This window comes from Acartia tonsa, chromosome 10 (assembly GCF_053477335.1).
Source record: "Acartia tonsa isolate MP-2025a chromosome 10, ASM5347733v1, whole genome shotgun sequence".
Classification (NCBI taxonomy): Eukaryota; Metazoa; Arthropoda; class Copepoda; order Calanoida; family Acartiidae; genus Acartia; species Acartia tonsa.
Window position 1 is genome coordinate 46,898,115 of NC_137269.1, and position 105,895 is coordinate 47,004,009.

Genomic DNA, 105,895 nt, shown 5'->3' on the forward strand with positions numbered 1-105,895 from the left:
ATCTCTTACATGGGATCCAATTTATATTTCTAAGTATGATAATGGAACAGAAATGTCTGAAACTAGAAAACTGTTCAGGTATCTGAATTAATCAAATAGGTTAATCTTAATTATTTAAATAAATCAAAGATGTGATATATTTATTTTAGAAGTGGAACTTATGTCTTAACTTCAAATTCTACCTTGATTTGCTATACTCTTCAAAACAAATTAATGGATAAATTTAGAATTTTACCTACAAGTGGTGCTGTGCCTGTTAAGTTAGTATTTATAGCATGAATTTTGAATGTATATTTTTCCTTTGCAATTTCATGCATAATAAACTTTGTCAAATAAAGTTGATTTTACAAGTTCTGTATATAATGTGTGTTAAGTATAACAAATACAAATAACAAATAACAAACAATATGCTTATATATTGAGTTATATAGCTAGATCAATAAGTAATTCTATTGAAGACAGGCTATACCATACCTTCCATCCATCTGGAGAACTTGGTGAATACATTTCTACTCTTCAACCAATGTATGAAAGGCCAATGAAGTATAAAGTCAATATGCACATACATCTAAAGTCCTCTAAGTTAGAACCATCAATCCAATATCCTTGCAGCTATGATTCTTTTGAAACTTGTCTCCAGACTAAAAGAAAAGAGCTAAATACTTAATGTCAAGTACCATTTGAAACTGATGTCAATGATAATACCATTTGCAAGACTGATGAGGAAGGGTTCAAAGTCATGAAAGAATTGTCTAAACTGACAAGTAAATGTAAGCCATCTTGTCAAGTAGTAGACATAAGAATTGAAGAAATTCCTCAATATTTTGGAGTTCTAAGTAGAAATGAAAATTTTAAAATAGGATTGTTGCAAGTATCAAGAATGACACCAGGATATTACATCAACATTCCATCTACAGCTAGTCTCACGTCCATAAGCTATGATTATGGTTTTATATCTTATGTTGCTGAGTTTGCTGGATGGTCAGGAATGTTTGTTGGGGCCTCTTTACTGTGGATTGTTGGAATTATAACATCTTTATTTTCTTGGGTATCTTCAATAAAGATCGAACATAAAAGTCTAACAAATGTAGTTAAGATATTATCACTATTCTATTTGTTGTATCTTGTCTACACTTGCACAGTGAAATTTGGAAACAAGCCTCAGGGAGTCATGGTAGATTTTAAAAATACAAAGATTGAATTTGATATGACAATTTGTTCATCCAAGTTTTTGGTGGGCTTCTTAAGAGGAGGAAGTTTGGCTTATCTTCAAGGTAATTTCTTTAGCAGTTTAAGATATAAACCAAATACTAAATACTGATATTAGAGATTCCATATTTTTCAGGATTCACTGCAGTCCATTATTTAAATACATCAGGATTCTGGAATGACATGAAAAATATATCCCTTGTTGTCGATTCTCTAGAGCTGGATTTTGGTTCTAAACAAGTAAATATCATGAAAGATGAGCTATTTAATGCTAATAATATCAGAGTATATGCAGTTCCTTCATCTAACTTTACAATAGATAGTTGCTTTACTTTAAATTTACCCAAAGATATTGAACTCAAAAGTATAAGTTTGACATATCTAGCTGAAGTCAATGTATATCTTCATAGTCCTGGACAATTCTTCTATGTTTGGCGTGATGAAAAGAATATAATTTCTTCATCTTCAAAATTGATAATCAAACCTCACAATACACAAGTTATATGGCATGATCTAAGAGTAAATTTTATGATGGAAAGGTACATTGGCTTTCAGGATAATAACATTGTTACATATGATGATTGTGTGTTAAATTTGCCAGTTGATAAATCTGCAACAATTACAGATTATATAGTACCATCTTCTGTTGGATCCAGTGCAAATAGCTCAAATCTATTTGGAATTTTGCCTATAGATATTTCTAACATAAAACATATCTATGATGCTTTGACACATTCTAATGATTACTGTTCAGAACCATCAGAAACTATTAAGAATAAAATGATTCCAGCTATGATGAGAGAAAAAGAAACCTGAAAATCGAGAGAGAGTTTCACAATTTAGATTATGTGTTTACTGAAGATCTAGAACTTAAAGAAGAAAGAAATAAACCAAAGGCTATCTTCTACATTCCAAGATTTTCTAAAAAAGTAAAAGTAAGATTATGATCTAAGATAAAAAAAGATATGATAAAATAGTCTTAATTGATTTACTGATAAATATCATATAAATATAAGATTTCATATATTAATCAAAAAAAGAATGGTTTTATTTTTTAGTCATATCTGACCTATCCACTTACTTCACTACTTGCTGAGTTTGGAGGATGGGTTGGAATTCTTATTGGCATTAGGTAATAATGGCCATGCTATATAAAAAAAGAAATTGTGAACATTATTTGATAATAATAATTTATTTCAGTTTACTGGATTGTAACACAGTCACAGAATATATACAAAAACAGCAAATTTTGAAAAAAATGCTAAAAGTTGGAATTTATGGATTTTGCTATGGGTGTATCATTTTGCAATCTAATGTTTGTCTGGAAAAATACTTGAGTAAGCCAACAGGAGCAAGTTTAGATATTATAGACACACAAGATGTTCCTTTATCATTTACATTTTGTGAAGTTGTCTATAATCTGAATCAAAATTCCGATGGAAGACTTTTTAAACAAAATATTAAACATTTGAAAGAGATCAAACTGGAAACCAAAAATTCAACACTTTTTTTGAAATTAGAGAATGTGACAGTTAACTTCAACTTTATTATACAGCTACCAGAACCATATCTTTGCAGAGAATTCAAGTTGCCAAAGTTAAAAATTGAAAGTATTGAGGTTAAACATGATGCAATTGATTTGAACAAGAACTTTCATCTCTTCATTCATCCAGGAAACATGATTGCAGCTAAAGAATTTATCATACAGTATCCAAACAACATATTTCATCAGTTCACTGATGGTTATGCTAAACTGAAGATAGAATCATATGACCTTTCTGCTAGTCCTGACGTACCATGTGCTGCTGGTATCAATTATGATGAATGCAAATTTTCTAAGATCTTGGAAGAATATAACAAAACCATGGGATGTGCATACCCAATTAAAAGGTTAGTATAAGTCAGTAAATATCTATTTAGCTCTAGTTGTAGTTTTTCTGTCTAATTTTTATTCAAAACCAAAATTTAGTAATCACTATTTGTATATTTGAGAAACTTTAAAGGGCGAATATAGGTTGAATATGATATGGGCTCAAAATTTAGGTGCAATTCTATACTTTTAGAATATCTATGCCAAATTTAAAAATTTTAAAAAATTCTTAAGTAGATATTGCAATTTTAGTGGACAACTCAACATATGATTAGAGAGTTTACCAACAAAATCTTTTTTTGTAAACATTATAATACTTTTTTGCACTATTTTTCTTAAGTTTAATTGATTGTTACATTGGTACGCAACTTATATGATAATTTAAATGTTTAAACTGTTTCTATTGCTGTACCAGGGAATATTGTGAAGTAAGAAAATTTACAAGATCCTCTGTCAAATCCTTTCCTCTTCATTATGACTATGATTGAACAAAAGCTTTATAGTTCAACCTTTCTATGCAGCCTTGTGTCATGCAGGGATAATTGAATTTCTTAGGGAACCACAATGGTTACGCATAATGATGTTATTATACCGTCCAATTGGATCAGATCTATAATACAAAGTAGAACAATTTCAGTCTGTCTGTCCGTATGTATATCTGTCCGTCCGTCCGTCCCTTAAGATCTCGGTAACCACTGAACTGATTGCATTCTACTCTTCAGGGAATATACCTACTAGTCCTGTGGTGGTTTTAGGCTATTTTTTAGGGGGTGGGACACCCCCAACCCCCCCAATAACAAAAAATCCCCCCATTTTTTTTTTTGTAGAAGATTTCCTTGGTCCTTTTACGTATTTTGCCAAAAATAAATTTTGATCACCTCTTGGGGCATAGCCCCTAGAGGCTAGGGGCGAAGCCACTAGTAATCTATATAAAGGCACGCTTAAAATAAGCTCATATTATATCAAACCTATTTTCGCCCTTTAATCATTAGGTAGGTATCAAATATACTTGTACAGTAAAGTATCTGTTTTTAGAGATCTTGAAGGTGTAGACATTTGCCCTAGAAAGGAGTTTAATAAAGCTGGACAGCATTTATTAAACATCACATCAACAATCTTGCGCCAACAAGATGACTGCCTAGTACCATGTCAGTTTACTTTTCTTACCATGGACCATTTACCTGCTATACCAACTGGAAATACTACTAGAACCTTCACTTTTAAGATAGACCCAGTTAGCCTACTCACTAAATCATACCCTACTTTTACCTTATGGAGTTTTATTGCTGAGCTTGGTGGATGGATTGGTCTGTTTGTTGGTTTATCTGTTCCTGATCTTTTTGACTATGGATGGGCTGGTGCTGTTTATGTTTCAAAGTGGTTAGATTCAACCACTTAGATCAAAATCAATTCTAATATTCTATCATATGTTGACTAAGTGCAATATTGTATTAAGAGAAAGATTGATTATCTTCTATTTACCTATTCCTGTTCTAATAATTATCTAATTATTTTAATTCTATCTAGATGTAATAAAAACATATTTCTACTTATTTTCTTAATGAAAACTACATTATTATACATCATTTCAAACTATGAAAATGTTTGGTTTAGTTTGAAAAATTAATTTGATTTCATATAAATAATTTCTTTACTAAAAAGAATCCACTAATATTAAAATATCTACACACTCACTTTATTATGATTTTGACAAAATGTTCTAATCAAAAGTTTTCTATCATGGGAAGAAAAAGTTTTTATTGGCTTTTTCATTCTCTAGGGATTATAGAAGTTTATTTTTGTCTGTCCCCACTTTCACTCTATCCACATGCATACAAGTTTGGTCAGTATTTTTATCAACAATTTATTATGATCATACACAATTAAATAGTCAAATCCTTAAAAAATCCACTAAGTAAACTTTTTGCTTATTTAACATTTATAAATATGCATAATTATAAAGAAGTAGTAGAAGTTATGTAACTTGTCAGATTTCCAGATAAGAAGTATGATTAGATTCAAGAATAGTTATTTCTTGCACTGTATTATAAACAGCTTTCTGCAGATATAACTGGTTTTAATCTTATGATTGCATTTTAATATTCGTAGAAAACTGGATTTAATACAAAGCTAGACATAGGTTATTTATATGGATGAGAACCAGCTCTAATCCACCGGTTCCGAATAAATACGAGAAAAGTAAAGAATATTAAATAAATTTGGATGGTAAATATAAAACTAACAATCATTAATCTTTTTTACCTAATTCTAAAAATTATAACTACAATTGTTTTATGTATAATATTTACTTTATACAATTCATTCACTGTTAGTCTGAAAAGTTTTAATGGTTAAGTAACATTATTTGGGTTGACAATATCATTATCAATTTTCTAAAGTGCAACACAATGTACTTAGATGTCTGGAAGTTTTACTACAGAAAATAATTTAGCAAATGATTACCAATAGTGATTGACCTATTACTTTTTTCTGCCCAATTTTCAGCCTGACTGATACACAGATACATTCTAATCAGCTAGTATTTCATAAAAAGGAACACATCATAAATTTTGATAAAAAATATGAATATTTTAAAGAATAATATAATCAATAATCGAAAACACATAAAAATAATGATAGTGTTAAGCATTTGTTAAAGATATTGAGTAAATTGTCAAATTAAATGACATTGGACCCTCTAGCTGGGGTTAGGAGTGAGTTTGGCGGGGCTCACGATGAGCCAGAATGTTCAGAAACATATAGCAATCATCAGTTTTTTTGTATTAAATACTGGATAATAATGATAATCGATAATGGTAGACATCTACCAAAGCAAATAATAATATACTTATGTTTCTCTGCATAGGTGTAAATATATATAAAAAAAATAATATGTATATAAACAAAGACAGCTTAAGTATTAATATATGTGTAAATTAACTAGGAAAACTGATATTCTGATGAGTGTAATTGACCACAGAGTTAATGTATACCTTGCATTATGAATAATATGAACTTTAATTTCAATGCACTCTCATAGAATTACATTTCCTTTCAGAGTGGTGTCATGTTCCATCTTTTTTTCTCTCCTTTTTTTAGTCTTTTTTAATTTTCAATCTATGAGTTTTAGTTTTTTCATATGTATTGTTTGTTGCTATTATTTTCTTTTCTGTGTGTTTACTATAAATTGACTCTTTTTACCGTTGCTTAACACGTAGCTCTTAATCTCGTCAATAACGGGGAGGTTATGGGTTCGAATCTCAACTCAGCACTCATAATGATATTAAAATTGGATAATACTGCTGCTATGTCAGATTGTAGAATTAATAGTAGGACTATGGGGAATGCCTTCGCCCATAGCAGGGGATAGTGTGTTATAAACTTACATTTGGGAGGAGTAACCTTTTATTTTTTTACTGGATAAAAACTCACTTTTCAGTGTGAAATGTAAAATCAATTACCTGATTTGTAAGAACATAGGTCAAAGAGCTCTGAACCATGCCACGAAGCACCAGAATTTTTTGGGGGGGGATTTCAAAAGCTTTAGAGTTTACCAAAACTTTGGGGGTGCCTTTGGCTGAATATATAGACGATAGAATGAATACAAGAAAGTTTATTTTTTAGCATGTACATTTGTACTTTATAGTATAATCTTTTTTTCCTTGCTCATTAAAAAATGATTATAATGATTAAAAAATGATTACAAATAATGATACTTAATAGCTACGCTATTAAAAAGGATAATTTTCTTGTCTCTGTAATATAATAGGTCTGTTGAACAATTATAGTTGTAAGAAAGATAAATGTTCCAATTTAAAGGATTAAAATGTGGGAACACAACTTATGTTTTCCCATATACATACTGCTAACCCAAAACACAATTTTTGGTGCCAAGCTACTCTATCATAATAGTTATTTCTCGCATCGTATTATAAACAGCTTTCCGCGGATATAGAGTGTACAATTATAAGATTAAAACCAGTTTTTTAGCCCCGAGGTGCCGAAGGCACCGGCTAAAAAAACTGGTATTAATCTTATGATTGTACATTTTTATATTCGTAGAAAGCTGGATATAATACGGTGCTAGACATCGTTTTTTTGTATGGATGAAACCGGTTCCTATCCACCGGATTCGAATGAATACGAGAAATGTTTTTAAAATTGTGTGGATCAATAAATCCTTAATACCTTTCTAAAAGTGAAGCTTTTCCATTATTAGATTTGGTCCGTTCACACGTTTGTCTCTCTGTGAAGGATAGCTTTTATAACTAATTTAAGCATGTTAGAATTGTCCTATCGATTTCAACTTGGTATGGTTTTATCTAAGGTGGTAAGGTACTTTTAAAAAAAGAAGCAACTCTATAATTGTTACCCGAATGTCAGTGTGTGCATCAAAACATGATATTTTTTTACTCTTTTGACAATTTTTTTCTCTAAAATCAAAATTTACAATTTTGTTTAAACTCTGCATTTATATTCAGCTTAAACAATTCTCCACTCAGTAAGTGTCATTTTTCTTACCGTTTCAGAGCTTCGCATTTATGATGTTGCCATCCTTGCAACAATTTTATAGGATCCAAATAGATAAGACAATGAACATTAAATCAAATTACTGATGAACGAAATTATCCCTTCTGTAGATTATATTTGTCAGTGGACCAATTTGTAAACTGCTAGTTTGTAATATTCAATAACTTTGGATACCGAATTAATTTACAGTCAATTGTCTCCTCCCTCCCAGATCGGGATTATAAATAATAGTAGATGCTTGTGCTTTTTCTTTTTTTGGTGGTTGTTGACCTTAATAATTTCATAATTACTTTCTAAGGGGCAAGGAAAAATAGGTTACCATTAAAATAAGCCTTATTAAAAGCGAAGCTTTTCTATAATTAGGGTCGGTCCGTCCGTCCGTCCGTAACGGATAGCTTTTTTCATTAATTTAGGCATGTTAGAATTGTCCTATCGATTTCAAATTTTGCATGGTGATTCCTTTAGTAGTTAGGTACGATTTAGAAAGCGTAGCAACTCTATAATCATTACCAGAATGTCCGTACGTCCATTTTAAACATGTTGATTTTTTTACTTTTTTAACATAAAATTTTTATGTGAACTAATCATCTGATTGATCTGATTTTTGGTATATTGATTCCTAGGACAACAAAGTATAATGTAATAAGCGAAGCAACTCTATAATTAAGTCCTTAAAATGTAAGTATGTCCATAAACATTATCCTGTATCAAGCAGTTTTTTAACAAATTTACTTACAATTTTGATTTGACCCCTATGAATTTATATTATGATTATTCAGTTCTGACACTATTCAAGTGTTAATGTCCGTTTGTCCTACCGTTTCAGTGCTTCGCTTTTATGGATGTTGTCATCCTTGTTATCTTAATAAGAACGATAATTTTATTTTATCTAAAATCTAAAAATATCGTAGAATTAACAGTATATAAATTTACAAATAAGTAGGAATGAAAAAAATATGCTGAACCAAATCAAAGAAAATTTATATTTTAAATCCTAATGATAGTTTTTAAAGGCGAAGCTTTTCTATAAATAGGGTCGGTCCGTCCGTCCGTAACGGATAGCTTTTTTCGTTAATTTAGGCATGTTAGATTTGTCCTATCGATTTCAAACTTTGCATGGTGATTCCTGTAAAAGTTAGGTACGAGTTAGAAAGCGTAGTAACTCTATAATCATTACCAGAATGTCCGTACGTCCATTTTAAACATGTTAATTTTTTTTTACATTTTTAACAACAAATTTGTATTTATCCGATTAGTCTGATTTTTGGTATACTGATTCCTGGGACAACAAAGTACAATATTATAAGCGAGGCAACTCTATAATAAAGTCCTAAAAATGTAAGTATGTCCATAAACATTATCCTGTATCAAGCAGTTTTTCAACAAATTTACTTACAATTTTGCTTCGACTCTTATACATTTACATTCTGATTATTCAGTTCTTACATTATACAAGTGTTAATGTCTGTTTGTCCAACTGTTTTAGAGATTCGCTTTTATGGATGTTGTCATCGTTGTTATTTCACAGTTAACGTTATAGAGATGCTTCGATAATTACCTTACGGTCTACTAGGAATCCATTGAATAGAATAATCAGATAATATGAAAATATTTTCAAAAAAGTTTTAAAAACATATTTGAAATAGACAAACAGGCAAGTTACATGTTAGTTATGATTACAAAGTTGCTACGCTTTCTTAGACTTATCAATGAAAAAAATAATTTAAGTAATAATCTTCCTTTATAACTCTAATACTAATTCATTTAAGTAATAAGTATCACTTTATTTTATTAAAATCTCCTCCCTAAATTTTAACCCCACAACATCATCCTCCTACCCCCCTCCCCCCCCCCCCCACCACTTGTTGTTGTTGTTGATCATCCTTCCTTCCTTCCCATGGTCGATAGTGGACTAAACAATGCCATTTCTCGCGGTTGTACGCCGTCAAGCGTCATGTTGGAAGGGTGAGGCAAATTTCAGATCTCAGTTTCCTATAAAACAAAAGCGGTGCTTGCAAGATTATTTAATTAGCTGTAATACAAATATGAATTTTTCTCAAATCGCGAAATCTGGGATCGGAAATCGTCACCCTTCCAACATGACGCTTGACCGCGTACGTCCGCGAGAAATGGCATTATTTGGTCCACTAATCCTACGGTCATACTTAAAGGGACAATAATAATGGGGATGAATAAAAAAAGGAAAAAGGGGTGATAGTCAGCAAGGTGTTAAAATAATGGGATTTCTGATAGTAACACAAAATAATTCCATTCAAAATATTATTCTATTCGTCAATACAGTTTCATTGAGTCTTGTACAATTTGTTTAATGTGCTTTAATGCGTTTTTTTAACACTAAAATATTACTAACTTACATCAACATTTAAGAAACAAATTTTACAAGAAAATTATACATGACCAGGGGCGTCCAAGCTTTTTATTTTGGGGGGGGTAAAATTATTTTAAGGGGGGGGTAATTCGGTTTTGGGGGGGTAAAATTTTTACCCCGGGGGTAAAAATTTTTTTGGGGGGGTAATTACCCCCCCTGAAATCTGTTGGCAGGGGTAAAATTTGTTTACCCTCCCCAAAATTTACCCCCGGGGTAAAATTTTTTGGGGGGGTAATTTAAATTTTATTAAAAATTTAGTGTTAAAAATGCGCGCGAAGCGCGCAAAATTTTTTTTTGTTACAGATTTTTTATTTTGGGGGGGGGGTATTTACCCCCCCAAATTGTGTGGGGGGGTAAATACCCCCTCCTAAATGGTTGGGTTAAATTTAAATAGGGGGGGTAAAATGAAAAAAAAATTTGGGGGTGCCCAAATTCGTTTGGGGGGGGGGTAATCGCCCCATTACCCCCCCCCCCCCCTTGGACGTCTATGTACATGACAGTCGTTAATTTTAAGTCATTTCATTGGTTCAAGAAGGCACCATCCTCCCCTGTTTCCATGTAAAGATAAAAACCCCAAATCTTTGTTTATTGAAAGAATATATTTAAAAAAGTTAATTCTTACTGTCATGTAGGGAGGGGACATTGTTTAATACACTGGTCCCCAAAGTATTATGATAATGGTTTATTATTCATTTGTAGACTTTTATAGATTTGGTTGGTTGGTTAAATAAGTTAAATGTACAAATATTTCTACAGAAGGGGTAATTTTGTATATCATGGTTGGGGATGTAAATCAATATAGCAGCCATTGTCTTATCCCTTTGGATCCCTTTGGTGCATTGTACAAATTGACCGTCTATTGAAATAAAAAAATTGCGCCGTCTATTTATAGTTTTGAATAACAGGTCAATTGTTATAATAATGCCTAGGTAACAATGGGCTGAAACAGGTCAAAATTTGCAAAAATTGTTTGTTTACAAAAAGCTATAAGTAGTCATTGCTGATATATTTTTGATATAACGTAATCAAAATGACTTGTAACGACATAATATCTACACAAAATTTTGACCAGGTAAGGTAATCTAACAAACTAACAGATAAATTAGCAGCTTGGGGTAGCTTTACTTTAAGTATATATAAAACAAGAATGACAACATACAATAAAGAGATCTCCAAAAAAGGACGGAAGAAAAAAGGGACATTAACACTTGTAGAGTGTCAGAACTTGAAAGCAAAATATAAATGTATTTTTTTTGTAAAATTGTGTACTTGCAGGTTACTGTTTAATGACATACTCTTATTTTTAGGACTTTTAATAGAGATTCATCTCGTATAATTTGGACTTTGTTGTCCTAGGAGTCATTGTTACAGAAAATCAGATTAATAGGATTGTATCATAAAATATTAGCATTTTTTCAATGGACGCACGGACTTTCTCTAAGAGATTATAGAGTTGTTACGATTTCTAAGTTTTACCTAACTGTGACAGGAATCAGTAGGCCTAAATCAAGAGCTATGCGTTACGTACGAACGTGCAGGCTCTAATTATAGAAAAGCTTTGCCTGTAAAAAATAATATACAGCCCTGTCAAATTATATTTATCAAAAATATAATTTTTGACCAATATTTTTCACTGTGATCTTTTTATTCATTTATTTTTAGCTGTAAATTGGTAAATAACTGATCATTGACCGCATCATGAAAGATGTCAGTTAGAATATAACAAGGATGATAACTAGGTGTATGTTTGTGATCTGCTGCGCCATAGCGGTTCAGGCATTTTTTACTGGAGCTGACCGCCAACAATCTTGGTTCTTAACAAGGCAGGGACAATTTTCAAGTAGCGCAGCTACTCTATAAATATAATTTTTCGTTTGCGCGTTTGTCTTTCCGACTGTCAAAGAAGTTTGTTGAAAATATGATTTTATTTATGATAATTTTTAATGAAACTTAAGATTAACTCTATAAAAAGTGACCTTAACTTGAAGCAGCCTATATAGTCTCAAAAAAGTGGGCAAAATTTCCAACGCTCTTCCAAACTATGCCGAGTGACGTCATTGGGTTAATTCGGCGAAGCGTTGTAACGTTGTTTCACTTTTATTGCCGTAACTTATTTAGCTCCTACAATAGTCGCGAACATAATGATTCACCCGCGGGGTTGTGAAACCCATAGTGGGTGTAAAAAGGTGAAGGCAGGCTGCAGGCAATCCCAAATTTAAATTTAATGTTAGTTTGTTATTCCTGGACTATTTATGGACATAATCATCTTTGTTTGTCTTAAAAGATTGTACATATATATCATCTATTTAAAGATCACTTCCAGCTGATGGTAAATCAGAAAATTTGAGATCACTGAAAGAAGAAATTGATAGAGCTGATACCAGTGAAGATAAATCTGCCACTTTTATAGGTAAAGACTTCTTTAAAAATTAATTTTTATATTAGGGTGTGTTCGTCTGTCGTAACGGATAGCCTATATCGCAAATAATATCAAATTCAAAGAATGAATGTATAAGTATAGATGCATATTCATAACCCAAACAGTTCCAGTAGTGGGGACCTTTTCGTCTGCTAGCAAAACTCTTTCTGCTCTTTAGCGACTTTAAAGTGTTAATATTTCCGACGCTATGAAAGGAGAGACCCAATTGAAAGTCGGCAAAGGATCCTCACACCACCATCACACAAAAATTTAACCCCTACCTATTGTTTTACTTTAATATTCAAATTTCAAACTATTTTAGAAAACTTCTTTGACAATTGTTTCCATTACTTTAAGAAAGCATCGGAACACTGTTATAAGCGTAGCATCTATGTAAAAGCGCAATATATCCATATTAAGTATTGTGTATTTTATGCTATCATTATGCATGGATTTTTTTGTTTATAGTTTAAGAAAAATTAATCGACTATAAACACCTAAAACAAGGATGACAACACTCATAAGTAGTTAAGTACAAAAATTGTTGATTGACCAAGGGATAAAGTAAATTAGTGAGCAGATATTATGTGTTTAAAAAACTTAACACATAACCATAGACGTCCAAGAGGGGGGTAAAGGGGTGATTAACCTCCCCCCCAAAATTTTGGATTTTCAATTTTTACCCCCCCCCCTCCCCAATAAAAAAATGCCTCTATAAAATAAAGATTACCCCCTTCCCCCAAAAAATTTTAATTTCAAAATTTTACCCCCCCCCCCCCCCCCAAATAAAAAAGCTTGGACGCCCCTGCACATAACTACACATATAGTAAAAAATGACAAAACTTTTTTCTATGAAATAAATTGTATTTGTCATTTGTAGTATGACCAACAGAACAAGTAAATTGTATACTGGAAGCTTTATAATAATTCCAGCCGTATATCTTGAAAAGCAGTCTAGAATTTTACTTTTCCCCCTAACGGTCTCTTACAGACAGACAGACGAACGGACAATATAGAGTATCTTCGCTACACAAAAAAGTTATTAGAAGTTAAAAGATGTTTAAACCAATATTTTGGAAGCTTACTATAGTGCCTATAAAAACTGCGTCAGACTGGCCTGCAGTTAAAATATATACTGGCCTGCCATTGGTAATTTAGTCTGTGTATTGGTAATTTGTATTGTATGACGTCATAAAGAGCTTCAATATTTTTAGATAGATCTTTGGGAGGTATCCAGGACCTTTGGAAGAATTGGTGTACGAAATATAGATTACCATTCTGTCTATATCATCAGCTTGAAACAGGGTATCGTTCAGTAAACATTGTTTAAAAACCTAAAATAAAATAATCCTTATACTAAAGTAACAGGATGTCTGTTTGTTTGTTTGTGTTTTTGTGTGTTTGTACCGAAGGATCTTGCTAACCGCTGAACCGATCGAGGCCTCTAGGGGCGTAGCCGCTAGTTGTTAATAAAGTGAAACTCTTAAACACTTGAAGAAAATGTGGTACTAGAATTACCAAGTAACTGAAAAGCCATACCGTGATAGTTATAATATATATTTAAAACAAGCCTTCTGAAAGAAAGGTTTTTCTTAAAAGTGGGATAAAAATACTGTGTGTTTGGCAGCTCTGTGTCAGCTGCGACTAAGCCTCAAATTTCAACCCGTTAGGATGCTTTTATTGAAAAAAGGTAATGCTGCATTTGGGACAGGTTTAGACTTCCAGCTGATTTTTAAAATTGTAAGGGGTTCATATCCATTCTGACGCTCGGCTGCCTTTCACTGCACATACTTTGTAATTATAGTGGCACTATAACTACATAAACAAAATTTTTTGTTGTTGCAAATTAACAATTTTTTTATTTAACCCCTTAATTACTGCATGATGATGTATTTAGAAGTTCTAAAAAATTTAAAGTGACAAGAAAAAGAAATGATCTAGCTGAAGGTCTACTCTCTGTACAGGTACGTCAACACAATAAATTTATAGTATAGATGTATAATCAGATTACTTACTGGATCCCTAAGTTAGAAACCTTTTTCGTCTGCTAGCAAATCGTTTTCTTCTTTTTTGTAGCCTCTTGGCTGTGAAAATTTTGCCGACGCTGTTCATTGCAGTTTGAAGCGTCCATTCGCCTATCACACAACCAACCTTTTGATTGCACGACCTTTGTCTGAGAAGTCCTAACTGTGCATGGTAATGAGTTGCGCCTGTTATGGGCAAAGGCATTCCCTCTACTCTAACTATTCATGTCGCGCACCTGACTTAATAGCCGTAGGAACCATTTTTAACATCTTTAGTAATGACGCAGTGTTTAAGCCGAGATTCTAACCTATCACCTACCGACAACGAGCGGATGCGCTATGAGTTGAGCCACGGTCGCGGGTTTTAAACTTGTTCTATAATAAACCAAGTCATAACCTATCTTCTATTTTATTTGAAATCAAAGTTGATCCATATTATAGATATCCAAGGAAGCAGAAAGCATCAAGGAGGACTTACTAAAAAATCTTCCAAACTCAGCCAAAGCTTCCCTAGAAACAGGACAAGGAAGATCTATTCCTCAGGAGATACTTGTTGAGGATGCTAACACTAGAGGCCGTATTGTTGGTGGCAATGTTGTTGAGAAAGCTGAGTACAGCTTTATTACTTCACTCAGGGAAAAAGACAAATTAAAGAATATTTGTTAATTTTTTTTATAGTATTATGATACAATTAGATTTATTTTTGGACGTAATCATACTTGTTGGATTTTATTTGATATATTTAGTAGCGAAGCTACTCTATAATTCGAAATGTCCGTCCGTCCATCTGTCTGAGACAAAGTGGGGGAAACGTGATTTTCTCGGCTCCTATTAAAGATAGACAGCTGAAATTTTTAGTGAAGATTCCCATGACATATGCGCATCTAATCTATACATTGTTTTGTCCATCTGTTTGTTAATTGGGGTGCTAGATCGATTCCTAGATTTTTTTGTTTTTATAATTTTCTCGACTCCTTTTCAAGACAACTGAAATTTTCAGAGATTAAGTAAATTTGCATCCTACATATTTTTACTAAGTTTCATTAAGATTTGTATTTTGATTGGGGTGCTAGATCGATTCCTAGTTTTTCAAGTTTTCATGATTATCTCAACTCCTGTTCAAGATAAACGGCTGGAATTTTTAGGGATTGGTTGGGTCAACATTCTACACATTTTTTATACAGCTTTTTTAAGTTATGATAATTGGTTGGGGTGCTAGATCGATTCCTAGTTTTTCAAGTTTTCATGATTTTTTCGACTCCTGTTCAAGATAAGCACCTGGAATTTTTAGGGATTAATAAGGTCAACATTATACATATTGTTACCAAGTTTATTAAAGACTTGCTATTTGTTGGGGTGCTAGATCGATTCCTATATTTTACGTTTTTCTTCTTAGCTTAATGCTTCAAAAGATATTATACATTTTTAAAAGGTTTCGTGATTTATTTCACTTAGGTCTTTTTAACATACTCAAAAAATTATTTTTCCTGATGTCTATCAATAAAATTTGAGCTTCGCTACTTATGGATGTTGTCATCCTTGTTTAAATGTCTTTTGGTTCTAGATTCAAAGAAAGAGGAAAACAGTAAGTATATTTGTCAAAAATATGATTTCATAATATTTTGCGCATTTTTATCAGTACAGTTTGCACCTTATTAAAAAATATGAAATACAACTTTAATTAAAGTGGGGACAAAACACCTAATTTAAAAATTCCTATTTTAAAAATGACTAATTTTATAAAGTTTTAATGTTACAAAATACCTTATTTAATGATTTAATGGGGATTTATTTGCTTGATTTAATTCACGAGTTGTTAAAATTATAGGCCTGAACATTACTGTGGGGGAGCTGCTATTTCTGCCAGAACTGTTATAACTGCTGCACATTGTGTTCTAGTAAGTATTACAATTATAACCCCTCCCCCCCCCCCCATCCTCGCCCCAGAAAAAAAAACATACATTGTAAGTTCTCACAACTAATAATCTCCAACAAGCCTTACAAATCTTAATAGTCATACATACTACCTACAAATATACTACTTACTACATTGTAAACAAGCTGCTACGCCCTTAAGCCTCTAGGGGTAATTGAATTGGGGGGTGGGGGAGGGGTGTACAATTTTAGCTTAAAAAACAACTTTTTAAAAATTTAGCTGGGAAGTCATTTTTTCTATGGATGATTTCTCATGTAAGGATGTTAATACCCTTCCCCAAAATATTTAGAAACCTTTCCAGGACCTTTGAAAAGCTACACTGTAAAGGAGAAACATATAAGTTCAGTGGTTAGCCAGTTTCTTTGATGCATGCAGACAGACTCATAGATATCATTTTACTTTTATGAAAGGATTATTTATTTATTAGAGTAAAACACTAGAGGGAGAAAGGGTTAAATAACAGTATCTCCTGCATCAACCTTGTGTAACCTTTCTATTGGGTCATTGAAAATCAACCAATGGTGTCGCTTATATTATCACAGCCAAGTAGCAGAAAATAATTTAGCAGCAGACAAAAAGGATCATTGAAATAGGAAGGGAGGTAGTTGTCTGTATATACATCTATATATAGATATCTTGTTTATTTCAGTATGATAAAGCAAAGGATCTACAGGTGCAAGTAGGAGAACATGACACTAGAAAGAAAGAAGATGGGGAGATATCTATTGATGTAAGTATAACTTGAACAGAAGTAGCACAGCAATGAAATCAGGGATAGATGGATGGAAAGATTAGTAATTAATCCATTACTACAGCTTTGACTTAATTGTCTTAAAAAACGAATTATCTAACAATTCAATAGGTGTAATATTTGTTAAATTTCAGGCAAGAAAAATAAGATTGAGCTTAAAGAAGGAAAATGTTTGTTTGATAAGTTTAATTTATTCACTTAAATTTACCAAACTAAACATTTTTCTTATAGAAATTGTTAATTTAATATCGAAGAATAACCAGATGTAAGTAAAAAGAAACAAATAACGGCCAAATGTCTTAAAAGTTAGCCAAAATAAGAAAAGTTTCGTTAGTTTTAGTGCCTTAAGTTCAAGACAACCAAAATAATTGTACCACACCCAAAATCCATTAGCAATATGCTTTTAACCTGTGAAATGAAATAAAAGTACAGCAAAGCAAGATTTTGGTGGAATTTTTCTTTTGCAGATATATTTCATAATTTTTTGTGTATAAGTTATTCTTGTTTTCAACTGTATCATAAAAATATTTCTTCTTTGTAGATTGAACGAATTATAACTCATCCCAGCTACAGAGAATCAACATTTGAAAATGATATAGGTAAAATTTATTTTTACAGGGCTCTGATGCTTCAAATTATTGAAGTGTCTATTTTTAAAGCAGTACTGCGGTTGCCAAGCCATTAATTTATAGAAACGAAAATATTTTTTTGTTGGTCTATGAAAAAGGTTAAAATAATCAAAATAGAGTAAATGATTAAATGATTAAAGGAAACTATTTGAAGTTTGGGCATTATAGAGACTAAACCTAGAGAACAAACTTCTATATATTTTCAGATTATACCAACAAGGAAATCAATTCGGGGGAAAATCACGAAACCTATAACTGATTTTCAGCTATCGTTGGGGGGCAACACTGCGACTTTTATCTGCCCCCCAAATATTATTTTGGATTTATTTAGCTTGTTGGCTATACGTTATTCCTGACATATTTTGATTTGAAAATAACAAATTATCTGTTTTAGCATTGTTAATCCTCAAAGAACCAATTGCACCTCTAGCTCACCTTAAGAAAATCACACTTATGGAGGACATTTCTATTTTGGAGGTAATTATTTTCTAGTATCGATTTGAAACCGATTAGTATCCGGTGGATTAGAACCGGCTCTAATCCATACTGAAAAATTATATATATCATCGTACTACAGACAATTCCTTTAGTTTATATAAGTATTAATGTTCAAAATTGGTAAAAAAAAATATTTTTATTTTTAGAGAAATCCTTCCCTGAAACTGACTGTGATGGGGTGGGGTACTTTGGCTGAAGGGGGAGACCTGTCCCACCTTCTCTATGATGTTGACGTGCCTTATGTGCCATTTAAAAAATGCCAAAGAGCCATGTCTCCATATTTGTAAGTTTTTTGTTTTCATCATCATGTAAGAAAGTAGAAATTTAAAAGTTTTCACTGTATCATTTGATAGCAGTTATACGCTCATTGAGGCCTCTGGGGGAACTTGAAATAGGGGAGGAGGCGACTCTTCCCTAACTTTCAATTTAAATTTTAAAAAGATATGTGAAAAATTAGGGGAGTGACATTTTTTATAGAGACGTTTTCTCCTGTTTGAGTGGTGGATCCTTCTTAAAAATAGCTATAAACCTTCCCTGGAAAAAATAACTCCTTTTACCTTACCACCAAGAAGGGTTTACATTATGTTTTCATTTTAAAAGTGAGGGTCTACTTAATCTTCGACTTTTCTCTTAAGTGCCTCTAGAAGCATCTATGGGTGTAGCCTCTAATAAATTCAAAAAATGGTTATAATAAAATGTAAAACTTTTATTTTTAGGATATACAAAGGAATGTTATGTGCTGGAGATCTGGATGGAGGTATTGATTCTTGCCAGGTATACATTGTGCTGTTTACAAAAGCGAATCATGCCGACTAGTGGGATCTTTCGAACGTCCGTCCATCCGTAACTTATAGCTTTTATTATTAATTTAAACATTGTCCTATAGATTTCAAACTTTGCATAATAATTCCTGTAAAAGATATAGAATAAGCAACAACTTTATATCGTTACCAGAAATATTACTTGCTATACATATTTTAATTTATATCCATATGGTCTTCTTTACTTGATCATTACTATCTTTCCTAAAAATAGCCTCAAACTAGCCCACAATCATATGAAATTTTCCATACTTCTACAACACACTGAAATCCAATTCACAAATCTTCAGGGGTGGGTTAATGGTCAATGGGACTTTCCAATTATGGCAAACATAATTGTGTAGATTTTTATTTGAATTAAATAAATCATTTAGGGAGATAGCGGAGGACCATTGGTATATTCAAAAACACAGTTAGAAATGCTGCTAGCACAAAGGTAAATTTCATTTTATCCAAGGATAATTATCATAAAATCATAATACTATTTTTTATACTAGCGGCTCTAGTGGCACTTTAAATGTTTTTTTTTTTAATGCGTTCAAGTTTCTACGATATGTTGCGTAAGAGTCCTTTATACGATACCTCGCAATGTTACGTAGGAGTCTCTATACTTAAAATAAAAATTTCTATTTATTATTATTTCTCTTGGAAGGGTGGTGGTACCCTCCCCCAAAATAGTTATAAACCTTTCCGGGACCTATAAGAAGCTACTCTGTTAAGGAGAACCCGATTGGTTCAGCGGTTAGCGAGATCCTTCGGTACAAACAAACACACAGACACACAAACATCCTGTTACTTTAGTATAAGGATGATACCGCTTCATAACTAAAGACGTTGAAGGTTTTAGATAACTGCGGTGTTAACGAGAAATTCATTTGTCCAAAACAAGCGCAATTATTATAATCATGCACAGATTTAATTTCTAGGCCAAAGGCATGCAATCAAAGAGTTTGGTGCCTGCAATAGTTAGACTTTGATGTCAGTACCTTCTACAAAGGGTTAGTTTAAGTTCAACCATCCCCAGTGTAGATTATTAAGGGAAGGGGGAGGGGGGATTGCTTCCAGTCCCCAAGAAAATAACTAAAACATCCGTTGAACAATAGGTATTATCCCTGAAAAAAGGAGCCTATTGATTCCATTGGACAGCGATAATATCTGGACAGGCATATGAACGGACAGACATAGTTCTACTTTGTATCAAAGATTTATAATTTTTTCAGACAAAGGCTATTTCTTGACATGATATTTGGAAATAATTGGTGGAAGTCTCCGCCTCCAGTTTTCTGGGAACAATTTGGTCAAGTTGACCAAACTCAAAATGCAATTTCAACTGAGGAGGTAAAATTCATTCTCGTTCGTAGATACTTTAAAACTAGGTATATTTATTTATCGCATCGTATTATAAACAGCTTTCCGCAGATATAAAAATGTACAAAACTTGTTATGATATTATGATTGTACATTTTTATATTAGTAGAAAACTGCATATAATACGATACGATACATGATTTTTCAGTATAACTTAGAACCGATTCTAATCCAGTGGATATTAATCGGGTTCAAAGCCATGCTGAAATATCTATTTGTCCAACTAAAGATAACATTTACAGGAAATATGGCACAATTAATCTTCAAACGGTTCAAAAAGTTGATAAGAATAAAAGGTATTTTAAAGAATGACCGACAGCCAGACGGACAAAACAATGCATAGATTATATATGCATATGTCATGGTAACCTTCGCTAAATATTTTGGCTGTCTATCTTCAATAGCAGTCGAAAAAAAATACATTTCCCCAATGACGTTACGGGCTGACTGACTAACGGAAACACAAAGTTAACTATAGAGTAGCTTCTGTACTAAAACATGTATTATGATTATTTGTTGCAAATAACAATTTAGTAAGCCGTACTGGAAAAAGATTTTTCAGTTATTTTTCTTCTTCTGTGTAATTATTGTGACAATGGGCTGTTTATTACATGAGTCCCCAAAGTTTTATAATAACGTTTTCTCATTCATTGGCTTAACAACTTTGGGGACTTTAGTTAAGTTGAGTGTTCAAACGTTTCAACCACTACAATTATGCTACAGAGGGGGTAATTTTGTGTATCATCATTGGGGATGTGCATAAATTTATCGGCCATTGTCTTATCCCTTTAGATCTCTGGTAATTATTATATTTCAGGGCGAACTGGAAACTGAGGAAGAGTATGTATTGGCTGGACTAGTGAGCTGGGGTATTGGGTGTGCACAACCTGGATATGCTGGCATTTACACTGATGTTTCTAGATATACTGGCTGGGTACAACAAAATATGGTTTAAATTTTAATTAAATGATTATTTTACATGTTTATATACAGGGTGTTTCAAGAAAAATTATTTTTTTAAAAACTTAGATATGCATAGTAAAAAAACGATTATAAAGAATGCTTTACATATTTGGAAAACCTGTTATGGTACATTTATGTTATAAATATTTAAAATGATTATTTCAACAAACAACCGGTTTTTTCATAGGCCTTACTTTTAAAGATTTATGGACCATGAACAATTTGAAACACCCTGTATGTAAAAAAAATATTAAATGTACCTGAATGCATATGTATTAGGCTAATTCTGAAATAAATTTGTAATAAGTTTGTATTTTACTTTCCAGTATGGCATGGAAACTAGGGTTGGGCCGGATATCCGGTGTGGCCGGATATCCGGCCATTTTCAATATCCGGCCGGATACCGGATATTGAAACTATCCAGCCGGATATCCGGCTCTATAATTTTTTATACTTTACACCAAAAATCTCTGCTTTTTAAAATTTTAAATGGCTATAATTTTCTTATTATTGAAGCTAGAAGAACATTTTTCTGAATAAGTTTAACTTTATGTAAATTTATATAAGATTTCTGAAAAAAAAATTTTTTGCTACCTTAGTATCTGGTAATTTGGCCGGTTATCCGGCCGGATATCCGGTAATTTGGCCGGATAACCGGATATTTGCCGGATATCCGGCCGGTTACCGGATATCCGGCGTTTGAAATCAGCCGGATATCCGGTATCCGGCCAAAAAAGTATCCGGCCCAACCCTAATGGAAACCGATCAATATCCGCTGGATTAGAACTGGTTCTAAGCCATACTAAAAAATCATGTATAGCATCATATTACAGACAATGTTTTGTGATCTTAAAATTTGTCATTTTATTATCTACGGAAAGAGAATGAGATAAATAACTATTCAACATTTTTTAAGCTTCCCTCTTTTAAGCTTCTAGGGGGGGGGTAAAGAGGTCAAGTAAATAGCCTAAAACCACCCCCAAAAAAATGTTAAAGAACAACCAATTTTGACCAGTAATTTACGAGATCATTAGTAGTACCTTCAAACAAAAATTTTTTAACCATTGCAAGAAAAAAACATATCTTTCACGGTTTCTAAAAATTTACAAGTTTTTCTTTAAACTTAGCTTTCCATGGACATAAGCAAACTTGTTTGGATAAAAATTCACAAAATAGAATTTAATTTAGCTTATGAAAAAATCAAGAAATTAAAATATCTATATATAGTATTTGAATTCTATTCATATAAAATTTCCATTCTTTAAAATTTAATATCTAAAAAGCATAAAATCAATTTTTAATCTTTATTCAAAATATTTACAAAAATACATACATTATTTATATCACAAAAAGTTTATACACAAAAAAAAATATTTTTATAGCTTAAAAATCTATTGGAATAGAGAAGAAAAAAAGTCATTCTTACATATATGAATTACTTTAATCTTCAGAGTCAAAGATAATTTTACCGGTTTATAAGGAAGGGTGATTCAATAATAACAGATAATCCCTTTATATTTACAAGCTAACATTGGTAGATTAAGGTTTTGGGGTAGATTAATTTATCCTCAATTGTGCTATCCTTGTGTTTGAATGAAATTAATCTACAATACATTTTAGCCTGTGATCATATGTCTGATATGGGACGCTGATTTCAATATTTCCAAAACAAACTGGTTCCACCACCTCTACGCATTCTTCGAACTCGACATCTGTGCATTTCTGGACGTGAGTTGTGGAACAAACAGGATACGCGGCCGCTGCGCACTTTGTGTTGTGTGTCGTTACAGTGATCTCATTCAGCTTGGCAGTGTTGTACACAACAGCCTCGTCCTCAACACACGTCCAGGTGGGAACTGTGACAGGATTGACAACATCCTCCAGGTGGCACTCCTCCCAGGTATAATCCTTGCAGTTCTCATTCCCGTTCCACACCTTCTCCCCGGTATAAGGATCAATAACCCACTTGCTGTCACACTGTTGTTTAGTCACATTGGAGCACACTGGTACCTTGTGCTTCTCATTCAGAACCTGTTCGCCCGACTGAAAGCACCGCTGGGGAGTATATGTTGAGGGGACAAGTTTATCATCATGGTATACATGACTTGTTGGTTCATTGTCGCAGTTGGCATAGCCGACAATCTCGCATTCTGTAACAGGAACGCTGACACAGGCTGATTGTTTTCTGGGGGTACAAATCTTATTGCATCTATACGTACATACATCTACAAATGAAGTATTGTACAGTATCTCGCTGTACCGGGAAATGTCGACACAGTTCTCGTCATGCCCGTCACCGTGGTGATCGCCGCCGGGAAAGGCGGAAACCGCCACCACAGCAAATGCTAGAATATATAAAATGTTCTGCATTTTATAGTTGTTTTGTTATTGAAATATCAAAATAGAATGATGTAATGCTATGAGTTGGTCGGGTTTATATACTACAAAAATGAGGCCTTTTACGCGTGGGGTTATACGTGCTTCGCGCGTCTGCAGGTCAACTTACGCGCTCATAATTGGGTCAGTGGTATTAGACAATATTATGAAGGTTTGGGGGAGGGGGGGAATAAGGAAGGGGGTGGAGACGGTGTTATTCATACAGGTGGGTAAATTATTTTGAAAAAAAAGTCATGAATTATAGTTAACAGACTAGTAGCTTATCATTCAAGTAAAGTTTTTACTTAATACATATTATTTAGTCTTGGTTATTACTTAATTTTGTAGGCCTTAGTATGCCAATTGAAATGTTAATTTTTATAAGATTTGCTATCACTATTTTAATTTCTAATTCTTAAAGAAAATAGCCTAATACCATTCTAAGACTTATCTAAAACATCTTTAAACCTTCCAGTATTAATGTGAATCTTCCCTGAAATGGAAAACTCATTCAGTTCAGCGGTTAGCGAGATCCTTAGCTTCAAAGCATACTTCATTATATGATAGGACTAATGGTTACACCACTTGAGGCCTCTAGGGGCACTTGAAGGTCAACAACCCCCAGCCCCAATCATTTTAATTTTAGTTTTTAAAATGTTAAAATTGTATTTTTTGAGGGGGGGGGGGGGCGATTTCCCAAAAAATAGTTATAAAACTTCTAAGGATCTATGAGAAGCTACCCTGCAAAGGAGAATCATATAGGTTCGGCACAAACAAACAGATAAACTGTTACTTTATTATGTTACTTTATTATAAGGGTTATGATAGGAAGAACGATTTTGAAAAAGAAATTATCAAATAATATTATTCCACCCCATATATAAAACCTTGAAGAAAATGCAAAGATAAGAAAAACTAAAAGTCACAATTAATCATCTCTATTTATAGAAATTTCATGTAATTCCCAAGATACTTCACATTAACCCCGCCAATAAACCCATAAAAAAATCCACCCCTCCCCCCACATTATTGCCCATCTTTCAGCAAACCCTATTTTATGGTCGAATCAATCTTAATGATTGTCTAATTATTCTTGAATATAAAGCAAAGTTAAGAAATAATTTTAAGTGAAGGAGAGGAGATTGGGCTGTTTATACACTAGTCCCCAAAGTTTTATAGTAACGTTTTCTAATTCAAAGGCCTTATTTTGATTGGTTGGTTCATTAAGTTGTCTAAACGTTTTAGCCACTAATTGTAATCTACAAAAGAGGTAATTTAGTGTATCATCATTGGAGACCTACATCACTTTATGGGCCATTGTATTATCCCCTGTGATCCCTGAATATTATCCTCCTTCTGTAGCTAAGCTAATAAATGTTTCAATGTCTCCGCCTTGTTTTGAAAGAAGAAATTTTAAGAAAGTGATTTTATCAAGTTATTGAAAGAACTTAGAAAAAGCGAAACTTCAAAATCTGATTTTATTAACTTATGTGTACAAATTTTGTACAAAGGCACATTTTTATGACTTGATTCAATTTTAAGATATTTTACTTTGTAGTCTTAGGTTCAATTTTCAAAAAAAATATGATGAATAAGATACGCATATGATATACAAAAATTCTTGTCAGTATTTTTTAAATAGCCACAGGGACTTTCTATAAACTAATATAGTTTTGCTACGCTTTCTGAATCATATCTTACTGTTATAGGAATGATCATGCTTATTGTAAGACCCTGTAGGGCTATAACCCTGTGGGACAACCCAGTTCCCAAATAAAACCTCCATACCTAACCTACAGTAGTAAAAATACAAACAAAAACCTCTCCTTATTTTTAGTTCATTTGAGGGGGTGGTCGGTTTTGTGACATCTTCGCCTCTTAAGGGGCATTTCGTCGTATTTTCACAGTAGCTTTTCTCTAATTTCTAGTCCCTGCGGTGCAATCGTTAACATTTACCTAACCTAAAAAAAAAACTACTTTAAAAACACGATAAAACGCCCCTTAAGAGGTGATGTCACGGAACCGACAATACTCAACCCGCCTAATAATGCAACAGCCTAACGGACAGACAGGCAGATAGAGTATCTTCACTATGAAAAGATTAATCATATAATTTTTGGAAATACCAATAATAAAAATAATAAAATCTATTCTTAACTATTTTTCTATTATTAGCTAAGAAATAATAATAAGAGGCCATCTTAGGTTAAATTATGGATTTAGTGATAAGTAAATCACATTTTTGATTAGAATACATATTTAACTATTTTTAATATAACAGAGAAAATATATGTAACGGGATAATTTTTTTTTTCACTAGCGGAAAAGATGAAAGCCAAGTAGTAAGAAGTTTTCTTATTTGTCAATATCATCGATACAAAATTTAGGCTACTGCGAAAACAATTGTTGTAAAATTGTGAAATAATTGTTATTTATCGCATCGTTTTATATACAGCTTTCCGCGGATATTAAAATAAAAAATCATGAGATCTAAACCAGGCCTGGGATAATTTGTATTTATTTTATGATTTTTATTTTATTATTCGTGGAAAATTGTCTCTAATACTGCGCTATACATGACTGTTCAGTATGGATAAGAACCGGTTCAAATCCAATCGGTTGGGAAGCCATAATGGAAAATTACTTACTTTTGTATATTGCATTAATAAAAAAGACCAGAGTGTGTTAAAAAATCACTCATGTGACGTCATAAAAATGAGGGATTATCCATTTCTTTTTTAGGGGTTTTCTTTCCAACTTCTCCTCTCATCTCTCTCATTTTTATGACCTCACATGGGTGATTTTTAACACACTTTGGTCTTTGTCAAAAAATAAATTTTGCTATTAATTTTTAGTTTATTAACCCCCTGCTACATCTCTGTGTTAAAGAAGGTTTGAGTATAATTAATGATGATAAATAAAAATTCTTGGAAATAAAGTTCAAATCTTTACAGCCACAATTTATGACATAAGGAACAGAAATCATTAGAGAGAATTATGAATTTTCCATTTGGATATTTTTGATTTTTTGTTTTGAAGATTTTTCCAGGGGAAAAATTTATACAATAACTATTAATTATATCCACAATAAATCTATGGAATCTACTGTATATAACCAATTGAAAGCTCAACAGATCAAAAGGTTAGACATACGAACATTAACAAATTTATGGTGATTGTTTGTTTAATATTATGTATTATTTAGGAGCCTTTACAAAATACAGGGTAAATTTGTCACAAAATTACTGAATGCAGGATGATTAAAGTAAATATATTTACATTCAACACTGAATTATAGAGATGCTTCTTTTTTAACATTGTGCCTTATTGTGCTAGGAATCTATGGGCATGGGTTTTGCTATATTTTCTAAAATGTAAATCAATATTACAGGAATTTGCATGCTCAAGTTTTAAATTGATAGACATATCTTAAAAGTAGAAGTGCTTTTAAAAGAAAGATTAAGACAGAATGAATTGTAGAAAAGCCCTAATCCTTAAAGAAGATAGAAATATAAAGAAAAAAAGTTCAAAATAAAAATAGCGAAGCTTTTGAAGCATAAAGGTAAATGTATAGTAGTACATTGAGATAGAAAGGAGCAATAGATAGTGATATAGCAAGAAAAAGAACGATAAAATCTTGCTTAACAGATGGATAGGCCGACAAAATCATCTAAATAGTAGCTTCGCTACTAAAAAGAAAGTAGACAACAACTCTGCAAGTATTTCAAAAACTTTTTGACAAGTTTAAGTATATTGTCAAAATTGTATTGCTTCCATCAAATAATATTATAAAACAAGGATGACAACATCCATAAAAGCGAAGCTCTAAAATGGTAGGACAAACGAGCATTAACACTTGTAGAGTGTCAGAACTGAATAAACTGAATATTAATGCATATGTCTATACAAAATTGTAAGTTAATTTGTTGCAAAACTGATTTATTACATGTTACTATGCTACATGTTATGTTTAAGGACATACTAACGTTTTGAGGACTTGATTATAGAGATGCTTCGCTTATAACACTATAACTAGTTTTAATAGGAATTAGTATTCAGATTAATAGGATAATTTTAAAATACAAAAATGTGTTATCAAAAAAGTAAAAAAAATGGACGATTATAGAGAATATATGAAATATATAAAGAATATAAATACTTTGTTCAGTTTATATGCTGCACTGCACATAGATAGATAGATAGATAGATAAATAGATAGATAGATAGATAGATAGATAGATAGATAGATAGATAGATAGATAGATAGATAGAAAGATAGATAGATAGATAGATAGATAGATAGATAGATAGATAGATAGATAGATAGATAGATAGATAGATAGATAGATAGATAGATAGATAGATAGATAGATAGATAGATAGATAGATAGTTAGATAGATAGATAGATAGATAGATAGATAGATAGATAGATAGATAGATAGATAGATAGATAGATAGATAGATAGATAGATAGATAGATAGATAGATAGATAGATAGATAGATAGATAGATAGATAGATAGATAGATAGATAGATAGATAGATAGATAGATAGATAGATAGATAGATAGATAGATAGATAGATAGATAGATAGATAGATAGATAGATAGATAGATAGATAGATAGATAGATAGATAGATAGATAGATAGATAGATAGATAGATAGATAGATAGATAGATAGATAGATAAATAGATAGATAGATAGATAGATAGATAGATAGATAGATAGATAGATAGATAGATATATGTTGAAACATTTGTTGCATTCCCTTAATTTTGGTATGACAGGACAAAATGAAAAACTTTTTCTGGAAATACATGTGGACAAACTTTAATGCAAAGGAGCGGAGACATTTGTACCAATTACAAAATTTAAATGATGAAATTGTTTCATTAATCTTTTTCTTTACTGGAAATGAAAATTGGGAAACAAATAAATATAATGGAGTACAGATTTTTTATTATATAGGATATCGTATTTTACAATCCTAACAAAGTTAGAGTGATTCTAAATACTAATGAAACAAGGATGACAACATCTATAAATCTAAAATATGACAGGAGGACAAACATGCAAACATTAACACTTGTAAATTATTAAAATTTAATAGGCAGAATATTGATTTATAAGTCTAAACAAAACTTAAAATTTTTTTTTTCTTCAAAATATCATTAATTAAGGAAGGATTATTTTTAAAATCCAACATACTTCGCTTATAATATTGTACCTCGTTCTTCTTTGCATGCTGTTCAGAAATCATATTGCAATGTTTTAAATTGATAGGTCAATTCTAAAATGCTTAAAATACCAATAAAAGCTACCCGTCAAGGATAGATGAATGCACATACCGACCCCAATTATAGAACAAACAAGGATGACAATATCCATAAAAGTGAAGCTTTAAAATCGGAAGAAAGGACAAACTAACAAAAGCTTGAAAATTGTCAGTACTTAAATTGTAAGTCTAAACAAAATTGTACATAAATGTGTTGCAAAAATTAAAAATTAACATGCTTTAAATTGTACGTACGGACGGTCTGGTAACGATTATAAAGGTGCTACGCTTCCTTAATCATTCCTAACTTTCATAAGAATCATCATGCAAAATTTTTTATTTTTAGGACAATTATAACCTGTCTAATTTTACGCTTTTTAAAAGCGAAGCTTTTCTATAATTAGGGTCGGTCCGTCCGTACGTCCGTCCGTCCGTACGTCCGTCCGTCCGAGATAGTTAGCTTTTATTCGTTAATTTAGGCATGTTAGTATTGTCCTATCGATTTCAAACTTTACATGGTGATTCCTTTAGTAGTTAGGTACGATTTAGAAAGCGTAGCAACTCTATAATGGTTACCAGAATGTCTGTACGTCCATTTTAAACATGTTGATTTTTTTTCTTTTTTAACAAAAATTTTTATGTGATCTAATCATTCAATTGATCTGATTTTTGGTATATAGATTCCTGGGACAACAAAGTATAATGTTATAAGCGAAGCAACTCTATAATCAAGTCCTAAAAATGTAAGTATGTCCATAAACATTATCCTGTATCAAGCAGTATTTCATCAAATTTGTCTACAATTTTGCTTCGATTCTTATATATTTTTATTCTGATTATTCAGTTCTGACACTATATAATTGTTAATGTCAGTTTGTGCTACCGTTTCAGTGCTTCGCTTTTATGGATGTTGTCATCCTTGTTATTAGTAACCTTATTTGTTTTCTTATTGAAAAAATAATTCAAAATTTATGTTGAACCTGTATTGTATAAATGTGAGTCCACCTTAGTAAGAATGCAAAGTAATTGTACCCAGGAAGGGAGAGGACATTGGCCTGTTTATTGCACTGGTCCCCAAAGTTTTATAGTAACATTTATAATTTGTTAGTATATTAACTTTGGGGACTTTTATTGAATTTTGATTGGTTTTTTCATAAAATTGAGTGTCCAAAGTTTCAACAACTTATTGTAATCTACAGAAGGGGTAATTTTATGTATTATTTTGGGGGATGGCTATCAATTTATCGGCCAATGTCTTATCCCTTGAGATCCCTGAATTATACTCCATTCTTAACCATTTCTTCCAACACTGAGCAGTGAGCTCTCAAGCAAAAAGGGATATTTAAACGGCATATTGGTTAATTTAATTAATAGTTAATTAATTTAAAGAAGGGGCTTTTTTATTTTGGGGGGTAAAATTTGCTGGGGATTATTTTTTTTTGGAGGGGGGGATTTTCCCCCAAAAATTGTTAAGGGGGGTAAATTACTAAATACACCCTCCTAAAGGGTAGAGGTAAATTTAAAATGGGGGGGGGGGGGGTAAATTTTTTGCATTTTGGGATTACTTCTTTGTTTTAAAAACAAAGGAAGGTTAGTTTTTTAAGAAGACCAAAGTACAAGAATGTCAGTCTGTGTGTAGCAAATGATCTCGGAAATCACTGGACCTAGATGGTTCTCCTTTATATTGAAGTTAATTAGGTTCACTGAAATGTAAACCTTCCAAAGACAAATCACCTCAGGAAAAAAATAACCGCTAGTAAATATAGAAATACAAGAGAAAGGGTTTTTTTTATTACATAGAGCTAACCCAGTATTCCAGAAGCTATCGGAGCAAGATGGATCTAAAGGGATAAGACAATGGCCTGTAAATTGATGTACATCCAAAGTAATGATGCACACAATTACGGCTTTTGTAGATTTCAAATACTGGTTGTCCCAAAAGTTGTAGAGCCAACGAATAACGAACGTTGTCATGAAACTTTGGAGGCTCGTGAAATTTGATCTTACAAAACTCCTAGATAATTAGGATTTTGCCGCCTGTGCTATAAAATCAAGTTGTAAGATGACCTTCATATAGGTCTCGAGATAGTCTCGGGCTATTTTGGACACCATGGAAACTGTCCCAATTTTGTATAACTTTTGCGGAACATGTTCCAGTTACGTCATATTTTTCTTTCCCGAAAAAGAGAAGGGGGAAAGAAAAAAAAGGGAAGGGGGGAAGAAAAAATAGATGGGAGAAAAGGGGGTTTTCCCCATCACTTTTGAAGAGATTTTCTTCCCCCCTTCCCTTTTTCGGGAAAGAAAAATATGACGTAACTGGAACATGTTCCGCAAAAGTTATACAAAATTGGGACAGTTTCCATGGTGTCGCTATTTTGCTCCCATACCCCTTTTCCCATTCGAAGCCTTTGATGCTATGTGCTCAGCCGCTTTGGATAAATTATAAAGTGTTTAAAAACATTAGCTAGATAGGAAATGGGCGGGAATTATAGAGCAAATTAGTAAAATATAATATAAATAGGTGGAGATTTTGATTTATAATCTCTTTGTTATTTAATAGCGGCTACGCCCCCTAGAAGCCTCTAGGAGCACTTGAGTAGGGGAGAGTCGTCTTTGATAATTTCTTATTTCAGATTTTGAAAGAAAAAGTAAAAAAATATTTTTTTCTAGGGGCGATTTCTCTTGGGAGTGTGGTGGTACCCTCCCCACAAATAGTTATAAACCTTCCCAGGACCTATGAGACGCTACCCTGTTAAGGAGAACCCGATCGGTTCAGCGGTTAGTGAGATCCTTCGGTTCAGACAAACTGACAAACAGACAGACAAACATCCTGTTACTTTATTATTTAGATTTCTTTAGGGGCGGGGGGGGGAGGGTGGTTATAAGATGGGTTATTAGGTTAAGTCCTTATTAAAGTGGGTGGATTTCTTATTAGATTAAATAGTCACATTAGAGGAAGTAGGTGGAGAATAAAACATACACAGGTAAATGCCAGAGAGGGAGGGGGCATTAAGCTGTTTATTACACTAGTCCCCAAATTTTAAAATAACATTTTCTCAACCTCAACCACCTTGTGGACTTTTGTTATGTTTTGGTTGTATGGTTCATTTAGTTAAGTGTCCAAACGTTTCAACCATTAATTGTAATTAATCTATAGAAGGGTAACTCCGTGTATCAACATTGGGGATGTACTATGTACATCAATTTATCAGCCATTATCTTGTCCCTTTATATCCTTGGGTAAATGTAGATCAGACTTGAATTATAGAATAGCTTTTGAATTCTTCTAAGGCCTAGCTATTCTAACAATCAATCCTACAAAAAAAATCACAAAACCTTTGAAAGTTTGGTATATGGGATATATTTTGTTTTTTCATGTAACTGAAGAGGGGTAGGCAAGAAGGGGAGAAAAAGGGGAAGGGAGTTGTGGGGAAATTTTCCTTTAGAATTGTTTGTCAGAATTTCATTCCCTTTTCCCTGATTCTTCTGAACCGTAATGAAACTTCATGTCTTGCTTAAATTAATGAAAATTATTCAAAGGTTAGTTTTCAAAAGTACTTGGCTCAATGCAGTTTTGAAGGGGTTTTTATGGATTTCGTAGGAAATTGTCCATTAAACTTTTGTGTATGTTTGTGGTAATTGTTTTTTCTTAGGCACAAACATATTTTGTACATTTTGAATGGAAATGCGTAGCACAAATGTATTTTCAAAAACTTTTTTCTGTGCTTTTAATGAAAATAATTAAAAGAAATGCGGAAAGTTTCTAAAAACACAGATTTTTGTCAGTAAATATTTAGAGAAATACAACTTGAATTTATTTTACCCATAATAACTAAGGCCAGACAATAAGGACAAATTTTACAGGAATAAGGTAGAGCCACCAAGCGAAATAAACTAATATTTAAACTAATTTTACTATGTGTTGCCCCCCAACGACAGCTGAAAATTACGTATAGGTTTTGTGATTTTTTTCCGAATTAATTTCGTTGTTGATATAAGCTGCAAATTTCAGTATCCATCAAAAATAAAACTATAGATAACACAAAAAGCATTAATAGGAATTAAAAATAAGTAAATTAAAAAAATTCTAGAAAAAACAAGGATGACAACATCCATAAAAGCGAAGCTCTGAAACGATATGACAGACGAACACATACTTTTGTTAAATGTCAGAACTGAATATACAAAATATGAAAATATAAGGTTTGACAAAATTATACGTAAATTTGTTGCAAAACTTTTTAAAAACAGAATTCTGTTTAAGGACATACTGACATTTTTAATACTTGATTATAGAGATGCTTCGGTCATAATATTGTACCTTATTGTAATAGGAATCAGTAATCCAAAAATCAGATCAATTGGATGATTAAGATTTATCACATAAAAAAATGTTATTAAAAAAGTAAAAAATAAACATGTTTAAAATGGACGTACGGACATTCTGGTAACGATTATAGAGTTGCTACGCTTTCTTAATCGTACCTAACTACTACAGGAACCATCAAGCAAAGTTTGAAATCGATAGGACAATTCTAACATGCCTAAATAAATGAAAAAAGCTATCCTCTACAGACGTTCGGACGGACGTACGGACGGACGGACCGACCCTAATTATAGAAAAGCTTCGCTTTTAAAACTATGAGAAAAGATATAAATATATGATATTAGAATGTGGATGAAATGTTAAGATGTTGAACTAATTTGATATAGCTCTAATTAGCTACCAACAACATCAAAGGCTAAAACTCAGGAATAAATGAAGCGTGATTATAATAGTTATTTATCATATTATAAACAGCTTTTCGCGTATATAAAATGTACATTTTTAAGATTAAAACCAGTTTTTTTAGCCCAGAGAAGCCAAAGACAAGGCCCAACACAACTGGTTTTGATATTACAACTATCCATTTTTATATTCGTAGAAAACTGGATATAATACGATACGTTAATGATTGTTCAGTGTGGCTGCAGAACCGGTTCATATCCACCGGATAATAACCGGTTTCGATATAATAGCTTCTCTACTATAATGATAAATCAACTTCCAAATAATCTGCTAGTGCCTTTGATTTTATTTGTCTTTAGGTCAAATATTTAAAATCATATGTTTGTGATTTTCTTAGTTTCCCTTTCGTATTGACAGAAGCTAAATTTAATCACATCAACTTTTAATGGATATAACAGCCCCGCCCATTTATATTATTTGTCTTGAGATTTATCCCACCCCCCCCCCCCAAATATAAACACATTTTATTATCAAGCAGGAGTTCGAGGGAAAAAATTCATATTTTGCAGGGATCTAAAGGGATAAGACAATTGCCCATAAATTGATGTACATCCCCAATGATGTTACACAAAATCATCCCCTCTGTAGATAACAGTAAGTGGTTGAAGCCTAAAGAAATAACGAATCAAGATTCAATGAAAGTCCCCAAAGTTGTTAAGCCGACGAATAATAAAACGTTGTTAAAAACTTTGGGGACTAATGTAATAAACAGCACAATGCCCCGTCCCTCCCTTCATAGTATGTAAATATAAGTTATGTTCTTCTGGGTCCTCGAATCCTAGGGGCCAACAAAAATTTTTCATTTTACATTCTGCGTAAAATTGTCTATAATTAGATGCAATAAAAAAATTATTAAATGTCTTAGGCTAATATTTGCTAAATACATGCACCCCTGCCCTTTAAAATGCAATCCCCTAGATGTCAGGAGCGAAGCCGCTTGTTTCTTGTAAAATAATAATTCTCTTTTAATAACAAGGAATATTTTGTTTTTATAAACATAGGTTTCGTGAATTTTAGCAGTATAGATTCAATTATAATTAGACTTAATAATAGCATTTGTCATTTTTTTCACTATTAAATTAACTTTATTGAAACTTTTTATAGAAATAAATAAATATTATTGCTTTATTATTCTGATTTAGAGCTTTACTACTAATAAGTTTACTAATATTAAAATAATTGATATTATGTAAGATGTCAATATATTTTTTTAGTAATAAGACATGATTGAAAAATAATAAGCAATTTTCTTCTTGTGATTGGTAAATAAATACGAGACCATACAGGGATCTAAAGGTATAAGACAATGGCTGATAAATTGAAGTAAATCCCCTATGATGATACACAAAATTAACCCAACTGTAATTTACAATTTGTGGTGACACATTAAGACTCTCAATTTAATGAACCAACCAATTAAAATTCATTAAAAGTCCGCAAAGCTGTTAAGCCAACGAATAAAAAACGCGATAATAAAACTTTGGGGACCAGTGTATTAAACAGCCCAATGTCCCCTTCTTCCCTAAAGTCATTAGCATGCATATAGGTATGTGGAATGTTAACAAAAATACGTAACTTCATAAGCATAAAATAGTATGTAAATGTTTAAAAAGCTAAATTTACAATTATTTTTATTTATAGGCAATGAAAGTTTTTTTTTTAAATGACGTAATTACATAAGAGACTACATTAGACATTAACCCCCTCCAATGATAAAATTTTACCCCCATAAAATGAGCTTTTAGTAAAAACCGTTGATATGTGGGTCCTGATATAAAAAAAACGTAGATATATGTTTATCCCGTGCTTTTTAAAAAATGCATATGAACATCTGCTCTATAACTCACTTTGTCCGTTTGTTTATCTTTGATTTTTTGTGCTTCGATATGTTTATTTGTTTATAATATTTATAGCATATTTGTTTATACATACTGCTATTCCTGACCTCAGGTCATATTTCAATTATGTTCCCAATCAAGTAAGTATGTTAATACACAGGGACGTCCTTAGGGGGCGTTTAAAGTGGTGTACCCTCCCCACCCCCTACTAATTTTGAGTTACTGTAGCACCCTCACCCTGCATGTACACTACGGGGAAAAAAATTTGAGAGGGGTAAAAATAATTTCAGCTCGCTTCACGTGAAATTTTACGCCCCTTCCCTCTTCTTACAAAGGTGGTAAAAAACGTGAACTACCCCCTTATCCAGATTCCCCCTCTCTCCCTACCAAAAAAAATTAAAAACATGGACGCCCTTGTTAATACATACATTTATTTATCAATCTAGTTAGTTATCTTGTTTGTTGCACAACTACATTGTAACAAAGGCATATCTGTTAGACCAAATGCCCATTTGAAAACTTAAGTTAGTCTCTATAGAGCAGTGTCCCCAGACTTTTATAATAACGTTTTTATATCTTATTCGTTGGCTTAGCAACTTTGAGGACTTTATTGAATTTTGATTGGCTAATTCATTAAGTTGGGTGTTCAAACGTTTCAACAACTAATTTTAATCTACAGAAAGAGTAATTTTGTATATCAATTCAACTTAATTCGTATTATTACCATGATGAATTGCATATTTGTTTTATTAAAGAGGTAGGATGTGTGTTTGTTTGTCTGTATACTAATATACCTGGATATTATTTAAAGAACTTAAAAACACATAATTATTTTTTTAAATGACTATATTTCATTTAGACGGCAGTGTCTGTTACAATATGGTACATTATATAATATCAAACATTTTGGAAAAATATACTTTAATGAGCTTCAAAAACATTCTTTTTTTCTCAATTAATTAGTAATAATTGGCAAGAAAAGTTAAGTCATTCATAAAAAAATTATCAATATAATCAAATTTAAAAAGAGAAAAGATAGAGAATGTTTTATGACAAAAATACAATTTTTACATACAAATGATTCCGGAATTGAGTGGAGTTAAGTTGCACTGGCTAGCTTCATCAAAATTATCTTTTTTTGCTGTATGTTACATTCAAAAATAATTCTTTAGATGGAATAAATCAAACATGTAAAAAAATGAGAATTTGTGAGAGAGAAAAATGCCTTCATTAATCGTACGACACGAAATGTCGTATTTACATTCTGATATTTTGATTTTTACGCGGGAAAATTAAGCAGCAGCAGCAGCAATGGCGGCAGGCTCAGCGTGAAGATACTCATAGTTGGCAGCATAGGGTAGGTAGGCATAGTTGACACTGGGGGTCAGAACGTTGTACTTGGCAGCCTCAACTACGGCGGCATCATCAACCTCAGCACCTAGATAGGGATGCATTTACAATAACTAATTATTTCAATAACAAATAGTTAGATTTATCGAAGAAATTCTCCATTTAGTTGTACTATGAAGCTGTTATAGCTTTTAGAATGTTTTTTTCTATTTTTTTCTATTTTGAATACAGAACCCTGTGATGCAAGGGCCCATGACACAATTTATATGGATATTGTCATAGAAAGTTATGGTAGAGATTATTAAATAGGTAGATAGATAATGATTTAGAGTGATACTAATCAATAGTTCTTACCTTCAACATGATGTACAGGCAGGTTAGTGGCGGCAACTCTGAATCCCATGGCATCAGAAATATAGTTGACAGTCTGGAGGAGACCATTAGCATCAACATAGCTGTAGCTACCGCGGGTAACTCCATCAGCTGACTTCACTTCGCTCTAAATTACAGAAAAGTCATATTTTTAAAATTTGTTTGGGAAGTAAAGTTCATTTTTTAATTCATCATTCTTTTTATTTATCTTCTTTTCCTTTTTTACTTTTGTGTTTTGGACGTAATCGAATAGGTAGTAAACATGCAGGGATCTAAAGGGATAAGACAATGGCGATAAATTGATATACATTCTCAATAATAAAACACAAAATTCCCTCTCCTGTAAATTACAATCAGTGGTTGAAAGGTACGGACACTCAACTTAACAAATGAAACAACCAATCAAAATTCAATAAAAGCCCCCAAAGATATTCAGCAAACATTGGGGACAAGTGTAATAAACAGTCTAATGTACTTTCCCTCCCTGGAAAACATGACTATGTACTTATATACCTTGGCTTGATCAGGACTGTTGTAACCATAAGAGTAAGCACCAAATTCATCCTGAGCATGGAATTGAGAGCTCACGGTTGCGGCAGGAGCAGCAACAATTGGTACAGCAGATGCAGTGTGGGCGACAGGTTCAACAGCTGGGGCGGCAGCAACAGCTACAGGAGCAACTTCAGCGGTGACAGGGGAAGCGGCAGCGGCAGCGACAGCTACGGGAGCAGCGTTGTGATAGCCGTAGTTGACAGCATAGGGCAGGTAGGAGTAGGCAACCTGAGGATACATAGCAGGGGCAGCGGCAACCTTAACAGCTGGGGCAGCAGCGGCAACGGCGACAGCGGGCTCAGCAGCAACAGCTGTGGCAGCATCAACATTGTGGACAGGAAGGTTGGTGGCGCCAACACGGAAACCAAGAGCATCGGCAATGTAGTTAACAGTCTGCACAATACCGTCACTGTCCACATAGCTGTAGGAGCCGCGGACAACACCATCAGCAGTCTTGATCTCCTGCTTGCCAGAGTTACCATCAGCGTATCCGAAGCTGTACTGACCGATGTCATCCTGGCTGTGATATTGATAGCCGGTGGCCTCAGGGGCAACAATTACTGGGTCGGCAGAAGCAACAGCCACTGGAGCGACAGATGCAACGGCAATGGGAGAGGAGTGGATGCCAGCATGGACAGCAGGGGCAACAGCAGCATAAACAGGGGTGCCAGCAGAGTACACGTTGGCAGCTCCATAGTATTGTGCAACAGCTTCAGCAGCCTCGGCAGTTTCAGGATATGAAGGAGCAGCAGCTACAATAGCAGGGGCAGCAGCGACTACAGCAGGGGCAGCAGCATAAACATTAGCAGCACCATAGTAGCCTTCAGCAGCAGCATTGACGACAGCAGGAGCCTGGATAGCTGGAACAGGAACAGGAGCTGCAGCAACATAAGTGGCAGCATCGGCAGCATGTATAGCATTGGCTTCAGCAACAGCATGGGCATGTTGAACTTTAGCAGCAGCAACTTCAGGAGTATCAGCAGGGACAGCGGCAGCAAAAACAGGCAGATTGGTGCCTGCAACACGGAAACCAGCATCATCAGCAATGTATTGAACAGTCTGGATAAGGCCGTCAGAGTCGACATACTGGTAAGCTCCGGACACAGCACCATCAGCAGTCTTGGTCTCTTGTCTCACAGAGTTCAGGTCATTGTAACCAAAAGCGTATTGTCCGGCCTCGTCTTGAGCGTGATACTGGCTGCCAGTTACGACAGGAGCAGCAGCGTGAACAATAGGGGCAGCGGCGTGGACTATGGGGGCAGCAGCGGCGTGCACAACGGGAGCAGCAGCGGCGTGCACAACAGGAACAGCATCGTGGACAACGGGGGCGGCAGCAGTGTGGACAACAGCAGCTGGAGCAGCATAAGCGACATTAGCAGTAGCAGCATGGACAGTGTGGGCTACAGGGGCTGCCACAGCTGGGGTAGCATACTGATAACCATAGTTGGTAGCATAGGGTAGGTAGGAGTAAGGTACTGATGCAACCATAGCATGGTCATAGGCCACAGGAGCAGCAGCAACGGTAGCTACAGGAGCAGCCACAGCTTCAACAACAGGGGCAGCAGCTACAGCGGCTACTGGAGCAGCAACCTCACCTTGAATATCAAGATCAATTAAGTTAAAGCTTTATTCATTTGCTACAGTAACTAATGAGGGCTTAAAAACAATAGAAAATAAGCAAAGATACATTGATTGATAGATGGATAAATAGAATTTATGATAGAGAAGAGATTTGTAGATTTCTAGTGTTGATGGGCTAGCTTAAAGGTATATTTGTATAAAAGTTAGTCAGCTTTAAAAGAAAATCAATATTTGATAGATATAGAAAGAAAATAGTTGGATAAATAAATAGATAGATACCTTCAACATGATGGACAGGTAGGTTAGTAGCAGCTACTCTGAAGCCAAGAGCATCAGAAATGTAATTGGTTGTCTGTTTGTCACATTAACCATCAAATTATTTTAGATTTAGTAATTTTTGAATTTTAGTTGCGTTTTTTGTCTGTTTGTCGGCGAATAATTTTTTGCCAACTTGATGGAAAATAAAATGAGGAAAAGGTGTTTTCCCATAAATTGTCTGTTGAGAACTTAACACCCCCCCCCCCCCTCAGTTAGTTTTAAAATTGATTCTAAATACGAGAATGGGCGGGTAGTTGTTTTCTCCCATACCTAACACATATGAAGCCCACATATACAGTGTTCTAACCCTGCGGGGCAACCTAAATTGACAAGATAATTTCCTGAATGACGCCATTAGCATCAATGTAGCTGTAAGATCCACGTACTACACCATCAGCGCTCTTTACCTACAATAGAAATATTATTATAGAGTTGCTACCCTTTAGTAGGACTCAAAGGGAGGGGGAAGTCGACTCTCACCTATCAATTTTAGTTTTATAAACAAATATACATTTTATTTTATTGGTAAGTGGGTATTTTTTCTCAAGGCGATTTCTCATGGTGGGTTTGAGTTACCTTCTCCCAAAGAAGTTATAATACTTTTCTGAACATATAGGAAGCTTTACTGTGAATAAATCGAACCTTCGGTACAGACAGTCAGACTTTATTGGCAAAATTTCAATAAATTTTTATATAGCATGCACTCTTTTTTTCATCTTAAAATTTTAGCAGCGAAGCTACATTATAATTCACTATGTCTGTCCATCCGTCAGTCCGTCAGTGTCTACGCTAAAGGTGGAAATGAGATTATCCTGGCCGCTATTAAAGCTAGACCTAAGATTTTTCTTGACAATATTCCCAGCATTTTGAAGTATTCATGGCTGTCCGACTGCTTTTAAGCCGCTTTTAGATGAAGCCTGCAAGAAATACACAGGCTTCAAAATTGGGGTATTGGGTCTACTAGTGACAGTCTTTCAGTAGTTAGATCGCTGCATTTCTTGCAGGCTTCCTTTAACTTGTTGTATTCTATAATTTACCTCAGTCTTCTGTTGGTCTCCACTGGCAAATCCATAGTTGTAGCCACCAAAATCGTCCTAGAATGAAAAAAAATAATTATTAGACTAATTATGCTTTAAATAACTCAAGGATTTAAAGGTAAGGAATAGAAGATAAATTAATATACCACCAAGGTATAGATTCAAATTGTTGGTTAACTAAGTTCTACATTGCGTGTTTGTATCAACAATGGTTTAATACAAGTCCCCTAAGTTTTACAGTCAACCCATACCAAATTAAAGGGTGTATAAACACCCCACTACATCCCTTTAAACCTCATCAAAACAATAGATTACTGAAAATTTAAGATTGATGTTATATTTTCATTATAATTGGATTTTACACCAGATTATCATTTACTTTAATAAAGTGAAACTCGTAGCTGGCTAAAATAACGATTTCCCCAATTACCCTATCCCCTCCTCCTAGATTAACAAACTTGGACAAAAAAATGATGTCCAAGTTAGCAAGCTAAATCGACGACAATTTTTCCCTGTCATAATATCCACGCTGTATATTCTGTATCAATGAAGCAGCTTATAGTGCCTAATAAAAATTGACGTCATTGACATCGACCAATAACAGGCCATTATACATGTAACATTGGTCAATATAAATTAATACTGGCCTATCATTGGTCATTTGTATTGTATGGCATCATTTTTAGGCACTATAAGATGCTTCTGTATACATTATTGTCAATAATGAAGAATGTATTTGTTCTTGTTTCTTGGAATTTGTACAAAATACCATAGTTTGGATATAAATTCAAAATTTAAGATTACTAGTCAGTAAAGATGCATTTGATTTGGTTTTCACACATTGGTGGCTATAGACAATTAGACAGGTAGCTAATTCGATTTCTTAAATAATCTTAACTATTATAGAAAACCAACCTTTTTCTGAGCACTAATTTTATCCAGAGATCTAAAGTAACAAGACAATAACTTATAAATTTACATCCCTTATGATGAAACACAAAATTATCCTTTCTGTACATTAAAATTAGCGGTTGAAACATTTAGACACTGAACTTAATGAATCAACTAATTAAAATTCAATGAAAGTCCCCAAAGTTGTACAGCCAACATATAAGAAAACGTATTTTAAAACTTTGGGGACTAGTGTAATAAATAGTCCATTATAAATACACTAGCGGCTTCGCCCCTAGCCTCTAGAGGCTTCGCTATATGAAGTAATGGGAAGTCAACCCTCCTAAATAGAAATATTTTAAAAAGTTATTCTTTGTTTAATTACTCTGTGGTAAAATTTAACCCATGTTGTGCGTTGTATGCAAAAAAAATTCAATTTGTAAAAATTAAACCCAGGTTGTTTGCCGTATACACAAAAATTTAAATTCGTAAAAATTAAATCCAGGTTGTTTGCATACAAAAAATTATTAATTTTTTTAGGGGGGGGGGGGGCTTCGCCCCTTAGTGGAGTGGGGTTACTGGTTTTTGTTTACAAAAATTAAAATTTTGGAAGTTGGTATTTTTTTTATTTTTTTTTTTTTGGGGGGGGGGGGGTTGGGGGTGTTCCACCCCCCAAGAAAATAGCTTAAAACCATCACAGGACCAGTAGGTATATTCCCTGAAGAGTAGAGCTCAATTGTTTCAGCAGTTGCTGAGATCTTAAGCTTCAGACGGACAGACAGACATCAAGCTACTTTGTATTATAGATGTCATTCTTGAGGTCGCGGTTAATATTCTAAATTTAATTGTTCTCTGTTGATAAAAAATGGCTACTAAGAAATTGTGCCATGTGGATTCATCTTTCTAAGGAAATGTAAAGTTATACTTCAAGAATAAAGAGATAAATAACTGAATTAATAGAAGATTATTTAATTGTGTTAACAACGGCTAAGCCCCTAATAAGGGCTTATAGGAGAAAACTAACAAAGGAAGGAATTGAAATTGGAAAAGTAGCTAAATTCTTCTAAATAAATTCGAGGTGGGGGGGGGGGGGTGGGTTAATAGCATCTTAATTAGTCTCGGGAAAGTAGAGATAGCCCTCCTAACCTTCCCTCAAAAAAATGAAAAAATCTTTCCGAGACCTCTAAGAATCTTTACAGTTAACGAGAGCCAAATCGGTTCAGCGGTTAGCGAGGTCTAGCGGTTAAAACAACACAGCTGTTCACTGATAGATACTTTAACTATAACCTTTATTTGTTTGGATGTTCTTCTTATGCAAAAAGTCTCATTAACCAATAGTAATATATTTTTTTTTCATTGTCTAAAATTAATGCTTATTTTGAATTGATGCATTTACTTTTCCTCCCGTCCTCACAAAATCATATTCATAGAACACATTTGAACAAAATATCATATTATGCACAAAAAATCATCGAACAAAAGTTGCAACTATCAAATATAATATATTGTAATTTTATTTTGATAAAAAAAAATGTTATTTTTGACCATTTAAAAACTGCAGAGGCAAGCAGAATTGAGGAGGAGGGAAGTAAATCTACCCCCGTGGTAAACTAGAGAGTTGATAACCCCCCCCCCCCTTACAATCATCTGAAACAAAATTCTGAGAGATAATAAAAAAGGGATTTTTTAAAAAGACATTTGTAATAGACCAATCCTATTTAAAGAGTAGCTGTGCTTACAAAAACCAAGTATAAACCAAACCTGAGCATGATATTGAGAGCTGGGAGCAGGGATGTAGTGAGAATAATCGCTGGCATAGGCATCTGCGCTTGCATCAGCCACGGGGTCAGCAACAGGAACAGCCAGGCAGCTGGGGGCTGCCAGTGCTAACAGCACAGCCTGAAATAATAAAAAAAATTATTGTAAAAATTCCAACAATTGTTTTAGGTTTAAGATTCTTAAAACAAAATTAAAAGGTTTTTTTAGGTATTTCATAAACATTTTTTATATGTGTATGATTTATATACTTTATATTAATATATGCTATATAATTTCTGTACAAAATCGATCTGTAAACATTTAAATTTAATAATATTTAATGGTTATTTTATTGATTAAAATTTATTTTTATCCAAATCTAATAATGGTTGGTTATAATAATGATAGAAATTGATCTTTGATATTACGTAATACCTTTTTTTAGTATCGAAGCTACTCAATTATTTACAACTAGCGGCTACGCCACTAGAGGCCTCAAGTGGCCTTTAAATGTTTTTTTTTATTTTAAATATCTAATTTGAGAAATAACTTGTCTATGTTATCAATTGTTAAATTCATGCGTCTACGCAGCGCGACTAAGCTAGCGAGACTACGCTAGCGACACTATGCAGCGGAAATATTTCATTTTTTTTCGATTTTATAGTGATTTCTCTGGTGGTGGTACCCTCCCCCAAAATAGTTAAAAACCTTCCCGGGACATATGACAATCTACCCTGTTAAGGAGAACCCAATCGGTTCAGCGGTTAGTGAGATCCTTCGGTACAGACACACAGATACACAGACACACAGACATCCTGTTACTTTAGTATAAGGATGTCTGTAAATGTATCGGTCTGTTATTCAGTCTGTCAGTAAGGCTATGCAGGGAATGTGATTTTCTCAGCGGCTAATAGAGATAAATTGCTAAATTCTTTGTAAAGATAACCCTTACCAAAGTAAACGTCATACTTGCTCCGTCAGTCTATCAGTCATGCATTTATATATTATAAAGATAAGTGATTTCATCTGCTTAAAACTCAATTCGTTTATTTGTTCATCCATAATTTTTTACTTTACTTCTTATAGATAGATGTTGTCGTCCTTGTTATAAATTATATTTGATTTTTATATTTTTGCTTGTCGAATCAAGTTTTCTCTGAAATTTTCCAAAAGAAAATTTTTAGAGGTTCTAAAGAATATTAAATTTTAAAATTATGTTAATCATTTGTTTTTGTACAATTGTGTACCTAATGAAATATATTTAGGTATATATTAATTAAAGAACAATTAAAAATTCTTTTTGACACTATAGTGCAAAGTAGTAAGGTTTTTTCGTCGATGGCTAAAGGGAAGTGTTATAAATTATCTTTAAAGTACAGGACTTACGACTTAACGATATTTTATTGACTACAAAGTTATAATAATTTTTTTAAAATGAATTTTAACTATGAAACTTTTCCGATAATTGGCTATTTTAAAAAAATGATATTTTGAAAGACTCTCAGTGCTAGAATGCCAATCTAAGCCAATTTCATGGTGTGTGAAGTCTAAAAACTATATCAAGCAACAAAATTTACAGGATTAAATGTATAAAGGTTTTTATTTTTATGGCAAGTAGAAAAAAAATGGAAGCTCATTCTTATAAATTGGCTTTTGCTTCCAAGCTTTTTATTCCACCCCCCCCCCCCTTCCTCCCCCATAAATTCTAAAAAACAAGGAAATAAATAATTTATCCCGGGAGTAAAAAATTTAATTTAACAATAAAATTTCTAATGAATGCCAAATCCTTCCCATCCCTGGAAGCCAACAAGATCATCTTTTACGTCTTGTGGTTTGGGAGGAAAATAATGCAACTTCCTAACCCAACTTCCCTCCCTCCCCCCCTCTTAATTCCGTATAGCTCTTATCCGCATTGCTTTAAAAAATCATGACTAAAACTTCAGGAATTTAACGAAAAAAAAAAGTTGTTTTTTTCCTCTCCTTCAGTCAGAATTATCATGATTAATTGTTCAAGAGCATGCTAAAACTGTTGTCAATAAAGAAGCCAATATGAAATAAATTTTTTTAAGTCAAACTGATTATATATGTAGAAATGCATAAAATATTTGTTGTCAATGCAAAAAATTAATATTAATTTTACTTGTTGAAAAATTAGAAGAATAAATTTTGTTTTATATTCTACAGGAATAGCTAATCCTGATTTATTTGTTTATGAATTTATAACCATTTTAATTATCCGTATATTCTTGACGAAAATCACGTTTGAAGATATATGTTTGTTGCCGAAAATAAAGCAAGAACAGGTGAATGTCATTGCATTTGAAAACAAGTACAATTTGATGCATGAGAGCAACGAAAACAAAAGTTACGCCCCTAGAGGCCTCTGAAGGTACTTGAGTGTACAGAAGGGGAAGACCACTTAATTTTAGTTTGTAAAAGAAAAAGTAAAACAAACTTTTTTGAGGGTCATTTTTTTCTTAGGTTGATTTCTCTTGTGAGGGTGGTAGAAGACTCCCCCTAAATATCTATAAAACTTCCCTAGATTTATGAGAATCTTTACTGTAAAAGAGAAACATGTTAGTTCAGCGATTAACGAGATCGTTCGCTACACACATACACACATTGTCATTCTGTTACTTTTAAATAACAAATAGAAAATATTTTGTAAATTATTTAAAAAACGACTTGATATAACTTCTTCCATTATTCTTATAATATGTTTCTCGTATTCATTCGAATCCGGTGGATAAGAACCGGTTCTCATCAATTCGAAAAAAAAACTATGTCTAGCATCATATTATATCCAGCTTTCTACGAATGTACAATCATAAGATTAAAACCAGCACCTCGGGGCTAAAAAAACTGGTTTTAATCCAATAATTGTACACTCTATATCCGCGGAAAATTGTTTATAATACGATGCGAGAAATAACTATTATTAGACTGACGAACATACCCAACAAAATGATTATAGAGTAGCTTTTAATAATTGTAGAAGAAAAATGTGGGAAAACAATAGAAAACGAATGAGGAGGGAGGAAGACGGGAGTATTGTCTTTAATTCTAAAGTTAGGAAACGTCCATCAAAGTAAGATTAATGAAGCCTATCAGTTGTAGGTATTGAAACTACTCTATAAATGGCCTTCAATCTTCAGTAACTTGGCAATATAGAATTCTTGTTGACGTATATCCTCTCCCTATATTTTTTTTTTTGGGGGGGGGGGGTGCTCCCCCCCCCCCCCATTTCAAAAACAATTAAGAAAAATGTTTTTTTTTTGAGAGGGGGGAATTTTTTCTAGGGGCGATTTCTCTTGGAAGGGTGGTGGTACCCTCCCCCAAAATAGTTATAAACCTTCCTGGGGCCTATGAGAACCTACCCTGTTCAGGAGAACCCGATCGGTTCGGCGGTTCCGGAGATCCTGCTTTATAAACACACAGACAAACAGGATCCTGTTACTTCAGTATAAGGATTACTGCATTACTATTTATACTTATTTTTTCTTTTAGTATGTCGTGTTCTACTTATAGACAAATTTGTCCTTGTTAAATTATGAATCAATTTATTTGTCATTAACTATTGTTTTCAATGATTTTAAAAACGCCCAAAAAAAAATATTGATTTTTCAGACCAATAATTACAAAAAAATGTACGCGTTTTTTAGCTGTTCTCAAAAATAGAATGCTAAAATTTGGGTAAAGATTTCTGTGACCACTGACCATCTACTATACAACTTCTTATAGCTGACTATTAATTATGCTGTATTTGAGATGGATATTATGTTAGGAAAATATGCATATTCTCAGTTGCTATTAAAGATAGATGTTTCGAATTTCATGTACAGATTTCCAGAAACAATAAGCATCTACTATTTACCTTTCATTTCCTTCTATCTACTTGAATGTTCCTATTAATTTTATATTTTTGAGTTGCACTACTTATAAACAATTTTATCATTGTCTGCATTTTCAACTTAATGAACATGAACATCCTTGTTATTGTTTGCAAAAAATAAGAATGACCATGCAAACTGTTAAATGCCAAATTCGCAAAGGCTGTGCAGACATAACTTTTATTCATAAAAAAAGATAAAAAAAAAATAGGTTGATCTATAGAAAGTAAGAAAGAAAGGTAATTTACTTTTAATTTGGGAGGGACGGGAAATGGGGCTGTAAATTAATCTTGTACTCAAAGTGGTACACATGGTCTCTCAAAATTGAACACAGTAATAGTGTCTGACTGATTATGACGTAACAAAAAAAAAATAGCCAATGAGAGGCCACTATAAATTTTACCTTTGGTCAATAACGGCCTCTCATTGGCTAATTTTTTTTGTTACGTCATAGTTAGTCAGACACTATCACTGTGTTCCTCAAAATTGCGCACTTTTATTAAATCTTGATTGATTGGTTTAAACTAACAGTGTCTAAACTTTTGATCCAATCATTTTAATTTACAAACGAATATCTTTGTATGATATCCATTTCTTCAAGACATTTAATCAATTAAAGATTAAAATGTAGATAAGAATAGAAGGAATATTCAACAGACAAGATGGATATATAAAAAAAGTAAATGTTCATTATATGTATTAGTTTTATCAGTAAAGAATTAATAAAACTTTATAACAAAGATCATTATTTTTCTTTTTTTAGATCTTTTTATTCCTGATGATGTGAATCTCAGCTCAATGTAATTTAATTAGAATGTAAAATGTAAGGTACAGTTAAATTAACATATAGACAAGACATATAAACATATACCATGTCAATCTAATCAACGTTCTTAATGTGGTTTAAATCAATATAGATTTAGAATACAATATCTATCTCTAAGATAGAGGAAAATGTTTAATTTCTTACTGATTTTCTTTAAAAAATAATGGCTAATTGCGAACTAAATGTCTTTAAAATTATAAAATTAAGAACAGCTTTTTAAAAGTATATTTAATTGGGCTAAGCTTTTCAGAGCATATTTTGTATGTTATAGAAAATCAAACAAGCAGATAACATTAATATTATAGTAGCTAATACAATTAAAAATTTTAATAATATAAAATAGTTATTTATCGCATAGTAATATAAACAGCTTTCCGCGGATATAAAAATGTACAATTATAAGATTAAGACTAGTTTTGTTAGCCCCGAGATGCCAAAGGCAAGGGCAAGGGGATTTAATAGTATAATTGTACATTTTTTATAATCGCAGAAAACTGGATATAATACGATATAATACACAATTTTTCAATGGGCTTAAAACCTGTTCTAATCCACCGGATATTAATCGGTTTCGAAGCAATATTAAAAAATCTTTTCCAAGCATCAGTTGTTTATCTGATTGAGAGGTATGTAATTTAGATTATTAGGTTTAGAAGAAAAATTAAATTGATTGGCAATAATTTGTATTGAAACACACCCTTTTTTTGTACACTGCACTGTAAAAAATATATGAATTTTTATATTTGAAACTTTCGTTATTTTTTTAGATTTAAAGTTCAAAGTATCAAACTGTTAATTATTTTCCAAAATTTTGTTTGCAGCATTAAAATCTGTTACTCAAATCTCAAAAAAAAACTCAATTTAAACGAAATAAAAAATATACAGAAATTAATTTTTAACAGTGTACAAAAGACTCATTGAGAATCTAACTAAATCATCAATAATCAAAACCTAAACTTCAATGATAAAAAGACATCGTATTGATTACAGCATTAGAAATACACATTACTTGTAATATAGCTATTCAGTAATACACTTTGTCTGTCAGTCTATGCATATGGAACATCGAATTTGCATTTTTACATTTGTTCATTTTGTAATCAAAAGAATGTCATACAACATAATCTATTTAATAATGAATTACATACTGAAAATTATGTATAATATCGTATTACAGACAATTTTCCAGAAATATTAAAATAGAAATCATGAAATAAATACGAGTTTTATTAGCACGGGCATGTGACCCCTTGGGGTTAACAAAACTGGCTTTAATCCTATAATTTTTCATAATTTCCGTGGAAAGCTGTTTATATTACGATAAGATAAATAACTTTTCTAATATAAATTTGTTCTGCATATGGATATATGTTTCCTTGTAAATTACAATGATTAAGAGCAAGAACTGAATTCAGAGATGATTTGGCCCAAATATGATTGGGCTATGTGTACTAGGAATAAAGTAATAAGTAAAAAGGTTAAATGTTTAAGATATGTTTTTTTAATAGATTATAATGTAGACAAAGCTCCTTAATAGTCACATTATAATCGAACTGTCAGTTTAATGGATCTTCTAAAAACGCTTTTTGTGCATTTATTTGTCTAACTCTAATAGTTATTTATCGTATCATATTATAGACAGCTTTTCGCTAATATAAAAATGTAGAAATAAAACCTTTTATTGTTAGCCCCGAGGGGACAAAAAACTTGTGTTTTTATTATCTTTATTTTAAAAATTGTGGAAAATTGCTATACATGATTTTTCAGTATGGCTGACAACTGATTCTAATCCATTGATATTATTCGGTTTCGAAGCCACACTAGAAAATAATTTATGCAATATTTTTATGTTTTTTTAAAAGCATTGACAAGAAAATTTTAAGATGTAAAAAAATCAACTCTTTCATGACCTAGTTTAGATTTGTATGAATAAATAGACTGAGAATACATAAATTGAATAGTAATAATGTTATAATACACTAGAAGGATATTATCATATATTTTGTAAGCAGATCATTCATGCTCCCCTCCACAATTACCATTTAACCATATTTGTAAATAAATCTCAGTTATTCTGAGTGTTTTCTTTCTAATTTTTTATGTTCATTTATATTGTTAATTGTTTTTGAAATAATTTTTTGTTAACTTTATTTCTGATGGGGAATTCTGTGATGTGTTTGTTGAGCTTCGCTTTTATGGGTGTTGGAAGAATATAAATTGGAGGAAGATAGTTGGCTGTACTAGCAAAATAAGATATTTCGCCACCAGGAATATACATTATACAATACATGTATAGATAGTCAAAAAGATCAATCAATATTCTTACTTATCAACATAAAACTATAACATTTTCAAAAACTTTCCAAAAATAAAGTGAAAAAATACTGTTGATTTGAAAGACCAATGATTTCTCACATGTATCTATCCTTGTAGCATTAAATTTTACCATTCATGCGATTCTGAAAAGATTTTTAAAGGTAGAACAAGTTGATTTAAAGGGATTTAAACCAATTACATGCATAGAACGAAGAGAATCCAAATAGATTTAAAACCAAATATAAAACAGATTTTTTTTCGTGAAGATTGCTCTAGTCGTTGATCATGCATTGCACGTCAGTCTTTCTGTAATGCTATAGTGGGCCTTTAACGTTTTTTTCCCCGCCGTTTTCTTCTTTAAAATATATATCATTTTTAAAACCAAGCCCTTCGCTTCTTATTGAAGTTGTCATACTTGTTATCCTTGTTTATATTTTTCCTCAAAGACATGTCTAAACAGTTTTGTATTCAGCTAACTCAGGGATCTAAAGGGATAAGACAATTGCCGATAGATTAATATACATCCCCAATGATGATAAACAAAATTACCCCACCTGAAGATTACAATTATTGATTGAAACTTTTGGACACTCAAGTTAATGAACAGACGAATCAAAAATCAACAAAAGTCCCCAACCCACAGCCAACGAATAAAAAAAACGTTATTATAAAACTTTGAGGGCTAGAGTAATATACAGCCTAATGTCCCCTCCCTCCCTTCAACTAACTAAATACATTTGTATTCAAAGGATGAATCTAAAGTTTTTTTTTGAAAGGTAACACATAACAAGAATGACACAATCCAACAAAATAGATCATATCATAATAATTAAAATACAAGTTAGCTATATCATATATCTTTTCATAGTTAAAAAATTTTTAGACAGTTTTTTTTATTTTAGGTTTACTTATAGAACATCTCTTTCTGGCTTTTCTTTGAAATGTCTTTGGAAATTTTTATGTATATATTTTTTTAATAAAAGAAAGAGTAGATTTGCAACTAAAAAAAAATTTCTTTTGACCTATTCAGAAAGTGTACAAAAAGTTTTATAGAGAAGATTACAGAAGAATAAACATTTTTAAATGCAAAATAATATAAAAGTAGAATAAAATCTACGATACAATTGTTCAAAATTACACAATGAAAAAACTTTTATAATTTTAAAAACAAGGATTTAGTATTAAATAAGTATTAAATACCTAATAAGTTTTTTTTGTGAAAACTAAAGTTTTTTTGTCATTTAATAAATAGTCTAAATTTATTACACGAGAATGATATTAAATAATACACCATAAAAAAAAATGAAAATGGAAAAAAGCTAGAACAAATTTTGTTATATTAAATTTTAATAAAAGACAAGGATGACAACATCCATAAAAGCGAAGCTCTGAAACGGTAAGACAAACACACATTAATACTTGAATAATCAGAATACAAATGTATAAAAGTAGAAACAAAATTGTAAGTAAATTTGTTGAAAAACTACGTAAATACAGGATATTGTTTAAGGAAATAATTATATTTTAAGGACTTTATTATAGAGATGCTTCGCTAATAACATTGTACTTTGTTGTCCTAGGAATCAATATTCCAAAAAACAAATCAATCGGATAATTTTATCACATAATTATTTGTTGTTAAAAAGTTAAAAAATCAACATGTTTAAAATTGACGGATCATGGAAAGAAAACAAAGTCATTCCTAATTAGGACAGAAGTCACTGGAAATTGGTCTAAGGAAGGCTACTTATGTCCTTCATCTAACAAAATCTAACTTAAGGGAGGTGACTTATGTGCTTTGTCTGACAAATTCTTACATTAGGAAGGCTGCTTATGTCCTTCAAGTTGCAAAACTTAGCTTTTCTGTCCTTCACATAGCAAAACCTCACAAAACATAGCATTTCTGTCATTCACATAGCAAATTCTTGCAAAACATAGCATTTATGTCCTTCACATAGCAAATTCTTGCAAAAAATAGCAAATTCTTGGAAAACTTAGCATTTCTGTCCTTAACATAGCATTTTGGTCCTTCACATAGCAAAATCTCATAAAACATAGGGTTTTCTGACCTTTTTCTACCAGGAGATCAGAACTAAATCAGAACACACATAACAAGAGTTTTTACATAATATCATTTAACTCTGCATAAATTATGATAATTCATTATTATTACCCCTCCCCCCCCCTATTTAAAATTTACCCCTGCATAAATTATGATAATTTATGCTGAGTTAAATGTACTGTTTGAACTTCTATCTAACGTCAGAGTGGACAAACGCAAGAGTCCCAAACGCAAGAGTCCCAAACGTCAGAGTGGACAAACGTCAGAGTGGGACAAACGTCGGAGTGGACAAACGTCAGAGTGGACATTGCTTAAGTAAAACATCAGAGTCTATGCTATTTTAATTATATGACAAAAAATCTTCTAATTTTTTGCAAAAAATCTTTCAAATATTTTATAAAAATCTTCCAATTTTGAATGACATCTTATTCGTGTTTTGTCTTTGGTAACAATCAGACGTGAGAGATTTTGTTGTGAGCCGATAGCCATGCAGCCGCCGTACCCTGCCAGGTACTCCCAGGCAAAGCAGGGAGGAAAACACCTCCATGATGCGGATAACTTTCAATACAGGAAACGTGGTGCTACGAAAAACCGAACATTCTACAAATGTGTACTGCATAAAACACATAACTGCAACGCAGCTGCTTCTGTTGATAATAAAACAGATAAGCTTGTGCAACTCAATGGATACCACTCTCATGACAGCGACCTTGCTAAAAAAGAAGTTGACAAAATCGTAAAAGAAGCCATCCAAACTGCGGCAACAACATTGGAAACTCCTAAAAATGTTTTAGGTAGGCAAATTACTTTGTAAATATCAAATTGTTTTGAAGGAAATTCTTATAATTAATAGTTAAATGATCATAATCGTACATAATCGTATAAAGCTTTTCTATAAATAGGGTCTGTCTGTCCACCAGTCCGTCAATCTGTCTGTTAATGTTTGTACTAACGTTTCATGACTTTGGCGTTATAAATAATATCATCCTTGTTCATTTTTTTTTAAAGCTATATATATTTTTTTCAGGAAACTTGAGCATGAACATTCTTAATAATTTTGGTATGGATGGAATTATGATGATGAAAAAAAGTGCCAACATTAAGAAGAATATAATTCGAGCGAGACGTGAGAATCTTGCGATACCAAAGGTAATCATAGTTTAACTGTAAACAAAGCAAAATATATCCCCAAGTACATAGCACTGTGTCCTATAAAATTCAATTGTGTGCACTCAAGCGTGAAAGGAGAATTACACAATTTAGGATTTCTTTATTGAATTTTACTTAATAGTCCTAACCATAGTATAAGTATTGACATCAAACCTGTTATGAGCGTGCTCAAATGTGTTTATATCTAACCTAATATACATTAGAAATATGGTTTAAAAGCCTAGATTATTTGTGTATCCTTTTCTTGGCCTAACCTAACTTCTAAAAATAATATTCTATAAAAAGCTTGATTAATATTTTTGTTTTCTAGGAAGCTAAAGATTGGTCTACAATGACTGTACCTGAGATTCTCAAGGAGACAGTGGCTGGAGATAAATTTCTTCAATTAGAAGAGTCTATTGTTGACAAGTATGGAACTGAGAAAAAGATTTTAATCTTTTGTAGCCCAAACCAACTGGAGATGTTAAACAGGGCAGAGTCTTGGATTGGCGATGGAACTTTTGAGGTTGTACGGAAATCTCTTTTCTATCAACTTTTTATTATAACAGCAAAAATGCCAAGTGGGGTGTATTTACCAGCTCTGTTTGCTTTCCTTCCAAACAAGGAGCTGGCAAGTTATGCCAGAGTCTTTTCCTTCCTGATGTCTAAGGGAGTAGCAGCTCCATCCAGCGGATTCCATTGCGATTTTGAGATAAATATCAGAAAAGCCATTAAGATCAGTTACCCAGGAGTTCCAGTGTATGGATGTGACACTCATTTCAAACGTGCACTTAGGGCTCACTGCGTCAATGAGCTTGGTCTTGGCTCTCTGTATCAAAATTGTAAGGAGTTTCAGATACTAATCCGGTACATATGGGCTCTTTCTCTGGTGCCAATAGATGATATTCATAAGGTAAAGTTATACAGTATTGAATTTATAAACAAAGTAATTTAGGTGTAAACAATTAATTTCAATATATTGACCTCAATTTATTTGAACAAAAGAAAAAAAACAAAAATTTTAATACCACCCTACCCCTCCCCCCCCCCCAACCTCCTGACAAAACTATGACTCTGGCTGCAGCACCCTAGCCTGCCTAGCCGCAGCGCTCGGCCCCCTAGCCTGCCTAGCCGCGGGAGCTCGGCCCCCTAGCCTATAACCTAACCTAACCTAATCATAAAGAAAATGACTCTGGCTGCAGCACTCAGCACCCTGGCCTACCTAGCCGCAGCGCTCGGCCCCCTAGCCTGCCTAGCCGCGGGCGCTCGGCCCCCTAGCCTATAACCTAACCTAACCTAATCATAAAGAAAATGACTCTGGCTGCAGCACTCAGCACCCTGGCCTACCTAGCCGCAGCGCTCGGCCCCCTAGCCTGCCTAGCCGCGGGCGCTCGGCCCCCTAGCCTATAACCTAACCTAACCTAATTATAAAGAAAATATTGTGCTTGTCCAGAGTCATTGTTATGTTTGGGGGGGGGGGGGCGCAAAACAATGTTAGGCATAACCAATAAGATAGTTTTAAATTTACATTTAATTTTTTTTCTCAAATTTATATTTATTTAGATTTGTGATACTGTTGTAGAGAAGAAGATTAAAGAACTTGAACAAGCTTGGCCAGAAGAAAAAGACGAAGTTGATGAATTTATTGAGTACTTTGACAAGAATTTCGTTGGAGCCATAAATGGGAGGACCGGAATAAGAAACCAACCAAGATTCCCACATACTTTATGGAACAAGCATGATGCTGTCATCAATGATGAGTTTCTTACTACAAATTCTGCTGAAGGATATAACTATGGTTTATCATCAGCATTGCCTGCAAATTCAGGTACTTGGACTGTAGTAGCTCGTTTGCAAGCAGAAGAAGCAACAGCCAATTTAAAGCTCAGGGACGCGCTACTAGGACCTCAAAATAACGAGACAACCAAAAGCAGTGCAAGAAACACCTACACAAATATGCGAAGGAAGGAGCTGGCAAGCATAGTAGAGAAATATGACGAGGATGTCAGCCCTGTCATATTTATGCAAACAATTGTGGGATACTACAACCATGACGTTATTAATGAGTAATATTCCACTGCACAAAAATTATGTTTGTTAAAAATTTGGGTATGCCAATATTTAAACTTTATAATATATATGTGATATATTTGAAAGGGTGTAAAATTTTCGTTCTAACACAGTTGTTAAATAAATATGAAAAAAAGTAAAAATATAAATGTTTTTTTTTATATGGTAATGATTATAAAATCGAGACTCATACGTTTTACTTATAAAATGTCCACTCTGACGTTTGTCCCAAAAATCCTGCGTTTGTCCACTCTGACGTTTGTCCCACTCTGACGTTTGGGACTCTTGCGTTTGTCCACTCTGATGTTTTTCCACTCTGACGTTTGGGACTCTTACGTTTGTCGTGGGACCGCATAATTGATAATCTTAATGTATTATGTAAAAACTCTTGTTATGTGTGTTCTGATTTAGTTCTGATCTCCTGGTAGAAAAAGGTCAGAAAAACCTATGTTTTGTGAGATTTTGCTATGTGAAGGACCAAAATGCTATGTTAAGGACAGAAATGCTAAGTTTTCCAAGAATTTGCTATGTTTTGCAAGAATTTGCTATGTGAAGGACAGAAATGCTATGTTTTGCAAGAATTTGCTATGTGAAGGACATAAATGCTATGTTTTGCAAGAATTTGCTATGTTTTGCAAGAATTTGCTATGTTTTGCAAGAATTTGCTATGTGAAGGACATAAATGCTATGTTTTGCAAGAATTTGCTATATTTTGCAAGAATTTGCTATGTGAAGGACATAAATGCTATGTTTTGCAAGAATTTGCTATGTTTTGCAAGAATTTGCTATGTGAAGGACATAAATGCTATGTTTTGCAAGAATTTGCTATGTGAAGGACATAAATGCTATGTTTTGCAAGAATTTGCTATGTTTTGCAAGAATTTGCTATGTGAAGGACAGAAATGCTATGTTTTGCAAGAATTTGCTATGTTTTGCAAGAATTTGCTATGTTTTGCAAGAATTTGCTATGTGAAGGACATAAATGCTATGCTTTGCAAGAATTTGCTATGTTTTGCAAGAATTTGCTATGTTTTGCAAGAATTTGCTATGTGAAGGACATAAATGCTATGTTTTGCAAGAATTTGCTATGTTTTGCAAGAATTTGCTATGTGAAGGACATAAATGCTATGTTTTGCAAGAATTTGCTATGTTTTGCAAGAATTTGCTATGTGAAGGACATAAATGCTATGTTTTGCAAGAATTTGCTATGTGAAAGACATAAATGCTATGTTTTGCAAGAATTTGCTATGATTTGCAAGAATTTGCTATGATTTGCAAGAATTTGCTATGTTTTGCAAGAATTTGCTATGTGAAGGTCAAAAATGCTATGTTTTGCAAAAATTTGCTATGTGAAGGACAGATAAACTATTTTATGCAAGATTTTGCTATGTGAAGGACCAAAAAGCTAGGTTTTGTGTGGTGAAGGGAGGCTACTTATGTCCTTCATCTTGCAAAATCTTTGTTAAGGGAGACAAGTTATGCCCTTCATCTAACAAATTCTCACATAAGGGAAGCTACTTTTGTCCTTCCTAGGAAGGTGACTTCTGTCCTAATTAAGGAATGACTTTGTTTTCTTTCCATGATCCAAATTGACGTACGGACATTCTGGTAACTGTTATAGAGTTAATTCGCTTTCTAAGTCGTACCTAACTGTTATAGGAATCAGAATACAAAGTTTGAAATCGATAGGACAATTCTAACCTGTTTAAATTAACCAAAAGAGCTAACTGTAACGGACGGACGGACCTACCCGTATTATAGAAAAGCTTCGCTTTTAAAACACAGTAAACTAAAAGTTTGTACTATTCAATTCATTGAGTATAATGAATAAATTTTACTAGGGTGTTTTTTTGGATTAAAAACTTTGGGTACTTCTTATAAATCTTGATTAATTGGTTCAAAATAATAGTGTTCAAATTAGAACAAATATAGATATTAAGATATATAAGTTTTCCGGAATTTTAAAGTTAGGGGGAGATTTGAAATCTTCATCAAATTTTGAGGATTTTTTATAAAATTCGTTTTTTCTATAATTCTTTATCTAAAAGCGGAAATGCAATTAAAGTTAATTAATTTTGGCATCTGTGATTGGTGGATTTAAAAAATCTGCGCTCTGATTGGATGGCGTACATCATTCAACCAATTAGAGCGCAGGTAGTTTAAAATCCACCTATCCTATTGGTCAAAATTAATTAACTTAAAATGTATTTCCGCTTTTAGATAAAGAATTATACAAAAAAACGAATTTTATAAAAAAAAATCCTTAAAATTTGATGCAGATTTCAAATCTCCCCCTAACATTAAAATTCCGGAAAACTTATATATCTTAATAGATATATAAAAGATAAGCTTCGGTGCTCATATCTATTTAATATTGTAAAGTGAAACAACATTAAATATGAAATTATTGCCTAAAATTAATCTCCAGAAAAAAAAACATGTTCTATATCAAAATCAGGGATAAGGGATGGGAAACGTAAGAAAATATTATTCCAGGCCTATTTTCCAACTAGGCCTAAAAAACTAGTTTCGGGATGACGCAGTAGTTAGATTTGAAAACTATGAACAATGATGAAATAGCTGCTATTATATGAATGCAAAGAAAAAAAGTATAGAATAGAATTCAGGTAGTTGATTTCACCTATCATAAAATATAATAAAAACTTTTCAAAGAACCAATATGTTAGTGGCTTTAAGTAGAATCCCGTTATTACTTCGCCACCCCCCCCCCCCCCCCCATTTAAAAAAAAGTTTTTTTGAGATGGTTAAATCTGATTTATTTTCAAACATTTTAAGGGGGGATCTACTTCGCCCCAAAATTTGTATATAGAAATAAACACCGCTTTAGCTCCCCAGCTTTAATAAATAAATTAAGTAGAATTGAATAAGTACATGGGTAACATTCTATCAACTAATTGTTCCATAGCAAACATATAAATTAAGAATTTAAAAAAAAAATTATTTAACGTTAAATAATAACAGAAAAGTTCAATTAAGTGTGCAATAATTTTTACCAAAATTAATGAAATTTTTTTTTTAACAAAACACAGTACATTTTTATTTACATATTGAACTAGTTTTGTATTTGTGATCATTTAGATGGGTTATCAATTCCACATGAAATGTAACTTTTAAATTGTCTAAAGACATGAGTTTTTCACATTGTTCTAAAGTATAAAATGTTGAATCCTACTCAGTCTTCAAAAAACGATCTCTAAATTTATGTTTTGCTATATGGACATTTATTAATGTGTAAATTTGATAATAAGTTGATGTGATTGAACGTCATATATATTGTTGTCATTCTAATAGCAGAAAGTTTCCATTGTTGTCTTTCTAATAACAGAAATTTATGTTTGGTTGAATTAATTTAGCCAATAATGCACTGGGGGACGCGTTTGTTATTAATTAATTGGTTAATGCTAAAAGCAAGTTTCAGGCTATTGGATATTGGCCTACAGCCAATGAGGAACTGGGGGAAATGAGTTGATTTTATAGGCAAAAAAGAAAAGTTGCCCCATCACTTTTAAAAGGAGGCTGAGACCTAATTTTCGGTCAGGTTTCCCATCCCTTATCCCTGATCAAAATAAAGAGCAATTGCCAAATAGATATAATTAATATCATTATCATTGAAGATATGATGTGATAATGATTATAAGATAAAAGCTCCATCATTATTAATGAAGCGTATTATGATTAAAACATGAAAAATCTTCATTTTAAAACAAGGGATATAGTAATAGATAAGTTTTTTTATAATTTCACCAGACGCTATGTTTTAAGTAACCCAATCAGCTACGTTTTTGATTACATTGTGTTATTTCCTCATTGTTTTGCAAAGAAAACTCAAAATGAAAAATGCTATATGCAAAAAATAAGTTAGATTTATAAGACTTTTGGTAAATATAGAAAAGTATTTTTTCATTATTGACAAAAGTAATAAAATAGAATTTCGTATGTTAGCTTATGTTAAGTGCTTAAACGTTTTACTCTATACACAATTCTAGCGGCTACGCCCCTAGAGTCCTTTAGTGGCACGTTAAATGTTTTTTTTCTTTCAAGTCTATACGATACCTAATTATTTTGCGATCAAGTCTCTACAATACCTCTTTATTATGCGTTGAAGTCTCTAGGCGAAATATTTTTTTTCCGATTTTAATGTAATTTCTCATGGGAAGGTGGTGTTACCCTTCCCCCTAATATTAATAAACCTTCCCGGGACCATGAGAAGCTACCCTGTTAAGGAGAACCCGATCGGTTCAGCGGTTAGCGAGATCCTTCGGTACTCACAAACAGACAGACAGACAAACAGATAGATAAACAGATAGACAAACAGATAGACAAACAGATAGACACACAGATTGACACACAGATTGACAAACAGATAGACAAACAGATAGACAAAAAGATAGACAAACAGATAGACAAACAGATAGACAAACAGATAGACACACAGATTGACAAACAGATAGACAAACAGATAGACAAACAGATTGACAAACAGATAGACAAACAGATAGACAAACAGACATCCTGTTACATTATTATAAGGATTGATTTGGATATAAGATCTAAACAAGCCATGGAATATCTGTTTTTGCTTATTTCTTTATCCCACATAAATGTACTAGATGTGAAGTAAACCACAGTAACCACAAATCAAACCATCTCAAAGTTATCACAGTTCCTTTCAAAATAACCACAAAAAAATGATCAGATTTTTAAAATAGATTTTTCCTTCTTACTTTTTAGCTAAAAAATAACACATGATCCGTTTTATTAAAGTAGTTGAATGTTTGTGTGATCCATTTAAAGATTATCATTCAATAATCAGGTTTTAAGCCATTTTTCAAACAGATGCGAACCACAAAGTTAATGCATAATGCATAATGCATATTTCCCTATAAGGCATAACCTATCTATGCTAAAGTTTGTATAATTAATTACTGCAATGTAAGAATGTCAAATTACTATAAGTTATCAAATAGGTGTGTGCGAGCGGTGACAGGTACCCATTAGCCCGAAAATATACACCCCAGTTATACTTTTCTTTATTAAAGTTAAATTGATCAAAGAGAGAGTGGACAATGGGCTGTTTAATTTTATTACACATTACAAGTCCCCAAAGTTTTAAATAACGTTTTCTTATTCGTTAGCTTAACAACTTCGGGGACTTTTAATAAATTTTTATTGGTTGGTTTATTGGAATCAAATCAAATCAAATCAAATTTATTATTAACCGCAGATCCACAACATTCCACTGATCTTGGACAATTTTCCGCCATCAGGGCATAAATAAATAAATATCATATATATTATATATTTATAATTACAATTGTTTAAAAAACATGATGGATTATTTTTATTACCCATCCATATATCATTATAATTGTTAAAAACATTGTTAAATAATCAATTTTGCGAATAATGCCCTGTCAAGATAACCAGGTACAGAAACTTAGCCCTAAGGCTGGTGCACGCCCTTGATGGTGCTAGGTCGCTATCGCTGGCCAATTATCTCAACTATTACTTGATTTGATTGTTCGCTGTTATCAATCAATAAAAAAATCCGCTGTTGTGCCTTTAGCAAGATCCCTACACCCCCAGCTTTCCCGGTCAACCGCCGTCTTCGGATATCCCCCTACCGCCGTGAAACGTCACCAGATGCATACTAAAAAAACAGGTTAATACAATTTATTGGTCCTAAGACCAATAAAAAAAGTTATCAGGAGAAAGAACGATCACCAGGCCGAACGAAACCGTTTTTTATGATATTACAAGCGTAGTTCCGGATAAAAAATTCTAAGAATAAAACTTCTACATAAGAATAATTCATTCCGAAAACTTACAATCAATTTTCAATTTTCCGAGGAGCCCAATAAGAATAATAAACTAGCGCAAGTCTTATTAAGAATATTAAAACATTAAGAGTATTAAGAATTGCGAGGAGAAGAAATTCTCGAGGATAAAGAAGTTTTTCGAGGAGAAAAAAAGATTTTCGAGGAGAATTCTTGCGTGCGAGGAGAAGGTATAGTTAATAAAACTTAATATAACCAACAAAAGTTCTCAAAATTTCTCGTAAATGCGTATTAGTGCATTAATATTGCTTGCCAAACTAATTAAATTAAGTTTAATAGTACCTAAGTATGTAAAAATAAACTTGTAGAAGTATAAAAGTAAAAATAACTTAAGTACCTAGGTACGTAAAAATCTTTAAGAATAGTAAGCATTTTGAGACTAATAAGAGAAAAATATCGACATAAATGAGTTGAAAAATTTTGGCAGCAGCTCCACCCCGTCGTGCCCCGCAACTATCCTCTCTGGATGGATTAAGATTAAGGTAATGATGCAATTTCATCAGAAAAGGTTATTTTTTTATCCTTCCAAGGAAAACATATACAATGGGCTAGACGGGGCAGAACCACCTACCAACAATTCTTCATCTCATCCTCGGCCCGCTAAGTATCCAGTCCCAGCAATCCTACAAAATAGAAAATAGTTAATAAAAACTTACAAAAACTCACAAAAACTTAGCCAGTAAACACAATTAATATAAGCAAGAATCCAGTCTGTACGTGCCAATCATTAAAATATACTAATAGATCAATAGACCATAGATTAATACAACAAAAAAAGTTATTCAATTCTATTCAACAGATAGTTAAATATTCTTTTTTTAAATAATTTGAAATCTTGAATAGATTTGAGATTTTCAGGTAAAGATTGATTAAGATTAAGAGTAAAGATTGAAAATTAAGGGAAATTGAATTAAAGGTAACTTAAAAATATAATTTTTTGTTGTACTGTCTACATTAAGTTCATCCCGATTACGGGTATTGTACCGGTGTAACTGGTGTCTGTACTGCCATGTATCATTAAAAATATCTGGTTGTTGACCATTCAGATATTTGTGCATAAAAAGCATGATATGATAATCCCTAAGCTCCTTAAAAGGTAAAATTCTTAGCTGTTTAAAAAGAGGGCTACTGCTAGCAGTGCTGGAGCTACTAGTGATTATCCTAACACACTTCTTTTGGAGTCTTTTTATGATATTACATTGACTGTCAGTTACACCGGTAAAAATTATAATACTATACTCTATCAAACTATGTATATAAGCAAAATACAACATCTTAAGATGTTGCATGTCTAAAATATGCTTCATGACACGTAAAGAAAAGATAGCCCGCTGTAATCTTCTGTGTAATTCCCCCCAGTGGTGATTAAATTTCAGTTTAGGATCCAATCTTATGCCTAAGTGTTTTGCCCACCTATCATTATCATTCTCACTATCCTCATCAACCCTATCTAGCTTAATGATCTTATCAGCCACATCCTCACCATAGTTGTTGGAATTTATGAATACTGGAAACTCATTTATTAAATTAAGCTCATTTTCAGAGATGTTTTGCCTTGGAGTTTTAAATAAAATAATTTTAGTTTTTAAAGAATTAATGATTAATCTATTAGCAGCATACCAGTCATTAGCTTTGGGCAGCACCTCATTTATTTTGTGTATTAAATTTGTAAAATTATCGCTTTGCAAAAATAATAGGGTATCGTCGCAGAAGAGATTAAAGATGGCATCGCGGCAGCTGCTCTCGAGGTCGTTGATGAACACTAAGAACATCAACACCCCGAGGCAGCTGCCCTGCAAGATGCCAATCAATATCTCAGCCAGGCTGGAGGAGTACACCCCTCCAAAAAAAACTTTCTGCTTACGCCCACTAAAGTAGCTGCGAAACCAATCTAATATATTTCCCCTTATCCCATAATGATAAAGTTTAGCCAGTAAGATGTCACGGTCCACTAAGTCGAAGGCCTTCTTGATATCAAGCAATACAATACTGCACACTTGATTATCAATGAAGGCCTTCGCAACAAGATTCATTAAATTTAAGATATTATGACTAGTATTAAACTTCCTACGGAAGCCGAATTGGCGGCTGCTGAAAAAATTTCTTTCATCAAGAAAATCATAAATGGAACTGTAAATATACCGTTCCAATGGTTTAGAGAACGACGCTATCATGGAGACGCCTCTATAGGCTTCAGCCAGTGAGATAGGGCCATTCTTATAAACAAGGACAACTTTACTGATCTTCATAAGATCAGGAAAGATGCCCCTGCTAATACTTAAATTATAAATATGCCGCAGCGGGGCCGTAATCGGCCCCGCTGTTCTACAAAGTAATTTCATACTAATATCATAATAATCTTTGCTGCTTTTTGGATTAATACTTGTAATAAGTTCAAATGTTTTTTGTAAAGATAGTGGACCAATGAAAATGCTATCTTCTATGCGGGGGGGGAGGAATTCACGAAAACTTTTATTAGTTGTGGGGATATTAGGGGTTAAATTGACACCAAGGTTGCTAAAAAAAGTATTAAAATGATTAGCAATTTCTTGCTTATCAGTAATACGAACATTATTGTCAACTTCAAGATAGTCCATTTCCTTGGTGTGCTTTTTAACCCCCAATACCTCCCTGAAAACTTCCCATAATTTGCGCCCATCCTTTCCCGCCGCCTTAATTTGATTTTGATAGTAGATTTTCTTAGCACGTCTTATAGATCTAAAATATTCGTTACGATATGCATTGTACCTCGCCTTATTATCTTCAGAGGGATCATTCACTTTAATCCTGTATAAAGTATTTTTAAAAGCTTTGCATTTCAAAATATGGGGATTAATATAAGGTTCTTGAGGAACCTTATTTTTATTGTTTCTAATAATGACTTTGGGACAATGCATATCGTAAAGACTTATAAATTTTTTTAAAAATATTTCATAAGCTAAATCCACATCATCCAGGTCAGTAACCACGGACCAATCAGTATCATTTAGAGCATTGCACAAACTTTCATAATTCTCATCAGAAAGTAGTCGTTTAGAAAAATTTTGATCTTTTTTTGTTTTCTTAAAATTGTCCTCAAAAAAAACTGCAATGTTTAAGAAATGATCTGAATAGTCCGTGGGTACAACCATAGACAAGGCTAAATTTTGTATAAAATTTTTGCAACAAATAAGATCTAATAAGCTGTGGCTATAATTTTGGATGCGTGTTGAACGTAAAACTACGTTCACATATCCATAAATAATCAAATTGTCTAAGAATTGGGATGCGGAGCTGCCCGACACTACTGACTGGTAAAGGTTAATATTCATATCTCCTAGAATGAATATGGGACAAGTAAGATCCTCAAGCCTATCAAACAATTCTAATAATTTATCAAAGAATAACTGAACATTTTCTTCCCCAGGGGTTCTATACAGGCTAATGACAACTGCTTTAAAGTTTTTGTAACTAATTTTTAGGACAAGGCTCTCAAAAATAGATTGCTCAAAAAAGTTGGATTGAGTGTTCATATGTTTCAGTCACTAATTGTGATCTACAGAAGGGATAATTTTGTATATCAACATTGTATATCAATTTATCGAACATTCTCTTAACCCTTTAGATCCCTGTGCATTAAAACTTGGCTATGTAATCTCTTTTGTACATTTTAGTAAATAAAACTTTTTAAAAAATATATAATATGTACAGTATAAATACTGTATAAAATAAGATCTTGAATTTGTCTGTCATCGTGTGCTCGTTCGTGCGAGCAACGAATAACGCAGCAGCGTTTTGGCGGCTGGGTAATTCAAAAACGGATGTTCTTTATGAAGGGAAAAGATAATTATAAATACATTTTTTACGCATTAAATGCTTTTTATTATGGATAAAATGTACGTCTTCAAATCATCAAAGGTACTGAGAATTTGGTTTTTTTCTGCTGGTCTAAATTTATATTTAATTTTAATATTTTTTGGTAATGTACCTGCTTTATAAATCTTTCAATACTCCCAACAAAATCTGCCATCAAAAATTTTGAGATCTGCAAGGCAGTTTCCTTTAAAGTGTGTAGCCGGGCACAGAACCCCCCTCCCCCACAACCCTTATTTTAAAATAATTTGGAAATATGGGAGGGGGTTGGGGGTGGTAGTTTTTTGTTTGTCAGATTTAGAAAGGTATCATTGGGTATTAGGTATCACTGTAGGGTTAGCCAGGCAAGGTAAAACTGTACCAAAAGCGTTGACTTCTACTTCCCAGTGCTGTTTTTAAAAGCGAAGCTTTTCTATAATTAGGGTCGGTCCATCCGCACGTCCCTCTGTCCAAATTAGATAGCTTTTATTCGTTAATTTAGGCATGTTAGAATTGTCCTATCGATTTCAAACTTTGCATAATGATTCCTGTAGTAGTTAGGTACGATTTAGAAAGCGTAGCAACTCTATAATCATTACCAGAATGTCTGTACGTCCATTTTAAACATGTTGATTTTTCTACTTTTTTAACAACAAATTTTTATGTGATCTAATTATCCGTTTGATCTGATTTTTGGTATATTGATTCCTGGGACAAAAAAGAACAATATTTTAAGCGAAGCAACTCTATAATCAAGTCCTAAAAATATAAGTATGTCAATATACATTATCTTGTATTAAGCAGTTTTTCAACAAATTTACTTACAATTTTGCTTTGACTCTTATACATTTATATTCTGATTATTCAGTTCTGACACTATAAAAGTGTTAATGTCCGCTTATCCTACCGTTTCAGTGCTTCGCTTTTACGGATGTTGTCATCCTTGTTAATTATAGATTTTAGAGCTGCGTTAATCATAAACGTTTTGTTTGTATTAATAATAATAATAATAAAATTAAGTTTTCAGTTCTTTTAAACTAAAATTTACAGACTGTTAAACCTATTCAACATTCTTTTTACAATGAATCGGACTTATAATAATAATACCTTTTTTCAAAGTTTATCGACAATAACTATTTTTAAAAAGTCCCTACTAATGTCTTGAATTAATAAGACTAGGAAAAGTTTGATTGAAGCTCAAGGATTCAATATATGAACACAGTAATAGTGTCTGACTAATTATGACGTAACAAAAAAAATAGCCAATGAGAGGCCATAATTGACCAATGGTAAAATTTATAGTGGCCTCTCATTGGCCAATTTTTTTTGTTACGTCATAATCAGTCAGACACTATTACTGTGTTCCAATATATTATTACTTGGATTTTGCACTAGATTTTCACATACAAATTACTATAATAATGTGATGCTCGCAACTGGCTAAAATAACAATACCCTCATCCTATCCCATAACCTCATACACTCCCTTCCTACTAGATGAACGAACTGACCAATTACGTTCATGCTAGCAACCTAAATTGACAACCAATTTCCCCTGTCAATATTTCTATGCATATCCTATATCCATTGATCCATGTGTAATTTAGGAAATACACATAAGGAAAAAGGATAAGATGATGAATACTCACCCCTTTTTCATGGTAAAATACTACTTCCCCATCCCTAAATTTAGAAGCAGACGAAAATCAAAAGCCGCCCAGGGCTTTTTGTAAGTCAATCATAAATAATAATGTGAATAAAAAGAAAAGCGATATTTAGCAAACAGCCATGGGCGGTCAGAATCAGCGGGTATAGTCCTTTCCATGACATCGCTCCATATGGGGCGATGATTTTCTATAGCTCCTTCAAGGAGCTATAGCATAGCCTCTTATCATATGGAGCGATGTGATAGCCCCTTTTAAGGAGCGTTCATATCGCCTCTTATGATAAGAGGCTATGCTATAGCTCCTTCATGGCCTCTTAATAGCTCCTTTGAAGGGGCGTTAATATCGCCTCTTATGATAAGAGGCTATGCTATAGCCCCATGATGGCTCCTTCATAGCCTCTCCATCGCCCCTCCGTAGTCCCTTACCTTAATTTATATAACAACCCACTTGATGGCCCCTACATCGCTCCTCCATCGCCCCTTCTCCAAATTTATATTACATTGTACTTTGATGGCCCCTACATCGCTCCTACATCGCCCCTACATCGCTCCTACATCGCTCCTTCATCGCTCCTTCTCCAAATTTATATTAAATTGTACTGTGATGGCCCCTACATCGCTCCTACATCGCTCCTTCTCCAAATTTATATTAAATTGTACTGTGATGGCCCCTACATCGCTCCTACATCGCTCCTTCATCGCTCCTACATCGCCCCTTCATCGCTCCTTCTCTAAATTTATATTACATTGCAACTTGATGGCCCCTACATCGCTGCTACATCGCTCCTTCATCGCTCCTACATCGCCCCTCCATCGCTCCTACATCGCTCCTTCTCCAAATTTATATTAAATTGTACTGTGATGGCCCCTACATCGCTCCTACATCGCTCCTTCATTGCTCCTACATCGCCCCTTCATCGCTCCTTCTCCAAATTTATATTACATTGCAACTTGATGGCCCCTACATCGCTCCTACATAGCTCCTCCATCGCTCCTCCATCGCTCCTTCATCGCTCCTACATCGCCCCTTCATCGCTCCTTCTCCAAATTTATATTACATTGCAACTTGATGGCCCCTACATCGCTCCTCCATCGCCCCTTAATAGCCCCTTACCTTAATTTATATAACAAAGCTCCTATATGGCCTCTCTATCGCCCCTTAATAGCCACTTAATTTAATTATATAACATTGCCCCTACATAGCCTCTCCATCGCCCCTTAATAGCCCCTTACCTAAATTTATATAACAAAGCTCCTATATAGCCTCTCCATCGCCCCTTAATAGCCCCTTACCTTAATTATGTAACATAGCCCCTACATAGCCTCTCAATCGCCCCTTAATAGCCTCTTACCTTAATTTATATAACATAGCCCCTATATAGCCTCTCCATCGCCCCTTAATAGCCCCTTACCCTAATCTATATAACATAGCCCCTACAAAGCCTCTCCATCGCCCCTTAATAGCCCCTTACCTTAATCTATATAACAAAGCTCCTACATAGCCTCTCCATCGCCCCATAATAGCCTCTTACCTTAATTATGTAACATAGCCCCTACATAGCCTCTCCATCGCCCCTAAATAGCCCCTTACCCTAATTTATATAACATAGCCCCTACATAGCCTCTCCATCGCCCCTTAATAGCTCCTTACCTTAATTTATATAACATAGCCCCTACATAGCCTCTCCATCGCCCCTTAATAGCCCCTTACCTTAATTTATATAACATAGCCCTACATAGCCTCTCCATCGCCCCTTAATAGCCCCTTACCTTAATTTATATAGCATAGCCCCTACATAGCCTCTCCATCGCCCCTTAATAGCCTCTTACCTTAATTTATATAATCCTTACCTTAATATATACTAGCGGCTTCGCCCCTAGCCTCTAGGGGCTTTGCCACAAGAGATGACAACAACAAAAAATTCAAAAAAAAAATAAGAAGAATTAAAGAAATCTTCTACAAAAGAAATTTTCTACAAAAGAAATCTTCTACAAAAGAATTCTTCTTCAAAAGAATATTTCTACAAAAGAATTCTTCACCAAAAAAAAAAAAAAAAAAAAAAAAAAAAAAAAAAAAATGGGGGGGATTTTTTTGTTTTTGGGGGGGTTGGGGGTGTCCCACCCCCCAAGAAAATAGCTTAAAACCACCGCAGGACCAATAGGTATATACCCTGAAGAGTAGAATCCATTCGGTTCAGTGGTTACCGAGATCTTAAGCTTCAGACGGACAGACGGACAGACGGACAGACAGACGGACAGACATCGTTCTACTTTGTATTATAGATAACATAGCCCCTACATAGCCTCTCCATCGCCCCTAAATAGCCCCTTACCCTAATTTATATAACATAGCCCCTACATAGCCTCTCCATCGCCCCTTAATAGCCCCTTACCCTAATTTATATAACATAGCCCCTACATAGCCTCTCCATCGCCCCTTAATAGCTCCTTACCTTAATTTATATAACATAGCCCCTACATAGCCTCTCCATCGCCCCTTAATAGCCCCTTACCTTAATTTATATAACATAGCCCTACATAGCCTCTCCATCGCCCCTTAATAGCCCCTTACCTTAATTTATATAGCATAGCCCCTACATAGCCTCTCCATCGCCCCTTAATAGCCTCTTACCTTAATTTATATAATCCTTACCTTAATATATATAACATAGCCCCTACATAGCCTCTCCATCGCCCCTGAATAGCCCCTTACCCTAATTTATATAACATAGCCCCTACATAGCCTCTCCATCGCCCCTTACCTTAATTTATATAACATAGCCCCTACATCGCCCCTCCATCGCTCCTACATCGCCCCTTCATCGCTCCTTCTTCAAATTTATATTAAATTGTACTGTGATGGCCCCTACATCGCTCCTACATCGCTCCTTCATTGCTCCTACATCGCCCCTTCATCGCTCCTTCTCCAAATTTATATTACATTGCAACTTGATGGCCCCTACATCGCTCCTACATAGCTCCTCCATCGCTCCTCCATCGCTCCTTCATCGCTCCTACATCGCCCCTTCATCGCTCCTTCTCCAAATTTATATTACATTGCAACTTGATGGCCCCTACATCGCTCCTCCATCGCCCCTTAATAGCCCCTTACCTTAATTTATATAACAAAGCTCCTATATGGCCTCTCTATCGCCCCTTAATAGCCACGTAATTTAATTATATAACATTGCCCCTACATAGCCTCTCCATCGCCCCTTAATAGCCCCTTACCTAAATTTATATAACAAAGCCCCTACATAGCCTCTCCATCGCCCCTTAATAGCCCCTTACCTTAATTATGTAACATAGCCCCTACATAGCCTCTCAATCGCCCCTTAATAGCCTCTTACCTTAATTTATATAACATAGCCCCTATATAGCCTCTCCATCGCCCCTTAATAGCCCCTTACCCTAATCTATATAACATAGCCCCTACAAAGCCTCTCCATCGCCCCTTAATAGCCCCTTACCTTAATCTATATAACAAAGCTCCTACATAGCCTCTCCATCGCCCCATAATAGCCTCTTACCTTAATTATGTAACATAGCCCCTACATAGCCTCTCCATCGCCCCTAAATAGCCCCTTACCCTAATTTATATAACATAGCCCCTACATAGCCTCTCCATCGCCCCTTAATAGCTCCTTACCTTAATTTATATAACATAGCCCCTACATAGCCTCTCCATCGCCCCTTAATAGCCCCTTACCTTAATTTATATAACATAGCCCTACATAGCCTCTCCATCGCCCCTTAATAGCCCCTTACCTTAATTTATATAGCATAGCCCCTACATAGCCTCTCCATCGCCCCTTAATAGCCTCTTACCTTAATTTATATAATCCTTACCTTAATATATATAACATAGCCCCTACATAGCCTCTCCATCGCCCCTAAATAGCCCCTTACCCTAATTTATATAACATAGCCCCTACATAGCCTCTCCATCGCCCCTTAATAGCCTCTTACCTTAATTTATATAACATAGGCCCTACAAAGCATCTCCATCGCCCCTTAATAGCCCCTTACCTTAATTATATAACATAGCCCCTACATAGCCTCTCCATCGCCCCTTAATAGCCTCTTACCTTAATTTATATAACATAGCCCCTTCATAGCCTCTTCATCGCCCCTTACCTTAATTTATATAACATAGGCCCTTTATGGCTCCTGTACAGCCTCTGTAATTGTATTGCCCCTTCATTATAGAAGGTAGGGCATTAAGGTAAGGAAGGAATGTGACCCTCTACAGTTTTAAATTTAAGTTTTAAAAGGATGACAAGGATGACAACATTTATAAAAGCAAAGCTCTGAAACGGTAGAAAAAAGTTTAAAGGAAGCCTGCAAGAAATACCACGCTTTAACTGCTGAAAGACTGCCACAAGTAGACCAAATACCCCAAATTTGAAGCCTTCAGCTTCTATAACAAAAAAGTTCTAGGCATTTTAAAATGACATTTTATGTACAATGGAAATTTTGAAAGAATTGCAATGCTCATGTTGAAAACTTTAAAATTAAACTACGTGGCCTAGAAACAAAATTATAAGCTTATTTTTGTCATAAATTTAGGTTTCCAGTAACTAATTATATTTTTACAATAAAAATACCCATTTTTATAGTCAAAATCATTAAAAAAAAATAAGTTTTACTTGCGTTGTACCGAATGTACTGTAGCCAATCAGAAGGCTGAATCAGCTTAACAACCAATCACAGCTAAGCTTGTATTAGTTTACCCCTTTGTTTCCGCTATGATTTTCGTTTAAAAATGCAATTTAAATCGATTTTTTTTCATAGATTTTGACTATGAAATGTGGTGTTTTTATTGTAAAAATGTAATCAGTTACAGGCAATCTAAGTTTCTGACAAAGATAAGGTTATAATTTTATGTCTAGGCAACGTAATTTAATATTGTTTTTTCTTTTATGAGCATTGGAAATCTTTCAAAAATTCCATTGTACATAAAATGCTATTTTGAAATGCCTAGAACTTTTTTGTTATTGAAGCTGAAGGCTTATAATTTGGGGTATTGGGTCTTCTTGTGGCAGTCTTTTAGCAGTTAAAGCGTGTTATTTCTTGCAGGCGTCCTTTAATGAACATTAATAATGTAGAGTGTCAGAACTGAATAGTCAGAACATAAATTTAAAATTCGAAACAAAATTGTAAGTAAATTTATTGAGAAATTGCTAACATGCAGGAAAATGCTTAAGGACGTACTCACATTTTTTGGACTTGATTATAGATATGATTCGCTTATAACATTCTATTTTGTTGTCCTAGGAATCAGTATCCCAGAAATCAGATTAATCGGATAATTTTGATACATAAAAATTTGTTGTAAGTTAATAATTAGTATGCTTAAAATGGACGTATGGATATTCTGATAATGATTATAGACTTTCTAAATCGTACCTTTCTACTACAGGAATCACATGCCTAAATTAACGAAAATAGCTAACCGTTACGGACGTACGGACTGATCCTTAATATAGAAAAGCTTTGCTTTTAAAAAGTTAAAAAGATTTTTTGAGGGGATGGGGTAATATTTTTCTTGGGGTGAATTTTCTGGGAGGGTGGAGATACCCTCCCTCGAAATAATTATAAACCCTCTATGAACTTAAAAGAAGCTTCACTGTAAAGGAGAACCATATAGGTTCAGCGGTTAGCTTTTCTACAGACAAAAAAAAGATTACTACTTTATATAATAGGTTATGAAAAAGGAAAAAAAAGCAAGATAACAAGGATAACAACATTCACAAAAGCAAAGCTCTAAAATCAGGAGGTCAAACATAAATTTTGTTAAAATTAGCGTAAATCTGTAATACAAAGTAGAATGATGTCTGTCCATCCGTCTGTCTGTCTGTCCGTCTGTCTGTCCGTCTGTCTGTCCGTCTGTCTGTCCGTCTGTCAGTCCCTTAAGATCTCGGTAACCACTGGACCGATTATATTCTACTATTCAGGGAATATACCTACTGGTCCTGTGGTGGTTTTAGGCTATTTTCTTGGGGGGTGGGATACCCCCAACCCCCCCAAAAACAAAAAAATCCCCCCCCATTTTTTTTTTGCTGAAGATTTTCTTGGTCCTATTACGAATTTCGCCAAAAAAAAATTTTATCACCTCTTGGGGCAAAGCCCCTGAGGCTAGGGGCGAATCTGCTAGTATAGAATATAGTAAAAGGGCATAATTTTATTTTTAGTATTTGATTATAATACTAAACCTTGTTGTCCTAAGAAACATTACTCCAAAACCCAGATGAATGGGACAATGATATTATACAAAAAAATGGACGTACATACTTTCTAGTAATGAATATAGTATTGTACCCAACTGTTATAGAAATCATTCTGCAAAGTTTGAAATCGATAGGATATTTATAACATGTCTAAATTAAAGAAAATGTCGTCTAACCGTTTGGACGTACGGACAAACCAATCCTTACTATAGAAAAGTTTCGCATTTAAAAAGGAAAATTATAATGAAAATATAATGAATTAATAAAATAAATATAAATAATATAATAACATAATGAAATAAAGAAAAAAAATAAACTAAGAGAATGAAATTTTTTAGTTAAATAGAATATTGAATAAGGATCATATAATGGACAAACAGACAAAGTAAGTTATAGAGCAGACTTTAAGAGAATATGCTATTACTCAAAGATTATCACGAAACCTAAGTCTTTTGAAGCATAATTGAGAGACAGACAAAATAATTTATAGACTGGATATACATATGTCATGGGAATATTCACTAAAAATCTCAACAGTCTATCTTTAACAATAGCAGAGAAAACCACATGCTTAACTTAATGAGAAGAGCAATGACGAAAGGACTAGCCCTAATTGTAGAAAAGTCTCTCTTTTAACAAAAAAAGTATTTTTTTTGGTCTGAAGCTTAAAAATTTCATAAACTGACTAAATTCTCCATTTAAGGGAAGCTTCACATAGGTCATGGGATGGTTTTTTGCTTTTTCATTTTCAGATTTAAGCCCCTAATTGGTTTAGGCTATTTTTCTGCCTCCTTACATTAAAAAGAGCGCAGCTGCAAGTGAATAAGAAAAGAGAAATATAAAAGAAGAATACATATTATCCTATTATATAAAGTAGTAAAACATAAACAAACGTTGGAGTGGACAAACCTAGGAATGGGACAATCGTCGGAGTGGACATTGCTTATGTAAAACGCAGGAGTGTCTTTTATTTTATTTATAAGATAAAAATCTTTCAAAACAAAAAAAAATCTTGAATATCTTTTCTCACAGACTGAAATTTTAAAATCAGTCTAACAGTTTTCCAAAGTAGGTAAGTTCTATCGAAAGGCAAAGGTTTGAAACAGATAGAACATTTCATTAAACTAAAACATATTTTTTTCTCACATTGTTTACAACTGTCAAATAGGTTTTTTTATATGCCTAACCCCTGCAGGGGGCTTATTTGTATATTTATATCTTAACCTAACCTAACCTGTGTAGAAATAACTAAACAAATGTTGTTGAAACCTAATTTTTAAGATATTATAGACACTTCTGCGTTTTACTTATATAATGTCCACTCCGACATTTGTCCGAAATATCCTGTGTTTGTCCACGTTAGTAAGGCTTTCTGTTCTGAAACTTAAGATCTCAATAACTACTAAACAGATTGGGCTTTCTATTTCAGGTAAGCTTAATATTTGTCTTGTAATGGCTTTAGGCTATTTTATTTTAAGTCGAGGGATGGTTTTAGGCTATTCTATTTTAAGTCCTGGGAAGGCTTTAGGCTTTTATTCATTCCCCTTTGAATACAGAGCCAATAGATGCTGGGGGCGTAGCCGCTAGTCGATATACAAAGTTTTTTTTTGTCTGTAGCAAAGGATCTCGTTTGCTGCTAAACCGATATGATGTATGTCTGTCTGTCTATACCGTAGGATCTTGCTAACCGCTGAGTACTGAGATGATTTTAAGATAGTTTATTTTTTTTCCTTATAATAAAATAACAGGATATTTGTCCATAAAAAGCGAAGCAATATCTTAATTTTTGTTGTTGGAACTGTTATTCAGTTGATTATACCAAGGATCTAAAGGAATAAGACAATGGCCGATAAATTTTTATCCATCCCTAATAACGATACACAAAATTGCAACACTACAACCAAAATATGACAAAAGTCCCCAAAGTTTTGAGCCAACGAATAAGAAAACTTCATTATAAAACTTTGGAGACTATTGTAAAAATTGCCTAATGTTTCCTTTATCCCTGAGATTATACAGACTATCCTTAAACTAATATTTACATTAAAGTAACAGGATGTTTATCAGTATCAACTGAACCGATATGCTTCTCCTTTACATTGAAGCTTATTTTACTCGCAGGAAAAGTTTTCATTTTGGGGAGGGGACTAACACTTTCAGCCCCCGGAAGGTATCACTTCCCTTAAATTCTTAACCTTCCCCCTCCCCCCCCTCTCCACCACATCTATTCATTAAAGTACTCCTAGGGTCATCTATGGGATTAGCCGTTAGTGACTTAAAAATAATTCAAGTGCAATGATATATTTACCAAATTAATACGATAATTTTGTATACATTTTTTATGAAAAAAAATTATTTTGCCAAAGGCAGCCAAAAAATAAGCAGCAAATATTTCAAAAATGCTCTGATAATCAGAGATCTACAGGGATAAGACGATTGTCGATAAAATGATATATATACATATATACAGTGTGTTTTTTTTATGAGAACTTTTTTGAAAGCAATTTTACCTTACTTATAGTTATTAGAATTTAATGATTAATGGCTTATTCTCTTCTTTTTTATAACCTTTAATAGAAAAGCAAAAAATATTTCAGTTTTTATTCAAAAAGTACAGTAAATTAAAAAATTTAAAACTTAGGTGTCAACATCTAAAAATGGTTTTAGTGCATTTTTCTTATAATCTACCTTTGCAAGAATGGCTGCAAAACGCTTCAAAGTTGAGATATTGAGCTAAAAATTTATATAGATACTACTTGTGACATGTACTAGAACATTTTGAAATTTGAAGGCCATATCTCAACCAGGGAGGGAATACTGGCCCCCCAATGTACTCCCTCCATTCTTGGAAAGGGTAGAAGATTTGAGCATAAGAAAAATGCGCTAAAACCATTTCTCGTATTCATTTGAATCCGGTGGATAGGAACCGGTTCTCATCCATACGAAAAAACTATGTCTAGCATCGTATTATATCCAGCTTTCTACGAATATAGATATGTACAATCATAAGATTAAACCCAGTTTTTTTAGCCGGTGCCTTCTGCACCTCGGGGCTAAAAAAACTAGTTTTAATCTCATAATTGTACTTTCTATATCCGCGGAAAGCCGTTTATAATACGATGCGAGAAATAACTATTTTAGATGTTGACACCCATGTTTTGAAATTTTGAATTTACTGTACTTTTTAAATAAAAACTGAAATATTTTTTTGCTTTTCTGTTAATGGTTATAAAAAACGAAGAGAATAAGCCATTAATCATTAAATTCTGATAACTATAAGTAGGGTAAAATTGCTTTCAAAAATGCTCTCATAAAAAAAAACACTGTATATATATGTATGTTTATATATTAATTATTCCCATTGATGATTCACAAAATTACCCCTTCTTTAGTTTAGAATTAGTGGTTGAAACATTTAGACACTCAACTTAATGAACTAAACAATCACAAAACAATAAAAAGTCCCCAAGGTTGTTAATCTAACGAATAAGAAAACGGTATTATAAAACTTTGGAGACTAGACAGCACTCTTGGATAAGCCAACTTATAACACTTTGGGAACTATCCTAATCCTCCCTGGCGAAATGACAATGAGATTTTTTGGTAAATTTGTGGCAAACTTTATTCTTAATAAATTAGCACTTGGCAAAATTATACTGGAGAGATATTTCATTGAAGAATAAATTTTTTTTTTGCCCAAACTTTTCGTCAGCCAATAATAACAGATAAGTTAAACATTGTAAAAATAATATAGTAACTTAACTCGAGTTGTCAACGGCAGAAATTAGGTCCTGAGATGGTTTTAGGCCTGGAAAGGTTTATAACAATTTTATCTGTATTTCTTAAAATAAATTAACAGAATCTTTGTCTGTATGTATGAATGTCTGTCTGTACCGAAGGATCTTGCTAACCGATGAACCAATATGGTTCTCCTTTACAGTGAAGATTCCTATAGGTCCTGAGATCGTTCTCCTTAATAGGGTAGCTTCTCATAGGTCCTGGGGAGGTTAATAACTATTTTATTTTAATCCTTATAATAAAGTAACAGGATCTTTGTCTGTATGTATGTCTGTCTGTACCTTGCTAACCACTAAACCGACATGGTTCTCCTTTACAGTGAAGCTTCCTATGGGTAATGAGATGGCTTTAGGCCATTTTATTTTTAATCCTTATAAAAAGTAACAGGATCATTGTCTGTATGTATCAAAGAAGATCGCTAACTGCAGAACCAATATGGTTCTCCTTTATAGGGTAGCTTCCAATAGATCCTGGGAAGGTGTATAACTGTTTTGAAGGAGGATATAAGGGGCTATTAAGGGGCGATGGAGAGGCTATGTAGAGGCTATGTTATATAAATTAAGGTAAGGGGCTTTTAAGTGGCGATGGAGGGCTATTAAGGGGCGATGGAGAGGCTATGTTATATAAATTAAGGTAAGGAGCTATTAAGGGGCGATGGAGAGGCTATGTAGCGGCTATGTTATATAAATTGGCTATTAAGGGGCGATAGAGAGGCTATATAGGGGCTATTTTATATAAATTAAGGTAAAGGACTATTAAGGGGCGATGGAGAGGCTATGTAGGGGCTATGTTATATAAATTAAGGTAAGGGGCTATTAAGGGGCGATGAAGAGGCTATTTAGGGGCTATGTTATATAAAATCGGGTAAGGGGCTATTAAGGGGCGATGGGGAGGCTATGTAGGAGCTATGTTATATAATTAAGGTAAGGGGATATTAAGGGGCGATGGAGAGGCTATGTAGGGGCTATGTTACATAATTAAGGTAAGGGGCTATTAAGGGGCGATGGAGAGGCTATGTAGGAGCTTTGTTATATAGATTAAGGTAAGGGGCTATTAAGGGGCGATGGAGAGGCTTTGTAGGGGCTATGTTATATAGATTAGGGTAAGGGGCTATTAAGGGGCGATGGAGAGGCTATATAGGGGCTATGTTATATAAATTAAGGTAAGAGGCTATTAAGGGGCGATTGAGAGGCTATGTAGGGGCTATGTTACATAATTAAGGTAAGGGGCTATTAAGGGGCGATGGAGAGGCTATATAGGAGCTTTGTTATATAAATTTAGGTAAGGGGCTATTAAGGGGCGATGGAGAGGCTATGTAGGGGCAATGTTATATAATTAAATTAAGTGGCTATTAAGGGGCGATAGAGAGGCCATATAGGAGCTTTGTTATATAAATTAAGGTAAGGGGCTATTAAGGGGCGATGGAGGAGCGATGTAGGGGCCATCAAGTTGCAATGTAATATAAATTTGGAGAAGGAGCGATGAAGGGGCGATGTAGGAGCGATGAAGGAGCGATGGAGGAGCGATGGAGGAGCTATGTAGGAGCGATGTAGGGGCCATCAAGTTGCAATGTAATATAAATTTGGAGAAGGAGCGATGAAGGGGCGATGTAGGAGCGATGGAGGGGCGATGTAGGGGCTATGTTATATAAATTAAGGTAAGGGGCGATGGAGAGGCTATGTAGGGGCTATGTTATATAAATTAGGGTAAGGGGCTATTCAGGGGCGATGGAGAGGCTATGTAGGGGCTATGTTATATATATTAAGGTAAGGATTATATAAATTAAGGTAAGAGGCTATTAAGGGGCGATGGAGAGGCTATGTAGGGGCTATGCTATATAAATTAAGGTAAGGGGCTATTAAGGGGCGATGGAGAGGCTATGTAGGGCTATGTTATATAAATTAAGGTAAGGGGCTATTAAGGGGCGATGGAGAGGCTATGTAGGGGCTATGTTATATAAATTAAGGTAAGGAGCTATTAAGGGGCGATGGAGAGGCTATGTAGGGGCTATGTTATATAAATTAGGGTAAGGGGCTATTAAGGGGCGATGGAGAGGCTATGTAGGGGCTATGTTATATAAATTAGGGTAAGGGGCTATTTAGGGGCGATGGAGAGGCTATGTAGGGGCTATGTTATATATATTAAGGTAAGGATTATATAAATTAAGGTAAGAGGCTATTAAGGGGCGATGGAGAGGCTATGTAGGGGCTATGCTATATAAATTAAGGTAAGGGGCTATTAAGGGGCGATGGAGAGGCTATGTAGGGCTATGTTATATAAATTAAGGTAAGGGGCTATTAAGGGGCGATGGAGAGGCTAATTAGGGGCTATGTTATATAAATTAAGGTAAGGAGCTATTAAGGGGCGATGGAGAGGCTATGTAGGGGCTATGTTATATAAATTAGGGTAAGGGGCTATTTAGGGGCGATGGAGAGGCTATATAGGGGCTATGTTACATAATTAAGGTAAGAGGCTATTATGGGGCGATGGAGAGGCTATGTAGGAGCTTTGTTATAAAGATTAAGGTAAGGGGCTATTAAGGGGCGATGGAGAGGCTTTGTAGGGGCTATGTTATATAGATTAGGGTAAGGGGCTATTAAGGGGCGATGGAGAGGCTATATAGGGGCTATGTTATATAAATTAAGGTAAGAGGCTATTAAGGGGCGATTGAGAGGCTATGTAGGGGCTATGTTACATAATTAAGGTAAGGGGCTATTAAGGGGCGATGGAGAGGCTATATAGGAGCTTTGTTATATAAATTTAGGTAAGGGGCTATTAAGGGGCGATGGAGAGGCTATGTAGGGGCAATGTTATATAATTAAATTAAGTGGCTATTAAGGGGCGATAGAGAGGCCATATAGGAGCTTTGTTATATAAATTAAGGTAAGGGGCTATTAAGGGGCGATGGAGGAGCGATGTAGGGGCCATCAAGTTGCAATGTAATATAAATTTGGAGAAGGAGCGATGAAGGGGCGATGTAGGAGCGATGAAGGAGCGATGGAGGAGCGATGGAGGAGCTATGTAGGAGCGATGTAGGGGCCATCAAGTTGCAATGTAATATAAATTTGGAGAAGGAGCGATGAAGGGGCGATGTAGGAGCTATGTTATATAAATTAAGGTAAGGGACTATTAAGGGGCAATGGAGAGGCTATGTAGGAGCTTTGTTATATAAATAAAGGTAAGGGGCTATTAGGGGCGATGGAGAGGCTATGTAGGGGCTTTGTTATATAAATTAAGATAAGGGGCTATTAAGGGGCGATGGAGAGGCTATGTAGGGGCTATGTTATAAAAATTAAGGTAAGGAGCTATTAAGGGGCGATGGAGAGGCTATGTAGGGGCTTTTTTATATAAATTAAGGTAAGGGGCTATTAAGGGGCGATGGGGCGATGGAGGAGCGATGGAGGAGAGATGTAGGGGCCATCAAAGTACAATGTAATATAAATTTGTGGAAGGAGCGATGAAGGGGCGATGTAGGAGCGATGGAGGAGCGATGGAGGAGCGATGTAGCAGCGATGTAGGGGCCATCAAGTTGCAATGTTATATAAATTTGGAGAAGGAGCGATGAAGGGGCGATGGAGGAGCGATGTAGGAGCGATGTAGGGGCCATCAAGTTGCAATGTAATATAAATTTGGAGAAGGGGCGATGTAGGAGCGATGAAGGAGCGATGTAGGAGCGATGTAGGGGCCATCACAGTACAATGTAATATAAATTTGAAGAAGGAGCGATGAAGGGGCGATGTAGGAGCGATGGAGGGGCGATGTAGGGGCCATCAAAGTACAATGTAATATAAATTTGAAGAAGGAGCGATGAAGGGGTGATGTAGGAGCGATGGAGGGGCGATGTAGGGGCCATCAAAGTACAATGTAATATAAATTTGGAGAAGGAGCGATGGAGGAGCGATGAAGGGGCGATGTAGGAGCGATGTAGGGGCCATCAAGGGACTAAGATATATATAATAGTGAAGGGGCCATGAAGAGGCGATATTTAATTAAATAGCCCCTTGGGATAAGAGGACATATCATCTCCTCTTTAGAAGGGGCGATAAAGGAGCGATAAAGGATCATTTAATCGCCTCTTAGGGCAAGGGGCTATTAAATCGCTCCTTTCAAGGAGTCATAACATCGCCTCTTGTTATAAGGGGCTATTAAATCGCTCCTTTCAAGGAGCCATTACATCGCCCCATGTCATAAGAGGCGATCAATTAAAATCATCGCCCCATATGGAGCGATGTCATGGAAAGGACTATACCCGAATCAGCTGAATGTTCATTATAAAAATATTTCCCCCTTTTTAGAAATAGAAGGATTCATCTTTCATGAACAAATTTTTTTAAATAAAAATAAAATTCTATGTAATTTTTAATTAAAACATTAAAACGAAAATATCTAATCTAATATTCTTGCCCTAAATATGGAAATAGTAAAAAGTAAAAAAATATTTTTTTAATAATTTTTAATCCTCCCATTTGAAAAGTAGTGGAATAGCAATAAATTTTAGCGCGGCAACAGCGCTGAGTAGGCCTCTAGGCCCACTGCCTATTTTCGTCTTCTTGTTGCTTCGATTCCTCTCTTTCATTTTTTTCTCTATGGAAATACACCACCACCAAAGAAAAATTCCCCATTTTTTTATGATTCATCAAACAGCATAAAAGAATATTAAACAAGCATTTAGTAATAGGCCAATATATAAGTTGAATATTTCAGCTACAAAATTAAAAATTTTAAGTTGTTTTCGAGCCAAGCCAAGTTAGAACCAGAACCCAGCCATACTGAAAAACTATGTATAGCATCGTATCACAGACAATTTTCTATGAATGTTAAAATAAAAATCATTTGCCATCAGGTTTTAATCTTTTAATTTTCATTTTCATATCTGCGGAGAGCTGTTTATAATGCGATGCAATATACAACCATTTTTAAGTATATTTGTTGACTATTTACCTATCCCTGATATTAAGTGACTAATCTCGAGCTTTTAATGACTGTTATTAAATATGACATTTAGCCCACCCTATTCAACCTCTAATTTCAAAATATCTTTATAATTCAAGATGTTATTATGAAAATTGTAAAATTAAAGTTAAGCCTTTCTATATCTAGGGTATGTCTGTTTAATAATCTGTCTGTACGACGGTTAGCCAGCTCAATGTCTACTTTTACTACCCAGTTTCGATCCCTTTAAACATTTGAATTTACTTGTATCACCCTCCCCATTAATATATATATTTTATCCCCCCCAGGGCGCCCCCTCGAAAAAAAGCATGTTTTTGCTCCTCTACTTCTGGATAAAAATGTCTTGTCAAAATATGCCTATAATGCACACTTATAGAATTTAACCAACCAATGATTTTTTTATCCAATCTTAACCAGACAAATGCCATCTAGCTAAAAAAGATGCGTAGATTTCATTTCTGGCAACCAGAAAATCCGCAGAAATCGAATTAACAAGTTCCAAAAAAGTTTCATTAAAAAAAAACTTACACCAAAAATAACAAACAACAATTATAACGACGACTTAGTTTCTTTTTCCTGTTTAATACGAATATTGAAACTAATTTTCAGGCATGCATGTTTGTTGGTATTGTACTTTTTTTAGCAACCAAAATACAGACATATTTAAAACTACGAAATTGTATATTAGTTACTAGAAAGATTATATTTTTTTTTCTTGCTTTAAAACAACTTTTTGTACATAAAAACCCGTATGTCTTATAAGAATACAAAGCAAGAAATAAAGGTTATCAACTCCCTATGAGCTTTTTGTGTTAAATAGAATTATTAATAAGAATAAAAAAGTTTCAAAAAATAGTAAAATAACAAAATGTTAGGTGAATTGTTAATATTAAATCAATCAAAAAATGTTTTACATTCTTATAATTAATTTCAATAAAACATATATATGCTCAACAAAGGTTATTTATAATTATGAATTCTACCAGACTAAAATATAAAAGGGGAAATAGTTTATGAAGACGACACAAAATGATTTTAAAAATTACTTATTTATTTCTTTTTTTTAATCTTTAACAATTTTAATGTTTTTATTATGTAAATATATAAAGTATTATTCAAACTTAAAGGATTTAATCTTTTTCTTTGTAATTTATATGTCTAAACAGTGTAAAAATGAAGTTCTTAATTACGAATTTTCAAATCATTAGATTTTGATACAGTTTATTATAGAAATAAAGAATAATTTTAACAAAAAAAAATTGCTACAAAAAGGCTTACTGTATTATTAATCTGACCTAATTGTATAATTGCATTCATTTTGTTTATTTACCTTGAAAAATGAGTGTTTAAGTGCTGCATTGGTTAAAATCAAACCTAAAAGTGCTCCTTATTCAGTGACAGAGTGAAAAAATATATACCTTGTTTTATAGTTTTTGATCTCTTTTTTTATATATTTTTATCTGATATGTATATCAAAATTTAAAAGAATCTATTTCATTAGATATTCATACTTTGCTAAAACGTCTTGGTTACTTTTTGCACTATATTTGCTCTAAAAAGGATTCTTTATCTGACTTTCACATTTAAAATGAAAGATTTTATGCCAATTATTGTGTTGACTGTAGAAAAAAATAATTATTTTGTTTATATGCAATTTTCTATAATAAAATGTGAGAAATGCCTTTTTTCACACGTAGGGCGAAAAAACTAACACTGAAAATAAAATGTATGTCTTGAACATGTCCTAAACTCATAAATAAAAACTTTCATAAGAACATTTATTTCAAAATATGTCATTTAAGGCATGAAATTAATTTTGCAAATTAACATTGCAAATGTTTGCAAATAACTTTTGAAAATGATTTCTGCGGATTTTCTAATTTACATAGGTGTTTTCTGCACATTTTCCCCTTTCCAAAAATACCTTCCTCGTTAAGATTGGCTTCAAGAAAGTATTTACTTTCCAAAATTGATATGTGAATGGTGACTATAAATTTTAACAACTAAAGAAAAATTCTTTGAAACTTTTTCTATTAAAAAATATCTTGAATAGTATTTGACATCAATAGTACTTAAACTTTTGAAAATATTTCATTAAATATGAATTATTTTTACTTGAATCTTTAAAAAAGCAGGAGATTTGTATTAGTTATTTATCGCATCGTATTATAAACAGCTTTCCACGGATAGAAAAATGTACAATTTTAATATTAAAACCATTTTTTAGCCCTGTGATGCCGAAGGCAAGGGCTAACAAAACTGATTTTAATATATTGATTGTACATTTTTATATTCGTAGAAAACTGGATATAATACGATACGATACATGATTTTTCTAAATAGCTTAGAACCGGTGCTAATCCAGCGGATATTAACCGGTTTCAAAGCCCATATTGGAAAAAAACAAATATAAATCTTTAATAACTTATAATCCTCTCTTTGTGTTATTTTTTCTTTTCAAAATTAGATTTTTCCACATAGTGACAGATTAAAGATTTATTAGGAGAAGCGTAGAATCTTTATAAATCTATAAATCCGCTGGGTTATAACCGGTTCCGAGCCATACTGAAAAATCATGTATCGTATCCTCTTACAATTATTTGTTGAAACGTTTGGACACTCAACTTATTGAATCAACCAATCAAAAATAATTCAAAGTCCCTAAAGTTGTTAAGCCAACAAATAAGAAAACGTTATCAAAACTTTTGGGTCTGGTGTGATAAGCAGCCCATTGTTCCCTTCCTTCCAGACTATACTATAAAGGTTTAGATCTAAATAAATCGTTTAGCTTCAAAAATAAAACTTTAAAAATCAAAAATGTATGAAGATATAAGATATGTTTTAACAAAGAAGATATATATAATACCAAAAATGATTCAATAATGGTTTTATCATTAGCAAATTACAATAATACTATCATCAAAGTTTACCCAAAAAGTAATGCACAAATATTTTTTTTCATAGTAAAGTTTTTTGTATTAAGAGTAAATTTGTAAATCACCTATTTTGCCTAAGCTGTCACGATAAAATCTTTTGAAGATTTTTCATCATAAATAGTAATACTTGCGGATTCGCCTCTGGCATCTAGAGCATTCACCCCAAGAGGAGTGGGTGTAAACCCCCATACTTAAAGCACACTGAGGTTGATATCATATATCCCCATTTCTTTGGGAATGGGGTTTCTCACACCCTGGAAAAATAGTTTAAAACCATCCCTGGACAAGTCGGTTTAATTACTGACAAGCAGAGTTTAATCAAGCTAGCGGTTACTGATATTCTAAGCTTTAGACGGACAGACAACATTATACTTTGTGTTATATTTTAGTCATTATTTATTAAGACTTCGTTCATCATACTTAATTGCATCTACTTTGATTTTGGTTTTGACTTTGTTTATCTGACTTGTGAAAATATTATTCCCATTTCAACACACCCCATCACGTTTACCTACAAATTAAGGGCCCGGGTTTTAAACATATTTTTTATGATCTTTTTATTTTCATTCGATCTGCTTCTATTAGGTTAAATGAGAGGTTAAATTTGATTCATTGGATCACTGTAGCCCGCCGGTTTGCCTTTTGATTTTTCTAAAGATTTTAATGATTTTCTATAACTAAACAGTATCTGTTTGATTCTTAATCTTGCTGAAAGGACCTCTAAAGGTATTTAAGAATAATAAATTGATTGTTATTTAATTTATCAACTTCGTTTTACAATTGTTAAAAAACTTTGTTTTAAATCAATTTTGATTTGATGATAATTCTATAAAGAATGAGACTAAACATGTTATTTCTGAAATATGTCCTAAACAACTTCTTTTTTATTGACGTCACTGTCATTTATTTGAAATTTCTGGTTGGATCTAGAAAATAATCTAATTGGATTTTTTAAAACTTAATTAAAATCAAAAAATAATTTTTTTCTTATTAAATTTCAAAATCTAAAAAACAAAATTGTTTTGAAGAATTATTTAGAATAGTCCCTTTCGTGACATCGCACCTTAAGGGGCGATTTGTCGTATTTTTAAAATGGCTTTTTATAAATTATTTTAGGTTAGGTTAGGTTATATTGGGTTAGGTGATTGCCGCACAGGGTTAGGTAATTGGCCCCGCAGGGTTAGAGCCCCCCGCAGGGGCTAGAAATAGGAGAAAACCTACTGTGACAAAAATGAAGAATCGCCCCTTAAGGTGCGATGTCACGAAAGGGACTCTACCCGAATTATTTGATAATTTACCAGGGATCTTGGGGGATAAGACACACCCAATTAAGATAAACAAAATTATTGATATATGTAAAAGTATTGACACTGCTAGTTTGTACAACTCAATCAAAGATTTAATAAAAGTCCCTTAATGTTTTAAGGCAAAGAATTAAAGAACGTGTTCATAAAACTTTGGGGACTTGAACTATTTTTTTTATTAACCCCTTCCTCCCTGCAAATTAGAGAAAGAGATAAGGAAAATATTGTCATTATTGAGTAACTAAGCTTTAAAAATTGGAAAGAATTTTAATAAATATAATAGATTTGAAATCTGCATAAAACTTTAAGGATTTTTTATAATCCACCAATCACAGATGTCAAAATTATTTAACTTAATTTGTATTTGCGCTTATAGATAAAGAATTATACAAAAAACGAATTTTATAAAAATTCCTTAAAATTTTATGCAGATTTCAAATCTATTATATTCATTAAAAATCTTTCCTATTTTTATAGCTTAGTAGTTACGCTTCTAAAATGGTACGAGAAATTCAGAATCCTAGGGACGGAGGGGACATAGGCCTGTAATTACACTGGTACCCAAAGTTATAAAACATTCACCATGTTTTCATACTTGTTGGCTCAAAAACTTTGGGTACTTTTATTGAATTGGTTAGTAGTGTTTAAACTTTTAAACCGACAATTTTTCTGCATAAGTGGTAATTTTGTCTGTCATCATTGGGTATGATTAATGATTTATTGTCCATTGCCTTATCCTTGAGGTCCCTGAAGATTCCCAGGCCCTTAGCACCTTGTAGATTACTTATTATTCATATAATAATTCATTTTTGCCCTTATTTGACCCTTAGATAATCTAAATGTAAATTGAAAAAAGAAGAATTGGAATTAACAATGATTTTGATGAAAATCTTAAAGTCAATTTTATTATCTTAGGAGCTAATGTAGTTAAAATTGTCCGTCCATATGTCGTCCAGTACGTTATCATACATTACTCTAACTGTTAATAAACAAGGAGGAAGATGACATTTGCAGACTATTTATTACACTAGTCCTCACAGTTTTATTATAACGTTTTCTTATTCGTTGGCTCTAGAACTTTGGGGACTTTTATCGAATTTTGATTGGTTGGTTCATTAAGTTGAGTGTCCACACGTTTAAACCAATAATGGCAATCTGCAAGAGGAATAGTTTTGTTGGTCATCATTGGTAATTTGCAATTTATGGGCCAGTGTCTTATCCCTTTAGATCCTTGGGTTCAAATCAGGAATAGGTATGACCAACAAGCAAAATAAATCTAAAATAATATTTGGGGGGCAAATGGAGATGTCGTCAATTTTACGATGTGTTGCCCCCCAACGACAGCTGAAAAACGTGTATAGGTTTCGTGATTTTTTTCTGAATTAATTTCGTTATTGGTAGAAGCTGGGTTCAAATACTGAAATCAAATATCTACCATAAAAATGCCATACTTATAATGTTTCAGAAATGATAGGGGGCAGAACTAAAGTTTTTTTTTAATTACTCAGTCTTGCGAAAAGAATCAATTCACTAATTTTTTTACAATGGTGTCACAAAAGTCTTTTCTTTAAACTACATACTAGCGGCTGCGCTTCTAGCATCTAGGAGCTCGGTTTTCGAGGGATTTTGAAGGCCTAATACAATCCTGGGACCAATAAGAAGCTTAATCGGTTCAGCAGTTACCTATATCTTAGGCTACAGACTAAAAAAAACATCAAATATAATATAATACAAGTAAAAATAATAATAATCTAGCAAACATTTATACAAAGGGCCAAATCCTTAATTTGTTTAGGCTATCTTAGGATTTAGGTCTTATATTTTGTCATGTATCTATTTATAATTTTAGAGAATTTGGCCTATTAATGATTATTATAAACTTATTTTATCATGTAATTAAATTAACGATATATATTGTTATGTTTGTGGTACCACTAAAATAAGTTTGCATGTTGTAAATATTTCATGTAAAGAAATTATAAAGTGATTATTTTATGTCTCAACTTTTTCCTGCATTTTATGACACATTGTAAAATTTTTGTAAGTAAATATTTTCATTAATAATAAAAAAAATTAATGAATTTTAAACTCATCTTATTGTAAATTCTTTTTTGACATTAAAGTCAAATAGATTTGAATTGACAAGAGCTTTGCTTAATTGATTGTTTGATTACTTTCAAAGGGGTTTTGGCCTAAGTAATAATGGAGTAGAGCACTAGTGCCTACACAAACTCCATGTTTAAGCGCATAATGACTTTACCGAACGTCGTAAAAGTGTCGAACTATGACGTCAGAAAAAATTAACAATTAACCAATGAGAGACCGCTATATATTTTACCATTGGTCAATTACAGTGAATACTGGCTTCTCATTGGTTAATTGTTAATTTTTTCTGACGTCATAGTTCGACACTTTAACGAGGTTCGACTTTACCCGCTGTATTGTAAGATCTCCTCTTTTTGATTATTCAAAGTGTCACAATTAGGACCTTGTATAAAAAAACGCTATTTAAATAATTTAAAAGGAAGTACTCATATTCATAATTTAGGATTAAATACGTAAGTGCATTATAAGTTAACTAGCGGTTTCGCCCCTAGCCTCTAGGGGCTGGGGGGGGGGGCAAGAGGTTTGATCAAACCAAATTTTTGTATTTTAGATTTAAAATAAGATTTTTTTTTGGGGGGGGGGTGTTTTTTTATTTTTTAGGGGGTTTGGGGGTGTCCCACTCCCCAAGATTATAGTTATAAACCTTCCCGGGACCTATGAGAAGCTACCCTGTAAAGTAGAACCCGATCAGTTCAGAGATCCTTCGCTACAAACAAACAGACAGCCAGACAGACAGACAAACATACAGACATCGTTCTACTTTATATTATAGATTGCATTTAAACCATATGAAACATAATGTTTTTTTACAAAGAAATATTTTTAAAAGATAAGTAAGGGTTTAAGCTAAATAGAATTGCATATTAGTGGTTAGTGCAGTTTAAATCTGTCGTGGGTTTTTAATACATTTTTAATCAATGCAACTAGAACAATATTATGCACAGTTGAGAACTATACTGTTGAAAAGAAATTGAAACAGAAAAAAAGATAATACATATGCAACATAATATGGCATTACCAAGTAAAGCGCTGTTGAAAGTGTCATGTGTGACGGCCTAAAATTACGTCAAAATCCATCTTTTTTTAAAGTGGTTTCCTTTCCCACTTCTCCTTTCATCCTTCCTTTTAGACGTGTTTTTATGACGTCACACGTGACACTTTTTAGCATTTCTAACAAGTTATATATCAGAGAGAGTGTTAATATTTACTGCCCTGGAATCAATATTTTTTTTTTAATTAAACAAAATAATTTTCCTAAATTCGTTGCTGCTAAAACATGTTAACATAAATGAGTTGGACCATTTAAGTTGATAAAGCAAAAATGTGTTTTATGGACATAAATAATAGTCCCTTTCTTCCAGCCCAGGAGTATGAAAGATAGAGTTTTTGAAGAAAAAAAAATGTTCGTCCATTTACAGCTAACGACACACAAAAAGAATTATCCAATTATCTAACCAATTTTTGAGTGAAAACATTAATGCATAAATTAAAACTAAAATATTTTAAAATTAGTTCTCATCTAGCATAGTATCATTTTTCATTTAAACCCTCAATCAATTTATTTCTAAAATTTGGCTAAAAAATTCCAATGCAACAAAGGGGATTTTTAAATGCTAATGACAAGAATTGACAGCCACTGTTAGCTTTCATTTTTAGACCAAGATGATTTTAAAAACTCAAGGCATTGTATGCAAATTTTTATCATACAGTTTTTTGGACAATGAGCAGTGAACACACCCTAGAAAAATTTGGCATATCTACTCATTAAAAATATGACATAACCATTATATATGAAAATATCAATTAATAATTTCGTGTTTTTTTTATAATATCTTACTTATTTTCATTAGTTCTGCATTTGTTTGATTATTCTTTAATATTAGTAACAGGAATTCTGTCTGTCTATCCGTGTGGTGTGCATGTACTAAAAGACAGGGATCTTAAGGGATAAGACAATGGCCGATAAATTGATATACATTCCCAATGATTAAACATCAAATTACCCCTTCTGTAGATTTAAATAAGTAGTTAAAACTTTTAGACACTTAACTTAATGAACCAACCAATGAAAATTCATTCAAGTCCCTAAAGTTATTAAGCCAACGAATAATAATACTTTATTATAAAACTTTGGGGACACGTGAAATAAACAGCCAAATGTCCCCTCCCTCTCTGACTAAAAGATTTCACTTTCTGGTGGACAGATATTTATAGAGAAGCTTCTTATAGGTCCCAGGAATGTTGGTTTACTAATTTGAAAGACGATTCCTTTACCAGAAGGGGTAGTGGGAAAAAGTCACTCAAAAATCAGCCATGTTACGTCATAAAATGAAGGGTTATCCATCTCATTTTATGGGTTTTCTTTCCCACTTCTCCTCTCATCTCCCTCATTTTTACTTTGTCCCACTTCAAAAGGGGCGTAGCTACTATTTTTTAAAAATCAATAATTAATTAAAATAGTAAGTAACCTAATAAAATTTTATTTAAAATCTTTATCCTTTAGTTCAAAAATGCATTTTTTACTCTGACCAAATTTATTCTTTGTATATGTGGGAAGGTTAAAGAACACAGGAACGAATTTGAAAATGCGTTTTTTTTCCACCAATCATTACAGAATCAATGTGGATTTTTTGCAATTGAGTTTATTAGATTTAAAGGTTAATTTGCAATTTTAAAGTGGAATCTTTAATCCTATTATATAGAGTATTTTTCGTATTCATGCATTAAAAGTGTTTAGGCTTTTCTTTGTCTTATCCTTTCCCCGTTGGACTAGGGGAGCAGTTGCTAATTATAACAATTTTTTTTGCATTTTATTTTTAGCATTCAATCTTTAAAGTTAAACTTTCCGAGAGTGGCTTCTCTCAAAAAAAGTAAATCAAATGTCTCTTAAAATTTCAAATCTATGGTATATAGTAGAACGAGGTTATTGTAAAACTTCATTTCAGCTTGTGGTGAAACCACTATAAGTATAAGGCATACTTTGTATTTTTCTATTTCATTAAGATGCCAATTTTATCTTATTTCAAACGAAATGATCTATCTATAAAGGAATTAATGATCCTTAGAAATAGAAAATACTTTTAAAAACAGCTTTCTAATGAAATCCGGGAGGGACAGAGAACATTTTTGGAATGTTTTGACATTTGGGAAAACTAAAAACTATGTTTATTATCAGATTTTAATCTAGAAAGCTAGAGATTGTCATTTTTAGAAGCGTCGCATCTTTAATATTATCTCTTTCTCTCATCTTCCTTTTAATAAATATATTATTAAGATAATCTCCGTATTCAGGCGTGGTAGAATTGTTCTATAAATTTTAAACTTGTTATGATAATTCCTATAACAGTTAAGTACTTTATAATCATTACTAGGAAGTTGGAATTTAAAGCAGCTTATAGTGCCTAATTAAAAATGACGTCATACAATACAAATTACTGAAAATAGGCCAGTATACATTGTAATTAACTAATGGTAAAATGTATACTGGCCTAGCATTGGTCATCTTTATTTCATGGCGTCATTTTTTATTAGGCACTACAAGGTGCTTATTAGAATTTTCATTTCAATTATACAAGTTTGATGCTTTTTTAGCTTTATAACTACATCATATTCGCATGATGTTGAAATATATATTCCTAGAACTATTAGTCATTATGTTATAAGCAAAGATTCTACTATGCATCCTGTATTCAAGTAATTATGGAAGAGGAATTTGTAGAAAATTGAAGATGATTAAAGTCCCTCCAAAGAGTATGACGTTGTACGATAGAATAGCCAATGAGAGGCCAGTATACACTGTAATTGACCAATGCAATAGTAAAATTTATGCTGGCCTCTCATTGGTTATTTTATCGTATGACGTCATAATCTGTGGAGGGACACTAATCATCTTCAAGAAAATTAGTGTTTAGATGTAAACAAAATGTTATATATTGTATACATTCCTCAATGTTCGTTTATCCGTCTAATGATGTTTTTAGTTTCGCTTTTATGGACATTGTCATCCTTGTTTTAAACCTTATCTAGGAGTTTCCCATCTTACAACTTTAGGGAAAAATCATTAGTATTTACAAAGGACCCAAAAATATCCTAAAAATTTAGATTATCTTATTTCTATCCAATATAATATCCAATGGTAAATCTTCTATAAATTTAAAATCTTTGGCTTTCTCTTTTTATCAATTTTGTCCGTTAGAAATACCATGTGATCAAAGAATGTTTTTTTCTTTGTTTATTGACCGATTTCAAAAGAAAGCCATAGAATTATTGAATAATATTCTTAAGAATGAGGTATATCTAATAATCTATAGGTATAGGTTTATATATTTAATACAACTTCAGATTATTATTCTGATATAAAGATACTTCTTCCTAAAAGTTATACTTTGTGACAGACGACGGAAATACTCGAATTGTTGAGAAGCTACGCTACATATATGTTATCCTTGAAAACAAATAAGATATCTTTTTTCTCTTATTTTGTTACAATTATACTAAAAAAGACAAATTTATGCATTTTGACAAATATTGCACTCTACTCAATTTTTGTGAATTTCCCAGATTTTTTAAATTGAAACCTTCGACTCCCCCACCCCTCACCCTAACCAATCCCAAGAAAAGAATTGTATGTTAATCTTTAAGCATAATGGAATGTATTGCTCTTAAACTACCATTAGTTCCATTAAAAATTAAGACAACAACCAGATTTTAGACACCAAATTTACTTTGACAATCGTTTTAAGTATTTAAAATCTGTACTTATTTTGGAAATATGTATTTTTAGCAAAAGGAGGGAATAAGATTTGTAATTTTTAACAGATGGGATGTTTGCAATTTTTTTGCACTCCTCAGAAAATATGTTGTGCAACTTTGTCATCTGCAAAGTGGGTCTCACAGCCGTATTACATACGAACATTTTTTTTATAATTATCCATTAAAACGAAGCGCTTAAATTAGATGGTTTGATTAACGGATATTTACACATGTAGACAGTTAGAACTCAATCAGCACAATACAAGCTTTGTTTTTAAAAATGTGTTTAGTTGTCCTAGGAATCACTATTTGAATATTAAATTAACAGGATAATTTTATTATATAAATAAAAGTATTGTCAGAAAGTGAAAAAAAGCTTATTGAAAAAAACGTCATTCATATTTTCTTCAAAGCTATCTGCGCATATATTTCAGTATATTAAAGAAAAAGGGTTGGTATCTAACATTGACACTAATCTACTCTAATAGCTTTGACTCTAAGGGCACTCTAATGACAATTACTCTAAAAGCGGTATGCAATATTACTTAATCAGCGAGTAAGTTAGAGAAAAAAGAGGATACTTACAGAATGTAAAAAATACTACAATGATGTGCATGATACGGCCATGAAAACTTAACCACCCCTCTCCATCCCTACATCCAATCTTCTGATCCTCTCTTCTTCTTCTTTGTAGCACAAAATTAATGAAGTCGTTTCTTCTTAAGTTCATCACACACACACACACACAAACAAGTTGGGCTTGCCGGATAGTATGACGTCACACGTATGACCCATGGTTGACAAGTTAACAATTTAACAAAATCATATTTTTTTACAACTCATATGAAATTATTATCTACAAAGATATCTAATTTTCTGTATGAAATAAATATTTTATTTACACTATATCTTAAAATTATTATATCTAATTTTATTTCATTGGTTTGTCTTTTTTACAGGGTAATTAAAATTATTAGTTGTAAACAAAAATAATAAAAATCATTGCATCGTTTTTATTTCTCTTTGTAATTTGGAATCACAGCAAGAGGTATTTTAATAGGATGGTATATCATCATTACATAGGAAATACTTTTCTCGAAGTTTTGATTTATAAGGCAATTAGGCATAATTTTGTAAACTTAAGATCTTGATTGCGTCTTAAAATGTAAGCATTTACCAGGGTTGGGTGAAACCATTCGGGAAATTTAAAAGTTAAAGTGCTATTACTCTATTTTATGTTCTTTTCTGTTATACATTTCATAGATTTGTTTGCTTTCTTTCATCCATGTTTCTTTTGATAAATCTATATTATTTGATTAACTTATTAGGACTTTTTTGCAAACCAAATTATTGAAATTTCTCAAATATTATTCAAAATTTTCTACATTTTTGATGAAAACTAGTCAAAATGTATAAAATGAGCCAGATAACCTTGGTTGAATATCTGTAATACTTTAGGAATATTCATAATTATTGGTTATTGGAAATAAAGTACTTTAAATCAGGAAGGGAGGGGATAATGGGCTGTTTATTAAAGTAGTCCCCAAAGTTTTACAATAAGGTTTTCTTATTCGTTGGCAAAACAACCTTGGGGACTTTACTGAATTTGATTAGTTAGTTTATAAAGCAGTGTTAAAAATTTTCAACCACTAACCTACACAACGGGGTTATTGGGTATGTGCATCAATTTATCGGCCATTGTCGTATCCCTTTAGATCCCTGAGTTTAAATATTTTCGATCTACAAGGAGAAGAATGATTAATAGCAGCTAAACCTTTTAATGAAAAATTATGTACAATAATAACATACAAGTCTATTGAAATTTTCATTTCCTTTATTACCTCCAAAATTACCCTTAAGAAAAAACCTTATTAACTTACTACGGATGAACTGACAGATGGACAGACCCAAATAAAAGATTTTGTAGGTGTCTTTGGCATTGAGACTGATATTGATCATAGGAAAGGTAATAGAGTATATAAAATCTATAATAATAAAGGATTTAAGTAATTTTAAATTGCTTTAGTTTTTTGTTTCCAAGTTTCATGGCTGATTTTTAAAATTACTTTCTAAAGTTGCTAACAATTTCGGGTTAGAAAAGTAAATAAGTAGATAACCCTGAAAATGTAAAATGAGGAAAGTTCAACTCTTCCCAACCAGGGGGGAAGGGGACATTAGGCTTTTATTTACACTAGTCCCCAAAGTTTTATAATAACGTTTGCTTATTCGTTAGTTTATCAACTTTGGGGACTTTTATTGAATTTAGATTGGTTGGTTCATATAGTTGAATGTCCAAACGTTAACCATTAATTGTAATCTACTGAAGGGATGATTTTGTTTAACAACTTTGGGGATGTATATTAAGTTATCGGCCAATGTCTTATCCCTTTAGATCCCTGCTTCCCAACCCACTAACTATGTCATGCACTTTACTTTAAAATTTCAAGCAAATATAGATAGTACAATGGCTGACAAATAATTCGCAATGATACTGGACTTATTTAGTATTGTAGGGGGAGTTTTTCTTGGTATTTTCTTAAATTTTCTAATTTGAAAATAAACAAGGAATAAAGTTATTATAAAAAAAAGTGAGTTAATAAATGCCATTTTCCCTGGCTCTATTTGCAAGGGTTGTTTCAGATAAAGGGCAGTAGATTGGTAAAATGGGTACTAGAGGGGAGGTATAAAGAAGTTTTTCTATTTGCTTTATTAAATCATACGCCTGTGAGGTCATAACAAGGACAATAATGTACAAAACATAAGCAATTTAATTAAAGATAAAACAAACAAAAAACCAGCTTATGGCTTTTTTACTTAACACAATATTTTAAACAACAGAATGGACATTTAATGAAACTAGGGACAAAAAGACTCATAAGTGACAAACAAAGGACAAATTTACGACAAACCAAGGACAAACAGATGACAAACAGAGAGCAAATATTTTACAAACAAAGGAAAAATAAATGACAAACAAAGGACAAATATATGCAAACAAAGAACAAATGTATGACAAACAAAGAACAAATACCAAATATATGACAAATAAAGAACAAATATATGACAAACAAAAGACAAATATATGACAAACAAAGGACAAATATATTTATGATACAAAGAAGCTTGATGTCTGTCCGTCTGTCCGTTAGATTTTACTCTTCAAGCAAAGGACAAACACAAGACAATAAAAAATTAAATTCAAATGTTCTAGTATGTGATTATAGAGAACCAAAACTTATAGAGTTGCTACGCATCTAAAAATATAACACAAAGCTATCTATGTCAGAAAGGTTAATTATATTAGGCATATTATTATAAGATATGTATTTATTTTCTTTGTTAAATCTTCAAACAAGGATGACAACATTCATAGGGAGCGAAGCTCATAAACATGTAAAAATAAAATTATTAAAACGATTGACAGACATAAATACATAACAGATAGTAAAAGTGAATAATGACTTTTCATCTCCCAATCATAATTTTGAAAATTCAGCAGTCTTTTACAGATACCAGCCAAGTAAATTCATTTCATGAACAGGACAGACGAACAGATGAAATTATATATGCTTTTTTGTAAGTTTTATCTTTATAATTTCAAACTCTCAAAAAAATAATCATAAAATTTCATTATCTTTTGTAAAAAATCAATAGTTTCATAATTAAATTTCCTTTCTTAAGATTTAAATGAGTAACATTTGACATTTACCCCACCTCTCTCTATCTCTCTTTCTCTTTCTCTCTCTCTCTCTCTCTCTCTCTTTTTCTTTTTTCTTCCTATCTCATTGTAGTGAAGTTTCATTACTCATAAACCAGCAATTTTCTCCCCAAATTATTTTAATTTTATCCGGGTTCACGGTGCTTTTTAACAGCAATTGTTAACTATAAACAAGGATGTAAACATCCATTAGAAGACATTTTCACGCTTCAAAAGGCATTGCAATGATTCTAACCCCTAATTAAAGTAACACTTAATTATCTTAATGTATGTTTGTTCACTAAAATTTTAAAAACCTATGAACTAATCTACTAAAATGTTTTCAGAACTCTTTTTATAAACTAAGGCAGGTTTTAGGCTTTTTGACATTCCAAATTAGATAATCAAAAAAAAAAAAAAACCTCAGGGGAATCTACTCCGATAGAAGCTAGGTGAGAAGCCACAATTGCCATAAAAAGAACAACACAAAAAGAATTGGTATAACATATATACAGACATGTATGAAATGTATTCAATGTATAAAATATTTGCTATTACAAAATAATTGCTCAAAAATAACAATTTTCCCATATCAAATCAAATTATCTACCTATTTATTTAATATCTATAATTTGATTGATCAATTGACAAGAAAGGTACAATTATTAGTTCAAAAACTACTTTTGTAAAGGGGAGGGAGGTGGTAACCAAAGTTAAGCTCTTTCAAAAATGACGTCATATTTGAAACGTTTTTTATTTTATCCCCTTTTTTTAAAGTCACTAAATTAAAAAAACTTTTTGCTGAAAAATCCTTTCTTCTTAGTATTGCTCTAAAGGGTAGGTTTCCGGCTATTTTGTAGAATATTAATAAAAAAATATTTAACATTGAAATACAACAAAAAATGAAGAACTTTAAACCTTTACTGAGCATCCTCATCTCTCCCAATTACATGTTTTTACAACAACGAAACAGTGAAGGAAAGCCCTACCCAAAATCATAACAAAAATATTTAATAAACAGGCATTTATTCAAAACTGCTAGATGATCAATTTAAATGCTTAAATATTTTTGACCATTCAGACCTTTTCTAAAAAAAGTATTCTAAATTTTATTTCAGCATAAAAAAGCGCAAAAATGTATTCGAAAATAAACCAATTATTTTTTTCAATGTCTGTATATCCAGACAGGTAGAGAACAGTGATAGTTTAATTTATAACCTTTCCAATCCCATATATTTTTGGTAGCATTTTTATCGTCCGTTGTCCTATCCCAGCAGTCTATCCATCTCCCTATATATATTTCATGTCTGATGAATATATATTTTAAATGGGCGCGCTCTTATTAAGTCATTTCAAAACATATAATTACTAGCTTTTTTTACTTGGCGAATCTACACTACAATGCTCTAGATTTTGGTCCGTTTGTCTACTCGTATATTGTATTTAGTATATTACATTCTTGTCCAACTAACTCATAGAGCAAGTGAATATTGATATATGGAATAGTTTTTATTATATACTACTTTCCGCGGATAGTAAAACTAAAATTTACAAGATTATTTCAAGTTTTGTTAGACCCGAGGGGCCGAAGACCCTTGCTTTCAAAACTAGTATTACTAATATCATTTATATTTTATTATTCGTAGAAAATTGTATGTAACACAATACGAAACATGATTTTTCAGTGTGAAAGATTTTTAAAAATAATTAATCTGTAGCCGAAATATGTCAAAAAAAAACTTTTGCTACTTCTCGAATAATTATCCTTGTCTGTGGATTTTATCGAAATCTATAACAAAGGTCAATTCAGACATTTAAAAATATTCAAATATATTCATTGGAGGATTTTCCATATTCAATATTTATAAATGCCTGTTAAAAACAATAGAAATTGTTACGTTCAGCGTTTAAACTATTTTTGAAAGCGAAACTATTCCAAAATTAAGGTTAACATTGTTTGTAGTGTAACTTCACAACTTGATTTATTCTGTTCTCAAATTCTTGAGCAACATATAATTATGGCAATCCTACAAAATTTCGCCTATAATACAAAATTTTATTTTTTTACATATTTGACATCCAAATAAGATTAACAATACATAGTTAATCCTTATACTAAAGTAACAGGATGTTTGTTTGTGTGTCTGTACCAAAGGATCTCGATAACCGCTGAACCGATCGGGTTCTCCTTAACAGGGTAGATTCTCATGGTTCCTGGGAAGGTTTAGAACTATTTTGGGGGAGGGTACCACCACCCTCCCAAAAGAAATGACAAAAAAATCGAAAAAAATTTAAATACGGGAGACTTCAACGTAAAGTAAAGAGGTATCGTACGTAAAGAATTATCGTAGAGACTTTAACAAACAAAAACATTTAAAGTGCCACTAGAGGCATCTAGGGGCGTAACCGCTAGTATTTGAAAAATAGCAATCTTACAGTATTATTGAAAGTATTAAATAAAGAAAGCAAAAACTTTTCTTTAACTCTGCATACAAAGATATATTTTGCAAGTATTCCTATTAAACAGCAATACATTGTTTTTAGCAATGCTTTTAGATTATTTTTTTTTATTTTTGAGATAATCAACTGACTAGTTTTGATAAAAGCGGTCAAAATCAGAAGAGAGGGGACAATGGGCTGTGTATTACACTAGTCCCCAAAGTTTTATAATAATGTTTTCTTATTCGTTAGCTTAACAACTTTGGGGATTTTAATGAATTTTGATTGGTTGAGTCATTAAATTGAGTGTCCAAAGTTTTCAACCACTAAAAGAAGGAGAAATTTGCGTATCTTTATTTAGGATGTACTGTACATCAATCCATAGGCTTTTATCTTATCCCTTTAGATTCCTAGGACAAAATAAAAATTGCATACAATGCATGAACTCTTTATTTGTGCGCATGGTAATATAATTAGCGCACAGCGAGTTCCATGCCAAAAGGTTAAAGCTTCGTAAAAACTTTTTGGAACATTTACTTTAATATTTCGTTATAACCCATTCAGGTAAACATTCATTTTTGTATGTAGGAGGTAAAGTAATTTAATATTATTAACTCAATTCATTAATAATCTTTAATGATTTTTTTAAAGATCAATCTCATGAAGTACCAAAAAGTACCTTTTTTGTACGATTTTTATGTAAGTGCTATGCTAGGTTTTGAGTTGCTCTGTTTTAGGCTATGACATTGCTTCTACTGTTCAACGTCTCTAATTTTTTTTCTCGTATTCATTCGAATCCGGTGGATAGGAACCGGTTCTCATCCATACGAAAACAACTATGTCTAGCATCGTATTATATCCAGTTTTCTACGAATATAGAAATGTACAATCATAAGATTAAAACCAGTTTTTTTAGCTTGTGCCATCGGCATCTCGGGCTAAAAAAAACTGGTTTTAATCTTATAATTGTACATTCTATATCCGCGGAAAGCCGTTTATAATACGATGCGAGAAATAACTATTCCTTATGGAGGTATTTTTTTGGTTCAATGTAAAGTTTAAAAGATTTTGTCAATGTTTTTGTTTGAATAAAATCTCCTGCAGTCAAAACTAATAGTTTCTTCACAAGCTATTAGGGATCTAAAAGGATAAGACAATGGCCAATGAATTGACAAAATTATTCCATCTGTAGATTAAAAACTAGTGAATGAAACGTTTGAACACTGAACTTAATGAACCAAGTAATCAAAATTCACTGAAGTCCCAAAAGTATTTAAGCCAAATAATAAGAAAACGTTATTATAGGTATTAGCGCTGAAAACAGTCCATTGTCCCCTCTCTCTCTGACAAGCTATACATCAGATGATATTCATCAAATATTTGAGGGTTGAGTGGTTGCAAAAATGGGCTAAAACCATCTAAAAACACACAATAAGTTGAAATATCTCTGACAAAAAAACGTGTATTTAATTGCAACACTTTAATTGCAAGTTTATAACCAAAAAAATCTTAGCAGTGACTTTTTACCTTTTTGATACGCGCTATAATGACGAAAGTGTTTAACTATCCGAAAAAAGTGATTAATAAACTTTTAATTTTATACCCTTCTGATAATCTAAAACTGATTTGATAGATATTCAAAACAACATTATTATTGTTTTGCTGCCCCCAACTTATATACACCTCCCTAATACAGCCACTGGGGGTGTGAAGGTGGTAAACCCACACAACCTTTGAATTTTAAGGGAGGGGGTGTTAAAAGGTGTTGTTTTTTATCATATGGGGTGTCAAAATCGTCCTGTTCGGTGAGCACCCAACAAATCACAACTCTCTGCACGCCACTTAATTTATCCACGTGATCTTTTTACACAAGACACCAATACCGACCAAAAGACCAACACTTTAGATTTATAGAGAAGCTTTTCTAAAGAAAATTTTTTCATTAAACATTAGCGGTAAATTTATAATTAACCAAAGTCATTAATTTTACAAAGATGTCCAAATGATTAATTGTTGAAGCAAAAAGATTTATCACAAAATTATAATTTTGTGATAAAATTATTAGACGTGGGTAAAAAATAGCACATTTAATACATAGTATTACAAATGTATAGAAACAAGGATGAAACAGACCAAATTTGTCGATTAAAATAAACATAGATTTTCAAATATATATCTTCTTTTTTGTCAATTTTAGCTTCCTTTGATCAAATATTTCCGGCTAAATTTTTTCTAAAGGGGTATCTCAAAATTAAAAATATGTTGTATATTATTCTTCTTTTTAGTATGGCCCATCAATATCATACCTATATCCATGGTAAGTCATTGGATGCCATCATAGAGACAATTAACCCTTTCATTGTACGACTTTGAGAATAAGAATGACAATGAATTAGTATACAATACACCCCCCCCCCCCCCCCACTACTCTTGCTATTTATGTCACACGCCAATATAGTAGAAAGGAATCATTTGAGTGTGTAGTTTTTGAACAGTTTGGGCTAAGAATCGAACCCTATACCTAAACCCTAAACAACGTGGGTATGAGCTGAATTCTAAGGTTTATAAAGATCTATAAAATATTGCCAACGTTTTATATTTTCCCCTTTAGAAAAAAGTATTCTATGGAAAATTTTCTTGTTTTAATGTTCAGATATTTGAGTACTTGAATATTGAGTAAATATGCATCAAAAACATATTTGGAATCTTGTAACTTGTGCATTTATCGGTTGGTTATTCAATCTTTTAAACTTTACAAAAAAAAACTTATAAACTATGTATAAATGCATATTTAATACATGTACATAGAATGCAAGATAAAATATAAACTCAAAAGTAAGGTAATGTATGAATATATATGTTTTGTGATTCTATAAGAAACGAGCTAAACTAATAATTTAGAATTTTAAAGAAGCTGAATTTTAGAACTGTTAGTGAATATTATCTGAATTTTGAGTATTAGAGCTTTTAATACGTTATATAAAACCATTCATAAAATATCCATATCTATATAAGTAACATGTATAAAACTGCAATTGAATCTTGTATTACGTAATATAGATCAATATCAAGATTAAAAGACAGGCATCGTTTTTATATGCATCAAAAAGAACTTTTGCATTTTTGTCTCACTTACTTAGTTTTTCCATCTACATATTTCTTTCTTTCTCTATTCATGTATCCTTCGATTTATATTTTTTATATTTTTAGGGAAAAAAGTTTGGGGCGTGTGGATGTCCAAGGGATGAAAAGGGGTGTTTACCGCCCACACTCCATTAATTTTTGGAAATGCACTAGATTACCTCCTAGTACACTAGGGTTTGATTTTTTTCTTTAAGATTGTGAATATTTCACCCAAAGTAGCCTAAAACATGTGTAGAAATAAAATGGAACTTTACTAACAAACTTTTTTTGGACAGACAGACAGACATCCTATTTCTTTAATAATAGTAAAATAAGAAAAATCACTTACAAATCCGGAAATCATGGTTTTCTACAGTCTATCACACAAACAAACAAAAATAATGTATGAAGATCTAGCTGCACGTGTTTACGGCCCAAGATCTTCTGAACGACTGAGTGAGTGTGGTTCAAGTGAAGAGCAACACCATTATTAACAAAACCACGCACTGTTTCCCTTTTTTGGTTCGCGCACTTTCCAATTTTTTCGTCCCCGCATTTTTTTCTCTCCCCTCTCCACACCAACTAGTTACTTTCGCATGCACCATTTTAAAAAAAGAAGCGCAACATAGTATATGTAATATGGCTTTTTAGAGCTGTTTAGAAATATGTAGTCAAGATGTTTAGGACAGTGCAAATGCTATAAAAAGTAAGTATCAATGAAAATTTTTTAAATGTCATGCTAATTTTATTAGTTTAAACTTATATTAACAAGAGGTTACACCCCTATCCTATAGGTACTCTCGATTGGCAGGGAGGGGCCAGAAAAATAGCTTAAAACCATCCCGAGATTTAAATCTGATTATAGTAGAATAGCCTAAAGCCATCACATGACCTATGTAAATCGTCCCTAAAAAGGAAACCCAATCAGTTCAGTAGTAATTAAGCATCAGACAAAAAACCTACCACAGATCAAAATTTGAAAAGATTGAAAAAATCTGTAAACCATATTAAGATTACGTTACATTATGGTTTAGCAGTGAAATGGTAATTACTAGCGGCTACGACCCTAGAGGCCTCTAGGGGCACTTGAGGAGGAGAGAGTCAAATTTAATAACATAATTTTTAATTTTAGTAAAAAAAATTTTAAAAAAATTTTGGGGGGGAGGGATTTTTCATTTTTTGGGGGGGTTGGAGGTGTCTCACCCCCCCCCAAAAATAGTTATAAACCTTCCCGGGACCTATGAGAAGCTACCCTGTTAAGGAGAACCCGATCGGTACAGCGGTTAGCGAGATCCTTAGGTACAGACACACAGACACACAGATACACAGACACACAGACAAACAAACATCCTGTTACTTTAGTATAATAATAAGTTATATATATTTATGTTCTGCAATTTTTATCAGCGAATCTTTTCTATAATTAGAGTCGGTCAGTCCGTCCGTCCGTAACGGATAGCTTTTTTTCTCGTTAATTTAGGCATGTTAGAATAGTCCTATCGATTTCAAACTTTGCATGGTGATTCCTTTCGTAGTTGGGTACGATTTAGAAAGCAACCCTGTAATCATTACCAGAATGTCCGTGCGTCCATGTTGATTTTTTTTCTTTTTAAATAACAAATTTTTATGTGATCAATTCATCCGATTGATTAGATTTTGGTATGTTGATTCCTGGGAAAACAAAGTAAAATGTTATAAGCGAAGCAACTCTATAATCAAGTCTTAAAAAAGGAAGTATGTCCATAAACATTATCTTTTAGCAAGCAGTTTTTCAACAAGTTTACTTTCAATTTTGCTTCGTCTCTTATACATTTATATTCTGATTACTCAGTTCTGACACTCTACAAGTGTTAATGTTCGTTTGTCCTACTGCTTCAGAGCTTCGATTATATGTATGTTGTCATCCTTGTTTAATAGATAATTGTTATTACACTTGGTCAGTTACAGATAATTCTAGGAAATTAATAACAACTAAAAAGTTCCAGGAAAAGTTGCAGTTTATCCAGAAATTGAGAATAATCGAATGTGAACATTTTAAATTAAAATTATATATAAAATCAACTATTTACATTGACCTATTGACCTCTGTCTTTTATAACTCCTAGTAGCACAGATACTCTCATGTAATTAGAGTCTGTCTGTCCGTTTATGGTGGAGTCGTTTAACAAAATGAAATACACATAAATGGTTTCTTGTTGAAGCTTTTTTGTAAAACTGGCTGAAACAAACTTTCTTTGCTTACTTTAAGTTGCTGTGATTATTCAGTTTTTATAGTATTTTTCATCAATAGCTACCAATTTGCCGCAAAATTATCTAAAAATGCGATTTTAACTTGTTGTAGAATTAAACATTTTTCCGCTTATATGAGAAGTTTTGTTCATTTTTCTGTACCTATTATATAAGCCTTAAATTAGAAGTTATACTTTGCTTTGCCAAAAATGTTGCAAGCATTTTAAGCAAATTTTTATTTGTCCTAAATAAACTAATAAACATAAAAAAGTACTTTACTTTATAATTTTGAGTTACTTTCTCTAAGAAAAACTTAAAATTCAGGTTTTAGGAGAAAATAAAAATGTATCCTGATTTTTTTTCTAAAGTCATGTACTAGATTCATTTTGTGTTTACAATTTTATTTTACCCAAGTAAGGTGTGGGGTCAATACAGCTAAATTAAATTCCATTTCCAATTAAAAACAGAATCATTTGTAAAATCATCAATGATCTCATTTTCTAAATTCAGCAACATTTTAAATATAATAGTGGGTTCAGTGGCTAGAATTATATATACGATAGGTACACCTACACACATCATCATCATCATCGCCATTTATCTCTTCTTTCCAGAGCATAGGCCACGCACAATGGTTCTCCATTTATCTTTGAATTGGGCCTCAGTAGAGGCTTCACTGAAAGATGAAAAATTCTTTTTACTAAGTTCTTCAAGGAATTCCCTCCTCCAGGTTGTTTTTGGTCTACCTGGTTTCCTTTTTCCTGTGAAGGGGTCCCAAGTCAAGGCTTGATAGGTTAAATCATCATGCCCTTTCCTTAGAGTGTGCCCCAACCATCTCCATTTTCTCTGTTTTATTGTCAGTTTGATGTCTGACATATCACTGCCCTCTAAAAGCTCAGCATTTGTGATCTTGTTTGGCCATAAGATCTTGTGGATTCTCCTAAGACATTTGTTGACATATGTCTGAAAAGCTTGGAGACCACTGCTGTGTTTAGGAACCAAGTTTCGGCCCCATACAGCAAAACAGACAGAACATTTGACTTGAAAAGTCTTAACTTGGTCCAAATTTTGTTCAAGCTGGCAAAGGCTGTTCTAGATTTGTTAATTCTAGCT

At 32.9% G+C, this 105,895-nt stretch overlaps 3 protein-coding genes across 3 annotated transcripts; 2 read left to right on the top strand and 1 right to left on the bottom strand.

Moving 5' to 3' along the window:
* Positions 1-11,698: 11,698 nt before the first annotated feature.
* Positions 11,699-21,700, top strand: LOC145330182 (trypsin eta-like). The gene is made up of 15 exons (XM_080174781.1): positions 11,699-11,821; positions 12,311-12,408; positions 13,632-13,722; positions 14,315-14,381; positions 14,883-15,074; positions 16,004-16,026; positions 16,270-16,339; positions 17,027-17,107; positions 17,670-17,727; positions 18,152-18,234; positions 18,402-18,538; positions 18,972-19,029; positions 19,451-19,512; positions 20,297-20,414; positions 21,262-21,700. Exons 1-15 carry the CDS (start codon positions 11,727-11,729, stop codon positions 21,397-21,399), a joined length of 1,371 nt encoding a protein of 456 aa, XP_080030907.1. The 5' UTR covers positions 11,699-11,726; the 3' UTR covers positions 21,400-21,700.
* Positions 21,701-36,516: 14,816 nt separating this feature from the next.
* On the bottom strand, positions 36,517-103,039 carry LOC145330193 (uncharacterized). Its single transcript, XM_080174792.1, has 8 exons — positions 102,903-103,039; positions 43,551-43,688; positions 40,899-40,955; positions 40,203-40,268; positions 39,823-39,895; positions 37,924-39,557; positions 37,393-37,537; positions 36,517-37,126 (listed from the first exon to the last, which is right to left on the bottom strand). The coding sequence occupies exons 1-8, from the start codon at positions 102,915-102,917 to the stop codon at positions 36,981-36,983; spliced, it is 2,274 nt and encodes a 757-aa protein (XP_080030918.1). The 5' UTR covers positions 102,918-103,039; the 3' UTR covers positions 36,517-36,980.
* On the top strand, positions 52,997-56,003 carry LOC145330183 (uncharacterized). The gene is made up of 4 exons (XM_080174782.1): positions 52,997-53,435; positions 53,669-53,790; positions 54,122-54,703; positions 55,354-56,003. Exons 1-4 carry the CDS (start codon positions 53,129-53,131, stop codon positions 55,858-55,860), a joined length of 1,518 nt encoding a protein of 505 aa, XP_080030908.1. The 5' UTR covers positions 52,997-53,128; the 3' UTR covers positions 55,861-56,003.
* Positions 103,040-105,895: the final 2,856 nt, after the last annotated feature.

Coding starts and splice junctions, on each gene's coding strand:
- LOC145330182 (XM_080174781.1), top strand. CDS start 11,727: ATGATAACTAGGTGTATGTTTGTGATCTGCTGCGCCATAGCGGTTCAG. Junction 17,108..17,669: donor ATGGGGAGATATCTATTGAT/GTAAGTATAACT, acceptor TCTTCTTTGTAG/ATTGAACGAATTATAACTCA. Junction 19,030..19,450: donor GAGGTATTGATTCTTGCCAG/GTATACATTGTG, acceptor TAAATCATTTAG/GGAGATAGCGGAGGACCATT.
- LOC145330193 (XM_080174792.1), bottom strand. Junction 40,956..43,550: donor GCTCTCAATATCATGCTCAG/GTTTGGTTTATA, acceptor TTTTCATTCTAG/GACGATTTTGGTGGCTACAA. Junction 37,538..37,923: donor ACAGTCCTGATCAAGCCAAG/GTATATAAGTAC, acceptor TCTGTAATTTAG/AGCGAAGTGAAGTCAGCTGA.
- LOC145330183 (XM_080174782.1), top strand. CDS start 53,129: ATGCAGCCGCCGTACCCTGCCAGGTACTCCCAGGCAAAGCAGGGAGGA. Junction 53,436..53,668: donor AACTCCTAAAAATGTTTTAG/GTAGGCAAATTA, acceptor TATTTTTTTCAG/GAAACTTGAGCATGAACATT. Junction 54,704..55,353: donor CAATAGATGATATTCATAAG/GTAAAGTTATAC, acceptor ATATTTATTTAG/ATTTGTGATACTGTTGTAGA.